The 126,368-nt window shown below is 36.8% G+C and overlaps 1 protein-coding gene across 1 annotated transcript; it reads left to right on the plus strand.

Annotated features, from left to right (window-relative positions):
* Positions 1–4,359: 4,359 nt before the first annotated feature.
* Positions 4,360–115,063, plus strand: LOC124362342 (tyrosine-protein kinase Dnt). Its single transcript, XM_046816768.1, has 11 exons — positions 4,360–4,751; positions 86,353–86,480; positions 102,816–103,065; positions 104,118–104,292; positions 105,601–105,762; positions 107,595–107,710; positions 108,640–108,799; positions 109,220–109,372; positions 110,649–110,808; positions 113,009–113,145; positions 113,695–115,063. The coding sequence occupies exons 1-11, from the start codon at positions 4,628–4,630 to the stop codon at positions 113,804–113,806; spliced, it is 1,677 nt and encodes a 558-aa protein (XP_046672724.1). The 5' UTR covers positions 4,360–4,627; the 3' UTR covers positions 113,807–115,063.
* The last annotated feature ends 11,305 nt before the right edge of the window (positions 115,064–126,368 follow it).

Below are 126,368 nucleotides of genomic sequence, written 5' to 3' on the forward strand. Positions count from 1 at the left end.
CATTCTACAAAGCAACCAGCTCTTGCTTTATACTTCCGTCACCAAACCTTAAATATTATTCAATTTGTTATTGTTAATTAATCGAATCAATTTTGCTTCAATGTTTGACTTGCAAACTGTATAGGTGTGTAAGAAATTAGCTATTAAAGGTTCGTATTATTTTTTATTTATTGTTTTTAAGTATCCTCCAGCTACCTCACATTATATTATCTTTTCCAGTGACCAAATATATTTCCCCCACATATAGATCGAGTGTTTAAACAGTTAAGATTACAAGCACAATATCGCTTGTCCTAAAAATTAATTCGCAAGTTAAGGAGGATAGCAGAAGCCGTAGTCCTATTATCTGCTATTCAGTATAGTCTACGTCTTACAACGCATGTATCTAATGTTAAAAATTAAAATACATTAAGTTATGAAGGGTACAACACTACAAAGCGCACATCTCAAATAATAAAAACCCTTCGCCATTCAAGTAACCAATTCGTAGATAACACGCAGTAACAGCCATCATACTGTTTTTTTGGTAAATGGTAAATGTTATAAAATGAGTACAGTACTTGATTTGAATTTGTCGAGTTTACCTATTTATTTAACTTGGTAAACTTGTAGAAAGTATGTATAAGAATGTAAAAGGCAGACATGTTTTGATGACAAGCTTACGCATCGAAGATGAAAGGAAGTGAATTTCTTAAAGAGACTATATTTTTATCTCCTCCACCTTATACAGACGTATTTGTTTATATATACCGTATCAAAACATTAGTGACATAATTATACGATCCAGGGACACTTTACTTCATTAGGATAAACCATATAAAACAGTAAGGCTTTGGGCAAAGTAAGGCTTTGGGCTTTTGTCAGAAAACTTCAAGGAACCGGAAATCTTGAAATCCATCATGACTATGATAGTTCGGCGTTCTTGAGTCGTAGGAAAGATAAACGACTGTTGATATTGGCAGAACCCTTTTGGCGGATGAATCCTCATTGGCCGGCTAATGGAAGAACTAATGCTACTCAATGTGACACGGGCGAGCGTCGAAAGCAGAGAGACAGAAAGGCCAGAATAATACAGAAAGAAGAGGGTTATGTGTTCCTGGTGCTCAACAATGAACGTCAGGACGAGAACTGTTCAGAGTATAGCACTGAAATGGGCCTTAAGAAGAACAGCAACGATTAGAGCCTGGATGTAGTGGCAGTTTTGGTAATCAGAAAATTCCGCAGTCTAATCCTTGTCAAAGAGATGAGTATTGCCACCGCCGAGGTGTTGATTCTGGTGCTGAAAGTCTGAGATTTTCTGTGACCCAGTTCAATCGACGGTAATAGAAATTGACTACTTCGAACCTTGCCTAGTGTGCTGGAAAACGTTTCTTATACCTTGTCCTGTATCAATATGGATGCATTCTCTAACTGAATTAAAGGATCCAGGACTGGAGAGTGATTGAAAACTAGATTGGTTTTAACCATCAATTTATCACATAAACTTCGTCAGCAAGAAATGGATGATTCTTACCTTTAAATCTCTTTCCATCCCAGGAATGAAACATTTTAATAATCACCCTTTTATTAATACATATTATTTGTATACACTATATTTTTACTATGTTTTATGGAATGGTATTACTGGTAAAAATATGATGGTCGGAGCGCATATCTCATGTATGGTAGTTTGAAAGTTTATCTTAACTCACTTTCTTGTCTGTCTATTACGTAATTTTGTTAAGGCAACGTTAGTCCATTGGAGTTTGTGGAAGTGAAACATTCCAAGTTGACTCAACATCTGGTCTCCTTTAAATTTTATATAGAGGTTTGCACTATGAATGGCACGGTTCTACAACTATTACACACACATTTATCCCAGCACTACCTCAGTCTCTGCGAACACTTCATCAACGAAATATTAATGAGAAGTGTATTTTACTAGTTAATTTAACTAAAAAACTAAAAATTAACACACAATTAAACACATGAATGCATAGAAAATGCTTGAGATAAACTAAATTTCTTTAAAACAGCCTGACATAAAAGAACAAAACATTAAACGTAAGTAACACAACACCTAACTAATATTGCCAGTATTGATCGCTATTTCAATAATTTATTTGGTGAATAAATGTGAAAACGTCTATTTTTATGATAAAGATATTCTGAGTAGCCTGTAGAATTTGTTCAGGTAAACTATTAAAACTTATGTGGAACACATTTCATGACATTTTTGCTGTAAACCTTAAGAAACCTTACTGGAACAATGATAAGAAAATATAATTTGATTGTTATGATTGTAAGCTTGCTGACAACAGTTTGTTATTTGTTAAAAAATTATTTGGTCTATTTTAAAAGCTGATAAGGGAGAGCTCGTAAAAACAAGTTTTCGAACTCGATAAATTCAAGCGCTTCATTTGAGTATATGTAACTGAGACGTTATTATGATATTGTTAAACATAATTGATACAAAATCACTATTGTGTTACAACAACCAATTGTTATGAAACTCCCATTCGACTAAAGGTGGATTAAATCATAACATTAGTAGACTATAAACCTAGGGTCCAATATGACATGAAATTCTAGCAATGATTGTTATAAATTATTGAATAGAGGTTCAAGAAGTTAATTGCTTTTAATTTATTTGTGTTCACTCGTAACACAAAATGTTTGGGTGGTTTACGTTAAATATTTATTTTGACAGGTGAATTTTTAGCCCAATGCGTCTATGTTGAATAACAGACCGCTGCTACAATGACATTAAATCATTGAACTCTAAAGCGTAAAGCAAAAACATCATCAGTCCCAGTAAAGGACCTTTAGGCACACCTGGGGGATAAAGGAAAGCCCCTGTGGAGTATAAAGGATGCGTGCTGGAGTGAAAAGAGGCGTCTCCCTAGAGTGACAAGGCAGTCCTCAATGGGCAGTGATTTATTATTTTCTTTGAGTACCGGTTATTTTCTTGTCTCCGGGCGTCAAGGGGCAGGTGTGGTAACTGTTGACTCTGTGACTGACATTTTGTTTGTATTCGGCGCTACCACTACAGCAGAGCAAACTAATCCTGGATTCCACTCACGATCACAAACATTTCGTCTTCTCCAGTAGTTCCACCGTTCCACGACTCAATCGCTGGAGATGGCGCCATGGACGTGTCTGTCGTGAAGTGTTCATTTACATTGACACATTTAGATAAACTCTGAACAGAGCATTGGTCCTGAATCCATAATGGGAACGGTCTAAAAACGTCCACTATCCTACTAAGGATGGTCCTGAATTGAGACTGAACCCTATCGTTATCAACTCAAAAACTTATACATCTTTTTAAAATTCTAGATTTATATTTTGTTTAGCTCGCACACTGTTGTTTCTCGACTGTTCAAAGAAGCTACAGTTTAAATTGTTTGATTATACTAAAAGATTCCCCTAGAAAATTAATTCTAAATTTAAAATGATTCCTTTTGTGTCTTTTTAGTGATATAATAAGATTTATAAAACAATTTTTAACTGAGTTTTGGTTTGTATCCAACTAGGTATCATTATATTTCTTACAGTTTTCCGCATTTGTTTAAATAATAGCCTTGAAATATAAGTTAATTTCAGTATTAACTGAGTATTCTTGCTTAAAAATATATGTATAGGAGTATTATAAAAATAAAAAATATAATTCTATCTAATAGCCTAAACTTTAGAAACTGTTATGCCAATTATCGAGAAGCGTACTCCATTATTAACCACAAAACAGATTAAGTCCATTAAAAAACACACTTTTTTAATTGGATAGAGTGGTTACCTTTTATTCTCTTGACAATTATCAAGGTTAATTCCAATGCTCCAATCCAAAATTATTCCTATCTGTTATGTAAATACTTTATATTACTTTATGTACCTATCCAGACATATTCTAAAGCTTATATTTTATCAAGAAGTAATAAAAACATAGTAGTAACTAGATGATATCATAGATACTTCGGGGTATGATAAACGGTTATGTAAATTATGTTTATGAAAAAGGGTCCAATTTAGGTCCACATAAACTTTATAACAAACACAACCACGCGTCTATAAATCATTTTTAACAAGAGCTGTTCCTGTTCGTTAACGTCATACAACTCTTGCGTGACACATTTGGAAAAGTAATGAATTGGAATCAATTGATATTGTATATCTTTTACAAGCGCTGATTTATGAGAGCCTCCGGCCGCTGCATAACGATTCCAATAACCACCTCGTTTCAGAAAGGACAAGGCAGGCTGTGAAAAGGTATAAAAACATTATTGATGATCGGAAGAGATCGGCCCTTCCCGCCAACGCTCGGCTCTTGTCTCCCCTCCACTCCTTGCATGCCAGCGAAGCCTAGTGGAGGACACACGAGTTTAGAAACTATCAGACTGTTGTCGCGAGCGAGAGAGGACGGTCGAATCGTCGTCGGTGTCGGATTCACAGTGATTATACTTTAAATTATGTGTCTTAACTGGCGTATACGTACTTTTAGTGACTGAAATGTGTTATTATTCGTTGTAAAGCATCTTTTTATACAGTTATCCATGGTTTTGAAGCGTTTATAGCATGAGTTAGGGGCGTAACCTTGTTTGGTGTTTTCTAACCTCTCTTTTCTGCCCAAACTGGGAAGAAACTCGGCGCAATGGCCAAATTCAAATCTGTGTGTACCGTCTCGTTTCTCCTGGTTTATTTTACGTGTATTTTAAATATGTGTGGTGCTAACTTGAATCTATACCTCAACCAAATTGAAGTACGAAGATTATTAGGTAAGTACAATGTTTAAATCAACTTCAGTAAACTTTGTGGAGTGATAGACCTAAGTTAACTTTGATACGGTTTTGTTTCAAAAGAATGTTTTCAAGTGTAATTTGTACATTTCACTATCTATATTAACGAACTATATTTTTCATTTTATAGACGAATAATGTAAACATACCTGGATATAATGCACAGTCATCCATAGTTGTTTATCAAATCATGTTTAAAACAAGCAAACTGAAGTATTTTTAAGAAGTAAATGGTTAACATTTAGTCAACGATCATACGATAGTCTGGAAATATATGTAGAACTAAGTATTAATGAAAAATAAAATTGGTTAGACAGATTTGAAAGTATTGTATCAGTCGAAATTTTGTAGTCTGTACTAGATATTTGAAGAGGTTATATTTAAAATGTTTTTATTGTAATCGTAATAGTAATGTATAGTTTGATCGTTAAAACTTATTTTTTTGCAATTAAAATTTATATAAACAGAGACGTGTACATGAAATACAAGGTACACTGTGACAAAATCGCGTACACACATGATTACCCCAAATTACCCATACCATAATTGATTGATCACTTAATGAACTCTATTATCGCCAGCAAAGAGAGCCAATCGTGTAGCGAGGACAGGACAATCAGCGCAGTTAGACAATTGAATGTCGAAGCTGTCCAATTAGCACCAACGGTGTTAGCATTGTAGCCGGCCAGGCATCTGCATGATTGAAGTAGAGTCATTCATAATTCATGTAACTGCAACATAAATACGGTCTGTTAACCTATGCCCAGATGTGGGAAGTCTATTGGTGTATAACGCCTTGTGTATGCTAAACACGGAGAGAGTGGGGTCTATAAGTCAGTTAGGTTATGGTCGTCGGACCGTAATTCTAACGAGCGTGAATTATATACGTCTCAAGGCCTACGTTGTTAAGACTAGTTGAGTCTTGAGTCTAACTGAGCGAGTCAGTGCAGCACACACATACTTCAGGTTTTAGGTTATGTTCTCGGTGACATTCACTCGCGCCCAATCAGCGGGGAACGACGTCGTCTGCTGTCAGCTGGTAGTAATTCAATCGTCCTTTGAATCAAGTGACAAATATGATTTAGGACTGTTTTACAATCTTTCAGCCTATTGTGTCGCGGTCATCGTTACCGGATGTAGTTTTACTGCTTGTTTGGCAGACAGACGTGACTTAGTAACAGAAATGTTTACGATGTAATCACTATCTTTACCAACAATTCATAAGTTATGAACAGAATCCGGACCCTCCTCCGTTTATGAGCGTTTAAAAATATTATGATCAGCTGAGCATTCCGTGGCTTTGTGGTGCATTGACTTGTTTGTGTTTGCTGTTTATTTGTTTTACAAGCAATTTACTGTGTGAGTGATTGTTTCTTTTCTTTAAATACAATAGTTTTAACGAAATATGATACATTTGAAATGTTTGGTAAATTAACTGAAAATATCCATACAAAAATGTCATTTCATGTTATTTTTACCAACTTATTAATTACTGTTGGTAATTGTCTTACTCGTATTCTCACATTGCATTGCTCGTTTTTATATTACGTACGTTTATTGTTTTCATTTAGTTTTTATAACAGCGTGTTACGTGTTTATTTTTAAATGCTATTATTTTGATCAGTTGTCTCGCCTAACGGTGTGTCTATAGATTTTCTCCGCCCTCATAATATTACGTGAAAGTAACACGGTGACAACAGTTGATTTACAAATGCACTAAACAGCTTTCTCGCAATTCCCGGAATGTTTTACACACACAAGTTCTATTTATACGTACTGCACTAACGAGGTCCGAGCTCCTTCCTACCTATGTTCCCCGTGCCCGGCAGGAGGCTCCAGACCGTCACTCAGGGCGTCACCGCGACACCCTCATTTGAAGCGACGTGAGTGCTATTGTCCCTGTCAGTTGGGGCAGAAATGAATGCGGTTTGTTCTCGGTGGCTGCAGGGCCGAAACGTTAATCATTGCCCCGCTTTGTCTTAGTATTGTTAGCCAACGGAGCTGTCGTTTTCGTGTCGCCACAGCCAAACACTGCGACCCTCTACAGTAGGCTTCCACGGAAGTGGTAGCCCCGAAGAAGGGCGGACACATTGGTTGATATAGTAAATCTCGTGTGATATCACTTTTTGTTCCTTGTAAACAAAGTAGGACAGAACTACTTAAATACAATAGGTATTATTTCTGGCGTTTGATCATATACACAGTTCTGTACATTATTTAAATTGGATTCGCCGCTTCCGTAACTTTTAACACATGTAAACTTTGTTTTTTTGAATTTGTTAGAAAATTTGTCAAAAATTGCTATTATTATTATTATATATTAATGAAGCATGGGTAATAACATTTCTTCTTTCATGCTAAATTTTGTTCGGATTAACGATCAGAACTAGGATTTCAAAACATCGTGAATATGTTCAACACGTGCCTGTGGCTTTTATCCAGCTGTTGGATTGTAGCAAGGGAACGGTTCAACACTAGAGAGGGGCGCTTTGAACGTAATATTGTCTGTAAAAGAAGCGATATGTTGTGTTTTTATCCAGATAATCACTCGCTGATGCTGTCATATCAAAATTGCAATGTTGAGAATAATATCGTCTGTTTGGCGTCCACGACGTCATCCACCGGGGACAATTATACGAGTATGATATATCAGGCCTCATATCGGATGTTCAAGGACGTTACCACTTACACTGGGAATGGTGCTATGTATGAGAGTATGAGTTTTTTGTTTTTGTACCTAGTCGAGTAAAAAATAAAAATATAATTAATTTATCATAACAGTGTCCAAGCATTCAAAATGTGGAATATTCTTCATTATCCACCAATTTTAACATCAAGTTTGTTACTGTATTTGACCGTTGTAATTACTTAAATACAATAATACAATTATAATAGTCCCCATCCAACATAGTACGCTTTGTTGTAGCAAGCTAACGTGTTTCATCTTCCTAAAACGGTGTTATTTTATTTAGCAAAGCGGGAAAAGGGACGAATTGTAGGGTCGCCTATCAAAACAGTCCCTGGGATTAGGCTATGCAGAACGCAGTTGACAACTACCGCACCATAGTAAGCTGTGGTGGCAAACGCTCCCGGACTGTTTTTTCAGCAGTACAAGAAAATATGTGACAACATGTCGTTCAGACTTAGTTCCTAAAAGGAGGGTTGGTTATTTATTCTGGGCAGGACAGTTCGATAGGCACTTCCGTTGTTGGTTTAGCAGGACCCCGCCAACGTTGAGTGATTGGGGAGCGTTCGGAGCAGGTAGGCCGAGACTGGGCCTCGAGCTGATGGCCTCGGCGCCTCCGGACACGTTAGCGACCACGGTCCTCCTGATAACATCAGCGGAGATAGTCGGAATGACGAATGATGAACAAGTTAAAAATAAACCGCAGATACCATTCATTTTAATGGGTTTTAGAAAAGAGGATCTCTCCAAGAGTTTTAAAAATTGTCTGTATTTTTCATTTACAGACAAATGCGTACCCACCCGTAGAACATCATAATTTAATCTCAACAATTTAGAATCCTCTGAATTAGGAGAAACTTACAATTCTGGCTGATTATTTTCTAAGGGTATGTTTTATGTGATATAATTTATAAATTTGTATATGAAATCTAATTTTACTCCAGATTTTTCCGTAGAATGTTAATTGTCCGTTCTGTATATATTAATATATTTAATGCGATTTAGCTTTAGTTCCAGAAAATAAAGAATGTCCAAAATTATAAAAACTTTACTTTTGTACCTAGGTATACCGGAGAGATATTGAACTGTATTCCTAGTGAAATCTTCCTAATAAATGTATGTTAACAGTCAAACAATGTTTCCTACTGATAATCTTCCTACTTATAATTGCCACTTGCCACGACGAACATTGAACTCTATTTCTGTGGGAAATTAACCTAATAAATAGTCGTATATCCTTTGCCAGGGCACTGAGCCCGAATCTACTGAGAATTAATCATCATTCTTTTTTGTAGCATGTTTCACTCTTGACCAAGGTAAAGAAACTATGTGCACCGAGGAAGGATGCTCTGCTTTGAACTTAGCTCTGCCTGTAATAAGGAAACGAAGGGAACTCATATTTTAAACTGGATTCAGAACCACTCAGTTATCGATTTGATTAAATTTTACATCAACCCATAGCCATCTCTTTGTCAGCATTCACCTGTAGACACGGAAGACTTGCATTGTACATCCTGATGTTCCTACCTCTCCTAGTCCGTTCGCTCCCATCCCGCATGCACACGCTATGCAACACACCGGCAGGACTCGAGGACCGGTCCTAAGATGCGATAGGACTGGTCCTATAAATCCACAGTGCGAACAGCCCACCGGCATCCGCGTCTAATTAATGGCCCACAGACGTGTTCAAATATTTTTAATTCCGTTCGTTAGCATAAACAGGTAGACAATTTAGTGTCCTATCCGTTCTTGTAACAAGGGCTACGATCGTTTACGATTAGTCTGCTCGTTGATCTCGTTGACTGATCTAGTTTATCCCGCCGATATGTCGTGTCCGAGCTTGTCGTAGCTGCAATGAAGGGCGCTCGTGTAATTTGTGGAATGTCGTTCTGTGACCACAACTCGTCTGTCCCTCTTCGCTAATGATTTAATTACGACCGGGCTCTTAAGGCAGACAAAACGGCTACTTGTTCAAAGACAATCCAGTTTAAATTGAGAAATTGAATTTTCAAAAAAATTTATTCTTTATTTCCACTTTTTGGTAGGTTTTATATTAGTAATCATTTAAATTTTGCTTATAGAACGCATAGATTTTAAAACTCTCGAAGTGGAGGGAAACAGTGAGTGTGAAATTGGAATCTATTTCGGTCATTTGTTGTGTCCAGATTTTTATTTGTATATGATATTGGTGGCTTCAATTTGGCTAGAACATATTCAGTTGCTTAAACATAACCAGTTAAAAGCGATTGGACCCTTTGGAAGGCCCGTGTTATGAAAAGTAGTGAGTTTCATTTTACTTAATTAAAAAAAGTTAAACGCTTATAGTAAAATAAAAAATGTGTTTTCTTTCGTAGTAGAATCTAATAAAGTAATGTTATGAAATACTATATAATTTATCTTACAGCACAGATGCATCACCCGAAATAAAGGGATTCCTAAAGATAAATTAAGTCATTCATGATCAGAATCAAACCCTATATATTTGTCTGCCTTGTTGACTACCTGTCATTGTACATTTTATCTGATTTGACTTAGAGCTAAAGTGCCTATCATTCTAAAATTTAATTATTATTTATTTAATACTTATCAGTTTTCAAACATTACTTAATTCTGAATAAAGACCCAAGGGCGTATGTTTTTCTTTTGCACCTTATAAATGTATGAAAAGGTTATGCGTGAATTGAAAAAAAACACACACAAGGCCGAAATGTATTTAAAACCCAATATGTTCCTCCCATAGTGGCACGTGTTCGATTAACAAACTTTAAAGATAAAGAATCATGTAAAAAATAAAGGTTCTTTTACAAATTTAAAGATTGTTTGCTAGAAATGCAGGCCAAAGTAATCCACTTATAATTTATTGTTTTTGATAAACCACCCAACATGTGTTCTGGATGTTTGTGATTGGTCCAAATTTCCCTCTCCCAGGCTCTGATCTTACTACGAAAGCGATTGCAATGGAGAAAAAGTGCAATACTAACTCCAACTCTTGGAGTGGTTGGAATAAAAAAGAAACCGCTAACTTGTCTGATTTAAATTTATTGAAGAGTATGGTTTTGCAAGTCTCTCACACAGAAATGCAATAAAAACTGGCAGGAATCTACCTATAAATTTGCATTGAAAGAATAATAAAGATATTTATCAAACTGTGGACCATTGTAATTTTGAGTGCATTTATTAATTAGAGGCAGTTTTGTGAAAGATCCCATCTGGAGGAACAAGATCAGCTGTTAGTGTAATCGCAGCCGCTCAAGCGACTAATTAGACTCCCAAGCGTTTCGTCGTTTTATTACACCTTTCGTGGGATTTGAATTTGCATGTTCTTTTAATTAATTCGGCATCTCATCTTTATGTCTCATTTTATTTGTGTTATATTATGTATGTGATGTGAACAAACATTGTTTACCTTTACGGTTTAATGGTTTTAATTGCACTAATTTATAACGCTTAATAGGCTCGCTTAATAAGTCGTGAGTTGGGATGATAAGATTTATGTTCTGATAATTTTCAGACATCATATTCATTTTAGTAGACGTTGTGGGGGTTTAATTGTTATGTTGATTTAGGAATAACTAAACGCCTATGTAATAATGGATACCCTAAGAATGTTCTGGATAATCTCTAATAATAGTTAGCGACATGATTTTAAACATTATCCATACAAATATGTACTTGACAATTGCACAATGATTTACGTAATTCATTCTGTATAACCTGTTTATAACGTCAATAAAAACTATTACGTCTTGATTCTGGGTGATTTTTCAGTTTTGATATTTCTACAAATTTCGGATTATTCTTTTTAGGAATATTTGAGGCTAAGGTTTATTGCAGTCGATCTTCCTCTGAGATCTTCCCAACGTCTGCACTAGTCCTTAATATCATACAGCATTGTAAAGAGACTCATGACACCTCTTTCATTATCTTTATCTTAGGTTGAGTGAGTCTGAAGTAGATCTTGCTCCGATACCTAACGTCTTAGTCCTTTGGATGACATACATCATTGTAAAAATATCCAACCATGCCACCTTTTCTTATCTTCATCCGAATCTATCTTTCTCAAACACCCAAAATCTTTTGGGTAACATGAAGGTGCCCATGGTACCTTCTTTGGTGTCTTTATCCTTTATTACAGTAGCTGGTCTTCAACACTTGAGGGAACCCCGAATATATATACGATGCCAACAACGTGTTATTATCCCCTTGTCCGTTTGTTTTCGCAAATTTTGCGGCATATATCAAATTTAGTAGTGGTAGAGTTTAGTATTGGAAACAGGGTATGCCCTTCCAATATGGGGTAGATGTAATCTATATTAAATATAGAAAACAAATACATATAATTAATATTATATTTTATTTATAAATTAAATGAACCACCGTAATCCCGTGGTTTGCCACCTGCTCATCAATCTTATGTAGTATTAAGATTGAGTCAATGGATGCTTTCGCATGTTAAGAACCCGACAAGCCTTCAAACTCAGCCAGTCTCTCAGTGAGCTCTTGATAGAAAAATCCTAAGGATTGAAACTTGGTACAATGGTTTCCCTTGGTCCAATGAAAAACATTGATTTTGGGGTGAAAAGTAATCGGACAGTAAAGTTACAGTCCGGGAAAGTCACTGATCAGATAAGAATTTTCCAGTTAGTTCGGTAAAGACTTTTGTTACTTCTCTCTTGCTCTTCGTTTGTGTACTTCAGTATGGCAATGCCCAAAAGTTGGTATTGGTCAGTATGTTTGTATGCTAGTATTGAAATTCTGTAAAACGTTTCAAGTGTACATATATTTACTATTTTTACTGTTCAACAGAAAGCCGACTCCCTGATTTCCTATAAACACAGATAAGACGAACAGGTAAAGAACACAATTACAACTGGAGGCTGTATGTCGGTTAGGTTACATTGTTACAACTCTGTCAGCCAGGTGGGGTGATAGGGTGGTCGCTGGTGTGTTGCTGACACGGAAATGACAGTGTCACTGTTGTCAACGCCTTACGCCGAGTTCTGTCAGCCGCGTTCCCTCCACGTGACAGTTCGTTGATAATATGTTTTTGTGTACACGTTTTGATACAAGTAACGGATATTTTGACGTTTTCACCCCCTAGTTTCATCATTCCGTCATTCACTCGACTGTTTGAACACTGAAAGGAATCCTGATGTACATCAGGAGTCAGGTGTTGCAACAATTTACGGAAGTAGTTTAATGTTATTTGACTTAAAATTTATACATAAGAACAATTTCTAAAATATATACATAGTACATATTAACTATTGAGAAAATAGTAAAAATTATGTGACACTCAAAAAGGGGTTTTTGAAATTTTGTCATGGTGATCCTGCGTAAATTTATCACAAACACTTGAAATTTCTATTCAACGGGCTATACCCGTATCACTAATCATTTTTGTATGCAATTATATTTTCTTTTCTTTTTATTGTTGATTTTGTTAAAGATTTTTTGATCTAATAACTCGTTTTTAAAATTGTTTGCATAAAGTATGTAGGTATCCCAGTTAACAGTAATATATTATGTAAAATTGTATGGAAATATCATCCCGTTTAAATAAAAAAAAACCGCCTAGAGCTACTATTTAGGACTGTGTTTAAGCTAGGTTCACTGAGTATGTTTAAAACCCAGATTAAAGTAGGAAATGTCGACAAAACTGAAGATGTAGTTAGAAACCTTCAATTTACGCAAACCACGTAAGTTTACTTACACCTGTTGGAGACCTCACTTACGAGATGAGAATGGTATTTGTGGTAAACAGTTAAGGCATATGTAGGAAACGAAGATCAAAGGACATGCCACGTTGTCTAGAAACTTATTTATTAGTAATAAAATATAAACTCGGCAGTTTAAATAAACCTTAGCCAATATTACAGAGTACAAGATGATGAGAGATTGGGGGAGTACAAGTGCTTGCTCTTAAGAGTCGTGCTCTGAGAGCTCTTGTGTTGATAACAATTGCCGAGTCTACAGATACGGCACGCACTGTTCTCGCTCGGCCTGTAGCACATGCGTGTCATGCCGATCGCTCGGCGTTCGTCTAGCCTACGCTGTATGTGCTAGCCATGCCGTGTCAGCATGGGAGGCTCTTGTGTTGATAACAAATTGCCGAGTCTACAGATACGGCACGCACTGTTCTCGCTCGGCCTGTAGCACATGCGTGTCATGCCGATCGCTCGGCGTTCGTCTAGCCTACGCTGATTGTGCTAGCCATGCCGTGTCAGCATGGGAGGCTCTTGTGTTGATAACAAATTGCCGAGTCTACAGATACGGCACGCACTGTTCTCGCTCGGCCTGTAGCACATGCGTGTCATGCCGATCGCTCGGCGTTCGTCTAGACTACGCTGATTGTGCTAGCCATGCCGTGTCAGCATGGGAGGCTCTTGTGTTGATAACAAATTGCCGAGTCTACAGATACGGCACGCACTGTTCTCGCTCGGCCTGTAGCACATGCGTGTCATGCCGATCACTCGGCGTTCGTCTAGACCTACGCTGTATGTGCTAGCCATGCCGTGTCAGCATGGGAGGCTCTTGTGTTGATAACAAATTGCCGAGTCTACAGATACGGCACGCACTGTTCTCGCTCGGCCTGTAGCACATGCGTGTCATGCCGATCACTCGGCGTTCGTCTAGACTACGCTGTATGTGCTAGCCATGCCGTGTCAGCATGGGAGGCTCTTGTGTTGATAACAAATTGCCGAGTCTACAGATACGGCACGCACTGTTCTCGCTCGGCCTGTAGCACATGCGTGTCATGCCGATCACTCGGCGTTCGTCTAGAATACGCTGTATGTGCTAGCCATGCCGTGTCAGCATGGGAGGCTCTTGTGTTGATAACAAATTGCCGAGTCTACAGATACGGCACGCACTGTTCTCGCTCGGCCTGTAGCACATGCGTGTCATGCCGATCGCTCGGCGTTCGTCTAGCCTACGCTGATTGTGCTAGCCATGCCGTGTCAGCATGGGAGGGTGTTTGTGTTAGGTGACATAAGTTACCAGAATTCACCTGAACAATTTGAAAATCTGATATGAAAACTTCCTGGTAATTCATTATAAAGCCACTGCAAAGACAGCATAAAGAAACTCTTTGGAAACCTAAACATGACTACTGGCCGTTTGTTTGATACCAGTTAAATAGCTCGTATTTGGTGAGGGAAACATTCTTTAACTCCATAAGTAGAAGTAATTGCTCTACGGTACACCGTCGTAATATGGGCACTGGGAACATAGAACTCCAAAGGGTCGTCGGTGTACCCTGCGTACTACGCAGTGTCAGCCTCTTGCTTCCGTGGTCTGGTTACTTATTACTAAGTTCGCATTCAATATTCTATTAGTGACGTAATCATCACAAACATAAACACGTTTTTACTCATAGCACAAATATTGTACAACACCTATGGTAACAAGCAACGCTTTCCTAAATTTCACTCATAAACGGAACTATACGTAAACGAAAGGGGTTGCAGTAATCAGTCGACTTGCTCTACCGATCTTGCGGAAAAGATCTCCTCTACCGTATATACGATGTCACAGATCCACGCAATCCACCTGCGTACCCTATGCATCCACCGCAACTCTTCAAGGAACACTGACACACCCTGAGCAACTCGTTTTAGACAACTAAAGGCTTCTAACGATGTGATAGAATCCATTGTATAGATTATACGTTAACAATGGGCTTTTAATACTAGTAAAACCCTATTTAGAAGAGTTAGATAAAATTACTAAAAGTTATTTTCAATATGCGGATCGAGCTGCACTCCTTCACTATAATTCTTATCACCCGTATCGGAACTACCATCCCATCTCGACTTCTCAGTCGTGTCCACACTGCATAGCAACGCACTCACCTTCCGAGATCTTCCAAGAACCGATTGTTCTCACTGAAACTTTATGTATTCCGAGATTTACAATCAATAAACGTACCCAGCGTGTATTTTAATCAGCTGTTGCTGGCAACGACACCCATAAACTCGCCAATAAACCGTCTGGACCTGCGTCCGCCCCGCGCGCTCCCCCGCTGCCGTACCGGCCACAATCCCGTTGTCCCTCCCACTTTATCGCTTTATCACTGCAATCATCAGATGTTTTTGCGTTTATTGCACTCCGATTTATCCATCCTCTCCTCCACTGCGAAGTGTTTTGCATTTTTAAAACATAAAATCTGTTGCATTTTTTATTGGTTTCTGAAAACTGGATCGGCAGTGTACCAACACTTGAAGTTAAGAGTTGTGGATACCCTTAATAACACTATTAATTGATGATTTATTATTTCTAAAACCATAAATATCGGAATAGTATAAGTTAAACCATTATATTTTCAGTTTTAGATCAGTTTATAAGCTATATTTGTATTGCAATTCGTAATTACTACGATAAAAAGCAATGAAGTGATAACCACGCCTCAGTGTAAGATCGATTATTGATTAAACATTAATGATTTATTGTAATTAGCGAAACAAATTATGCAGATTTCGTTAAATAACGAGTTTTAATTTAATTTTTCACTGTAACTCAGTCTGGACTGATGATACCTGTTTTAGCTTGATTAATCGTCGGTCCCTACATTAAAACGCCATCTAGATTAATACAAATCAACGATTCGAATACATTTTCCCCGTTCTGTTGTCCTTCTTCCTGTCCTGTTTGTCGATGTGGTTTTAAATTCTCCGAATTTTCGCTTCTACAATTCTTTTAAGTCTATTTGTGTTTGCCTCCGTCGCCACATTATTCACATCTTTATTGCATTTAATCATAATTGTATTGCCAAGATTATGTTGTTTCGAATGATTAATCAAAAATAGTATGTTAAGAGTTGTTTTAGCTATATTTGCCATACACCGTTTGCTCCGGCAGTGTATTTCGAGTTTCTACTCTACTGCCCTGATCAAAGATCAACTCAGAGTTAGGTGATTAAGGGTTATATTCGGGCCACCCTCGCTCCGATAGCGTGTATTGTGGACGTATACAAGTTCTATCAGCTGATTACAGAGCAGACTACCCAATGATAAGCGCGGCGGCTGTACGGAGACAGTATTACAGTTATACATTATCGCGTGTGCTAAGCGGCACTGTAATACCGTTACTGTTGTCAAACACGCCATTCTCTTGTCGGCCAGTAATCACGGGGCCAATCACCAGACTTTGTAAAAGATTACATTCGTAGAAACACAATTAGTCACATGACGGTTTCGTCGTTAGTAATTACATACGTTGTTTAAGTTACTTGTGTTACTTGAATATATGTAATAATTTGTTTGTTGAAAAATCCAGATTGTTCCCATATTTGACTGGATATATTTTAGTGAACACCCGCAGTTCAATAAAATAAAACTTTAATGACAGATGGATAATTAAGCACAATTTTGGTAAAAAAAAATATTTAGAAGCCAAAACTCGTGGAAGCCTGTTTTAAATTCGATTTTGTGCATAATTTAAATTAAGATGTTACTATTACGATACCTATTATTGTTGTATGTGCCTCTAAATCTACTAAAAAATAACCTGTTTGTCATTAAAACCAGGGCCAGAATGAAAATATAGCTTCGTTAATGTTTACTCGGTAGTAGTAAAGGGATGAAGGTGAAAGAACTCTGAGGGTGACAATACTCCCCTCGTGTTCAGGAGCGTTCTTCTCTCCCCTCCGTCTCCCACACATAAAATCAAGTTAGGCTTATGTTAAAGCAGGAAGGTTTCTCTACTCGATTCCGCATTTGTTAACGTGAACTGAATTTTCACCTGGTCTGGAAAGGACAACAAAGTAATATTACTGCAAGAGTGACGAATAATCTCACTGTTTTGAAAGAATCTCGGAAAATCGTCAGTTTACTTTCCTCGGCGCGTCCCACAGAAGTGGATAAATCAGGATTAGTTCGTAGGTGTGTGCGGAGAACAGTGGGGGGAGGGGATCCTGACAGACAATAAGTTACCTGTAATAGACATATACGGCCGGCTTATCTTGTTTGGAGACCGCATCCTTGTTTGCCGGGCTACTGACGTGTTGACAAATGATAAGGACATCTGTCACTGATAAGGGAGCATATGCCCCCACTCGCTCAGTACCTGGCTGACAGCTGATAAGAACATCTGTTGCCGGATTTGATAAGGCAGCGCGCGTGATGAGCCGTTACAGGCTTGTTCTGTCGCGGTCTGATCTAATCAGCTTTTCAATTTTTTTAAAACACGGGTAGCATTTTCATTGAGGATTTATGTTTTGTCTGAATAAAACACTTAACCTTTCTTCTTGCATTTAAGTCAGAGTTTATTGGAACACGTATGTAAAATTAGTGGTCACCAAAAGATTGATTAAATTGGTGATTAAAAGATTGATGAAAGGTACAGGACTTTTTACATTTCCCCTTAATCCTTCATATTTTAACTTTAATTGGATATGAAAAATCTGTATTGCTCTCAGACAATGTGCACGTTGTATAGGGAAAGTCAATATTTTTATGTTATATTTAATGCAAGACGTGTTACAACGAATGAGTCAACTCTGAAATTCCAACCAGATCTTTGATGGTCAAGAATCTCACCCACCGACTAAAATGCGGAAGCTACTAAGTAGCATTTCAGTCAAGCTTTAGATTTTGAAGGCTTCGATTCTTGTTATAGTCCTTCGGGTAGCACGTTAATGTTAGTACACCTGCTATTAGTTCCTTTGTCTCAAATTGATGTATTGAACTAGGGACACCTGTACCTTCAGTACCAAGCATGTAAACGGAGAGAAGTATTGACGAACTTAAGTTCTCACTATGTGAATTTCCATAATTTCATTTTTCAGTTATTCGGATTGCCATTTTTGGAAAACGAAAACTCTCCCTTGGAGGGCATGGAAAACGTATGTCCAAAGCGATATCAAGCTTGTTTGAGTAAATGTTACTTTTTTGAGTTCTCAAAGAATTCAAATCACTTAGAATATAAACATACGTGAAAATGAACCAAGTCCTTGTTAGTCTTGACAAAAGCTGTCCAGCCGACACCTTCTCTCTTGTCGACTATCACTCGAGCCCACGTCCGCTCGCCCACGCCGCCGCCGCAGCAGATGATTGAGAGCCTGGACATTGGAGGGCACTTGTCTGCATTATGCCGCCGATGACGCATCCTCCACTCTGCCAGTCGTGGTGTCGTGCCTGCCGGCCTCTTGAAGCTTCCTCACGACACAAAATGCGCAAACAGACCGAGAGCAAGAGTATTGTATGCAAAATGCCGCCGAGCAGTCCTCCCGCTCCACACAGGAGCCGGTCACCGCCTGGGAGCTGCACGATTCATTCTTTGACCTCCCTCCATTCTTCCTCACAGGATCCTCGCCGGATATGCTAAACTGGTGATACTGTGCACGATCGTCCCGCACATGAGAATAAACCTCAAACAATGGGTTCTTTGGACTTACACGATGCCTTACGTAAGTAAATGTAAAAATTAGGTCTACTTTTGGATAACACTGATAAACATTGTTGTATTGTAATGCCGAATCCTAACTTGTTTTTATGCGAGTCTTTAAATTCTATTCATGCATAGAAATGTTTTAAATTCAAACTCCCCTTTAAAATTAACATTAAGTGATTTGGCCTTATTTACGCTTAATGTCAGCATTACTCAATATCTTATATCAATCGTGTGGTAAGTTGTAAGTGTATTTCTTATCCCCGTGCAAATTAGTCATGCATACGCTCCAGCCTACGTTCACTACATTTCCTCCGTGGTGGGGTTGTAGGAGAATGGATCTACTTTTCATCTCAATGCCACCTCGACAAGAGCGCCGTGACCACGAATTGATGACGTTGCGTTCAGTTCAGTCTCCAGATCGATATATATATATATATATAATATATATATATATATATATATATATCTTCGTGTTCATCCTTTCCGCTGAGACGTATGCTTTAACATGTATGGATGATTGTACGTTATTTCAAATTGGATGATTACACACTGGGAGAATTTTGTTTATGTATGGTACTGTTAATAATTTTGTTTGAATAATCAAAAGTTGTTATTTTAAAGCAAAATGTAGCAACAGCATTATTTTTCTAAGTAAAGCCATCCCAACAAAGCCGGGAGATGTTTGAATATTAAAACCGTTGACGGGGTTAACTTGGCGTAAAGCTAAGGACCCTTCCGGTCGGGGTAAAGCGGTACAGAGAGCTTTCAACAAGTAGAGATAATCGTTTAGCCTTTACTGGCTGTCGGAACTTTACGATAGTAGTTGACATAAATGCTGTGTGCTTCCGGTTTAGGGCACAGGGTTTAGTGGGTTATAAGTTGGTGTTACGGCTTGAGCAAAGTTCTTTGAAGTTTACTTATTATCCAAGCAAGCTCTATCTCGCTGAATTATAAATTCATAGAGGAGTGCGGTAACATTCAAGTTGGGTTTCAAAGAGAATTAATTATCTCGTATCCATATACAGTTGGAGGAATTTAGCTGTGCTCGTGCAGCCCTGATACTACCCTTTCAACAAACAAACGCTATCTGTGTGGCGGGTTGCGTTTACGTTGCTAGCCGCTGAGATGAAGGCGCAACAATCTCATTAACGACTTTAAACTAACGATTTCGATTTGCAGATAAGTATTGACAAAAAACGCTATTTTCAAAAAACACGTTAAACAACACTATAAAAACTGAAAATAAGGATAAGTCCTATTATTGCTAATTATTTGGTTATTCTCTTATTAATTTAATTTACAATCACTTCAATAATATTTAGTTAATTAAAATGCTAGAATATAATTTTCTAAATAACAAATTTTACTTACAATGATTGTTTTTCATTGGAGTTCTTCAATCCCACTCAAATTGTCCTCCTCTTCTGGGTCACTGTCACTGCTGTCTGTATCCGAACCAACTGATATAATAAGGGATTCAATAATATTGTCAAATCTGGGGTCCTGCGGGCTGCATAGTCACTTTCGATTTTTTTCTACGTGCTGGCACTTTACTGACCACTCTTTTGCGCCCATACTTGAAATTTGTCTTCACATAGAGCTTTAGCTTGAGACATAGTGAAAGATGTATTTCTCATAGCCACATAACTTTTGACTTCGGCCCAAATTAACTCAATTGAGATTGACGGTCTGGGTGGTAGGGCGGAAGTCTTAAGATATCGTGACCCTCTAGTTGAACAGTTTCGTCCAAGGCGTACCGGACATGCCTTGGTTTATATAGCTGCACAAGTTTGTAGAGTTCAGGTAAAAGCATATCGTCGCAGAATGGTATTCCGTTTTCTCGAAAGCCACAACTTCATATCTTGCTTCCTACTTTTTGAAGTAGGAGCTTTAATCAATTTGTGTGTTATGGTAGGGCGCGTTATCGACTACCAGTACTGAATTTGGTTCTAAATTCGGTAACACTTTTTCCTTTATCCACTTCATAAATATGTCCCCATTCACGTTGTCGTGGTAGTCTCCACTATGGTTGCTTGCTTTCCAACAGGTTAAAAGCATTGGACAGGCAAGAACCCTTTCTCTCCACCCGCATGGATAATTATTAGTCTCTCGCCCTTGGAAATCGGCACGTGTAACCCTTCATTTGAGCCATCTGACCAAGTTTGTTTAGAAACGTTAGACGATAGTATATAAGATTCGTCTAAATAAATTATTGGTCGTCCTTGCTTCCTTTAATTTTTTAACGCTCTCAAATTATGTCATTCTTTTCTCTCGGATTTCTGGCTTTTCAATTAATAATCTCCTATTGTTTGCCGTCCTTCTCCAAGTAAATCCCAGGTCCTTTAATAACCACCTCAAACTTTTCTCACAACCCTGGAAATTTATTTTGTCCCTTAGCGCCTCCCTCAATAGTTTTGCAGTCGGTATTCGATGTTCTTCAATATGGAAATTGTACACTAGTCTTCTCACAACACATTTATCGAAGTCATCTAAATGAGTAACTGTTCTACGTCGTTTACGATTTTTTGTTTGGCGTAGTAAAACTTGCCTCACACAGATTTACTAACCTTAATTTTTTTTAAGTTCACTGTTTATTTTAGTCACAACTCGCTCTGACACTCCAGTTGCCGCAGCAGTTTCTTTGTCGAGCCTTTGACAACGGAATTTTAACAGTTGATGGTCTGCCTCTTCCTTCATAAATGTATAAACATTACTCACAATTTCGCGAGCCTGACTATGAACAGTTCTGCCTTTGACTTTCGACTTTAACTCAACAGACATTATGGGTAAAAACGAAGCACAAGCTACCACCACACTCAGCACTGTCACAAAACAGACTGATTTTAGCGATTGCGATGAGTTATTTGGGCCAATACGATTCCTGAAAGGAGGGTTTTACCCCATGAGTCATAGGAACAATGTTTTTCGGGACGCAGCGCATAAACGGTACCCCGCCACCCCTCCCGCCTATCACCACACACTCAAGGACACGCGCCACAGCTAAAGTCCTCGGACTGTATGTAGTCGCCTCATAGAACGAAAATAGGAAAACTTTCGATAAATATAAATATTTAATGTATGAAAAATTTTACATTAGATTTAAAATTCCAGGTGAAGATCTTCTTTCTAAACAAATTTATTCTGACACTAATCTTAAATTTCATTAAACATTTTCACCAATTTGGGAGACATCAATGGGAATGTTGATAGGCGGGGATAATAAAACCATATTGGTATAGTGCGCCGTTGGCAGTTGTAAAAGATTCATTCCCAAATAGAGAGTTTGATTGCTTGGATACTATTAGTCAAGTAATGGAAATTGTACTAATCCTTTTTTGGAGATTGTGTATTATATCTTTATTGGGAAGTTATCAACAAGTTCTGCGTTCATATGATATTTGTTATCATCACAAAAAAAAAACTGGTAGCAGGTTTTAAGACATGGCCATCTCTGTTTGGGGTACAGCCTTGGGTCACTAAAGAAGCCTGATACGTACTAGGAAATCAATCCTCGTTCCCAGTTCATTTCCATTCCGGTTTAGAAACATTCTTCACCCAACCATTTACGGCTAGGGTTCACTTCACAAAGGTAAAAAACTATTGGAAACTGCAGAAGACCAGATCGTTGTTTCAAGGACACTATGAGGAGCAATTAATATTGAGCGAAATTAAGAAGTTGGGACTCTGGTTTCCAAATCCTAAATACGTTTCTAGAGGTTCCCAGCGCACTGTACTCACATTCCTGGCCGAGTTGATAAGGCCGAGCGTTCGCCGCCCGCTCACACTCCAATTATGACTGGTGAGCCGGCCGGCCCGCGGCCTCGTCCAGTTGTTGTATTGGCTGTTGATTGCTGCGGCACGACGGCCGACCCGCCCCCGGCGGCGGCTTTGACTTGGGCAAATACCGGTACACGGTACACTCCACTTGCGCTGCGCCGCGCAACCCCGCAACACCGCCGATGAATGATAAGTGCTGACCTGACTCTCTTTAGCGATAATGTGCTGCTCTAAACCGGCCCCGGAATCGGTTCAGAGCGTAAGTGAATATTGGATGCATCTAGGGTGAGGAACCTGTGGAATTGCGGGGTGTTATGCATTAAACTCCGACATCAATATTAGTTTTGGACGCTGAACCGTTTCTGCTCGACTTTCAACTCTGGATTATTTCGTTGTTGTTAGTCCTAAGAAACACACCACTGCGACAAAGAAACAAATAGTTAATTCTATTTCGCCTCCATTCTTTAGGCTTATTGTCAACAGTGCAAGTCCGACCGATAAATCAGAATTGGAAAATTTATTGAAGTCAAGGTCTAAGTCTCATCGGGAAAGTAGTATCTATAGTTCACACATGTTAATGTTTTTGAGACCAGGAGAAGAAATTATTATTGATTCTTCAAACAACTCTTCCTAAAATCATATTCAATTCATTACTGTTAAATGGAGTTTCATAATGATGTATATATGAACAGGTTGTGAGTAAGCTAGTAAGCAACAGACGCAGTATACGGCTTTTAATGTAATTTTTATTGTACCGTAATTTTGGAAAGTCTTTCCACAAAGCATGTTCTATATATATAAACGCTGTTATGACCTCTTTCGGGACAAATCTATTACGAAGAGTCACGTAAAGTGATAATAGTCAAAATCGTAATCAAAGACCAGGAAATTAAGTTAAAACGTAGTGGATTAAGAACAATTACCGGCTTGATTTCGACCATCAAACGCGTGGGCATGGGAGGTCTCGTAAAAAGTGTAACGAGCCGAAACGTCATATCAGCTACCGGCGCGGTTACGCAGCGATGGTAGCTCGTAAACTCGGTGACGGTCACAATTAAGGATGTGAGGTGACTGGAGGTGCACAAGGTGTTAATAGGAGGAAGCCGAACGGGTCACGCTCTTCATAAATCTGGCCAACGAGAGTCGAACGTGCCGGCCGGTCCGCGCCTCGCCGCGCCGCGCCACTCCGCCTGGCGTGCCCGGACCCAGGGCCTTGATCACTTTTAATTTGCAGCGCTTGTTTATAAACAGGTTTGGCTTGCTCACTCACACCCCGCGCCTATCCTCACAGTTCCCCGCGAGTTAACGCCGTGCCGCCTCGTCTCGCGCCGAACTCTACGGTATCTGATACACGAGCGGGCTCAGCGTCTTCCACACAACTTATTGACTACTTGTGGGTATTCCGGCCAATTTGCCTGTCCTGACTGTAATCGGAGTTGTTTGCACGTGTAGCGATTTATTCTGTCCCAGAGGGCTTTGTGGGTTTGCTTTCTCTAGCGTGAGTGCTCAGGTGTTCGAACGCCGCGGGTCGAAATCCTGTGCAACGCTCAGCATTCAGTTAATACTAACTTTGTTGTTGTTTCCTCCCCTGTTTTTAACATTACCACAATAGCCATGATGGGCAAATCAGCGACCTCCAACGTGTGTGATAGATCGCCCAGCACAAATTCCAGAGCTCGGAGGACCTTGGTGACAGCCGCGACACGATATCTGAACTCCGCACTCTGAGACGACCGTATTTCGTACCGGTTTATCCTGACAAGTGGTCACTTTCTTGGCTACAAACCACTTAGTACAGGATCGCCAGCTGTTGTCAGTTATAATATAATGTACAAATGCGTATATCACAGTACTTAGCAGATCGCATCGGGTGTATATTTTATAATAATAATACAGTCAGGTAGTTTCGAACGAGGATTTAATCAATATTCCTAACCAAGATTCAGGCGTTTATCATGTGCCAGACATTATTGGTATGGATAACCTGTATTTTTAGAATGAAATACAATGAGCCGATTCTTAAAATTCCATTATTATATTTTAAGTACATTAATTTTTGGACTCACTCAATCGGCAGCTTGTAGATGCGAATTGCCTCTGTCCGAGAGTTCCAAAATGTTAGGATATTAAGCTGGGTTGGACTTATAAATTAATCTAGTGTGGGAAACTGGTGCCCATTATTGAACCAGCTCCTCCTTTACAGAAATTGCTTTGCTCTTTGCCCCTTTCTTTGCACAGAGAATTCTTTGCATTAAAGGGATTATTTGGAAATTAATGTATGTCTGAAAATATCTAGAAAATAGTACCACTCTTCACTTAGTCCATAATCCCATATTTACACATAACATATAGCTGAAGGCAAAATACCGAGGTAAACCTTGAACCAGACCTTGCATTGAGTACATGAACACTCTAAACGCCTGTACATCAAACAGATTTATCTTACTTAAACCATAATAAAATCATCCAAAACTTAGAATTCTGGAAGTGATCTTGAAGTCTGGAAGATGATCGAGCCATTCAAAAAACAAACAAGTCCTGCGAGGAAATGAACTCGTTTGATTTGATTCATTGCAGCGCCTCCATTCGTGTAGCTAAAGACCGGGACTAATCTCGTTGGCAGCAGTGCAAATCCAAACGATAAATCAAAGATAACGCTGCGATCAAAGTTGGGCAAACCAGGGAACTTCCACACCACTGCGTTCTGAGTGTTGCCAAAAGATAATTCATCTCCAATGTTCCCAAGTGGAATTTGGTCAGCACTAACGATATTTCAAAACAACTCTCGTTATGATTGATTCTTCTAATTAAAATTATATGGAGGATTAATTTAGCTATCAGCACAGAAGAGATACATTGTACAACTATATGGCCGGTTACAGTTGTACAACTCTTTTGAAGAAACAGTTTTTTTTGAACTTAAGCTTAACGTATTAAAATTTAGTTGGTTAAAATACTTTGGTTTCGATACTTATCTACAATCCCTACCTATAAAGTGGCATATTATATTTATAAATGAGTTCGTTAATGGTGAATAAATTAATACAAAGGGTTTGGAATGTTTACCCGAAATGAGCTGTGGTCCACCTCTTTATTTCGCTCACTCCCTCCGCGTACCTCTTACCTCAGCTCCCAATCTTCTTACCTTCTGCTCTAATGGCTCTTGGAACCCCACTAACTGATTGGGGCCAGAATTTAATCCCTTTGCCTACGTATGCTTTCAGCTTTCATCGATTTGTTTTGATTATCACGATCCCAACCCAAACGAGTTCGTGTACCACTCAACACCGAATCCTTTAACTGTTGTCGGCTTAACGTTTAAACGTAGATAAAAAATCCTCCAAACAAGTTTTCAGCCATTTTCTTGGTGTAGTTCGGTCGAAGAAAGATCTAGTAGTGCTTCTCAAGTACCTCAGATAAACTGGAGAGCCATCGGTGTTAAAATCTTAATGGATCCACAAATACTCTCAGGTGCTCTAAATGGATTTCACCTTAATCTACTTTACTGTTAATGCTTGGATAAAGATAATGTTGACGGCTGTTATGTGGTTTGAAAACAAGGGAGCACTCGTAAATGCTCTTTTCGGTAGTGAAGGAGAATCGGATTCAACTGCTTTCGGTATAGAATTCGTTGTGACACCTTCTTTTAGCAATTCGAGATGAGTTCTATAAATCTTGCTGGGCACGCCAATTTAACTAATCTATTATTGCTTGATTGTCAATGGATGGTCTTCAACTTTGTGTTTTAATAAACTATCATTACTAAAATTATAATTGATTATTAAAACTTCATGGTCATGATGGTCGCTCTTTACCATAATGAATTAATAATAATAATAATAGTGTGTAATTTATGCAAATAAATAAACACATGTTTGGTTACCATGTAATTGTTTTTGGAACTCTTTGTTGAGTCCGTGTGAAGGGTTCATAATAATGGCTCTCCATGTGAACTAGCTCCGTGCCGTTGTTGATGGGAGCCATCTGACACGAAAATTGTTTAATTACAAGAACAATACATCCCCCGTGATGACGGTGCAGTTCGAGAATTCCTTTTCCTCCCTCTCTGCAAGGTCATGCACCCACGCCAGATGTCTGCGGTATGGTCTAATCTGTGGTCTTGTAATGTGGAGGAGTGATTGCCGGAAAGATGAACAAACCACTAGTGGTCACATGAGCTGGACTTTTGGATAATTTGGAAAGTGCAACTACTAAGATAACACAGAATATATGTGACAATTTAAAGCGACCCAAGAAGACAACTCTAACAGAACAATTCCGGGCTGGTAAAGAAATGGCAGTGGTCAGCACCTAATGGAGATGCTCCAAACCAACCTACGTATTATTTAAGTGGTAAAACTTTACATTAAATTCCTCACTTCGACCGTTTCGTTAAAGACTTTTTCGTGGAATAATTAAATCCAAATTTGAGCTTGCCCCCCAAAAGTGGACGGAAAGTCTACATGTAACTAACGATTACATCCGATCTTAAGGAGGACAGTATAAATTGATTTTGGAACAAAATAATAAATATATAATTCCTGACAGAACAAAGTTTTTATCATTGTTTTTTAAGAGGCATCATTGTCTCAGTCATAGTAAACGAGAGCGTCAACTACTTATATTTTAATGCGATTCTTGTTTCAGCCGAGATTTGAGTTAAGAGTCTGTATTATATAAGGTACCGGAGAATATAGTTGTCCAGTATTCATGTTAAAATATGTCTTTTATAACAACCTAATAAAAATCTAATAAAAAGGAAAAATATGTTTCCTTATATTTTGGTCAATCAAGCTTATACGATGACAAGTCACTCTATATAAATTACTATATGCCTCATGCTTAATACGAATATTTGAACACTTTCTTTGGTAAAAATAAATATGAAGAGCTATACAAAATCATGTGTTATTGTAAAAATGAATTTTCCTTTGTTCTAATGTCCTTGGCAGAGAAAATCCCAAGCACATAATTGTTATTAACAGAGACATCAGCTGTCACTAAATCAAAACCCAGACGTCAGGTGGTGTGGACATATGCGATGACCGGCACCTCGAGAGCAAACATGACGTGTCCGCTGTGCGTTTGTCGCCCGTGATAACTGATATTGTGTTTGGGGTGAGAAGGGGATGGGGTTGGTAGGGGTGTTGGGGAAGGGGTAAAATCCACCCCTGGCGCCACATCGATCCTCCCAAACAAAAACCGAATTGCCGCCAGCATCATATCGCCCGCAGCTAATGGCTGGTAATTTGTGTACACATCAAGATTTGATTTCCAAATGGCAGTTATATTTCCGCGGTTCAACCCGGTTTGGCGAGCATTCCACGTCGCGTGTTTGGTTGTCAAACAACTTCTTTCAGTTGATCTCAAACATTGTTCAGTATGCCATGACAAGTCGTGACTTCATTTGCTTTTTGTAAGGTCTGAAGAGAGAACCAACATTTCTTTGAGGAGCTTTAATTGCTTAGCTTTGAAGATGCATGGAACACAACGAACACCATCCCAAACGACCAAGGTACCTTGAGAAATACCTGTGATGGAAGTAAACAAAAGATCCAAAACAATCTTTTAGTTTCTTGCCTGAAATGCTTTGTCACGTTAAGTCTATTCTCCTAATTTACTGTTCTATCATAGTAGAAATTCTTACGTAGTCTTTGAAATGTTTGAGGAGAGGTTTTGACTGTTTGATAACATTACGGATGTGTAAATCACACCAGCACTTCCATCAGTAGAAATATGTTCTATCCCCCTCGCCGTGTTATAAACAGGCAAACACAATACAAAGAGAAAGCAATATAAAAGCCATCCACGTGATGGATTCTCCGCTCAATATCCTGTGGTGGAGCGGGTTGAATCCCAAATCAAGCAATAAACTCCGAGATACAACAGCTAGTCTCTACCGCTACCGGCCGGGATTCTTACTGGTGAACACGGACTAGTGTTTTCCAACCCTTTATTTTTCCTCGATAGTAAATGGAAATCCACAGGATTTTATACAACTGGGTCGTGCTGTAAAATGCACACTGTTTGGAACAAACCGGATGCATTATCCGTAAAAGTGTTCTGTCCGCCTTACACGTGTATCCTTGTCGAATGGGTGGCATAGGAAAATATAGTGTTATTGTTTGGGGTATTTGATTCTTGATATAAAACTCAGTACTTTGGGCAAGGTATAATTTTGTCTCCACCTCATAGGCAGATAGTGTAATATGAAGTGTAGAATTTATGTTTGTCATCACTACAATAGAATCACATTTAATTTCGATTGCACCACTAATTGGATCTATAAACATTGCCAATGGTTGTCCAGCTATTCGAAGGTGTCCATGTTCAGACAGGGAAATCATGCGTTTCTCCTAATCATCCCGGAACGAAAGGGTGAAACTGCAAAGCTTCCAAACCCAGTTAAAGACTACTAGTTTCCCCACCTAGAACAATTAAAACCAGCCAAAACAATATTGCAAGGGGATAAACATTTCAATTATGCAGTTATACTAGTGCAGTTCGAACATCTTTTCTAGTGCATAAAGTGAGTCCTTTCAATCGCATTAAAGGTTTGCATAAAATTAATCCAGGTGGGCTTTAATGTCATGCTGTTAAAAAGCACTTTGATTATGGACAACATTTTGGAAAAGGTACTTCTTCCGCATGAACTTTTCAGACATTACCTGCAAATCATTAGGGTATATCACAAAGTTGTATTTCTTTATTAATTTTTTTAAACCTGTAAAACAAAATCATTGTAATTTGGTACTGTAGTATAATTGGTGTTCGAATGTGGACGTGCCTCTATAATTATATCAACTTTTTAAGAGAAATTACTGATGTAGGATTTTAGACGAAGGATATTACATTAACAGTGTAGGAAGATTCTACTCTACACACTAGACCGAAATGAGAGTTTCGGCCGGCAACAGAGTAGTGACCGCAGCGTGATAGACGCGGTTCCCAGGGCCGGACCGGATGTGATGGTCTAGTTTGATGGACAGATCACAATGGCAGAAGTACCAGCGGTTTTTGTCTGTTATGGTATTGGTCATGGCGTCTGCGGTTGTGGTTCGGCCGAATGTTTGTCCAGAGGCGTCGCCCGACGGACAAGGACCGCTCACCGCTGAGAAAATAAAAGACGTCCCCATTATGAATTTCTCTCCGTGAAGACTTCTAATATTCTTACTAAATTGGAGAACACATTTGTTGGAGAATCATTGCGATTTCTTATCGTTACTTGAAGTAGAGGTAACTGAGGAGATTGTATGGAACCTTCAATCATGTAATTTCCACGTTTCACTATCCTATGTTCAGTTTTGAAAAGCTCTTTGGTTAACGTTTTGTTCAAAATGTTCGCTGATATCAATCTTGCAAAAAAGTGATATTCAATTTATAAACTTGTTTTATATATTGAAAGAAAATTAATATGGTCCTTGGCCTGTTCTTGCATTTTAGGATTTTCTGGTATTTTCACTAAGGGTGTGACTGACAGCATAGATAATGTGACTATGGACTATATTTTCATACTTTGGTGCGATAGGATATTCGTTGTTATTTTTGTTAATTTTACATTTTAAAATGTTTAAAACACAGGAAAAATAGAAATGTTTATCACTCCATGTAGAATTATAGGCATTTCAATAGTAATTTTGAGTAAATTTATAACCTTAATAATATAAAAAAACTGCAATACTATAGATAAGTATATGCATTTTTACAGCATTTGAATGAGTTTGACTTCTATAAAAATGAGATTTTAAAGGTATAACTTCGTTAAATATTTCGAATTAAAAATACTTTGCATTCCGTTTAGTTAATTGGTATTCCCAATTACTTCTTTAATTCCAATAATTCCTTGTGGAATAACAATTTCTTTACTAACTTCAAGATTAATTCATGGTGGATTTTGATTACGCAATTGAAAAAAAAAACAATAGGCTGTTACCACCTTAACATACATAATTGACATGCACTGTGAAGACATACTTAGGTCGGGTTTGATGCAGCAGCTATTCGAAAGCGTTACATTAATTGACTGTAATGGCAGTACCGGAGTAACACCTTGAAACTTAGTTGGTTAGTGTTTGGTTGGAACATAAATATCCGAGAGGCCTCCGAAGTACCGATAACTCTGATCATAAATTTAGCCCACTCTTGTGGCACTAAGTAATTGGTAATATCAGTTTAATCCCGCGAGTAATCCTGTGGGAAATATATAGCAAGTGGCCTGCTTGTGACGAGTTATCAATTCTTGTTAGCCCACCTTCGTTCGATCTTTTGATCGTTATGATTTGTTCGAAGGATTTGACGAAGAGTGAAAGTATAAAAGTTGGACGCAGGTACAAGTTAAAGTTCAGACGTTAAAAGTTCCCTTCCCAGCGAGACCGGTCGGAGTAGCAACATCCATCTTGGCGAATGCTGGCGTTTAGACACACCTGGCTCCTGACAGGTAGGCCACGACAGATGCCCCGAACGGCCCTCTCCGCGCTCGTTCTCTCTGCTATTCCCTTCAAGTTTTTATTGCTATATTCAAGGCTTAGGCTAACCCCGGGCCATTTGTGCGCGCTGTTCTCTATTCTGTAACGTAAATCGCCTGGAAGTAAGCAAGCTGGGGTGGATCTAACTTGTGGGAGGCGTGTGATTTGGGGCAATTATTAGGGCCAGTTCAGCAACAGGAGCGAATATTGTACGGTCACAATAGAATTGATCGTGTATAATTTTCTTCGTCATCAGCAATGTTTTATTGAATAATAATTGGGTAATGCCGTGTCACAATGAGAAATCGTATTTACAAAGAAAAATGTTGGGATTGAACAACGTTCGTGTGTTCGAGAAGAGGAGATCATCGGGAGGAAGAGTTACAGTTTCATTCGTGAACAAATATCCTAAAATGATTGATTGCTGTTTAAAAATCCCTTTGTTGCTGGTAAGGGCAAACCACAATGACTGTTTATGGGGAGTATTAGAAAATATTTAATTTGCGTTACGAAGATATCCTAAAATAATTGATTGCAGTATAAAAATGTCTTTGTTTCTGGTAAAAGCAAACTTCACAATGACTGTGTATAGGGAATAGAAGAAAATATTAATTTACTTTACGATAAAGAAAATCTATATTGAGGAGGGTACGTTACTTATATATTTGTCACATTTCTTGCTTGGAAAGTGATACTGCTTCTTGTGTTGACTGTTAAAAAACTAAGTGTCTTCCTCTTAAATCCATAGTACTGCAAACAATATCTGAGCAAAGCAGCAGCAGCATTACAGTGACTGCCTGTATCTGAGCAGATGAGATCATAGCTTTGTTTCCCAACAGTCGGACAGTGACGTGTGACGTGGCCCCATTACACGGAAGCCGTGTCTTGTCCGGCGGACAGGTTTGACGCTGGAGCAGAGTAGAGTGGAGCGGAGTGGGGTCAAGAACATGCGAGAATGCGGCACAATGCGCGCTTGACAGCGATAGACACCGAGTATAATTGATCAACAAGCAGAACATGCGCGTGCCGACCTCTCCAGTTCCAGCTCCAGCTGCCGTGGTCATTCCAGTCAGCTGTCTGTCCGTCCGTCCAGTCGTCAGCTGATCCATTGTTGGATCCTGGTCACGTGAGCTCATCCTCCACGGTTCGCTTTTCTCGGACGTAATTGACTGGATGATACAGCGTTCTTCGGCGGTGTGTGATATTCGCGCGTAGTTTTGTCCTGACACCTTGTTGAGTTCTTCTTTTTTTCGTTTTTTGCGTCCGTTCCAGATATAAAGGGAAAAATCAGTAGTTGTGAAATTTTTTCCTGGATTCAATCATTCTGTAACGAAATTCAACAATTCATATTTTACTTTTTTGCTTGTCTATCGAAATCTTCCACGGGAGGCTCTTTAGTGTCACCTCCATAATTATTTGACTATTTTCAATGCATTTTGAATGGACCATGCTAACATTTACTTTGTAATTGCAAACATTACTCATACTCTTTTTATATAACTGGATAGTTTTATAACACTTGTCCTTGTTCGAATCTTAAGCAAGACTAAACCAAGATTATCCTCTTGTAGACATCACGTAAGGTACTAACTTATGCCAAGTCAGGCCAAACGTACCTTTGGTTCGCCGGTCACCTTTGCCCCGGGCTCTGGGAAGATGGAGCTTGTCAGTCAACGATCCCCCACTATGGGGCCACATGTGATCCGTCACGCAGTTTTTGCCCTCCTCTCCACTTCCGTACCATTATCCTTGTCAGTCATCATTATACATCCTCCACGCACTGCTATTAGTCCTTTTCATTCTGTGTTTATTTTAAACGTTTAGTATATTTTTCTCTTGGTATTTACTTTCACTTTCTGTACTTTTTCTTTTAGACCCCTTTCCGTTCACTGCGTAGTCTATTCTATTAGTTTCGATTTGCAATTAAGGATAATTTGGTATTTTCATGATTATGTTCTTCATTCTTCGAACCCCTCGATTCTATCGATACCTTTAAAATCTGAATATCCCACTGAGTCACTGATCCCTCTGCTGCGATGCAATACATTCACTGCCGAAGGCCAACATTAACCAGGTACCCGGAGATCTAGCACCTACGAGCGAACGATAAAGCAGCCCGATGTACTGCTGATTGGGCGCTCACGATCATTATTTATCGCACAATTAAACTGGTAGCAGCGACGCGCCAATGGGCATTAGTCTGTGTGTTTTGACACAACGAAGGATCCGACCGGCCAGCCCACGATACAAAGACCAGTTTGACTCGTTCGCGATTTGAATACACGAGACGGCGGCGGCGGTCGCGCTCAAAGCGCCCAAAATAATGACAACTCGTCCCGGCCATTAACTAGGGCCTATCACGGGATCTGCCTCGGTGTAATTGTTGGGCTCGTTAATTCTATTGGCATCTCATTATCCGAGATCGACTGGGCAAACACATTCTATCCGACTGCGACCCTCTATGTAACACAGTTATCTGATGGGACTAACCACGGACTCTTCAGATAACGACAAGGGTTTACACGCGATCGTTTTGTGCTTGTCATTTTCCTTAATGACGGACAGATGCTGTCAGATTTGTTGACCTGCTAGTTCGATGGCCTTGATGAAATTTGGGTCCTACCAGAGCCGGATTTCAATTAATGGCATTTCTATTTGTTAGGAATTATGCTACCCGTATACATTCTGAGGATTTAGATAGCCTAACCAACAACTGACTCAATACAGTGCAGTTCTAAATCCCTTTGGTCTGTTCAGCAGTTACGACTGGAATAATCAGGTTACGACGGGACACTGCCAGGGTGATGGCGAGGGCAGCCTGTGGAAGGGCCACAAAGGGATGTTGTGATGAGGCTATTGTATGTGGTGTGAAGGAGGTTAGGGCCGTAACCCGATCCAGATCCCCCAGCCCAGACCACAATGTCCGGGGCTCGCCGGTTGCGGTCGTCCTCGGGTTACGGGTCGCCTGTAACACCTGCAGCCTCCACTAACCAGTCTGACAAGTAACATCCCCTACAAACTCACCCCGGTTAGATCGTGTCGAGATTGATACAAGAGCTTGTCACAAGGGTCAGATGGAGACAAGTTGATAGGAATGTAATCTTACCTGGAACTAATGATGTAACATGCTAGGGTTTCACCCCTACCATGTTCAAACCCGGAGTTCGACAAGGTATTATTCAATAAGTAATTTTATGTTGCGTATCATTGGCACAGTGTTTCCTCAACCCTTTACTTTGCATGTTTCCATTTAGAGACGTCGCCCTGACTGTGGCTATGCTATGTCGGAAGACTCACTCACTATATCCTGTCAAGTCAAGAGTTAATAGGAATATGTTTAAATTTGCAGTGCTTATTTAATTTCGTGAACTAAGTGTAATCTGTTGTAAATTGGGGGGGGGGGTTCCGTTACTTCTCAAATTGCTTATTTGTGCCTGTAGATATTTTCTTCTACCAAGTCTCCCATTTCCATTTTGCATCAATGAATTTGAAGGAACTTATCAAAAAGCCACACTTAGGCGAATCTTATAAACACGAGGTAGCACAGCGTCGTCCTCGTCCACATTGTGAAATCCGGCAACCGCGCACGTCTGCCATCTCGACCTGCCTGACTCACAACAAATGGTGCTTGAACCTCGAGCCGCGCAACAGATGGAATCGCAGGGGACCTCGATAAATAGTGGACCGCGGGGATCTATTGAAAGGGAGGTGTGTCGGCGAGCGCAAAGGGTTCCCGCGGTCTCTCACACCTCGCTAACAACCGGTCGGTACGCGCAGTACTGCGCATGCGCAGTGAGAGCGCATGCGCGGTGACGTTGACACGTCGGACGATGGCCGGCCGTGATTTACCGAGACAGGAAGGCTGATTACAGGTGAAATACCGCTTGGAAGCTGGCGCAGACACCTATCCCCGTGCCGTAAATAACCAAGCCACATCAGTATGTCATGTGCGACAGTTATAAACTAGTTTCATCGACCGTCGGATAGTAAATTTGTCCTGCTTACTCGTTCTGAGTTATTTATACAACTCCGGAACGGCTTAAACCATTCTGAGTAATCACTTACTAAACGTTGGATTTAATAGTACCCAGAGGACTTTATTTTTTTAAATTTTTATTTTTAGCAAGCACTGTGTGCAGAATTTATTATTAATCCAACGGAGGAGTTATAAAATAGCTAGCCGCCAAGGGTTTCATTACACTGCCCCGTGATGTTTGTACCGCTCAGGTGTATCCGCTTCCTGGTGTCATATGCGTGCATGTTACTATACGTATATCCGGCTACCACGTATTTAGTCCGGCTTCGGGACCCCAAGCATCCTGTCACCTGAGTACTGCCGTACACGATCGTAGATTTAACGTGAACCATTTCAATTACTCTGTGTATCGCCCAAAAAGTGACTTAAGTAAAAGTAACTAGTGTTAACATAATTCTTGTTACAAATCTCACAACTAAGTTTATTTATAAAATGCAGTTTGTTTAAATTAATTCAAACGAGAATTACTTAAATAAGAGATTGCAATCTGTTTAGCAGCTGGATCTGCGTGTTGGGGCGTACTGCTGAGTTAATTTTTGACATAATTATCTAGAAGTGTGCATTTAATTGTTTGATCAGAAACATCTTTAAAAAACATGCCCATTACGATTTCATAAATAGTTTAAAATAAAATTAGTTATGTAGTCTGTTCAAATTCAGCGCTTTAATTAATTCTGGATACAGTGAGTTTTAATACCTACAGGAATCAGCTTTAGTGGGTTTCCAAGTGTACTCATAACTGGGAAAATCGTAATAGGTGAGTAATGATCACAAGTATGATTGTTGACTGCAATTGTTAGCAACTCACAAACCATTTAGTATTTTTTCAATTCCGATGCAATTACATAAATTGCTATGCAGATGGGGTAATCGATTTGAGCCGCCCAAACTCAAATCCCAGAGCCGTTTTTCAGTAATTTCAGTATGGTTTATTTGGTATGAGTTCAATTTCAATACTGAAGTTACAAACTCACTAACTGCTGCATATAGGTCCTGTACCACATTACTTGCATATATTACGGCTACTATTATTTTTACAAAATATTTGATTATAAAAAACTCAATTTTCGTATAAATTTCTTTTTAACTTCAGAATGTGTTATAATTTTCATATAATACTGTAATTAAAATATTTTACTATAAAATAACCTTATTTCAGTTTTATTCTTGTTAGTACCTCTGAATTATCAGATCAGAGGTTAAATAAACTATTTATCTTAATAGTGTACAAAAGTAACAAACACTTGAGATTAAGAGACATAGGTGAATACTATGTAATTGTTATGAACATCTGTATTACGGTACTCTATGGTATGATCTCGTGAGATTGGTCGCTAATGGAGGGGAGGGGAGAGGGTGTCGCAACCACAATCATGAGTGACAGCCGGCCATCACTCCTCATCAGCTGACAAATGTCAACAATACCGCCATCAGCTGTTCTCCATCCAGTGACGTCATTAATAGGTCGCCACACCTTTGTACACAGTAGCACCGGCCACACACAGAGTGTGCACGCAGCATTCAGTACACTTAGTTATATCAACTAAGTAGCAGCCTCTTTCGTAAAATGGGTTGACCATAACCAGTTTGTGTTTACTCTGGAGAGTATTATAGTCCCTTATTGTAAATGGTCTAAAACTGTAGACCAGATTTTATATCATTATTTCAGATTAGGCTTAAACCGACTGCGCTGGCAGTCATCTTGATTTTACCCCAATAATAACAATTTCAAAACCTCATGCAATTTTTAGTCGTTAGAATTATGGGGAATGTCTTATTTTATTGATTTAATTAAATACGCAAAATACGTTTGTAGTTTTTTTTTTTAAATTTGTATCGTCTATCCAGAGAAAAATATGTATAACCTTTTTACTTCATCGTTTAATTATTAAAAATACACATTAGAAACAAAGCTTAAAAACGTTTCAATGCGTAATAATTATATATTTGAAATTAGGAATATCCCATAACTCTTCGATCAACAAATGATAAGGGTGTACAAGCGAAGAAAGTTTAATACTCTTTTATGGGGAAAACTCAAGCTCGTTTTACTACAGCCGGACTAAGTCACCAGTGTTCGCACAAATTTACTATTACGTGCAATACATTATTTATGAGTTTATTTATGAAATATATTAAATATATTTCTGAAATGGAATACTTAGTAAGGAATTTAAAAATTATTTTATGTTCCCTTTTAGTTAACTTTGTGCTCACAAATATTAACAAGAAGTTTTTTAATTTTCAAAATAGAGTTAAAAATATGAATATCTTGTTTAATTCCTTTATTATATTTTTGGATCGGTTAGATAATCCAAATTGCTGTCAACGACCGAGTAGAGCTTGGATAAGAGTAACCGCGTGTATGTTACCCAACAGGGTTTAATTTCCGTCTAATCAACGAGCGTTGTAGGGTAATTTACGAGCTCCTAATGACGAGGATGCAGGAGCGCACTGAACCCGTTATGTGTCTCAATTAATTGATACATCAACGCTGAGTTGACGTCAATTTATCTCTGATTATTGGTGGTGCATTTATAAGAGCCGTGACGTCAGCGCTGCATCCGTTATGCAGTTGCAATTTGGAGTGTTACACAGATTGTTTGTCGGGTTGAAAAGGAGATTCATACAAAGGTGTTTCGCAATTATTAGGGTAAGTGCGCCTATATCGCACCCCTTAAGCGCTTTCATGTATATTTCAGTAAACAAAATTTTTTTGAATATTTTGTTTTTTCAGTGTTATTACTAAAGGCTATACAAAGAAGATTTAACGGCTATTTTTTGAATAAGTAGCCATTTAACAAAATTGCGAGCTAAATTAAACAAAAAAAGTTTTTCCTAAATTGCACTTTATGTGCCTAAAATGCACCTCCATTATGCCTAAATTGCACCGCTTTTAAAATCATGTTTTGGAAGAATAAAACCACGAAATGTCATATAAAAACCATTTATTATGAATCATGGACATGAAAAGAAAACTTTTACTATGTTATACAATGAAATCAACATAACTTTTAAACTCAAATCACTGGATTTCATTTTGCGTTTTCTTATTATACCATATCTTTACAACTTATGACTTGTGTGTGATGGAAGGAAAACAAGATGACCCCATGACCTCTGGCATATTCTATAACCTCCAGATTTATTGTAAGTGATGTATGGCCATCTAGTATGTATAATGAGACATTTTTTATCTTTACTAGGTTTGATAACAGACACAAAGGTTTTTAACCAATTCAAAAATACCCCAGCATTACTCCAACTACTCTCAGTCATGTCAAACGTGGTCCCAGGAGGAGCTCCTATTTTCCATTCGGATTTGAATCTCAAGCCTTTGAAAACAGGCATTGGTGGTACAAAAACACCAGCTGCACTCATACAAAATATCCCAGTTGTCAGGGTACCCCTTTCTGCACTAGTCATTGACCCCACTTGATGTTTGCCTTTTTTAGCCAAAACCATACGTGGCCTCTGGACGGTTGAAAGGGCAGTCTCGTCGACATTGAAAATGTCAGAGGCTTGCAGCTTGTTTACATCAACTATTTTTGTCAGGGTATCGTAGAAAATATCCGTTTTCTCCTTTATAAACCCACTGGCCCTAGCCATTAATGTTGCCTCCGGTTTTCGTAAAGACAACTGTGGATGCCTTGAAATAAAAGAATAATACCATTTATCCCCTGCCATTTTGGTTTCCATATTGAATCTATGCGGTAGACCATTAGCCTCAGCTAGTTGAAACGCAAACTTCTTCAAATCTCGGGTTAACTCCAAGAAACATTTTCTCTAAATCTAATACGTGCTGTACCAATTCATTTTCCAACTCAGCTGGCTAGTCTTTGGGGACGACCGAACACCTGTTTAGAATCAGTTGCATAGGTATTTGTTCCGGCGAGGCGACGTTTTAATGTTTTTTTTCCGGCACCCCCGTACACCCGACCAACTGCATTAATGCCCATATCACCGTTCTTGATGACGCAATCGCCCTTTCCATACCCTCTTCCTTCCATATACCGTATTTTCTACCTTTATTCGCCATCTGAAATGAACAATATCATATTAGCCTAAATTGCACCAGTAAAAAAGTGGTGCAATTTAGGGAAACCGGTGTGGTGCATTTTAGGCAAATCGCCATATTGAAACTAACTACTTCGTGTTTGAGGTTAGGTTGCATATTTTAAATCGAACTACGTTCCATTTAAAAGCTAAGATTGCCTACTATATAGTGATATAATAAGAATGTTATTCACCCTTCATAGGATCCTGGTACCATAAAGTCAAAATCACCAAAAATAACACGCGCACTGTAAAATAAACGAAAGTTGTTATACGAACGGCAATCAACTCCCTCATTAACCCAAGTAAGTGGCATGACTTTTTTACTGTTAGAGCTTTACCTTGGTCCCTCGTGGAGCGCTGTATGTCTGTTCATTTTGCCAAAACACCAGAGGTGCATTTTAGGCACAGGTGCAACTTAAGCGCACTTCCCCTACTATTTCACCTTTATGTTAGGAATATATTGCGTCCAGGAAATGGAAACACCTTTTCAGTTCAGTGGTAGATCATTTATTTAACAACAATACTTAAACCTTAAATGTATAGTAACTTCATTTTACCTCTTTTCCAGGCGCACCGCCACAGTTAAGGTTTGACCGAAAACTCAAATTACAGTTAGATATATGTAAGTTAAACAATCAGGCCATTTTTGACAACAAAAACTGTTGCAAATTATAATTGTACGCCTATTAAAAAAAAAAAAAATAATAATTTCCTCCTTTATTTTTACTTAATTCCTACAATGGGTATGTATTGGAAAATCACTTTTGATTCCAATGTGATTTGAATATTTTCATACCAATATAGTTACTTGATTCATTTTCGGTGGTAATCAAACTGAGAGATAATGGCGGCATTCAAGGAATATCCTCGTAAACTTAATACCCAAGATTAAATAATAAAAATATAGAGCAGAATGTTGGGGAAATCGATGTTGATATACCAAAATTCAATATTCATAATACATACAAAATATAGCCTACTTTGTTTTGCTGTTGATGTTTTGCGTGTATGTATACGAGGATTCAGTAAAATTTATGAATAAACATAACTTTGACTCGATATAAAGTTTGTTTATTAATATTGTTATTTATAAACATTAGGCATCATATCTAGAATTATTTTCTTGTAGATACTATTTTCTTGTAGTGGAACACACTAAGTAAATTTTAATTTCTTTAAAAGTATAGAAAACATTACGATTTTAACGAATTGTGCTAAGGAAGAATGTCTTTTCCCCAATTCACTTTCTAACTAATGTTTGTTGTATTTGCAGATGAAACAATTACAGTTTGCGCTCAATCCTAATTACATGTTTTGTGTTTCAGGTAAGCGCTGCTCATGATACACACGTGGAATCCTGCTTGTGAAGTGAGTCCTACAAGGCTAGTAACAGACAAAAAAGTTGCCAGGTTTCTAAACAGGTGTTGGGCGAGAGTGACAGGGTCGTGTAGGAAGGGATTAGCGAAGTCGGGCTGGCCTCCGGGCCTATAACGTCACATAAGCCCTTGTAATCCCTCAACAATTACCTTGTAACTGTAAGGGCGTAGGGTTAGGGCGGGCCGGTGACTTCCATTACTGAAGTCGCATAATCTAGACTACTTCCTTCCAATGAAAGTATCTTCAGACACGTTCGTAAAATAATCAAATTTAGGGTATCAAAAAAGGGTTTTCTTATAATACGAGTACACTTAATACTGTAAACTATAGGAAGGTTACCTAAGGCGTTAAAATAATCACTTCATTACTTGTATTTTTGATGTACTGAAAGGTATACAAAACGAGAAATCATTCGATTACCATCAGCATTTTTATTTATTATGTTTTGTACTATTGAGTGCCATTTGTTGCATTAGTTTGAGCAATGTACCATGTTTATTTACCATATTCGTTATTCCGCCTTTTACTATTTAATGTGGCCTATCTTCCAATTGGTTCTATTTCTATGATAGAAAATGAGAGTTTTTCTAGAGCAAAGGATTACGTCAATTGATATATTAATATCAAATCCTCATGATAAACAGGTTACACAAGTAGCTCTCCTATAGGTACAGTATGGTTTTTTTCTTGGACGTGAAAAATGCAAAATAGAAATTTTACTGAATAAGCATATTGTTGCGAGGCATTCAACTATTATGCAATACGAAACACGAAAACTGGAGATGAAAGTGAATGTAAAACGTCAACAACTCCTGCAGAGTAATTAAGAATGCGCACGCAAAGAATCTCTGAAAACGAACGTTCCTGCATAAAACATGAACGTTCCCCGTAGAAACGGGCGGTTATCCGCAAACAGCTGTTTACACCTAATCCTAGGCATGAAAGGGGCCGCCGGTGCCGATGCTAATGCTGTAATGCATTCTGTAAACGAGGCGGCATAAAGCGCTCGAGTGCAGTTAAGAAGAGACTGGCAAATTGACGAAGCCTCAAAGTGGGTATAAATGAAGTGGTGGGAGGGGAGGGGGGCCGTGGCCCAATTATGGCACATAATAACGCCCCGGACTCGACCGCGACCCGGACACATAATTATAAATCACCGGCACATAATTGGGGCTCCGCGGACAAATTGTCACAACAGGCGAGCGAGTGGTGAGATAGCCGCTCTGCACTGCTCGTTCGCTCGGCTCGGTCGGCTCCTAGTCACTGCTATAATAACGTGTAAATAGCGCAATCTCCATCTTTCAGTTTGCTTTGAATAATTTTCATCTCTGCGTCCAATATCACCTAAACTGTCTAATCCATGACCCCGCCCAATTTTGTATTATCACAATTGGAACAGGATATTATTAAATTTGGTCCATCTTACGTAAATTACCCCTTAGGTGCTTTGCCATTTTCCACATTTTTAACTTTTGAATCATGCGTTTCATTAAAGCAAGCCATATTAGCACAAAATATTAACAGTTTTCAAGAATTATTCTACGCTCTAAATTCGGTTGAACGGTTACATCGTTAACAGTACAACACTGGAACATCCATTAAAATAAACAAGTATAGCGATTTTCAAATATCAAGCATGGATACGTCTGATCTTATATAACATACAGCCAAAGAATTCACTTATCTTACATAATCGCTCCTTGAATCTAAGTGAATGATTTTTGCAAGAAGACCGAGCTTGAAAGTGGAAGTGCAGATTTAAACAGACGCGGGTAATATACACACAAACGCGCGCGCGATGAAAATCGTGTAATCGGTTGGATATTAATGTATTTAACAGTTCATGTATTTAATATTCATATCTTAATCAATATTCAGGCAAATATTCATCCAACACAGTAAAACAACATGGGATGTGAAAGATTTTCTTAGTGACAGAAGATAGTAATAATAGAATATTACGAGTGATTTAGCTTTTAAACGAAATAGCTTTGCTTTAAAGCAAAATAAATTTGGTATTTTATTTTAAAAGTTTGAATTTTTTTCTTAAGATGCTAGCCAGGTCCTCCTTTATGAGATTTTTGCCTCATAAAGAGAAATAGTCTTATCTTGTAAATGTTTTATATTTTCAGTTTTTTTATTTTATTTTGTTGTAACTGATTTTAAAAATCAGATTAGTTGCTACCAACTATATGATTCATGGTTTCTCAACAAATGCCTAATAATCCAATAACACTAAAAGAGGTCTATAGTTATACATTGAATCCCAATTTATAGTTACCCAAAAAACTTGTTAGTTTGTTTTTTAGCCAATTTTTGTAGTCAGTTTTTTATTTTTATAAATAAAAAACTGCGCTAAAAATCGATGTATAGTCTTGATTACAAGATTACTGTTTGTTTAACGTACAGCTTTGCTACGAGAGAATTAGTACTATTTGGTAACAACACACGCTTTACAGTCTATGCACTGACCGGATTACCAATTCAAATGGAGGTGTTTATAACAATCCAGTATATTGTCGCCTAAAATGCGCTAAATCGCTTTCACTTCACACGACTGCGCAACAGAAATAACATTCAGTTGTAATTTCCGCCATTTTGGTAGTTCTCCGCTCGACGCCAACGCTGACATTTAAATTATTCATCCGGCGTTTCCTTTGATTAGTTTTCACAACGCTGCTCCTGTTTTGCCTCTGAATTGCAATACAGTGTGATAGCTGTGAGGTAGTACATATATTACGTTTTATTTTCTTCCCATATAAATTTATTCATAAACAGAAATTAAAATCTATGTATATTTTTGGTTTGTTTCAAGTGCTTATTGCAGGGATAGAATAAAAAAATTCATTTGCCGCTGTATAAATAAAATAGTTATACTTAAATTTATAATATTTTTAATCATTATGTACATTTAAATGAATAGATAAGCAGCAGGATTCTTAAACCTATTCATCGTGAATTTGTTCTGGCTGTTGTAACTCACACCCAATTATAAATACTGAAGTTTTTGTTAACACAAGTCCAATCTGTATGAGTTTGCGTTAGAATTTTAGGTATATTTTGATATTGGCAGATGTGTTAATTATTTTTTAATAAGGCTAGTTGTATGTGTTAAGCCTCTAATTTGGATTTTTGATTGGTCGCAAATATTAAAAGTGAAGCAAGAGCTAAAATGTATAAAATAAACCTTGTTAAACTTTCTTTCTACACTTTTCACGCAGAATATGATGATGTTCATGTTTTATACAGATTGCATAGGCAATTAACTGGGAAATTGTAGCGTAACACTCAGAAAGAAGGAAACAAAAGTGGGTCTAAAATCGACTCTTGCAGTACTCCACAGTCTTGGTTATATATTTAGTTAATCCAGCTAGTCAGCTTGTCAATTTGTACCACAAATGTCCCTGTATTCAGGGGCAAAACCACATTTAGTAAGCGTGGCTACGACTTTTGCTTTTAATGAATCCACACGAACTGTTAGTTCAAACTATCAATTCTGTTCTCAGCAGAGCGAAACGTCATTGGGCTTTTTGGCTGTTTCATGGCCGGACCATTCAATTTTCTTTTTCCCTTTCGACCGGTAATTATGTAATTAAGTTTTTACAGCACATAAATAACTCCGACGACTACACAACCCTGCTATGAGTAATCCACGACACGCGACCGCAATGATTAAATAAAAGGCGACCGGGTGCGGTGGTCGCCATGAGGGGACATTATCACAATCACACAGTTGTATATCACCCGCGGGCGACGCGACGGTCGCGTGACACCGCGCCGTGACGCAACCGCGACTCATCATCCCCGAACGTCGTGGCGTCGATGTGAATTATACACAGTTGCGCGTCTAACTCATAAAGGGTGGGGTTGCCGTGACTAGGCCTATGCAAGCATTGGGTGGAGTACCACAAGGATCGAGTTTAGTTCGTAAGCTGTTCCATACTACTTTGAAAAAATTTAACATTAGTTTGCAACTAAAATACTGGGTCCGGTAAAACAGTTTTATCAGAACTTAGTCTAAACTTAATATAAACTTAGTTTAAATTAACTTTTAAAGCCGTCAGGAGAATTCGGTGATGTAAATTAGTGATTGGATTGTTTCATAATGTCTGTAATTATTACAGTGTGAATTTTCGTATGTCTTTTCATTCCTGTACAAGCATTTGTTATACAACTGTTTCCTGCTCGGTATCAATTGTGCATCCGTACCTCGCTGTATCTCAGAAAACTACGACTCCTTAGAGAAATGCTGGAATAACGTGCTCCGCATCCTTATCTGGACTTATCTGAACAACCATAAGAGCAAACTGATTTTTATTATGAGTGAGGAAAGTATAATATTATAAGTTTTAATTTGGTATTAAATTATACTGATTTTATTTTTAGATGCAAAACAGATAACTTTCTACGAACTCATGTTTACTTGTCTTGAATGTGTTGTCAGCTGGACGGTCAGATGGTCAGCCGCCTGTTTAGTTTTTTATAATTCCATTGTTTATGTCTGTTTTTGTTAGAGATGTCTCAAAAACTGATGTGTTTTGAAAAGAAGCGGGACTTGAAAACGCGAGGTGTTCTATCATTCCCCTCTCTCGCGTCATAGTCAATTCGATCTCTTCAAACGGCAGCTGTCGGAATCAATCCACTTGGCTTGTGGGAGGGTCCAGATTTTTGTAAGACGTGGGGAAACGCTGATTGGGAACGACAAGTCTGAGGCCGCGGGAACGATTAAGGGATGAAAACATCATCGCGGATGCAACGGAAACCGGATAAGTCCTTTATGTTGTGATCGGTATTGAACGAATGTCAAAACATTTCGGATTCGGTTACCGGTAGGAGGCTGAGAATTGTCGGTTGGGACCGGGACGATGCCTCCTCCAATTAAGGGGGTTTGATCGACGCGGTGGTGGCAAGGCAGCTGGGCTCACAAAGGCCGTCTTGGCCGGCTCACAACATGCGACACCTCGGCATTGTGCGCCTTCCTGCCCCCCGGCCTCCGCACAATAGCAGGGGCCCCGGCCCGCAGCCACGCCGGCCCCGGCCCCGTGTCGTTCCTCGTTCACCTTGCTCTTCAGGGTGTTCGGCGACCAGTACGGATCATGTTGATACCAGGAATAATCACAGGATCTTATCAGTCAGCACAAAGAGTATTCCTTCTAGTGCTAAGGGCATTTGGCCTGAAAACGACTACATGGAGCATCGCCACTCATTGTACAGTTAATTGTTCGTAATGATTTTGAACTATTCCCTCGCAAGTCAACATGACATATTTTATAGCAAGGGAAAAGATAAGAAATAATAATCTGAATGTCATATAGTATATTAAATTAAAAGTTTATAATCCAACATCTGCTACAGGATGTAATAGTACATTCAACCTTTCAAGTGTTTGTTCGCTGTACTTTTAGCTAGGTTTACTTGTTAACGTGGCTGTTCGTTCATAAATAAGTTACATTCATCATTATTACGTAAATTGTAGTAGGAAAACTTAAGCACAGCTCAGCACACTAGTTCCAGTGATACTAATAACAACTGGTAATAAGGTTTTGGTGTTTATATATATGAAAACATATTTACAAACATTTTTGTCCCTTCTTATGTGTTGAGAATATTGAATCTTTACATGTTGATTACTTATCTACCATCTTCATTGGATAGCAAATAACAAAATCCAAAATACCGTTGGGAAAATTAGGTAATAATAAAGGTTGAAAATGCGGAAGCCGAAATGACAGGTACACAATGGTCACGATGTTTACGTGAGCCACTTATTGACAGCTAACGGCCGTGCAACTCTCGAAACATTTCAGTTTTTCTTATACCACTGATTTGAACTCTTGAGCTGTAATCCAGTTACTTGAGAAACGGGTACTTGAAGTGCTTCCGTTTATTTTTTATAAGTAGTAACAGTAGCAGACTGTACATAACGCATACACACCTATCAAGTCCATTATTCGAGCATTTTGGACAAAAATTTCTACTTGTATTGAACTGTTTTTTTCTATTAATTAGCGAGATTATTCTGTAATTATACAGAACTAGTGTACTTCTTGCATATGTAAAATATGTTAGTGTCATACTCACTCCTTCACCTCTATAACATCCAATGTTTTTCTTAACCCTTAAGTACTGGCGAGAGGTGTTTTCAGACCCCCCACCTTGGTAAATCAGAGACAACAACCGGAAGAGGTTTGCTGCAATGTTACTCTTCTCAGTTAACTCATACGTGGTGTGTTAAAGTGGTTTTCGTCAGTTCACGTCACTCTGCTGCAGTGAAAAGAGAGTTCTAAATGCCTTGGGGAGTCTTAAGATTCCCGTACCAGTTTATGTGTTTTGTTGCCTTTGGAACTTCTCCAATCATCATTGTTAAGTGAGTTCTAGTTTTATATACTGTTTTCTTTAGAGTTTAAGGTACTAGAGTCAGAACAGAACAAATCAATCCAGAATTGGGCAGTATCACTAAAGATGTGTAATAAAGTTTATAACTTTCTAATTGAGCCGGAATTAATCATGATAAAGAGGACCTTATCAGTGCTTCTAACCACGATGATAATTCTAGTACAAATGACAATTAGGAAAGAAATATAATTTGCATTGGTAAAATAATCTGTAAAGCAACCTGCCATTGCTCATACTCTGAAGTATATCCGGCAGTCTTCAAAGAAGATTGCACAAGTTCCATTGGAGATGGAAAGACTAACAGATCAAATGTGAACAGTGGGAAGTTCATTGCGTAGTGTGCCTAAGGAACTGGGGCATAAAACAATTGCACTTGAAAACTGTTTGTGAACAGCGCTTAAAATCTGAAGCTGAATCAGAATAACGACTGATTGTATACATTTTCTATTTCGCTCTTAATTATAAGCAGTAAATTCTATCAATTAAACAAATTTATATATATATATATATATATATATATATATATATAATGTTTTTGTAGACAACGAAGGTATATTTTAAGTTTCCAAAAAAATAGGTATGTTTAAATAAACTGTTAAAAAAGTGTTAGAAGAAAAGATATTTAAACCAATTCTCATTGTTACTTTATATATTTATAACATAAATAATTTTAATGTTACCATCTTCATTTTCTAATCCAAGTTATTAAAAATTGTTACTTTACTACACAATCTTTTAAACATTTAAAAAAATCCAGGTAAAATATTTTTTAATCTGGCAAAATTACTTCAAAAAATGATGCAATAATTAAATGTAACCTACATTATGAAAAAATTAATTAACAAAATATTTAACAATGTATTAAAAATGTACTAAAGTAGGAGTCCGGTAGACTCCCGCTCAGTAATGGTGTCGCAAATAACCACGCAAGTATTTAAGGGTGTCCAATATTTACCTTGCCGTTACAAAACTAAAGATAAAAGGGATGAAAACAGGTTTTAATTTTATCTTGAATTGTCCTAACTCAAAAGAAAATAGATTTAAACTCATATAGATTTAAGTGTTTTGTACCAAGCGAGTTTGTAAATCTTTTACAAAATCATCCATTTCTATTTGTTGATTGAATATTACATTAAAAAAATAAAAACCCTCTACCCACTTCTCATCAGTCACTTTTCTGTAGCTTATCTGAAAGTAGCAAGTTCCAAAAGAGATGCCAGAGACAGACTTGGAATGTTTCGTAAAAGGTTAACTTGATTTCAGCGCCTGATTTCTTCTTGTATTTGAGGAACTTTACCCATTCAGAACATTCCGTTGGTTCTCGTCAACTTCTCCAGTTAACAAGTTCCTGCTCGAGGTTCTCTTTTCTCACAGTTGACTTGTTTGGCAGCCATTATAATGTAACTGGCTTTCCCTGTTCTAATAATTTACTAAGTAATTTCTATTCTCATCCTATGTTTTGAATTAATTTTGAATATTGTTTGATGCTGGTCATGTTTTATTAACATGCCCTGACTAGTCAAATAATGTTTTAATTTTCAGTACACAGAAGCCACTAGGGGGGATTAAATTAATATCACCCAAGGTTTTCGTAATTTGTATGATTCTCAAGAATAATGTAATATTATTTAGTTGTCAATACATGAGTTGGATTTTTCATGGCTGATACAAGTGTACACACAAGTGTTAATGGTCGAACTGTTTTCCGGTTGGTTAATAATGGCCAGCTTACAATGCTGGCCTGTAAGCTACGCATATTTAAATAAGAGAATTCGATATATTAGGATTAGAAATTATAATATTTTTATTGAGAAAGACATTTGATTGTAGAAAGAAATACTTATACGACTAACAACATTCTTTGATTGGAATAAAAAATAATTGGGTTGGACACTGTGGGTTTAAAACTATTTTTACGAACAGTAAATTAATTAAGTTAAATTACACTCCAATCCGGATCATTGATTATATTCTCATTTTTTTTTAAATAATATTAATTGCATTGTATAAAATGTCTGCAACTTAAATTAGTCTATTTATATAGCCTACCTATTATATTTTAATTTTTAATTATTGCGGGTTTAATTATGTCTAACATTACTATACGCAATATTCGTATAGTATTTCCAGACTCGTATAGGCTACATAACGTTACAAAAATAGTACTTGCCTTTTCAGTAAATTAATTATCAATGAGTTTTTTTTACAGATTCCTTAACCAATTCAATTACGGTTAATTTATCAAAAATATTCAACTATAACGCCGTTGTAACGATATATGTTGATTTATCATTAAACATGTTGAAAACCGAATACAAAATGTGTGGTTGACCATAAATTGTAATTAGCATGTACGAGTATTTTTGTAATTCAATTAATTAACTTATCTCCAGAATCTTTATTACTCTGATTACTGTGGTCTGAACTACTAACAGGCCCTAATGAAGGGTATCAATTAACGTCGCGTCGCGATATACTCGATGAATAATTATCCTATAAAGTCCAATCAGCCCATTGTCCGGGAGGTTTACAGGAAGTGAGCGCTTAATGCGTTTATTGGCCAGACGATTGAACAAAGGATTCCGATGTTTTAAGATTATCTCTGATGGTAAATTACACCCGTCCTCGGTTGTTAAATGGAGAATTATAGCTTAGACCGTGTGCTATAAATGGGTGACCATCGATGGTCATCTCGACATATGTCGGTTGTTGCAATCGTAGTCACACTTTAAACTAAACACAGGAAAAGTAGGAGATTTTTTATTCCACGAGGCATTGTAAACCGAAATTATATTGTGGGAAATTCCTAAGTCAGACCTACGGAATATCGGCTGAAGATAAGAATATGATTCGCAGTACAATAATATTCTTATCTCGGAGGAATCACGTGTTTCTTAAGGTATTATTTTATTACTGAATAAAGGATGTAAAATATTCTTCTTTAATTCATTGAAATATGTATTATGGTTCCAAAAGTTAATGTGTGTTCAAAAATATTTTGACACTTTTACACCTAATGATGTTTTACTTATTTAGAAATGTTATGTGAATCTGATGAAAATTACACTATGTGGTATACAGTATATTGTACACTTTGAAACAGTGAATATAAATATCGTTCGTGATCCAAAAGCCAAAATCGCGTATTGTTACAGATGAAATATTTCATTCTAAAGAAAAAGCGATCTTTGGAAATAATTTTAAATTTAAATATGTAGATCTTGTGTATTTGCACAAAAATATACAAAGCTTCGAAAATTGTCACTGAAAACTATTTAGATCTGTTTAAATACAATAAATCAAATTATTTTGACTCAATTTTCAGAATGTAAGGAAATTTGTATGATAGTAAATTAACATTCTTTAGACGATAAATAAAAATGTATTCATTCCGTAGAATAGACAAATGTTTAACAGATACTTGTGGATCCTCGTAGCGACAATGCTACGGATATGTTGTGTTCTGTAGTTACGAGGATCTAAATACAGACGTCCCCAGAGGGCGATAAACACCTTAGGTTATGACTACAAACAACGGTATTTACACGGCCCGAGCTGTCATTTTCCTGTTTTCTTCCTCGTCCTTCTTCGGTCATAATTACTCGTATTCCCCGCTCTTCGGTCCGTATGACTCTCGGCAGCAACACACGGTCCGGGCTGTGTAGGCCAGCCTGCACGTGTTTTATGGGGCATGTCAACTGAACAGAAAAGCGAGTCACCCAAATGTTAAGCCAGTAAATTTTTATGAAGCGAAATATTGCTTCGTAAACCGATCATATGGTCACAAAGGCGATTCTGTTTTGTCACTACTTACCTCTCGTAGCTTTCCAGTCCGGTCCACAATAGGTCTCTAAGAAACGTGCAGCTGAAGCTGCAGGGTATAATCCTAGTGGTTTCTGCGTGGCCTACCGGAACATAGTATCTTCGAGTTAACCACCAGCGAAATCCTATCTTGCTGAAGGAGGCCCATCTAAAATAGTTGGTAAATTTTGTAAAAGTCCAAATTAAATTGATAAATTGTCTCACATGATAACGGGTGTGTCTTGATCATGTTTAGAGTTGATTCTGCCGTTCTTCACTTACCTTTATTATTATAACTATTTTATTCGACTACTGACAACAAATGCGAAAATATTTTCCGTTGTAAAATTCAAATAATTCAATTTCTACGATTAATGAGACGCAATCTGAGTTCGTTCAAAGGCTCGCTACATCGCTAGGGCTGTACAAGCTCAACTTTGGATTTGTTTTATGCGTTTTTAAAATTGATTTGTACCTTAACCGCGGTTGAAAATTCTAGGTAATCAGTCACACATCATTGAAAAATGTCTAAGGGTTTGAGCTACGCTTTAGCCACCTATCCCCCAGCTGTAGGTCAATAATTAAGTCAACTTCTGGTTGCAGGCACCACAGCTGTTTGTCAATAATTACAGCCATGGCCCAGCCGTCCATCACACAGATCTGTCTGCTGGAATTCTCCAGTAGCGTACCACCGCCCGCGTCTACAGTACGCGTCCTGAATGTTGTTAGCATTCGTTAACTATTTCCTCGCTCGTACTGCGAATAAATCTTATGGTAATGTCCGGTTTGACAGTCGCATGGATAACGTCGAGACCTTCTGTGTGATTAGGTTACTCATGTCCATGAATACTTTGGAATGCGTTGCGTAATATTTGATTGGTTAAATGAAAGGAATTTGGAATTTTTTGCGTAGAACATTTATGATGGTATTTTGAGTAGTCAATGGGCGAAATTTGAAAAACCTTTGCATTATATTTGTGATAAGCCTCTTGAATAGTCAAAGTACGGTGTTTGGAATGCTTTGTCTATTATATGTTACATAGACCTTGAGGAAGGGTTGTTGTCATTTACTCCAGTTATTTGTGGTGGGGTTTTCAGGATAATAGAGGTTGGGATGTATTTGTTAGCTGACGTACGCGCTTATCCCTCCCTTCATGAAAGCTGCGTTTTTTGACAAATACAATTTGTCATAGGAAACTGGATATTCAGAATTCATCAGCTTTCAGGTCAGTCAGGACCTGAATTTCTGTAGTATTCCTTCACATTGACAGTGACAACCTTTGATTACAGTTTATTACAGTGAATTACTTATTCGTGATAGTTTCTTAGATATAATCCCCCTAACCTATAACAAGGTTTTATGTAGCATTGAATTTTCATTTAATTACAGTAGCATCTCTTTCGCCCATGAAAACTCATATTCCTCTACTTACTTAAGATAGTAGTGTTTCGTTTCATTTCATTGCATATCATACCATACCATATCATCTATAAACACAATTTTTTAAAATGTTAGTACTGAATGGCTACATAGAAATATTGTTCTACGCGTTAATTTGTATATACTACTTATGTATTTAATATTCATAGATAATGTTGTTTTTACCTGAATGTAGATAAACATAACTCTAAAAATATCACCTACTAACCTAAAGCGACATCTAAATAATTTTATACTGCCACAAAATCATATTTGTATGTTAGTTTTTTTTTACTTATTGTTGTATAAATCGATTTAAAATTAAACTTCAAGAGAAGCTTTCAAATTACGGAAATTAAAATGTTAAGCACGATTAATAATACAGACGAGGAACGTGCAGTTTCATTTTAATTTGAAATTAGATTAATTTTGTTTAATGTTTTTGATATTGAAAACATTTTTGATTGGACTACAACGTTCTTTTCTGAAATTTTGGAAATTCGTATAACGAATTACTATGAACAGTAATTACGTATTATTGAAATATTTTATCACGATGAAAACATTAGTTACAACGTTACAGACATTAATGAAAAAAATACGTTCTCTCTCCGACGATAAGAGAGAGTTCAGAAGAGATCCTTGACCGAAACGGCGTCAAAGCAATAAAGGACAGAGGCTGAAAAAGTTATTGGTATCCAGACACTGACGTGGCGTCATCAATTTTGTGTCTCTGCTGTTGACGAGATGTTCCAACTGGCTTCTCTTTCAGCTGCATTTCTTTTAACACAGAGTGAGGTGTTGTATTGTATAGCTTTAGTAGTTATTTATTCAAATTTCTAAATGAACATTGGTTTTATTTATGTCCCAGCTTTATCTAGTTTTATTTACGTGCCAAAATTGTAGGATAAATTTTAAATTATCCGTTACAGTTTTCCGTACATGTCAATTTTTAGAGGGTTTCAAAGTCTTGGGTTTTGTTTGAAGTACACCAAGTTTTACGACACTACACCTCAGTGACGGTTTTACTGTATAATAAAATGCGGAAGCTTTTATTTTTATATCAAAAGATATATAATAAAAAATATTACATTTTGCTTACAAGTTTTCAGTGTATACTTTTTACATGTTTCAACTTGTCTTTTACGGTTTGAAACCTAAAGAAGAGAGTAGATACTAGCTCTAGAAATGTTGTTTTTAATTACGTTATTTTTAAGTAATGACGATAGAAACCTCCTTTAAACTGCAGCTTTCTCAGATAACTTGCCGTCAACAGTGAACTTCATTCTGCCGTCATAGGTTTCAATATTTTGTCAATGTTATTATATCCACGGATGTGCTAGCTGGACGATTAATAATTGTGACTAGTTAGTTCGGACTTATCAGCAGCGGGTCAATGGCACATCACTTTCCTCTTCTTCGTTTCTATAAACACTTAAATGTTTTCTCAGGAAACTTGGATGTTGTTTCTGAGATACTGCCAATATGTTTAACTCTGACCTCGTCTCACGGGCAGGTCGTAAGCTAATGTTTCTCCGCTTTGACGACGAATAAAGAACGGAATGGCGGGAGGAAGCGCTCTCACAACCTCGTAAATCCCCCTGTTAACACAGCCAACCACAGGAGTGCTCACAGTCTGCATTATGCTTTACAGTGTTTAAACATCGTAAAAACGAGGGCATGTTTTCCAGCGGAGTTGCGATTATGTGAGAGTATTGCACAGACACGTGTCTGAAACTTGCAACAGCCGGCCTGCAGTCACCGGCCTCCTACCCTGTGCCATGTTCTCCAGTTGTTATAAATAACAAAAGAAACAACATGTATTTCTTTATGGAACTTGTCACTTTGTAACCGACAGAGTCTGTAAGCTCAGAGATGAAGCTGACGGTGCCAAGGAACTTTGTGCGTGATATTAACACACATGTAATAAACAGTACAGGTAGAATTACTCTCTGAATTACATCTACTGTAAAATAACACAACTACAAGCTACAACGACTTCAATAAATCGAATATATTTTTTAGCAGTGTTCTAAACGATTAAAACATTTTATTTGAGTTCATAGTAGGAAGTTTGGAGGTATAGTATACCTTAAATTTAAAACTTTTTAAGACTCTATACATAGAGGGCATTTTAGAAATCCCTCTGTTAATCGCTTAGTGAGCAAAATAATTCGTACTGAAAGTTGTGTAAAACGCCTTTTCAAGCAGCCATTTAAAAAACAAAGTACGTAACATTTTACAAAATATGCTTTATTTTTTTAATAACAGTAAATTTTATTACATACATTTTTTATATTTTATTTGGAACTTTTGTAATAATTCACTCAAGTATAATAAAACAAATAAATGTTACACTATTTTCCAAATCATAAATACATTTTCCATATTTGCAGCTCAAGTCGTGACTCTTCATAAACAAATAACAGCTTTTCTGAACTTTGGAGGCTTGACATCTTGTTAAACACGAAAGAACATGCTGAACTTATAACAGAGTTGGCCTTAACACCACTAAAAATCTTCATACCCCTGTAGTAGGCCATGTTTTTTCCGTAAGTATTGTTACTGAAAGTCGTGTAACAATGTTTAAAAAGCGATTGGTATAGCTTCATACTTATCTTAGAAAATGTATACTGTATTTTTTTATTGGATCAAAGAAAATATATTTTAGAAAATTACGTGCTTTTCAGATGCCTATTATTTTGTATGTCTGTTTTAGGAGCCCTGTTCGTTGAAAGCTTATGACGGTTATGTTGTAAAATTTTAACATTGCATGACTATTTGTAGTATTGCATAATATAAAAATAATAAAATTATTCTTTCAAAAAGACAATTATTTAAAATATTCATTTAAACATATCACAGAACCCGATATAATAAAGAGCCAATTAATACAAAGTTTACGGTATAATAAAGAGCCAAGTAATACAAAGTTTACGGTATAAAAAAGAGCCAAGTAATACAAAGTTTACGGTATAATAAAGAGCCAAGTAATACAAAGTTTACGGTATAATAAAGAGCCAAGTAATACAAAGTTTACGGTATAATAAAAGCTTTAATGTTTAATCTAAGGTTAATAATCTGTTACAGAAGATTGTGTTCACCCGATTATTAAATCACTCTTGCATTTAAGTAAATTTGTATTTAAATTTGTTTTCGATAAAAAATTCGCTTTCAAGCAAATTAATCTTTAATCAAAGCACTTCAAAGGAGATGTAATATAAAACGCATAAAACAGATTAGTTCAGTTGTTTAAGGAAATCGATAGAATTCGTGAGCTCGGTTAAGCGCGATTAAAATGGCGAAGTTTGTGCCTTGATTGTCTTTATTAAGTGCTTTGTTAAGCCGTTAAGAACAGTTTTGATCACATAGTAAACTCTGTTCCCTTTGTAACATCCTTGGATTTTCGTGTAGCGGGAAGTTCTACACGCTCTTTTACTCATTTCCTTTCTATACTCTTAAGGCAAGCACTAATGAAGTACGAATGCTATGAATGGTTGAAGGGAAGGCTGTTACTACTTCATATTGACTGCTTCTACACAAGTGTAATTAATTAACCGTCAGTATGTGAAAAGTGGACGAAATGCGTCTTTTATGCTGGATGATCAAAGGCGCCCATTCCTGACTAACATACGTAGGATAAGAGGAATATTTTTAGGCTAATGAGCGGTAATTTTTGGCGTATTGAAAATTATGAGGGGATACCAACCGAATAAAGGACGAGTGCCTTCTTGCTCTCCCCGTTTGGCTGTGGCCTTCCCCGCTTTGTGAGCATCATTATGGTAAAAACCGAGTTCTTCAGTGAAACCGGAGGTACTTTTCTTTCATTTTTCTATGGATGTAATATTAGTCATAAATACTTTTTTCACGTTTAAAATGTGTATGCAATTAATGTAAATAGTGTCGTTTTACAATTATATTCAGCATTTTGAGATGTCTCCGCGAATTAAATTATTTTTAGTTATGAAAATCATCCTTATACTGATCTTTTGTAAATTACGATATTCTATCTGGAATTCTGTCATATATTATTAACGGACTTCCTGAAAGCGATTGTTATTACTCATATTTAGCATTCCTGATTGCTTAGATGGAACTATTTAATGATTGTGAAATAGATGTATACTTATGAACTAATTAGGAGCCAAACCATTTTCTAGCATTCCGGTCATTGCTAGTTTGGTGGCTTGTGGAATCCAAATTCAGGTGCTTAATTCTATCACATAATCGCCCATAAAATGATGTAGGTACTTTTGTACGTCTCAGTCGAAGGGTTCACGGTCGGAACAGGAAATTTTTAGTTACCACAGGAATTCGATTAACTCAACTGAGTCTCAAACCATTCCAAAAGACAAGTATCTGCTGATTTTCAAGTATCAGGAGTACATAACAGCGCCCCAAATCAACTCTAACTAAACTGCTTCAGTCCAATTAGGCTCCATACGATCGTAAGTTCTCAAGAGGAAAAGGACATTTCACGTAAATTACGCGAGTGATCTCTTGTCGTAAAATCTCTACATATAACTGTTATTGGTGACACATACGACTGTGGCGCCGTAAAGTGCTCGAGTTATATACCGGTTTGCGGAGACATTACACAACCTAAATTATGTGACTTCACGACTCGACATTTATAACGTCTCCAACTCAATATTTACTTTTTTATTGTTGGTAAAGCAATATTGGTTGTAAATCAATTTTGTGTTCAAGAAAGCAATATCCCTTATTGTTCAGTACGAGGACGAAAGTGATGTAGGCTATAAAAAAGGTATTGATAATGAGGTTTGGTGTTGAATAATTAAGAACTGTTCGAGGCACAATTAGGGCATACTTTAATACGGCATTTCACAGATTGCTTTATCAAGATCAACCATGTGGTGTTATGTATGGTTTTTAAGTTTGTCACCTATGTAGACATAGCAATTTCGTCGCGAATGTTTTTATCATTGATGCCAAAAATGCAGAGATGAAATAGTTTCGTTTATTGATACCTGGAATTACCGAAAAGCTTTTTAAGATGTGACAGATTATAATTCCCTGGCCTCCTTTATTTACTGGCAGCCAATTAATTAGTGTGTAGTCAGCCAGTAGCAATTGCAGATGTGTCAATAGTGACCAGTGACCATTGATCTGGTACTGAGTTCAACTAAACCTAAATCGGCTTTTGTTGATTATACCGTGTGCATTTTTATCTAAATATAATTTGATGGCAGTTCAGAAACGTTTAATTAATTGGAAAAAGTTCCCAAATTTAATTCGGTAAGTTCCCAAATATATAACGTATTAAGCCGTATTTGTCTCAAGTTTTTGTTGGACTGATTGTTATTCCTGATCTAGTTCAGTTCAAGCTTCTCATCTACAACTGTTTCTTTTTTCCGAAATTAGGATTAATGTTCCCCAAACATGGAGCTGACAATTTCTTTAGCGTTTTAAAATCTAAAATTATAAAAACTGTTCTATTATATGAATATTTTCATTCACATGTTTTTCTAGCATAACTAAAGAAGTATCAAGAACAAATGTTTCGTAAAGTTAAAACCTTTGTAAGTATGAATCTCCTGAACTTCTTCCTAAATTGATTTTCGCTGTTGACGAAGTCATCCTAGATAGCTCAGAAGGAATGATTTGCCCAAAATTAAAGAAAATTGCTTCACATGTGCGATAAACAAAAAAATAGAACAATTACAAAAACATAAAATCAAGCTTTTATTAATATGCTGATTCTATTTAATGAGCCCAATTTATTTGGTCCTTTAAACTCAAACAAATAACAATGAAAGAATCAACAGGAAAGGACTTTAGAACCACTGAATTTGTTTAACAATCAATTCAACGTGAAATACATGTTTTATACGTGTAGGTTAATTATTTTTAAACATAGTAATCACCTATTTTAAAATTTTATATTCAAATATAACGTCTAGAATTAATTCAAAACTTGTTCTAGACGCTAGGATCACCTCACATATACCCGCCCGTCCGAGATTAGTTGTTTTTTAATGCAAGAGCAACCGCTATTTTCCCAAGTGAATTTGCTTACAAGTGAAACAAAAATAAACACGACTTCTTATAAGTTTATGTAAAACGCCACTGATTTGTTTTCATTTGTTAATTAGTCGCGTAAAAAACAACAAACGTGACGACTCCGAGCCAACAATTAATCAACCAAGTGAGTGGCAAGTTTTCCTTCAGTTCTAGAGACGGCCGGTTCTTGACAAAAACCTGCACCCCTTTTTGCTCCATACATTAGTGACTGGTTAATTAATCCGCTTTACCCGTTATCGGAATTGAACTTGTTTGTTATCGTTGTCAACTACTTAGGACTTCGTTATGCAGTCGGAGATCAAGAACCACTTATTTCAATAAATACAGTCATATAAAAAAAATATATCTTAGTTTGTAACATATTTATTACTTAATTATAAATATATATAATTTATACTTGTTCGTATAGTACTGTTTTTGAATCGGACATTTTTATACAGACATATGTTGATTTTTTGCCATTTTCTAATTAATAGATATATTATCTTAATAGATATTCTTTTTTTAATATCAAGTTAAGTAATTTTTAGTATAAGTGTTTATAAAAAACACAGATCGAGAAATAAAATCTAAAACTTTTTGAAATATATTTGGAAAGGAACTTTTTTAAATTCTTAGGTGAACTCATGTCCAACATTCACGAAGGGTTTTATGGTTCATTGAAATTGCATTAACCCTATCGGATTTAAAAACAGGTTAACTAATTTTACAGAGATGAACTGTTGTTTTTAGTTACTATTAATCAAGAATTAGGTCATTTGCGATGGAGAGCACTGACCAGTTGAAGTGTTGGCAGAAGATTGAAGCAGCGCATTTACAAGAAGCTTTTAGCGAAGTGCCCATTACTGCTATGAAGAGCATTGGTACTAGACAGTCCCGCCACTCTTTCATTATTTACTCCTCTCGCATCTTCATTGTGTCTTGAGTGTCTGGCTCTATTTGTTACTTGTAATTAATCATTGCCGATTTTTTAGGGTGTAATGTGTTAATGATGCAGTTTTGGAGTGCTACCAAAGTGTAAATATGATTGTAGGAGTTTTGTTGAAGCATAACGATGTAATAACGGTTCATTCTAGTGGCGTTTATAAGTTTGGTTATGTAGATCTATTGTAAGCTAAGAAGATTATTTACATAAATTTAACATCATAATTTATATTTAAAGTACAAAACCACCATCAATCGTACAACATTTAGTTATACTGTATGTTTTACTTGCAATCCCCATAATTTTGTCTGTTGTTTATAGTGCTTCTTAAACTAAGTAAAGTTCATAATTAATCTCTTGGTCCTGTTACTTTTTTAACGAAGATTGGAAACATAAGTAAATTATACAACCTTTGTTCTATTTCCATTTTACCTAGTTATGTGTGTAGTTGCCACTTCTTAACCATTTTAACACGCATTTGTTTCGTAACTTTAGTATTAAATTACATTTCGTATATTCAGTTTTAAAACCTACTAAAGAATAATCGTTTTGTGTGATATACATGAATTTGTTACCCAAGCACAATGTCTCAGAAAATCCCCCTAGGGTGGTGGTATTTAGAAGCAAGTGGTTCGTGATTGATACATATATCTGTAAAGGCTCGATCCCGACTTTCTCTCGTTTTGTTATATGTGTTTAATATATATCATTGATTAACAAATACATTTGTAACTATTACATTTTTCGTGGTTAATGTAAATTGCATGTATGTTCAAAACAAATTCATTGCAACACGAACTGTTTTTGTATTTCGAGAGAGGGCTGTGACTCGAATGTACTAGTTTTTCATGAATTTCCGAATACGTGGCGTGCAAGATATAACGGTGGAAGAAGCTCTTTTTATTTAATTTACATGACCAACTCTTGAATATTTTCTACGTGTCTTTATCATTATGTCTTTAATATATCATTTAACAAATAAGAGGTAGGTCTAATCACAATACCCCGTTTTATGAAATATAACATCGTGTTTAGTGTTTAGCCTCACTAAACTCAAATCCTGGTTACGTCACTGTCTTTCTATATTATTTGTGGTTCCCACAAAAGTACAACTGCCACCTCCACCTCCACATTGCTATTATCACGTTGTATCGGAGGATACTACCGAGCGAGTAGTTCATCTCTCACTATGCCCCCTCCCCTCACCATCCTGATCGTGGCGCCCGTTTGTCATTGCCACACCACAGCGCAGCCGTAATTAATAAAGGCGCTCGTTACGTTACACTACGCCTGCGCAGTGCGGCCGGCCTGATAGACGGACCCGGTTAACGCGGTGAGACCCGGTTAATTGGACAAACACGGCGTTGAGGCCCACCCTGACCCTGTTGATAATTGACGCGTGTGTATTATAGCCGGTGTTTATATAATTGGACGATCCTGGCACAGTCGGGCTGACGCTTCTCGCGTCGCAGCGCCCGGGGCCCACCGACCAGGCTTGGCGGGGAGCGCCGCGCCGCGACGGGTTCCCTAACTAACAAGTGTGTGAAACTAATTTACTTCAGTCGTGTTGTAAGAAGATTAAACGCTAACGGGATGTTAGGCCTGGGGCTGGTTTGTGTTGAAAGCCCAATTAAATTTCTTGTAACTGAAATGTCGAGTGCTGCAACTGAGTTAATTAAATATTGAAATACACGTAGACCTTCCTTGCAGAGGTTACACCTATTATTTCTACGTGTAATTCATTTCATTTCTGTGCAATATTACGTTCTCGCGAGAAATTTAACGAATTTAACGTCTCTGTTGACTTAATTATGGTTTTTAACACATCATAATTAAAGCATAATTCAATTGTCCAGTTTTAACAACACATCTAAGCAATAGATTAGTTGTCGTGATATAGAAAACAAGGGTGTGTCCAGTCTGGTAAAGTTTCTCAGCGCAAAGAGGTTAAACACAAACTCTTAATGGCCAGGATAAACAACTAAGGCGAAGTCGACGCTATCCAAGTACAGTATGATATACTGGGGCAGAATCCACGTGCGGCGACGTTAACCTGGCACGTGGACCAACACAACGTTGTTTACCGGCGGGTAAACAAAGACAGTAGCCACGTTTGTTTACCCCGGCTCTGATAATATCACCCGGTCGGGTGTAGGAGGGGGGTGTGGTGTCCAGCTAATTAGAGATACAGGGTTCACGGGAAGTGTGACAAGATCGTAAATAACACCTGTTAAACAGCTGATTCCATCTTGTCCCCGTCCTGGCCAGTTAGTGTATGGTAATGATCACTATTTCCTAGGTGCCTGGACGTGACGAGACCAGACCAGGATATGGTGCCTGACGCTTGTGTTGGATGTAAAGCAATAGCTGTTGTTCCGTATTTGAAGAGCCAGCGTCAGAATAGTTTTAAGGAATCGTGGATTGTAGAATAACAGCTATTCTAGTTGTTTTAGGTGTAGGTTAATTTTAGATCCAAGTGCTGAGTTTTGTAAATTGTTTGTTTTTGCATCATTAACAGATCGTTGTTTTAGTGAAAATAGATCAGTTCTATCGAGAAGGATATGTACTTTTACACAATGACAACTAAAATAGCCGAAACTATTTACTTTACAACTAATTTCCACGAATAAGATACCGTTGTCTTTTTTATAAACTTGTAACAGTTTGTCATTAAATTTAGCAGTGTTGTTACAAATTTGCCGTAGGCTTAACGTTTATTGAAATATGTTGTTTTGAAAACTGAAATGCTGCGATGATATAGCTATTGTTATGTTTAATTATTTAATTTCGCTATCAATATTCGAAATTCTGAATTACCCGCCATGTTTTTCAGATCAGTTAAAATCTATTGTTACGTAATGGTTAAAGCATTTTTTTTTTATTTGTAATACCATTTGGAATTTATGAACTTTGGCCTTCCCGCCCAGTTAATTTCTTTACACCATGTATATTGTCTACAACAAAATTTTTGCTACACTATAAGCAGTAATATCAGAGTGTGAAGCTATGCAGTATAACTGTAACGTTTATCGCGTAACCCCCTGACGCTGCCGTGGTGCAAATTAACCCTCCGGAATTCCAATTATTGTCATGGAATGGAATAATTCTACTGCAGCGTGTCACTACGGTGTGGTGGTTATGTTGTTCATTGTGCGATAACAGCGCCAATTAATTGAATATCCAACTGGTGGATGGTGGTTTAGCCTAAGTTATATAGATTAAAATTAGTCAAGTACATTTAACATATTGATAAAAATTATAGGTTACACAATGTTTCCCTTTCTGCTTGGATTTATATTTGTTTCTCTCTTAATTGGACTGTTGCAGGATTTGAGCACAATTATTCCGAAAGTCTTTATTCTCATTCCACAAACAATAATTAATGATTTGCATGACTATTTACAATTTCCGCACGTATAAAAATATACAGTGAGTTAAGGTGTCCAGAACCGGTTTGATAATTTGTATGGTTTCATATATTGTGAATTCGCCATAAAAACGACTTAATCATTTGAATGCGATACTTTTCTTCTTCAGGGGAATACCTTGAATCTGTAACTGTGCAAAATTGGACATTGATTTTTTTATTCTTTTATAAATAAATTGATATTCTGATAACAGTAACAAAACCAATCGGTAGGCAAAAAAGTCGTGAATTTAAATTACTTAATTTTGGGAAAAACAAAATAGGAAAGTAGGTGATTTGTTGTGCTAGCGACACATATGATCTATCTACAATCCGTACATTTCGCAAAGAAGAAACTTTGTACTCGTCTGCGTTACAACGTTGAAAAACATCATCGTACGAAATTACTTTTCAACGTCCGTTGGACAAGAATTCTGAATTTATCATGCACGTTACGACCTGCAAACTTCGCATTCACATACTGTCCAGGACGAAATCTCCTAGTGATCATTTCAAATGGCAGTCATCATTTGAATATATGACACGACAGAAGAGGAGACGACGCAGATTAGTAAATGTCACACGTGTATCTGATGGCATAAATAAATAGACCATCGTCAAAACACGGAGCCAAACCCATCACTTTCCGGGCGCAGCGCCGCCATTCCGGACCATCATACCCCATCCTCCCATAAATCCCGACGATACCATCTTCCGGCGCAGTCGGGTCTATGTGCGGCTTGTGGATATACGTCATCGATGCCCTAACTCCGAATCGGACACCGTCTGGTGTGAGCTGTGGTATCGTGAAATCTGGAAGCATAAACAGTGAAAAGGTTCGGTTAAATCAATAAAGTTATCTGATCCCGTAGGGGCATAAAACATGCCCTTTTATATCGCCAGGTGGGTGTCGGTCCCCGTATCGTCCATCTCTGCGCCGGTCTCAAGATAGTATCAAAATAAATATTCCTCAAGGTCCAGAGGTAAATTGTCATCCGATCCGACCAGAGGTTAGGTAAAGGACGAATGTATTTTACTGCAGCAAACATACATAGCCGTAGAAACCCGCCAACTGCCGGCGTCCCGCCTCGTGTTGGGATATTTTATAGGGAAACCGCAGCCCAGACAGTCTCGTGTTACAGGTGTAGTCGTCCGCCATGTGTTGTCTGGCCGGGCCTGACCTGACTCTCCCCGGCTCAAGGGTTTACGGCCAGCATCGCCACCGCTACCACGACCGATCGTAAAGCTGGGGACACTGCGGGGTAATGTGATATCCATGCCGAGAGTCCAGGACGTGGTCACGCTCATTTGTCTCGCAACGTCTGGAAGTTATTGCACTCATTGTAATTGGTGTTGAAATATAGCATAGTATGAACTAATGTATAAAGACCATTACATAAAGCTGAACGCAAACATTACGAAATATCTTTCCAATTTTCTCTAGGTTTTACTAAACGTTTATTTTGGAGATGCAGGCAGAATACGTGACGTTAAAATTCGTGGAAAGATGAAAAAGTTTCACAATTTTTTATATAAATTTATATGATAGATAATTAAACAAATGGTTACAACGCTAACAGTGTTTTAATTGCACTATTTTCCTGTAGATTCCAACGGAAAGAATTTAATTAATAATGTTACTAACTGGTTTAATATTCGAGATAAAAAATTAGAAATTGTCTGCGTTCTAGAGAAAAAGAATGCAGTGTCAATTAACCAAGTCTAATGAATGTCAATAATCTCCTCGTACTTTCTTTGGATATCCTCGCATTGGTATTTCCTAATGTACAAAATTCGAACAATGTTCTTGTCTGTGGATGTTGTAATGTTTAGGTAACGTTCTTCTACAGTTCTATGAAGTTTTTTTTTTAAGGATTGTACAGGATTTTTTTCGGACGTTTGCTCTTATTCAGTAAAGTATCGACCCGGATGAGCTCTTGGGTGGTCTGTTAAGTTTGTTCTCAGTCGCTCGCAGATGCGTGACAAGTCATCATCCGGACCGTCCTGGCAGGACTCAAGTGTTCATAGTTTACACAGTGACACAGACAGTTTCCAGTGTCGACCACCAGGTAGCGCGTTCGTTAGTCATTTGGCGCCCGGACACCCGCCGCGCAGTGCCACGCTCATTAACTTTATTTATTGTCTTGTTGGTCCGACCCGGGCTTAATTAAATGTGATGCAGGTCCCACACCAAGCTTGGACTTGCGGTGACCTTTGGTGCGCTGTTGGAGATTCTAAACTGTTGAATCTTTTTGCGTCCCAAGAACATTCCTAGGGTACTGGATGGGACATGAAATTCAGTTCTTAATTTTAAAGATACTAATTGAAAGTTGTTTATGCTATGTTTTCGTCCTGAATGTACCGATTGAGTACCAGGAAAGTAAATACTTGTTTGCTGCTAGTTTATTTTGACAGTCTGAATCTTTTGTAACACATTGGCTAACACAGAATCAGCAATTTTAAAAATCCTGAGTGGAAGGTGACATTGTCCATAACAATTAGTTGTTTTATTTAAACGAACAATTATTTAAACTTATGCTATAAAAGTGCTATTTGCCTCAGAAGTTTTAAGTTTCCAAAATATCAGAATCACTCTACTACAGTATACAATTTTCCAAGTCAACCTGAAGACAGGTGTCTGTCCAGTTCTTGTTGTGTTTACACTAAAATTGCCGTTGTAACATGCTTCTTGTATCGGAGACAACCGCACGGTAATTAGTTGACACTGGGCTGACGGAGGAAGTTGGCTCGTTAGAGCTGTTTGTTTGTCTGGTGACAAGGCAACGGTGGTCTGGGGTCCAGGGGCGCTGGTTCACACGTTGTCGCGAGGGAGTCCTCCTCCTGGACTTGCGGTTAGCACCTCCGCCTCCACTCAGTCTCCCGTGTTTGTCTGGAGTGTGGACGTACCAGGAACTAGTGTCATAAGTGACACTAGCGGCAGTCGAGCGTAGGTGCTACGTTCCACGTTGAAGGCCCAACTGTTCTCATTCCTGTTTCTGATATGGTTTCTCCGTGTACAAAAATATATTTTCGTATTATCTATTCAAACATTATTGATTTCAATGCAAAGTGCGTAACTAAATTCGGAACTAACATGACTCATTGAGGTCTTTATCTTGAAGTCTGATGATAAAACCAAAAATGAACAGGGTGGATACTATCAGTTAATCAATATAATCATACCAATACTTGCATAGTTGAGAACCCAATTAAACATATATCCATCATTATGTCCTGTAAAAGTCCAATCTATTAGTCACTCATTAATAGAGACCCGCTGATTTCTTAACAAGATTGCACTTAAGACTACAGATGTACCGAAATTTGACACTAACGACTACCAATCTTGTTATTCGCCGGGTGTTGAGATGTTTATTATTTTAAAATCAATTTCAACTCTCCCAGTTTGGAACTACTTGTAGAATACCATAATCAGAAAAGTTGGATTAGTGGCAATCACGTCGTGGATATAGTTAGGCTTGCCTAAAACCTCTTTAGGATTCTGAGCATCTCTCCATCTCGTGTACTTCATTTTAATTCTAAAATACATTTTAATGAATTAAACGTTAATAATAATCCTCAAAGTACAAATATAACGGTTTAGCGTCAATGGTCAATAAGCATTTAGAAAGTTTGGACTTGCTAGAGCGTCCCAGTAAGTTGTTGTCGTTGGAAAAGTTAATCTGATTTCAGTGTTTGTGCGTTAGGACGTGAAATTCGTTTTGTTTTCAGCTAACGAGGTTCCTTAATTTACTTTTTTGCTAAACTGTTTACTTTATTCCATTCCGGACAGAGTAGATTGCGTTTGTTTTCTCTCTTGCAACGCATTTGAGCTTTTAAACTGTGCTAGCAAATTTAAACGGTAAGATTACGAATTGTATGTGCAATCCCCAGCAGTCAGCCCGTCGTGTTCTGTTTATCTAAATGTATAAACCGACCAAAATAATCTAAATAAACACGATGTTGGCAGTGGCTCAGTCAATTTGAACTCGATTTCGCGCGCCATTTTGTTTAGATAATCTCGCTTTGATGTTGCTAAATCTGACACAGTTTATTTCCCCCACACCTTCCTTCTCACCTGTAAATTGCTTTGCCACTTTCGTTATTTGTGGATTTCGGTCTTACACACAATTCCATATGTAGATGGTGCAACTCAAGTTAAAGATGATTATTTTCATAACGATGATAGATATGTATTTCTATAGCATTGATTTCTCTTTTCATTTGACCTCTGTCCTAAAAGTATTAATCGCCTAAACGTACGGACGTGGGTTCTTAAAGGTATGAAAAGGCATTTTTCCGACAGGATAAACAACGAATCTTACCGATGCGTGGAAAGGTATTTTATGAATTCCATTTTGTTGGAATGCTCCAACAATCCGAGGGACTAAATTGCTCGATAACAAGGATTCTGCCTCGAGAGAGTTGGAGACTCATGGCGACGGTAACGTGCGTGGAGACGAAATAAACAAACGGGAAGCGGATTCGTAAACGGCGCGGCTTATCACAAAGGATTGACAGAACTCTCCGGAGTTCATCAAGGTCTTGTTACAGGCCCTGTACTGTTATAATCGTTGCGGTGAGCCGAGCCGAGACCGCTGACTAGCTTTTGATTGCCTTGAAGTGCGACTGACGCCGGCTTGATACGAGGCTTGCGCTGTACAACCACCGCGAGATTGTCTCGACCTGGTCCGCAATCCGACGGCAATTGTAAACCCACATTAGCGGGGTCCGAGCGGCAGCCTCGCCGGTCGTTAGAAGAGATCGCCTCGCGATCAAGCAGAGGTCAATTTCCTCCGGAGAGGAAAGCAGTTGGAGACCGATGCAAGCAAGATGTCTGTATTATTATTTTAGATTTTATGTTTTCTCGAGATCGCCATCTGATCCAAACTCGAGATCTTTCTAAGTATATAGTTGTATCGTTTTTGTCAGCAAGAACCTGTAATGTGTTTTAAGTTAATAAAACATTGTGTTTACAAATTCAAGTGATTCATCGAATTCTTCCACCAAAATTTAAGACCACATTTTCATACAACTTGTTAATTTGTATTGCAAATTTCTCATTTTTGTTCGTTTGTTCATAATATTAGCAATCAATACTACATAAAAGATAGACTCGATATCTTTAGAGTAGTTGATATTTTCCTTTTCTTTTACTCCTTCCTAGACCCTTTCTCTCGCGCCCAACGTTTCCTGTCACAGCACACCGGTCGTCTACGATCATTGCCTGCACACGAGATGTACGTGTAGGATAAGGCCGCGCACAGTGCAGGATATGGGCCTCTGCGGTTTATGGCGGACAGTGTGCTGCAGCCACTATAAATATCCCGGCAGCTGCGCCTCTACGGTCAGCAGGGTGTCGTTGTCGTTTCCCTACTTTATGAGTCACCGGGTTTGTAGCAACAGCTCCTCACAAGTGCTGCTTGCCGGTCGTGAGGCAGTTGGCGCCGTGCTTGGGTGATAGTCTTACCCAGACGTATTTTATTTCCTCTTCATTCCCTCACAATTTTAAAGTCGACATGATTCAGCTAGAGATTCCAAGTAAAAGAAATTTGACCTTTCGGAAAAACTGCAGTCTGTGATGTGCAAAACCACCTGTCTTGTTATAATTCACTTTATACTCGAATCCACATCCGTAATCCATGCGAGTCGGGTTTTGTGCAAAGTTTCATATTTAAGTGTTAGCGAAAAGCTGTCTTGCTTAGTAGCACTTGTGTAAATCGTCCTAAAAGAGTCCAGTTTATCTATTCTTTGTGCAGATATGGTGTTAATTAAAATAAAACTTCCCAGTAAAGTCAAATATTGTAATAAGCGATAATTAGTCCATGCGCCAATTTGGAGTAGTTTGGAAAATGCGCCAATGTTGAATTTGGTTACGAACCTATTTAAGACAAATGTTTCAATGCCATCCAGTATTTATATAAATCTTCAGATACTCCCAGATTCTATGAGTAGAATGGCTACAGTGTATTCTCAGCCAGTGTCAAGTCAATCGAGGGTCCAGACCATTGAATGCGGCGGACAATGCTTCAAGGTGAGGTCTCCTGCTGTTGTGTCTGATCTTTGCCCTAATAATAAATAGCTATTAGCCAACGCCTCAGTGCTGCAACTGTCTGTTCCTCATTAAAAAGGCTCTGATGTTGACTTCTTGCAACTAATGTAACCACAAACTTTAAATTTTATCCTGAACATCGGTAGTTGCATGTTTGATCAATTGGAAAATGCACCAATGTTGGATTTGGATTTGAACATATTTAAGACAAATGTTTCAATGCCACCAAGTATTTATATAAATATTTAGATACTCCCAGATTCTATGATAAGAATGGCTGTAGTCTATTTATTCTCAGCCGGCACCAAGTCAATCGAGTGTCCAGACCATTGAATGCGGCGGACAATGCTTCAAGGTGAGGTCTCCTGCTGGGGCGTCTGATCTTTGCCCTAATAACAAATAACCATTAGCCAACGCCTCAATGCGGCAACTGTCTGTTCCTCATAATAGAGGTTCTGATGTTGAATTTTTGGTAAATAATGTAGTCACATACTTTGAATTTTATCCTGAATATCGGTAGATGTTTGATCACATTTTTGAGTCTTAATTTCAATGTTGTATGCTCATATCTGTATATAAACTGTGGTCTGTAGCCAATTTATGCAAATGCAATACAATTATCCTTCCATCGTGTTATGAAAATCCTTGAGGTTGTGTGTATGTATTAATGGTGTAGATTGACCATTAGCCTACATTTCTCATGGCCATAGGTTTTATTTATGGGAATCTTAATTTATTTACGTTACAGAAGAATCGTGTTGTCTATTATGGTTGGTATTTAACAAGTAGTCATGGTATACGGTTCATACGTCGTATTTGCATAAAATCTCTTTCGTGTCAACAAACATATTGGAATGTGCTAGGAAAACTATTAAATGAATAAGCATTTGAGTTTTCTAAATCCCTAACACATTAGGAGGAGACACTGTTGCCAGTGTCGTGCTCCTGGCTCTGGAGACGTGACAACTTCCACGCCAAACGTACAATCTCGCGATGATTGAGGCAAACAACGAAAGTGCCTGTTGACTGTTGAGTAGAGGTCGACGGCTCCATCAGAGAACTCATCCCGGTAATTATATAGCAGCCCGCCGCTGCTGCTAATCCACGCCAGCTAGTTAGTATCTTCAGCAAACTCCCTGACGGATGGCTCTTTCATCCTTCGTTATCTCCCGCCTAACCCTTTTAACCGAGATTTTTTTATTATTCTTTTCCAGAAGCATAAGGCTGTTTTTAATAGTTTTACACTGAGTGTTTTGGGTTGTAATAATTTATAAAGCGACCCTCTCTCAGATCTCGCTTTTAACCTTGACTCAAACAGAAAACTATTCAACGAAATTGCAATTTTGACAAACATCAACATCTTGTTACGGAAATGTAGATCATCGGAGGCGACAGTTGCAGCGAAATCGATGCAAATTTTAATGGAGTGCATCAAACTGTAAACTGTTAAAGTATGTAAATTGAGCAGTTAGTGCAGCTAACAAGAAGTAAGAACTATTGTGAAGTGATAATTGCAGGAAAGAGTGGTTAGTATTAATTACGGTATCCTCGCTGTTCTCTCTCTTCGTTGTATCTACCTCTCTCTCTCTCCCTCGCACTTACTACTTTATAGAGGACGATGTGTTGGCTCTTCGTCTTCCAATAACAAGTGGGAGTGCTTCAAATGAGTTTTTAATTGTACGAGTACACTGTTGATTTTCAGATGCCTCTTACGATTCGGAGTCTTCATATGTCAATTTCATGGAATTTTTGAAACCCTACTCGAACGGAATAGACCGGGTCTCACGTTAAATGAAGTCCTCACAAGGCAGTGTAAAAATCCGTGAAAATCGGACTAGCGACAAAGCCTACATCTGCACCTGCGCCCGCCGCCGCCATCTTGGCAAGATTATGATCGCCTCTGATAAATTGTCAAACATTGTTAGGTCTGTTACCGGTGATTTATCTCCCACTGCCGACCACTATTATTCAAACCGGTTCCAAATTATTATCTCCGGCTGCTGCCAGTGTCGCCGCACTATTTATTTTGCCTTTACTGCCTCCGAGCGGGAGGTACACGCTTACGATCGGAGATTGTCCCACACCTCTTGTTAGCGCAGTGGGGCTCCCCGGTCACAACACCATCACTCATAAACCCACGTCGTCGTTGTCCGCTTTCGATGTCGTTGTCGGTCCGGCTCGTTATTCACCCGTTTATGTTTATTTTGATCACAAATTTGATCAATGCGACGTCCAATTAACCGGTCCCGCCGTTGTCACTGACAATTTATGACGCAGTTTGTGCGATATGTAAATATACCGCTGGTACTAAATTTTCCGGAGCGTGTCACCGAGGTCCGCCAGCCGAGATGGATTCGTTTCTAGTCTTGCAAATGTGGTGAAATTCTTTAAAAAACGATTTGGATTGGAATGTTTTCGAGATATATTGTAGTTTATACTAATGGTGTTCTCGTATATCTTTAGGTAAATAAGTAATCCTTTTTGACAATTTTCTGTCAACGTCCAGGGTTGTCTGTTTTGGTTGGCTTCTGGTTAGTTTGTCTATTTCTCATATGAAGCATTACTTGGAACGGGTTATTTTGAAAACAGCTGGAAATAACAAACCCAAAACACCCCTTTCTGTAACTAACAGCCAGGGCAGTGATTAAATATCACACCCTAATGTTTGACAGCGGGGCAGGCCGGCAGGTGGTGGCCTTTGTTTGTTGTTCACCTGTTGATAATTTAGTGCCGTCCGCATCACCCACTTATCGTCCCAAACTGTCGCAATTATAATACGTGTGAACAGGGGCCACGGTTATATGTAGTAAATGTGTGTATCCAGTTTGTCGGTCTATAATCAGACACACTCGAGAAGTCGTTCCTGATTTACGTAGACGATCGAGTGAACACCGGTGTGTCTAAATCATGTTACTGTGTAAACGCTAGAGAAGAGCAGCTCTCGACGAGTAGGGCGATGACAGTACACCATGTAAGCAGGTAATCGCTCGGAAATGCAGCTGTAGACGCTTGCTTGCTGTCGCTCGCAGTACCGACTCTTGTCAGTCAAGCGGATTTTACCGATGAGTGATTCATCGCCAGGTAAGGGTTGGTTCTGCTCTTCGCCAGTTGTGGATTTCTGTTAAATTATTCTATTGCACATTACCGTAACAAGTCATGATTTTTAATCACAAGAAAAGTCCAAATAAAAAGAGAATTTACCGGTTTATGTTTTAATTGTTTTTCAAATATGAAAGAATTGTGATGTACCTTTGATAAAAAGCATATGCCATTTTATTCCAACTGGTTGCTTCAAAAAAGGGCGCTTTGGACTATCTGCAACCTCAGACGAAAAGAAAGTTGTAGAGAATATTTTCGCTGAGAGAAAATTTTACATTTAACCTCATTTTTGTTAAAATTATTTCCATTTATGTTTTCAATAATATTTCCTCAATATTCTCACCAATGCAATACAAATACAGAATTTCACAACTAGTTTTTTAACTATTGTTCAGTCTTTCGTAAATTTAATAGTTGTTTGTACGTTAATACTATTTTAAGAAATAGTATTTTTAAACGATAAGTTGTTACTATGTTCGATCAATAAAGTATTATATTGTATTGTTCATGACTACGGCGAACACAATATTTCATGTTTAGATCTAAAATTACATTTCATCTAAATATAAGCCTTCTGATATTAGTCTCGTTCAAGGTCAATCATTTCTCCAGAAAATAAATGACGCTCTGATAGTGGTAATGTAATCTGCAAGGCTTGCTTGTTCTTAGTAGGAATTAATACTGATTAAAGCGCCCTTCGTCTCGGCCAGTAAGGGAGTCTAACAGTAGTGCAGGTCCACGTCAAAGGGTAAGTGGCTAGGGCGACAGTCAAAGGGCTCAGGTCAATAAATGATTCATTACTGCCCCTCTTACTTATTTATTAATCTAGACACTTCTCCCGCTCCTTCTGCAGCTTTATCCAAATCCTCGGAAATCTCATTTGGTGAAATCCAATCTCGTTCCTATTTGCGACGTAGCAATCTCCACTCCAAAGGCGTTGATGGGCGATCTCTCCTCCAGATTGGTTTGGCACTTCACGTGAAATCAGGCCACGGTGATTCGCAGGTTACAGCCTCTGGGGTTCTGTCAACGTTCTCGCTTTCACGTGTCAGCAGCAATAGGTCGCTTTATTCTGTGGGTTTTAGGAGTCCAGATTTTCGAAAAGACTTTGAAACTTTCACAATTTGAGCTGATCTGTTTTATTATAAACATACACATAACTGTCTTAAATTAAAATTGTATCGACATTTTTATAGCCGGACTTAGGGAAAGTAATGCAGCCTCAGCTATATCGGTGCCTAATCTTCGATCAAGTAGTCATTAGATCGATCAATGACCACGACGCCTACTTAATATGTAATTAATGTATTTATTTAGGGAATGCTAGATGTATGAACTGTTTTAATACAATTCTAGGACTTCTTGACAAGGAAGTCTAGGAGGCGTGGACCACTTTGTACTGTATAAGTACACAATGTTTTTATTTTTCTTATTTTAACTTAGACCAACCATCAGACACATAAATTAAATTTTAAACAGCGTAAAATAACCATATAATGTCCGACTAATTGGCGACTTTGACGCTTTATCTAGTTGTATGACGGTTACACTGAAAGTGTTATTTATGTAACTGCAGTGTATCATGCTAAGGGAAATATGCTCTGAGAGAAAACATTATCGTTTCATATTTTTGTCTCTTTTTTACCCTCCCATTTCGCCATTCACCAAAATTAGCACTGCTGGCGGTCGATTTTGAAAATCGAAATTGTCTTTCGATCCTATACAATAGAGCGAAGCATTCATTTGTAAGATATTGAAAGGGAAAATCCATATTATTGCAATCTTCACATCTACGATAAGCTAAACAACAAACTATAGTAAAATTATTTTGTACAAAACAGTTGGAAAAAAATGTATTTAAAACACACAATATTGCACTGCTAAACTTCACTACAAGATTAGTACTACGTGTGATCGCGTGTAAACAGCAGGACTCAGGTACTGCTGCTTTATTCTCAACCTCTGTTAATTTGTATAATCGTTTTATCTGAAAATCCACTTGTGGGCTAACTGAATCGAATGCTAATGCGTACGAATTTTATTATTAATCTTATATATTTGTACCATTCTAATTTTCTATTTTGATTTTCCTTGGACTTATTTAGACGATTGATCACGAATAAAAACGAAAAGAAGTTCGTTTAAAATAGGTGGCAAATTGCTCAGTGGTGGCGTGAATGCAATAACACACTTCTATTGACATAAAGAAACTCTACCTCGACAGTCCTGTTCTGCACGGAGCAGGTGTAAAAGAAAACGTTAACATTTTATAAGTTGACATTTAGACGATATCAATGCCTTTCTCCCTGCCGAACTGAAAGACCACGGCCATGTAGCATTGTATAGGTTCCGGCCTTTTCAGCAGCAGCACAGCCAGTGTCATCGCCCCATTTCGAATTCAGTTCCCTCTTTGTCCCATATAATCGGCTTTACCAGCCCCCAGGCTTAGCAATAATGAATTGCGATAATTTCCGTACGTCTGTTATCGTTTTGCCACGATTTTTATTCATTTGGAGAGTGAAAATTCGAAGAAAGTATAGAGCAAGTACTGGATGTCATTTTGACGTAGGTAATGTTAAAGGTTTTACACCTTTGTATAGCAATTCTTTTTTTTAATTAGACGGTCCAAATAGTTCCTATAACATAAACTATGTTTGTAATGATTCTGGATTATTTTGTTTATATCCACAATGGACGGAATTAATTGATGAACATCAATATTGAACGGGAAATTTAGAGAGGAACACGTTTAGTTCTATATCACAGGTTTTTAAGGTAGCAGCAATTTCTTTCCGTCATGCACCATTCTTTGGCACACTTTGAATAAGTTTAAGAATGCAACGTTCTTCTTCTAACTTTGCGTATCGTCTCTTTGGCCGCTTCGGATATCCGCGATTAGAATTCAAGAAATTAAAAATTTCCATGAATAGCTTGCATGGAACTGTGTGATGTTACATACATCACCACCCATTCCACGTAATATGTGAACTTGAGTACTTGCTCAGATGTATTCCTATGGCTTTCATATTCTCTTAGTCCCATTCTCTGTTTGCGATAGCTTCCGTTCATACTGTAAGAAAAGTAGGAGCATAGGTTTGATTTACTCTTGATGATCTTGATTTACTCAGTTTACCTTTGCTGAACATTCGATGCTTGGATCATTTAAGCATTGTGTGTGTCTCTTTCTCTCTTAGTAATGTCCTTGATGTCGTTAAAAGCTAGTTTAAGCCTAGCATGAGTTTAAACAGCAGTTGATGGAATACGGAATTGCAACGTAACAAAATCACAGAGGCGCACCCAGGTTTGCAGAGAGTGGACGACCATTAAATGATGTAAGAATGTCGTAGATAATATGATTGGGTAGAGTTGAAGGATAATTGGTCTGATTAACATGACTGCGTTGTTGCCAAGTAGTGCAGTCTCCAAAGTTGACAGCTCTACTATACATGATCACTGATCAGTCTTTATCTCCTTATCAGTGTAATGCACCCGATGTAGTTTGATCCCAAATTTGATCACCCTCTATTGCTGAGTGACACCATAGTTTGCTGCACTGGCAGAATCACAAGTCACGTCTGGCTGGCAGTAGATCAACATCGATCCACCAGCCGGCCCCGAGCCAACTGTGTGTCAGCCCAATCATGATTGAATGTTTGCTGCCACGATGATTTGCTCCCGCTGCCCGATGCCAAGACCTCCTCCGCTAACCGTGTTTTGACTGCACTGCGATGTGGGACTATATGCCAGCCTAAACAATGAGCGCATGACCGGCCTCACCAAGCGACCGACCGGTCCTCATTTCGCCACCAGTTCACACTCCATCACTCGATTTATTGACTGTACATGACTCCCAGACTAAACAATCTCGTCGTGTGACGGAATAACCAGCTCGTTGATCGACTCGCGTTCATTTCCAGTCCATTTCGCCCGCGAGGGTTTTCATTTGCAGTAAACCCGTGTTTAGTCTCTGTGGTTTGTTTTGCTGCTTTAAATTTTTTGTAGTTGCTTTCGATTTCACCAGGGTTTCTTTGCACTGAGCACAATGTTGTATTGCAAAATAAATTGTCGATTATCAATCTTACTCTACGATAAAGCTTTCTTTATTTGTACAATCTCTGTATTTTATCAGTTTTCTTACCTGAGAGCCGCAACGTTTCCTACGCCCCTCAATTATGGCGATAGAGACGGTACTGTTCCAAACAATTATTGTACCCAGCATTGATTGTATTGTCTCTTTAATTATGATAATGTATTATAGGCTACGGTTGTCGTAGTACTACCTCTTTTGGAATTCGGATTGATTCTGGTACTAACCGTGGTTCTTAGATTTGTCTTAGTATTTGTTTTTTAAGTGTAGCTGTACTACTGGATCTACCTCCAAACTAAGAAACTGGAACAAAGAGGTGCACGTTTGTCTTTTTGATCTGTGCAAAGGTAACGTCAGGATGTGACAAACGTCAGGAGATTGGAGTTAAAAGATTTCTACGACGAAGAAAAAGGACCGTGTTATCGTTCCAAGAATGCTAGGACAGAGTGACCGCTCGCTGCGAGGGTTCCGGAGTCAGGTCGTAACAGCGGGGCGTCGGTCATAACTTGGCAGCTGCACGGGCATCGTGAATTCTTGACTTTAGGCAGACAAGGCAGGGGTTCTAGGAATATTTAGGCGACTGTCAGGGTCCTGACCGTCATCAATCAGTCCCGACCGCGGTCAGTCTCGGGCTGCTCGAAGGTGGTGGGTAGTGGGACTGAGAGGGTGAGGTCGCGATGTCCCGATAAACGTGTCCGCCCAATAATTGGACACTGGTTCCTCCAGGACCTCGCGAGCCAGCGATAAATGGGCCGATAGGCGCATTCCCGGGCCGGATATACCGGTCGAGACAGCTATACTTGTCATCTTCGGTTCACACCTAATGGACAGCTCTGTTTGGCCAGGATTAGTCTGCTGTCAAAACATTCAGAACGTCTTGAAAGCATTATTAGATTACTGTAAAAGTCTTCTAAGTGGTTAATTGGTCTGTTAATTCCAATTTCCTTAAATGTTTTTGTGTTTTCCTCTTAATGCCTTATATTAGGTTGCATTTATTTAAACTTTGATTTTAGATTGCACTTCAGTGAAATCGGGTTTGTGCTAATATTTGCAGGACATAAATAAAACTGAGCTTAGAAAACTAGTTAAGAACTTCCCGTTACGTGGTAATTGTTAGAGCAAAAAAAGATAATGTTTTTTTTTATTTCAGCTAGATGCACGGATATATTTAGCAACCCCTAGAACAGTAAAGAACATAGCCTACCTCAACCTACCTTGTCAGTCAAAGGAAGATGGATTAGGAGGCTTTTGTCTTGATGGTTACTTTTATTTCACTGGTTCTTCTTAGCCTATACCGAGACTATACTAGACCTTTGCCTTAAATGTTTCCTTTATAATAGGTGCTGGGAAGTAGTACAAACGCAAATTCTCAACGGAATATCCTCTTCAGCTCAATATTACCCGAGGTCGGCGCCATCTCCTGTCGTGAGTGCCGTCTCCAGCGGATGACAAAACACTCGCATATTCCCGGGTCGTGTCTCCGCGTCGTGCTGTGTCACCCCATGAGATACGGCAGAACGACAAACAAAAAGGGAAAGAAAACACACATTCACTCACGACGGCCCAGCTGGACGTACGTTATGGGTGAGAGGAAGAGCTGGGATGGGAAACAATGTTTTATTTATAGCCCGAGCTGAGCCGCACCCTCCGCACACCGTACACCGTACAGCGTACACCACACCGCGTGATGGTCGTGTCTATCATCATTAAACGCGTCATTGTCATCCAAGAGGCCGTGCAGAGGCGTGAGTTATTGCACTGCCACGCTGTCTGCCCGGTCGTTGCCACACTCCTACCGTATTAATCATGCACCATGGCTCGATGTAACGTTGCGATGTAAACAAACTGCTCTTTCACTGCCTCAGGTGAGTTATTGTCTCCGTCACCGCGTCGGTGTGACTTCTGAATGCATAAACTGGCGATAAACTCGCGTGTTGGCGACTATGGAGAAAGCGCTGGCCAGAAATATTCCAGCTGACTAACTGTCATTAAACGCAGAAGCGTTCTTTGTGCATCAAACTATTCAAACGGTATTATTTATTTATTTATTTATTTATTTATTATTTATTTTTAACGATGAACGGTGATTAATGACCATGATAATTGGTTGTGCCCGATCTCTGGCCACGAAGTCTTGGACGCTTTAGATCCCAGAGTTCTCGTCTACTTTTAATTATCTCGACATGATCAGTACCAGAGCTTCAAGAACTACTTCCATATATGTATGGATCCCTATAGACCGTTAGAGAATTGGGTGAATTAAGGAGAATTCATTTTGTGAATATCAGTCATGCCCATCATTCTTTTTGTCGCCTATTTATAGGATGTCCTCGTTCTCGACATACGTTCAACAATTATTTGGTTATAGGACATCTTTCGGTAAACAATCGGTTTGTACATTTACAGTACAGAGAAAAACTAATTTTAAAGGTTTTATTGTGTTTTTTTTAATAATGATAGTACATATTTATTTAGGAAATAATAGACTAATATATTGACATTTAAAAAGTTCAATAATATTTCTTTAAAGTAATTGAATTCTTACAGATAACTAACTAAGAGTACAGATGAATTGCAATGATATAGGCCTACACAGCATTCAACTCATAAAGGGGCTAAAAATTATCAGATTATCCTTTTGCAAAATCTAGCGGAGATAGCGGAATGTCTGATAAAATATCAACACTGAAAACGAAGGCTGTTATGAGTTGTGACAAAAGTAATCCACTGAAGGGAACGAACAGACTGGGAGGAGGTCACAGCACGTTTATCGACAAGACCCAAACAAAACCGGAGCTTTCAGACCTTATTGTAGCGACTTGTTGAGGCTAAAAGGTCCGTCACCGTTTAAAAGCCAGGCTTTCAACTGCCGTTCCCTGCGGAACCGCTCGTGTCATGTTTGTTATTGGGCATGTAAAATCAATTTGCCGACCGGGGATGATTTAGCGGGGAGGGAGGTTGGAGGGAGAAGGCCGACCGACTTTCCCTCCAGTCCGTCTTGATCTGTGATGCTCTTCTAGTTCACAATATCTGCATCAAATAGCGGTCACATGGAAAAGTGTTGCTCTCGATTCGTTTGCTTAAGAGATTAAAAAAAGTTTACTCCTTAAAACTGTACGATGATGATACACTATCGACTTACTTCACAAATAAGTTTTTTCTCAAACATTTTCTTTATTCAAATGCCCAATACTAATTTGTTAAGGTCCTGGTCTTTATTGTTCCCTACCGATAATAATTTAACAATAATTATCATTTAGTTTGCGAATGAAAATAAATTATGGACTATTCTTTTTAATTTAGTATAGCAGAAATAATTCTTTAGGCTATAATAATTAAACTATTATAGCCTAACTATTATTAAATGCATTAGCATAACATATTTAATTTAAACATGTGATGTTCATCGTGTTAGTAAGTGGGTGCAGTTCTTTGCAAACACATTGAGATAAGTGTGCATTATCTTTACAGCTGTTGTAAAATCGAGTCTGTGCCGGTTATATCCAGAAATCCACTGAAAATACGACATCTCACTTCTGGTAGTTTTAGTGTGATCAAAGTAAAAGTATCAAATGATGTAATTGTTTACACCATGCAGAAGCTGTAGCACAATGCGTAAGATGCCTCCACCGCCTGCATACCATCTACCGAGTTGCAGCTATGTCCCATGCACAAGAGGACCGCCTCGACCTCACGTTTATGCAAATCTCGGCTCCCCAGATTGTGCTCCTGTGATCCAAAATAAACACTGGAAATCGCCTCTTGTCCCTGCTTGGATGTCAGATCTAATCTTGCTGTGCTGTCAGTAGTACCCTTTCCAAAGTTTTATTTATTCTAATTTTTTACAATTCTTTCGTCGATGAAGTGATTATTTTCTAAATTTGACGGAGTTCTCCTGGAAATCCGTTTTAAATCGCAATAATAAGTTGAATATGGAGTGAAGTTAAGGGGCTTCGATTTTGTAGCAGTAAGCAGTTCCAAGAACACCTTACTTTAGTAGAGATCTATCTTTCGTTGATAAATAATTTCTTATAAAAAACTGTACATAATATAATCAAGGAAATGCAAGTGAAATTCACTTGGTGTATATATTTTCGGCCAAGTCGTCAACGTTTAATAAATGGTTCATCAAAGAATCGTTAAAGTCGTCGAATAAGTAGTTACTAGTCTTCCCTTAGTAAGTAACAAATGCACCATTAACTTATTATTAATAATAGTTGTGACATACTTCAATATTTTTTTTATTTACTTCTTGGTGACTGTTCTATACGTACATTCTAACGTTAAATGAAACTGTAGACATTCACAGAACAGTTTTGTGAAGCTCACAAGACTGTTAACCATCTTGTCTATATCGGTTACGTAACTTCCTCCATTACACACTAGTCGTGAAAGGAACTCATACATAATGTTTACTGCAGATGTCCGGATATTACAATTCTTACTTACCAATATGAACACACGTGTTTCAAAATCTGTATTTATGTTTTTAAATAACTAGTTACAACTGTATTATTGTAAAAGATAACGGGGATTTCACTCCAGTTTATTGCCATCTCTGGTACATGCACGATGTGCTTTTCTGACGGATTTCGACTTAATTGTTTAAAATAAAATTTGTTTTATTGTCGTTTCCCTGCACATTGATTAATTTTTTCAATGTTGAGCTAGCTTAATCTTGTGTCTTGAAGTTACTGTAAAATTTAAGTTATTATACCTGAAGAAGTACCGAGCTTACAGCCATCGAAACGTTGTAGTTATTGTAACACATGTCAGAAATCCTGTTATCCTGACAAATTATTATACATCCTTACTATTAAACTTTAATCCAAGAATACAACATTTGATGTAAACAAAATACCTTTAACGCGAACTTTTAGATGCGGAAAAAGAGTGTTTTACAGTATATACAATGTAACACTGTATGTATATGATATCATAGTACATATTGTTGGTCGAGCGCAAGCGAAGTCTTCCTGGTTGGTAGTCGGGAAAAGTCGTCTCTATATTGGTCTCCCGGGTCACGCTATAACGTCTGAACGGATTGAGATGGCACCTTTAAATATTGCACTGTTTCTGTATTCATACGAGGAAGATACAATGGATTGTTATGACTGTAACTGGAGCGGAATGCCACATGCTGTGAATATTAAATGCACAAAGGATGGGAATGTTAAATAAATTTTATTCTTTTATTATCAGTAGAGTAATTACGTGAACTCGGCTTAGTGCCCTCGGCGAATGTTCCTCTTTGGTGTAAAGATGGCCTTTACAAGACTTTGATGTAAATATCTGCTTCATGAGATGAATATTCAAGTATGAATGAACAGTTTACACAAGTTGTAGGTGGAGGTGGTATATATAGTCTGCACAAAGAGCTCAACCGCTCTCCAACATTTACCTTTAGTATTCAGCATTACAAGTTTTATCAGGGACAACTCCAACTCCATCCACCCCCACCCCATTACAACAATGCACTTGCGGTTGCTTTGTAACTCTTCGCTTCACTCAAAGCTCCCCCTCACCCTCCGTGTCTGTCTGTTTCTGTCGTCCTTCCATTATCTCGACTCTTCACTCGCTTTTGACCTACTTCCTGGCATTGGGCTTCTCCAAGTCCTTTATTTTAGCGCTTTTTTGAACTGAAACAAATGCCGTACTTGCGCTAGACGTTCCTTTGTGGGTCGGATTGTTTTTGTTGACTAGTTCTAAAGATAGATATATAGCAGACTGTATTTTTCAGCATTCGTGCTTTGCGTTTTTTTTATGAAACCTGCACTTTTTCAATATTGAGATAAGAATAAGATTTTGAGAGATAACAAGTTGAGGAAAATGAAATTTTGGACACACATTTTACCCATTCCATTTGCTGTCTAAAGAGAACAATTAAAGCGAAGAGAACGTAATTACACAAAAACCCAAGTTTTGTAGCAAAGTTTTACTTTAACGGTCTTGAAAATTGTGGCGAACACATACAATTTACTTGCCACTCTGACCAAAACCGATTTCAATTTTTATTCAATTTTGTGTTGTAATACGCGTATATAGAATATACAGGATATAGAAATCGCGTAATTGAATACTCAACTTTCTTTGTTTGTTAGGGGTTTAATGGATACACAAGACACGAGTGAAATAAGACTCAGCTGCCGCACACACACGTATGGCTCGGTTACTATTGATCAGAAGCGTCTGGTTCAATGAGGTATGAAAGCCTTTATTGACCCAGCAATCTCCCCACAGAAGGAGCAATGTATACACTCTGATGTGTGATGCCTCTGAGGCTGCCATGACATCAAGATGAGCTTGTTTGTCCGCGGAGATCAAACGTAGCGGCTGTCGAGCAATCAAGGGATTAGCAAATATCGAGTTCAGTCTTAAGGAATGCTAAGTGGGCTTCCTCCTTTCTGTGCCTCTAATCAACAAATCTCTTTGGCGTCTTCCATTTTTCAGTTCGGGTTTAGGGATTTTCATAATGATTTCGGTTGAGTTGTGGATTTGGGATTATACCACTTTTTGTAATTCTTCAGAAATTGCTTCAGTAATTTTGCATTGACTGTAACATGTCTTTTCTTAGTGTGCATTTTTAGGAGTTAATTTTAAATATAATTACTATCATCTGTAAGTTTTCCAGTAATAGAGTACCTTTTTTTCCTCTAAACTTGCATTGTATAAACTGTTATTCAGTCACATCTCAATGTTTAAGCCCCAAATCATATAGTGTTTAGATCTTTCTTTGCTTTTTTTCTGAAATGTTTCAAATGCTCTCGAAGGTAAAGCCTTTCTCTTCCGCATTAGTATCTTGTAATGTTTTCATGGTTTCCACTGGTTGCAAATATAATTACCCCTTATCGGAATTGAGGCCGTTTCGACTCTGATGGTGAAGTTCCTCAGCCCACTTCCTGTGATTGTCGGCCATGAATGAACGAACGGTCAGGGTCGAGGCTGTAGCTGGAAGACAGTCGCCTGGCGGTTAAGGACCCGACCAGCAAACAGCGACTTTGCATACAGTAGCCGCCTAGCCGCTCGCTGCCCCTGCGACTTACATAGCGGCATACCAATTAAACAGACACCTCCCGTATTTATAGCGACATGTGGCCGGTTCTGTATTGTCCTGCCAGCCAGCAGAAGCCTGGACAGCCGCTATCTGATACAGGCTGCCTCCTACCACCGCGCCGGTCCCTAGATAGCGCTCGCGAGTCTCTCTCATAGAACACCTGCGTAATGATCCGGAGCGGTCCGGTTAGCTCCTGTTCTACACTAAAGTGCTGTTTCCTGAAGATGAATTGAAGGTGAGTGGTTGGTTTTGGAGCGAATGGTAAAGATAGCACGTCACATCTTTGAGACTTTTCATCTATCACGAACGTTTTCACAACGAGTACAATATTCTCACCTACAGAAAGGAAGACACGAACTCGCAAAAAATTCTCTATGCCACATTAGATAAATTAACGTTATAAATTTAACTCACAAGATTTTATTATGCGTCATATCTCAGGAATATTATTGTGCAACGAATAGCAGAAAGCTACTTGCTATTATAACTACAAACTAATTATTAATTTATTTTATACTAGTACAACCAAATACATGTCAACTTAAAACTTTTACTACTAGTTTCAAACTTCTGCATATATTGAAGAACAGGACATAAGACATTTTGTCCGCTACAGTTCATTTAGTATTAATTGCAGTACTCATTTCTATCCAAAAGATACCTAGTGTGACTCTTTTCAGCGGTATGAAGGAAGACGTATCTTCTAGGTAGCACTAATTGATTGCACATGGTTTTAAGCAATTATAATAATTTTAAACGCGACGTTTTCTTTTGAAAGAAAAAGTCAATTCAATAATTAAAGTCGCTTTTTAGATTAATTACTGACCGAATCGCATGTTAAATGCAGATACACAACACTTTAAAGCAAATTTAGAATGTAACACCTCGCATTCTTCGAATTACACTTTGAAGTCCCAAATACAACGAGAGGATGGATCTCATTGAGTTAGGTGGGATTGAAATTCATAAATTTCTTCCTTAAGACACTGGAACGTGGAAACTGAATCTTACTCGATTGCGAGGACTTGTACAGTTGTTAGTGGTAGCTCTTCCAGCATGGGAATCGTTCAGAAAGCTTCCACAGGAAACTCGTCAACAACTCGCATAAAGATAACCACTTTGCAATTGTTTGATGCGGACGGTGTAGGATAGTAGACCGAGGCTGGGGCCGCCATAAAACATAGAATAATAGGAGTGAGACCGACTGAGGAAGAAAGTGGAGCGATCCCAGGTGTTGAGTAACAATTCGTGCAGAGAAATAAGGATCTGGCGCTGCCCAGGGATAATTGTCCGTAATAACCACCTTTCTGTAGGCGCTCTGGATAGATAGCCCGCAGTGGGCTACATCCAGAGTTGGAGGTCGTAATTATCGCGCCAGGCTCATTGTCAATTGTTCCTGGCCACCGGAACCTATGGAAGTGTAGTACAGTACGATACGATACCATTAGTTAGAACTGTGATTAGTTGCTAACGGCGTAGTCATTAAACTAGAGATAATTGTGCTCGAATTTTAGGATTGAAGAAGTTCGTAAAGTATTGTTCTGCATTCACCAAGCTATACGAAATTACCGTTAATTGATTGTGATGTACCAAATTTGTATAAGCTAAAATGTATCGCGCAATGTAAAAAATTTTAAAGTAAAGGAGGATTTTTAGTGTTATATTTTAAATTTCTAGTTAAAATATGAACTTGAAGTAAAGTGAGCAAGGAAAGGCAACTAACTACTGGGATACAAATAGAGGTATTCCCAACCATAATTAGGTAATACTACTGCTGATTGTGTACAATTTAGATTCTTTATTTTTTCAGTAACTTTTTTTGTTTCACCAAGCATAGTGTTTTTTATCTCTATTTCTAATGAGGAACAGGTCACAGGAGGTTAGGAGAATGTCTCTGCTGTGTCCTTTCTTTGTAACTAATATGAAGCAATCCTGCCAACTGATGAAAGGCGAAGTCAATCGGAGAAAATGGCGTATTAAATTTGTCAGGTTTCCCGTCGACGCAAGATAAGTGCAGAACTTAATTAGAAAGTTCGCCATGAAGAGCTTCAAACCACTTTATGAAGTTTCGACCTCAATCAGGGCCCATTACGGCGCTCTTACAACTTAAACTTTAACTCCTGTACATTTCCAGACGAGACGAACTCGAGACAGAGCTTTATTATCGTTGTGAAAGCTCGCTTAACTCGAGCACATTACACTCCTGCCATTTTAAACTTTGCGTTGCCGATTAAAACTCTCTCCAGTTTAAAAATTGCATGCCGCTGAATAAACAAGCGTCGCTCTTATCGTAAATGAGTTGCATAGATTGTCCTCATTTCCCGTACGATACATTTAATTGAATTCCTAGATGATGTTAATCTATGGCTGCCCAAATAATCTATATCGATTTGAAATATGGATTGTGTCAAGGCGATCAATTATCCTGACTAAACATGAAATGCCGTTCGGTTAATTTCTGTCCAGACTTTTTGGCTGAGCGTTAGCGAAGCCTATTATTCGAGGGGTTGGCTTATTATTTAGAGAACGAAGTGACCTACAAGCTATATAAGCAATATCGAGTTTTGAGAGACGAATGTCACTCCGTGATATTCGGCTGAGTGTTAGTTAACATTGTTACATTGCTTGTTACACGATAGCAAATTGAAAATCGCTGAATAAATAAATTACAATTTAAGTACAGTTAAGCGACACAGTAACACCTTTAGCCTAATGAGATGAGCTATAGAACTGTAATTTGCAATCATCTTCAACGAAGCCTAGTGCACGACAAGTAGTGTGAGGTACTCCTACGTTGTACATATTGATACTATCATATGTATAATTTCAACGGTAGTACTTTTCATATTTTTAACCAATATTGTTGGTTGATGTTTCCACAAATTATTAGTTTGTTAAATTAAGAATTTTTTCATCTTATTAAATAACTACTCTAAAATTCATTGGTTCTTATTTCAACGACGCGACGTAAAACTGTCTTACTTAAGTGTTTGAAAGTTCACAATAATGTCAAGGACGTTTGAATGTCGTTTTATTGCTTTTTAATGGGGGAACTTTCTTACAACACAACACCACAGAACTGTCTCAAATAAATCAAGAGACATGCAAGTCTAAATCCCGCTCTCCTTTCTTTCCCTCTCCTTTCCTATTACCAGTTTTATTATCTTTCCCTCCACTCTTTTTCTTTTTCTCCTCATAATATTATAGCCATCAAAACAGCGTCCGAGAAAGTAGTAAAGAAGTAGAAAACAATATATTAGATGTACCATTTGTAGAATAACATAACACACTTTGTCACTGACTACCCAAATACCTTGATTTTAGTAGTTATAAAATATGCGTAGTTAGTTAAAAATAACTAACCATAGGAACTCAGTCATCTCTCGACAGCCTGCAATCACAGTCTACAAACAGTCATTATGGTGTTGTGCTTCCTTGATTCTCTTTGAGAACGTAATAAACTTAGTATTGATATTTAGAACTAAAAATCGTCTCTGTTGGCAGGCCTGCAAGCGGAACTGTTCTACGTGCGTGACGGCGTGATCAACGAATACGCCCTCAACTTCGTGGTACCCGTGCCCGCCCATCTCAGCGGTCTTCACTTCACCTGGCAGAGCTTGGCTGGCCGACCTGTGAGTAACCGTGGCACTCTCCACACGATATTCTCTCTACAGAGTTGGCAGAATTGTCAAACAATATGGATAATACAAATACATCTATTAGAGCCTGTTCTTCTTGCAGCCATCTTGAATTTAGTCTCATATTGTTTCAATAATATTTAAACAGATAGTAGTTAATAATTATTTTAGTTAGAGAAGGTTGCGTTGAAACTATGTTGAGTTTTGTCTAATAAGAACAATGTTACAATTTTACGTCCTTATTATTTTGTGGTCGTAAAATCAGGTCTCAAAAAACATAATTAATCGTATCCAAACGATTTTGTATTGTTCGATCTTTCCAAACAAAAAAACAAACAATTTATCGTATTAGTACTCAAAAAGTCACACACTTAATATTGAAAAATAAACAGCACTTGTATTATTCACATCTTTAAAATAACATACCTCTCTTAATCCTGCAACCAAAAATAAGGAGCTTAAAATTGTTGGATATTTAACATCGTTCATATGGGGCAAAACTCAATATAGTTTCATTCCATCCTTCTCTGAACAAAAACAATGATTAAGTAGGTAATTTCTGTTCAACCGTTCAAGTATTTAGCAATAGATATAAAATACAATTAGTAACCTTAAACTAAAGTGACCAATTAAATTATGCAATAGATCTATTTTCAAACTTTATGTTATTTTCCAAGTTTAAAATATATTAAAGCAAAATGTTGTGATTTTGATTACACCGTATCATTAACACAATGTGAATTTCCCCTTCGCTGTGGATCTTCAGTATATAGATATTAAACCTAAACTGGCAGAGCCAATACATCCATCTGTTCATGAGAGGCCTTCTTGTCCGAAACTGATAGTAGCAAATTACCATACTCTTTATAGTCACATTTGGCCATACAAATTATATGAAGAGGATATTCTGTAAAGTCTAGAATAATACAAAATGTACATAAAACTCTTTGCGGGCATTAAAATCTGTCCCTAAATGGTGGGAGAGACAAAGTTGGGGTGTCATCAGCAGCGGGAGAGTTACGAGTGTGGAGAAATCTTATCCGCCTTGATTAAATCTTCCGCCAACTTTTTATCAAGCTTTATTTTCCCAAGAATTATTGTGGAGAGTTATCTCACAGATAGGGTAGGCTACTGCTCATAAAGTAAACGATAATATCAGTTTAATTGGCTCTAACGTAAACAGAGCGAATATTTACTAGAAATTATAACTGTAATTACAGTACATAGCTAAGAACCCGTAGTTAACTTTCATTTATCTCGTAGAATATTTGCTCTCTGTATGTTCTTTATTTTCCAAGTATTAACAATTAGAAAATCAGCATTATTCGAGCCATGTACTTCTTACATGGTCAAGTATGATCAATCTTGAATATTACATTAATTTTAAAACGAAAAAATGAAGAGAACAATTGTTTGTGGTTAAACTCAGAATAAAATCTTTTATAATTTTTTTAGCATGATCATTACTTTCGGACATTTTACATTTTATATTTGACCAGGCATCGCCTTGTTATCAAACTTTAAGAAACATAATAAGGGTTAAAAAGAATACTGAATTGGGCCGATTGCTTGATTATTTAGATGATTATTTATTCTTTCAAAATATTGATTAACCGATTTCACATTTGGGTTTTTGTTTCTTTACAGTATGTTCACCAGTCTCTCATTCTACACCTTAAACATACGTCAATAACCTCATTCTCGATATTTTGAAGAATGTTCGATTTTCTCAAATCTAATATTTGCTTTAAGATACTTTAATAAACGTGTTTACTTTGAAGTTAACATAATTTTAGTACGACACTATTATTATTAGCTTTTTAAATAAAAATATTTAATTGGGCTCTCAAACATTAAGATGTGTAATTTCTAATTCTACTAAGTTGAAAAGTTGAAAAGATTTAAACTGGAGGACATATTTTTTCGGAGCACCCTTGGGCAACTGAGAAAGAAATGACGTAACGTAAATGTAAAAGCCAAATTGTTCAATGTAAACAAATATCTATGGAATGAAAGCCAGACGCAATGAGTACTCTTAACATTTTTAGCGAAGGAAGTTGACGCAATTTTCGCCCAATTTTGAAGGGTAGAGAGAGAGACCCAAGAGCGGTTGCGGCAGGAAGCAATTTGCCCGCAGACCCAACTTTCCTCGAGCCGGCTCCTGCTATCCGTTAATTCGTGTTTTTACCTTCCTTACATTTTTAATACAGTTTGTACAAAAGTAATAACTACAAACAGCAAATTAGACGGATTGCTACTGTACATCTTTTTGTATTGTTTATTGTGCTTAAAATGAAAGTATGTTATTTTTTTAATATTTTACACCTTTCTTGGAAAATTAATTTCGGCCATATCTACTGTTTATACTCGGTAACTAGGAGGTGCCCCTGACTACTTTCAAACTCTTTTCTCAGTATTTCTCCGCTTTAGGACTAACCCCGCCAAACGTACATAACTTAAACTTAGTGTCGTTTGTTTCAGGGTTTCCGTTAACCTCAGATGTTGTTGACAAATGCAGTAACATCCTGTACATACTTGTTATCTGTAACAGTTTACTGTCAATATATGAACCATAGTTTGTTTCGGGGTTTTCTTTCTATCTATAATGGAGCCAAAGATGATAAACTTCTGCTTCAATCTCACTTTACGGTGGTCCGGAATTAGTATAACTTGTTCAGGCAGGTACTTGTAGCATTATAGCTGAATGATGTCCTTTAAACTTGTTGTTCTACAGTCAAGAAAAACGTGTAGCACTAAACTGTTTGTACACATGTTGTGCAAGTTCGGATATAGTAGAATCTTCTAAAAAGAAGTAATAACGCTTCTACAGAACCTCGTGAATGTTGGGTAGAGTTGGCTGTCTCCTTGCTCACACGTTTTCAGGAGATTTCATTCCGACCACGGTATAGTGAATGTTCCGGTTGAGTCGACTATCTCCTTGCTCGGATATATTGAAAAGATTTTAAAGACCTTGTCGATCGTCCTAGTGATAAACAGTAGAGGCGCATTTAAAATAACGTTTCTATCGTTGTAGTATTCATTATTTCATGGTTAAGGAGAGGGGATTGTGAAAGGGTGGACGCTATGTTCTTTGCGTGACAGAGAAATTTGGAATTGGAAACATTTCAGTGAGATAGTCAGGAGCTTTATAATATGAGAAGAATTTTCTAGGATTTGGGATTGTATTCACTAACTAATGTGATCTTAATCATTTCAAATGGAGTAAATAACGCAGAATTATATGGGAGTTACCACGACTACGTTATTATATTTTATAAAAATGTCCTATAAAAAATAAAAAACCGCTTGACGGAGGGGGGGGGAGTACTCACTATGTCAGAGTGCGGACTGACGGTGCAGCGGCATGTCGAAGTGGGTGTTAGCTGCAGGATTTCAGTTACAGTGTAAGTGGGCAGTAAACATGTCATAAAAGGCAATCAGAGGCAGTTAGGTTACAAGACGGAGTGGTGAGCTAGCTACATGGCTGTGGAATTGTTGCTCGGTCCTTCCCCTGCTCTCGCTTTGTTTTTGTGTTGCTTGTACTACTGGACATACGGGCAGTCTGTTAGTAGGTTTCAAGCTATCTACATGTATTTGATATTCGTGTATATGCACGTTAATTATTGAATGTGAATAGTCTTAAAGTTTCCATTACACCATCACGCTGATAAACTGCTATCATATAAACATAAACTGCTACGAACACATTTCGAATTAATAACAGCTAAATATATTTGCATCTGTTAGTTAGATCCGTATTTTTAACCACCTCATATTTTTAACATATCTTATTAGGCATCAGGTGTGGCGTCTTTAGCCTGTTATCTCAATATTTGGAGAGAAACAGCTTTTTTCCAAAAATAAATAATTAAAGGGGGTGGGGTGCGGAAATTTATCAGTAGTTTGCAAATGTTCCTTTATTGGTTAATTTAAATTTATTTGTAATTTATTGATAGCGAATATTATATATAATTGTGTACCGAAATACTCATCAGCACAAGTAAGACTGAGTTCGTTGCTGTTCATTTTGATGAAAGAGTGGAATCCTAATTAATTTCTTGTCCGGCTTTTCTCGCCGAGAGTGTCGCCGAGTCAAAGCGAAAAGCCCGGGGCGCGTGCTCGTCTTGCGGAATTGGACAAAATTGCTTCCGGGCTCCCGGGCAGAGGCGGAGAGGCGCTCGAGCGGCCCTTGATGAAAACCACTTGTTTGTTCACGGCGTGTCGCGCAGCGGATATAAAAGAAATAAGAAAACCTCAAGAAGTGAGAGTTATGACATGTTTGTTTAAAGCATTTTTTTTATCTGTACTCCCTCAGTATTGGATTCCCCCTTACCCACTTTTACAATATTAAATTCTTTTTCTACTATCTTAAATAATTTTCAGCTATCTTCTTTGTGGAGAAACTATCTACAATTTATAAATTCTAGTTAATTCTAGTTATTTATAGTTCTAGTTTTAAATCGAAGGTACTACAGGAATTTTACAGGGCTACAGTCGACACGTGTTGTGCCTCTACGTCTTCCATACGTCCATGTAAAGACCCAGAGTGTTAAATAATCTCGTTCCACAATCTCGCGTTTCGTACACGCCATTATTTGTAAGAAAGTTTGTTAACGAATTTTTCAACATTATGTCGATACAAAACGTATTGAACGTTTTACCTCACTCTTTTCAATTTTGTTTCCGCCACATCCTTTTGTAAAAATTGTTTGTTTGTATATTCCACATAAATTGGATTTCAGTTGTAGATTGATAAATTAGTATTTAGACCAAATATGAGTTATTTTTATTGGTTATGTGTTATCATTCATTTAAACTGCATGCAGAATTTAAATTGTATAGCTTGTTCTATGTTCAAATTGCGTACGATTGTACTCAGTTTATTTACAAATATATTTATTCTGAAATTTTCTCGTTGCCATCATGGTTACCCAAAAGACCAATGTAACACTCAGCCAAGTCCCATGAAGTTACAAGGACAGTCACCGAACTCGTTGTTGTCTTTATATTAATGAAGCTTCGTGCGAAACTATACGTCAATTCGTTTTTGAAATATGGATATCGGGTGGACAGACAGACACACAGATAGAAAGACATAAAAAAATTTTAATTTCCTGCCCCTCGATTGATAGGCTTCTCTAACGCTCAGCCTTTGAAGGTAGAAATATTTTATAAATTTATGTTAAGTCAAAAGAAATCAATCATAATGGTTTCCCTTTATTTTAACACGTCGTTTTATGCGTACGTTTCCGAATTTCCATCCAATAAAAAATATTATTATAACGTCTATATTACAAAAAACTTATATTTGTTTGTTATACATATAATGCAGGATACAACTTCTTATTCTTCCAGTCCCTATTCACCTGTTCAGCACCTGCATTAAGATCCAGACTTTAAAGAAACCCGTATTGAATTGCAAGATCTATTTAATTAGTACCCTCTCGGATACGGCCTTTCAGAAAAATTACGTTGTGGGCGAAACTTAAACGACCCATACGTCCCTGGAAGTAATTGGATGAATGGAAAGAGCCTTAAAAAGATCTTTTGCTCGGATGGAGCTGAGATTCTTTTCACTGGAGCAGGATACGGTACGGTAGGTCGCTCGGGGCATCTCTGGTGCGCTCCGCCAGGTAAACACAATACTTTGATTTGATTACTCCTCTATACAATATCGTTATCTTTCTGAAAAATATATGCTTTTTATATAGCGAAACGAAAGTCTCCAATAATGACAATCGATAATTGATTATAATCTAAATTGTAGTATTGTATTCATATACGAGTTTTTAATTTTGACATAATAACAGACTTCAACTTTCAAAATTAACTGTAATGTCCAAGATTATAGTGACTTGCCACTGTTGAACACCTCTATTGTAGTACTTTACTATGCATATAATTAAATAGAGAGAACTTTGTATTAATTTCGTATTGTTTTCTGTTCACTCTGGAATCCTCCTTATGATTTTTTTCTACTGGGTTTGGTCGAATGTATAAATCCAGTAACGTAGAACAGTAATTTATTTCAATGACATTTCCGAAATATATCCGATTTTTAATCACACCATGCGAATTACTTCGGAGACTACTTAAACTAAGGCACGAAGAAACAAATCTGTTTTATGGAGGCGTTTAGCAGGAGTCTTATCTTGACTTGCATAACCTAACATAGTCTATCAAACCCATTTGTGCATATTTTTATCAGGTTTGTCCATTTTAATATGTATATTAATCCTCTTCCTTTGGTATCCGTGATGATGTCTAGACTATGAAGAAACGCCTTAGAATCATGAATGCGGAAAGATCTCTCCTTACCAATCGAATCCTTCTCTTATTAGAGAGCCAGGTGCTTGCGCAGAAGTAAGGAAGACATTAGGGTGACTTTTTGCGCGGCGGCGCGGTGACTCGCCCATCACATTAGGATTCCTGCAGAGTGCGCCGCGGAGTACGCATGCTCAGGTGACAGATGACCGTTGAGTATGGCGCATGCGCAGTGACAGATGAGTGGCGAGTGATGTCCTCAAGTCCCAATTAACCCGGCGGCCTTGAATCTTGAACAGCGTCGTGTACAACAGCTGGTCACTTCCATTGGATGAAGTCATTGACGATGATCGAGGTTTCTGCTGATTGACAAGTAGCGTGCTGACTGTTCTCTGCTAGAAAGTTAATTTCCCTCCTTTTTACAAATTAAAATTTGAACTTGTAATGATCCATTATTTAATTTTAGTTAATCTATATGATGTGTACTTATTGTACAGTATGTTACCAATGTAGTGATTAAATTCAGCGAACTAGTTTGCGAAAACATGAGATATTGCGGCCGCTTTTGTAGTAGCATATACTCACGGGAGCTGAACTCTGCACCGATCTTAGGCTCCAGAACACATTTAGAGTTTTATTTTAAACTTTGATGGGCTTTATTTTTTCAACACATCTTCGAATTAATTATGCTCATACTTCATATTTTTTATTATCTTTGCATGTCCTTGTTTTAACGGCCAAGGTAGGGAGGAGGCATTGATTTAAATACTAAAGTTTATATGAATTTTTAGTTTTTTTTGTTAATCCATCATAGGGAACATTAAATTTTTTTTACTTTAATTCTTCTTTTTTAATTTAATAATTGTGCACACTGTGACTTTTGTGGACGTACGATTTTTTTTGTCCAGTGGCGCAGTGTAGCGGGTACAGCGGTTATCGTGAGATAACCGGATTAAGCAACGCCGAGCGTGGCTGCTGCTTGGATGGATGACCGCTGAGCGATCCTGTCCTTGCAAGCAGCCCGCCTGCCCGGCCATTGGTGGTGGTTCGGAAGTCACTGTTAAGCCGTTGGTCCCCAGGTTAAGTGTTAGAGAGGGCTTCTTAGCCCTAACTTCGCCTGGTAAAATAAGACATTACTTTACTTTACTTTACTTTTTTAACTTTATAAAATCCTGTTATGGAGAATGAATGGTATTAGATTACAAAAATATTAAACACTTCCGGTTTTATAGGAATGTTTTTCTAAGGATGGAAAGCCAAATAAAAGTAATGATAAAATCTATTGCACCCCAAGGAAGGATGGATAGCGTATTGGAGGTGGTTTAATTGTTAGAAATTCTTATTATTTAATTTAGTGTGTTTATTTATTTTTTCTTATAGTGATAGATTGTAAAAAATATTAAATAAAACAGTCTTTAACTTTCAGATTTTTATTCATAGTTGGTTTTTTATTGATCAGAAAAAAAAACAAAGTATTAATAATCATTTTTTTTAACTCGCACCAAAGGTGGGAATCAGCTTTAAATCAACCATCCAGTAGATCACAACGAAATAAAAATGGTAAGTTAAGAACACTAAAGGTCATCGTGTGCATTGCCTAACTGTTTAATTCCGAACCGATCGAAATGTCAAAACTGGAAACAAGCTTTGCCAAGTTTAGAAACTGAATAAATTGAAAAATGTCAGCTACACAATATTTCATTCTTGTAGCTCGCCAAATGGTCGACTGCGTCATAATAAAGTTCGAGATTTACATCTATATTTCGCTGTGGCAGGGATTGGCTTGTTTGGCCGTCGAGTGCAGTACAAGTGCTTGTGAGTGTGGAGCGGGGTGATGAGGAGGGGGGGGATTGCCGCGGTCATAAACCCCGAGTGTAAGCCAAAGCACATGAACAGTACAACACACTGCTAGTACAGTGGACATAACTTTAGTGTAAGCTATCTACGCCTGGCTCTTCGCCAGCAGTCACTGCCTACTGGATTTGTGACGGTGGAGGTGTATTCTGGTAGGGAACTGCAGCTTGCAGAACAGGGACCAGAATTTGTATTTGGTAGAGGGTCAACTCAGATTATCATATATCATATTATAATCATATGGGATTATCATATGGGAACAAGTATTTTTTACTATTACATATTAAAGATACTAAATGTTTGAAATGCTTAAATAAAAAGAAATTGTTGAATGGATGGACTAAAAGGAACACGTTTAACATAATATGATTAAATTGGGTATTTACTTATGAACTTGATTAATTACGGTGTACTTATTTATTATTCTGCGTTGGATAACGAGACATAGTGGCTGTTTATCTTGGTTCTATTTATAAATACTTGATTCATTAATACTAATGTTTATTAATCAAGCAGGCAATTCATAACACCACTTATTTAATTTGACTTTGTAGTGAAGTTTACTAGAACTAATCATTGGTGGAAAACTTTATTGTTTTTCTAAGACGGTTTCGGGAGGGGGACTTGGTCACTTCGAGTAAGCCACCGTTACGGAAGTTCAGCAATGCATGGTAGTAAGTCATTTAGGAGGTTCGAATCCCTTATTTATTTCATAGTTTTTTTGTCACTTGGATATTAAGGTTTTTAGAGAATGCTCAAATTTACACGCTAATGAACGGAGCACTCACAATAATTTCACGCATAATTTTTACCGGGTGGAATTTTAAAAAAACTGTTCGTTTTGCGTTTGTTTCAACATCGAGGTATTCATTTATTCGACTTTTCAAGAGCAGCAGTCAGAAAGTGAGTACTAAAAGAGCTATCTCTTTGTTGAATATTTTATAATTTTGTATCTTTGTATCTTTAATAATCAGCAAAATATTACTGCAACTCTTGATTTAAATCTGTGTCATTTTCGCGTCTTCTGGAAGCTGTAACAAAACCTTCCGCAAAAAATATTTTCGTAAGCAGTGCATATGGAAATATGAGATTTTCAGCATCGCCGACGATGAATTTGCTCATCATGAATGTAAAATACAACAATTCTATGTCTATAATATATTTATTTTCAATTTTTTTACTAACTTTACAGTACATGCTCTATATTCGCTGAGCTTGCTGAATTAGTTACATCCGCTTCAAAAGTGATCAACAATAAAGGATTTAAAAAGTAGCAAAGCCCTGGGGAAGATGTTAATCCCGGCAGCTGCCAGACGAGGGGCTTTTTCTGACCCACGATGAAGACCGGGACATTTCACGGTCCGGTGTCCCCTGTCTCCCCCGGGCACGTGGGAGGGAACGGCGGCCAAGGGGTGAGCGGATGACGGGTTCAAAGTGAACTCTGCTGACTGCACGGCAAAGCGATGTGGATTAAAACCTCAGGTGTGGCGTAGCACACCCTTTGTCCCACAACTTTACTGCCGTAGCCAACACCGTACACCTCGGGTTTCATTAGGCCTTTATTTAGAACACTCGCATTTCTCTCTAAAGGCCTCTTTAAGCCTCTTGTTGTCGTTTATGGTTTTGTTCAGGTTCCACTAACGCTGTTTAACGCCAGCGTCGAGTGTTTGCTTAACAAGCTGTGTCGAGGTGTTAAAATTAAAAACAACTCGAGTTTTATACGGTTATAACCTAGTGTTATTTTTTTATTTTTGAACCGTTCCAATCACAATGTACGGTTCTTATACATTTATATAGCAATACTTTTGTGTTTAATATGAAAATATGCGCATGTTATATATTACGACAATTTTTATTCGATAATATTTTTCGTTATATTAGTTACACAATACAACCAAAGCTGTGTAACTAATCTAATCGAAGATAATACTACGTAACAAATTTCACTATAAAAGGCTGTTTGTCCATGTTGTATTCTTGTGTAATGTATTTCCTTTTATTTATATCTCAGTTATTTGTGTTAACAAATCCTTATGAATATTTGTGTCATAATTCATTGTAAAGTGTGTATAGAAGATGTAGTTTATGTTTTGATCACCATTTCATGTTGTATTATGCGTTATGCATTCAAAGTATTGAAAAATGCTTTTGAGAACAAATCAATCTTTAGATAAAATATGTAGGCTATATAGCGAGTTTTTTCAAAGACCCGGAGATATATTGGTTATGCTCTAGATATGCAACAGAATTCTTGTATTGGAATAATTTAAATTAAGGATTGTTCTTTCATTATTTGTTATAAATACTTTGTGCTAAGGTTAGGATTACCAGGTTGTCAGATTATAAAAAATTATGAATGGTCCTTAGAATCTGTTGTAAAATATTAACCGTCTGTAAACTTATAACGTGATTGAATACAATTGATAAATGTAGTTAAAATTTGACTTAATTTTTAAACAATGTTCGGTAAATGGATTATGTATAAGTGCTCATTAACTACTTAGAGCGATGGAATTGTCAATCGTGTTTCTACAAGTTAAATACAGGCTCCGCGCCGCACCTACAGTATAATAAGAGTCCGCCATTAGAATTCAAACGATGCTCACACCATGTCGGCCTAATTTTAAAAGCGCGGTTTCTTTGACGTGGCAACCGCATCTTCCCTCTCTCTCTCTCTCTCTCTCTCTCTCTCTCTCTCTCTCTCTCTCTCTCTCTCTCTCTCTCTCTCTCTCTCTCTCTCTCTCTCTCTCTCTCTCTCTCTCTCTCTCTCTCTCGCTGTGCCTTGGTCGAGACGAGCGGCGGCGCGGCGTTTACATATAAATTGGATATTCACTAGGATAATCAGCCGCCCGGGGCTAGTGTGAATGTGTGTATGTGTACGTGTGTGCTTTTGATTTTTGCTCTTTGTAAGCCATTCAACACTTATAATGCTGTATAAGTGAGGACATTGTGATGTCAGATGCTAGAACTTACAAAATATACAACTATATAAATGTACAAGATCATACAATTAGTAAGTGTGTAATTGACTACACATCGTCCGGAGGAGCGTGGCCCCTTGAGAATTATACACTCTTTACCCTCTAAAACACACACTAATACGGCTAGTCACCCCAACTCTACTAACTGCCTTCCCTGTCATCAACCATGTGTGTCTTACAGAAACTGTTTTTTATACTGAAAGAATTTAATGAAATAAATATACTTCATGAAAATGTCTCAACATGTCTTAAGTGTCACACATTGAGGTACTGGAATGATGATTTTAGCATAGTCTTATACATGTAAAATTAGCTTTACCACACCAAAACTAATTATATAAATTATTGTTATGAATGTGTGTGGCCTTCGAAGAAACGTGACAACCAACCTTAGGTTTTTTTTAACTTTAACTTTACATATTTATGGTCGGAAATATCAGTATCGAGCCTTATAACAGTTAAATTTTAAGAATGTTGTTCTGAATGAGATTTGGGTTTTAAATCTGCGTTATCTTTTAAGGATGGAATCCTTCTCCTGTTGATTCTTTCAATTGCCTGGATAAACGTCACAAAGCAGGAAGGTAGGCCGTACAAAATCTGGAATGAGTTATACTTATAACGCCCGTAACGTTATTAATTAAGATTGGGACGGACCGTACTCTACCGTCGCGTCGTTTGACACCAATTATTTTCTGTTTGTATTTGACGGCCGCGTTGGTGGGAGGGGAGGGGTAAAAGGCGTGAGATGCGCGTGACCGCGTCAATAGACCATAATCATAATTAATTCAAATTCGATGCAGAGCTGTGGAAGCACAAGGCGGCGGCGTACTAATTGAGTCGAATAATGGAGCATGGACGGCCTCGGTGGTGAGGTGGAACAGATTTGGCTGACTGACAGCCTGTCACAACTGCCTGCTAGCTAGCTGACCACGTGGTCGATTGTCCTGAGGTGGGGAGGGGGATTACGTCCTGTGGGAAATGTGACAACGACAAGAAATCAGTTATAGAGCTTCCCTGATTTTTGTGCTGGAGGGTACCTATCCGTGCAGAAACACTTCCAGCCATTTGTTTTAAAGTAAATCGGCACTATTATAGTACTTTCATAAAGTTACTGTGGCTAAACAAGAAAGCCAAAGCTCATTGCCCCTTTCCAGGCCACATTGTATTCATATCTAAAGAATATTAACCTATGAACTAGAAGTTCTATAAATTTATTGAATGAGCCTATATAATTTTTTGTTGTCTTAGCTGCCTTTATTTTAAAAACCGAACTTGTGAGAACACTTCACGTCATATTATATTTGTCATTTGACTGATTAAGTCTTAGCTGATTGTACAACAAAACAACAAATTATTTACGTGTATGAAGATTTAAGTGTTTGATAAACGACGAGTTTGTCATACTTGTAGATCCACATCTACAACATCCGAACACTGATCAAACGAGATCTTCATACTCGTATGTCCACTTCTGCATCATCCGAATACTGAGCAGACGAGTTTGTCATACTCGTAGATCCACATCTACAACATCCGAACACTGATCAAACGAGATCTTCATACTCGTATGTCCACTTCTGCATCATCCGAATACTGAGCAGACGAGTTTGTCATACTCGTAGATCCACATCTACAACATCCGAACACTGATCAAACGAGATCTTCATACTCGTATGTCCACTTCTGCATCGTCCGAATACTGAGCAGACGAGTTTGTCATACTCGTAGATCCACATCTACTACAACATCCAAATACTGATCAGAGGAAATTATTAAACCCTACACATAGATCCCAACTGGACCAATAACATCTGCATTATACTAGATAGTCTTACTCGTAAATTCTCTTCGACAACATGTAAACTCAGACGAGAACTTATACTGGAAGATCCACATCAACAACACCCAGTGAACATATTCTATGGCCGACTGGATCGTATTTAAAGAAGTCCGCCCGTTATTGACTAGGACGGTATCTGTGCTCAACACCTCACTGCGTATAAATAGAAATAAGATTTCATTAAGATTAGGCTTTGAGTGCTCTACGCATCTGCTCTCCGACCCCTCGAAATGGAAAATAATAGAGATTATTTACGAGATCATAACCGCCGCACCGCCCCCTCCCCTTCCCCGCCGCTTATGCCGTTATTACAAATTAGGAGGGCAGCAAAATACGTTTTTTGATTGCAAATATTCTGGATTCCACGTTGTGGGGTAAACTTTAGTAATTCAATTTTGCATTTCTTCAGATAAAGCTCCGCCAATATAGAAGACCTTAATATTTATTCTATTCGCTTAAGACTCGTTTATTTGTGTCTTCTTAAAATATAACAGTGGCAATACTGCAATATAATATTATAGAGATATATAATATAGTTCCTTTTTGGGATATAAAGATTGAATATTGTTTATAAGTAGTATTTTTTAAGGTCAACAGAGTTTTTTTATATCGCAAAGCTACAGTTCGTACCATTAAAGTAACTCCCTCATAAAAGTTTTAATTACTGACCAGATAAATATAATTGGTATCTGTAATTACTCTATTTAATGGGATAAAGACGTTTCTTTTTAGAATAGTGCATTTCCGCATGTATAAGCAATTTACAACCTTGTTAAATTTACTATTGCTTAATTCTCTCTTGTGTAGTAATTGATTTGTTGTATCTCCAACCGAAATACTTAGAATACTAATTATCGACTTAGGCTTAATGCCATGTCTAGTAGTTTAATTTAACCTTCCACGTCAGTATATTTTTTCTTCTCTTGTCGTTTCCTAGCATAATGCTATCCCCAGTATATTCTATATTTTGTTACTGTTAGTAGTAGATGCATAGTGATTTAATGTTTGTGATTGACTAACTTAATTACAATCCACAGCTCCTATGAAATTACAATTTGTTGTTTTATATTTAGCCCCTCTGGTTCTTCACACTCTTTGTAACTGTTGTGATCAAGAAGCTATCCTTATAAATCTTTCTCTATACGATACTATTAATTTAACATGGCAGCCAGAGTGCTTACTCAATAAAGACCTTCGACGCTGCTGGAGGTAACGTAATGCTCATGAACAGCGAGGCGACGGAGCGTGTAGGCGCACAGATCACGACTGGAGTTCTTCCAGCTCCAGCGAGCTGTCGCACAGCGCAGCGCGCTCAGGCGCTGAATGGAGCCTATTATGACTGGGCCATTAGTACAGTCACGGCGCAGGCGCAGACGCTTGATTGACAGCCGCACTGCGCAGGCGCTCTTTACACTACACGGTACGTCATCCGGCGTAATTGCTTTGGTGGGAATTCTTTGCCCTTATGTAACTAATAAAGTTTCGTGGAGGGTGGGTTTTTTTAATTGTTGAATATAGTCGCACTATTATCTATTAATTGTTTAAATAATTACTTTTAACGTTTAAACAAAAGCCTTAATACTTTCATGATACGAGTATTACGTTTACATGAGTTTTTGTATTTTTTTTATTAATTTAGTTGTACTCTAAATGAATAGGCAATAGTAAATAACGTAATCAATACTATACTCTACGCATGTCAGAGTAGTGCAAATGTATCATAAGTTATATGTGTTTATTTTAATTCAGCACGTTAAACGGGGGTTCGAATTAAATTATAAGACAGCTTCAAAGTTTATCTAACACAGTAAATATTATCTGCTTTGACCGTTAAGCAAACAAAGAAACTTTCAAGGAGATTTACGTTCTTCAATTTAAACTTTAAAGAAAGTTTTTGACGAAAATCCGCCGTGATGTCTTCAGTGGAAAGGACGTTATTAAATTATTTCCGTTTCCGGCTTATCCGAATTAGTAGGCGGGTTGGGGTGTGAAAGCCGAGACGAAGCCAGGCGAGAGAGAAAGTTTGTCAGCTTGGTGTGATGATTTATACCAGTGTTGCCAAACTTGGCACACAAAATTATCTCTGGGGTTTCTACAGTAGAGAGGGAAGGCGAGGGAAATGTATTCCCCCTGACTGCTTTCATCAAAGGAAAAGTCTGCGTGTTTTCTTGTAACGTCAGTTTCCATCCAACAGAGTAAAATAAGAAAATCAAAGTGAGGAAATATAGTTGCCAGTAAAACCTTGAGTTTACTTCGCTGTGAGGCGGAGTTTGGGATTCTACCAGTTATCATTTATGAGAGTTCTGGGAAAGTACAGAATCGCATCGTAAAATATGTTTCGAGTGCTATATGATTTATTCCAAATTCACACGTATATCAGTTGTTACCTACAAATAATTATTAATATGTTGAGTTCGTTTAAAATGTTATCTTCCTATCAAAACAGCAGTTAGTCAAAACATTCCTCTTATATCATTGCTGAAGCAACGCATTTCTCTGATTTATAGAATGATAAATATTGGTAAGAGGATTGTTATGGGGATTTACCATCAGTAAGTTGAAATACAAAGTTTCGAGAGCTGAAATCTGGCCTCTTCATCAGGTGGATAATTAAAAGAAGACAAGCAATTGAGTAAATAAATCGTTTGTAATGCACCAGTGTGATTGTTCATAACCAACAATTTGCCTGTCAAAGTCAATAACAAACATAATGGAATAATGCTCTAACAAACAAACAAACAAACTGAAAATTTGAACGAAACTGAAAGAAAATATACCTCAAAGAAGTTTGACAACGTTATCAATTTGAATTAGAATAAAAACATGATTCAGGTGAAAATTTCTTCTGAAACGTTAATATTAAATTAATAGTTGTAGTCTTTACAGTCAAATTGTAAACCCAACTCAGTTTTTGTAGTGTCCAAACGAGTCTGTAGTAATAGTGACATCGGAAAGAAACTGGCAGAAAAATTTGAATATATATATAATTTAAGGGTCTATTAAGTTCTTTAAATTTCAAGTACATGGTGACCACGTACCTGAAATTTAATACTTAATTCGTAATAGTAATCTCATGACTGCTAGATCATTAAGACCTTCTATCTTTCTGTGATATAAAGAAATTTCTTGTTTTGTACATAAACTGTGGGGCGGATTTGTAATGGGAATTTTGCTATTGCGTGCCAATCAGTTTGATATTATCAATAACTCATTAGTACACACTATCAATATTAGTGATTTATTAATTTGGAGCCCCGTGAGACTACAGTTTCTCTGGTCGGAATGTACTGAGTCGCTGACTAGCCCCTCCAAGTCGTTGTTATTCAAAACTACACATTTATATATATATTTCAACAGTCATGATAAATTTTGGTCATGTTCATGTTCCAGTTGCCGTACTCGATATCGACAACTGTGTCTAACCCCGAGGCCCTGGCGGCGCCAATACTCAACGTCAGTGACCACGGCACTGTACCCACGCACACGCAGACGTTCGCTGTGGAGTTGCCGTGTACGGGTACCGTGGCCGCAGAGGTGGACGTCCTCATTTCCATCAACGTCACCCTCAACCGCGCCACCAACAATGTCACCCGCCTCAACTTCAAGAGGATCAAGATCTGCCTGAGGGGGCCTCCCACACGTTAGTATTTGTGGATTGGATACTATTTTATCATCGTTCTTAAACTGTAAAAGACGTCTTTTCTAGAGATTAACCCTGGTACTCTTAGTCATTCTTTCTTATATGGCAGGTTATTTTTGAGTATACTATAAAAATGTTGTATAAGAAATACATTTTTACTATAAATTTATATTTGTAATACATTTTTTTCAGGAGGATGTGGAAATGATTATGGTATAAAAACATTATGAATAATCCATAAAAATATTATTATTATTTAATATGATATAAGGTGGTGGGATTGCACCTGGTAAAGTGTAAAAATGTAATAAAGATAAAAAATGGGTGCATGTCAGATCGGCTTCATAATGTTTATTGCCAGTTCCAAGGTTTAAAACCTCCGTTTTCAAGTATGGTATTAATTTAGTGGCTTATTTTTTTTATTTTAAAGGAATGCACAACTTTTTTGTACACATCGTTGTTTAATAGGTTTATATAAAGGACTAAAATGAGGATTCAATTTGAGTTTAAATCTTACTTCCTCCATTTATTAAATGCCTTTTCCATAAAACTTAAATGGTAAGCTCAAGAAAAGTAGCCTAATTTTAAAATTGATTAATAACCAACTTGTCTTGGCGATAATATTTGCCTAGTTGGTAAGCTTAACAATCTGAAAAAGTTAAAAAAACAAAATTGTTTTTTAATTATTCAGTAGTAAAGATATAAAGCAATTACAGAGTTTCGCTATGTAAGTGCACAACCTAGCACTCTTACATTATTGTCTTACCTTTTGTAAATGTGGGTGACCTACATTTATTTCTCTTCTACAAAGGTGTTTTTTTATGCTAATGGACCACTATGCAATAAATCTTCTGCACGAGATTTGCCTTAATTTATCTTCTAATGTGTGGACGATGGAAACACTGAGGATATTTCTTCTAAAACCTGTTTATAATGATTAATATAGACAGAACGTAGCTTTAAGTTTTTAATCTCATTAATTTAGTACATAATTTCTTTTTGTACAGTGGTTCAATCTCTAATTGGTACTTATGTTCTCATTGTTTTTGCAGACGTATCCTCGCAGAGTGAGAGCGAAGTTGTTGTGGGTCGCACAGAAACTGAGGCATCCTCCGCACTCTACGTCGCAGTCAGCTGTGCTTGTGCACTGGTCACAGTGTTTGCCATTGCGTTACTAGCATGCTATCTGCGCAACAACAAGAGCAGGAGACACGGGGACATGCTTCAGTGAGTATGCTTTTAGTGATTTGTTGGTAAACTTCCTTCACTAAAGAGATCAGGAGTGAAATAGTGTATGATTCCTTATTCTCATGGCCATTTATTTGGCTTAGATTTGACTAAATACTGAGAAATCTTTGATGATTGGCTTTCGTCCCTATTGAAGTCAATCAGATATAAGTTCAGGAGTTGGTAACATATCAGTTATGGAATCTGGAACCATGTGTTTTTATACATGCATATAGATTTTGTAGAGATATATTCTCTTTATTTTGTTCTACTCTTAATTCTCATGTGCAGAGCTGTAAAAGACCAGAAAATATCTTCTTTTTGGAAGTACAAAAACACTGAAACGATTATAACTTAGATCTTGATAATATATCAACTGCATGTCAGTCCAGAAATGCATTAATCCACAAAAGCTTGTTAAACAAGTGTATGATTTTAATGAATTAATTTAGATTATCTCAGTGAAGAGCTTTTGATTGGTCATAGTTATCAATGTGAAAAGGTTGAATAAGTACAGATTTAGAATTGAAATGAGGTTATAATGCAACATTCATAGATAAAAGATTAAATGCTTGTCATAACAGTTCAATAAATAAACTTTAAATTAGTTTGAAAGGTCATAAGCTATCTATTTTAGTAGTAAGTGGACAGTTATCTGTTTACATGGAAGTATTATTGTATATCTGATGTCGTTAATTAAAATTTTTACCAGAAATATTTGGATATTAATTTAAAAAAACTGGGAGAAGTTTTAGAAAATTATTGTTATAATCTTGTTATTAGCTTGAAAAAATGTATGAACCTATTTAAACAGGCTTTAAAAAATCTGTTTGAATCTCTTCACTCTGCTTTCTTTTGTTCTCCAGATTAGTTTCTTTACTGAAACTAGGTTTATTTTTATAATATGTCATAACCCAAAATAATAGAGCAAGATGTAATTTGTGAATGTGTATAATTTATAAAGCTACATTATTAACATTAGAATTTTCATTTAAATGAATATTGTTATGTGTTTATTATTATATAATGCTGTTCTTATTCATAAGTATTTTAAAATTCATTATGATAAGTCGAGATATCATCCACTACCTTATCTTAAAATTGGTTGGAAAAATGTAAAGCATTTATTTGATTTGCATGCACAAGACGCATGAACTTTATTTTTTTTCTTACAAAATAGAGGATTTTTTGTAGAAGCTAGAATATTTGTTTGGTAGACTAAAATCTCTTAACAAGAGAGATTTACAGATTCAATAATTTGATGTTATATATTGACCTGATTAATAATTGAGGTGATTGTACTTGCAGAGAGTCTCGTAATGGAAGCAACTGCAGTGCACAGGGTCTAGCGCCTGCGCCTGTGGTGATGTCAGGATCTCTCACCTCTCGCAGACCGAGCTACACCAGGCTAGACCATTGCGACCGAGCCAATGATCTCCAGCACAGGATAGCTCAGCTGACCATCCAGAGGTACGTCCGAGCCGAGTTATCTACTTTGTACTTTGTAGGTTATCATGGGTGAGATCCAGCTTATAAACAAAAACACTGCTCCTATAGAAAACTTTCAGAATGAAGCAATTTGCCAAAATAATAATTATTAGTCAGTTAAGGGGTAAACTGCAAAGAATCCAAATATTCAGTTACAACCTGTTAATGAGAGGAAGTTTTTCAAGTCTAATTCAGATTGCAATACAGCATTGCTTCATGCTGTTTACAAGTGTATATAACCACAATTGCTGAGAAATCGCTATTTTTATTGATCAGCCATAAACATTTATTGTTTTATAGCCATGTTTATGTAATATTTTACCAAAAATCTAAGACTGCTTCCACTTTTTATTTTTATTTCAGAATCTCAAAGTTATTTAACGTTATTAAACAATATTATTTTTGTACAACTAGATTAAAAGTTAAAGGTAGTGTGACATTCCTAGACATTAGTCTAATCCACAAGAATGATGTAATGTTGAAGTTGTGTGAATATGTATGTAAAACCCTAATATCTTATATGCAATAATATAATCTTATACTTTTAAAATAATTTTCAAGACATATGAATGTTGCAAGATTAAAAATCGTAATAAGTGTTATAGTTACTAACTTCCACAAATTCAACGTCACTGATTTCCCATTTGGTTGCATACGTACCACAATTAATCAGATTAAAAAGAGAGTCTAATGAGTAGTTCAAACAGTCCAAACCTCTCAGAATAATAAGCCCAGCTCTTCAGTCACTACACTGATTATTTCACTACAATGGTGTATCCACAGCTCAATGAAACGTCAAGGGAATACCATTGTGCGTCGAGCCATGCGTACTTGCGGTAATTGAAATTTGGTAAATGAAGTTCCAGTTACTGGTGTATTGTGTTTAGTTCCAACACAAATAATGTTCACTCGTAGTTAAGTTGTAATGTGCTTCATTATTGCAACAGTTTTTTACGAGCAAAAGATCAAATTGACAATAAGTTTTTAGGAGAAAAAAATATCAACTAATAAAGATAATATCACAAAATACTTTTGGTTAGGTATTACTCATCTAGTTATTGGCTGAGTTTAGCGAAATGTCATCTGTAAACATAGTGTAGTGAGAAAAACCAATTTGGTTGCGTAATGGTCCGTTTTGATTCATCTATTGGATGTGGGTCCCATGTTACGGTAACAGAGGCTAATATGAAAGCTGTTAAGGCAATGTATACACATTCAGAATATTCAGAAAAGACTTTGGTAAGCAATCAAAGTAAGTAGAAATCTACATGTTTAAATTTTGTATAAAGACTCAAACGTAATGATAAAGAATGAGCTATATATAAAGCCTTTAATGGATGTGATATATGATATAAATAAAGAGAGAAGCTTATTATACTGCACATAACATTTATTTAATACAAATTCCATATTTATTTCAGAATCAAATGCAGCTAATGTGCTCATTAAATAGTCATTATATTCATTTTGAAACATTGACTTTGTGTGCTCTTTGCATAATAAAAGTTTAAATAAATACATATAATAGTCACTGTAAACATACAATTATAGAAGGTAATAAACAAAATCTTGACAATTTTGTTTTGCTAACGAAGATTTTGAGTTATTGAGAGGATTGGGTGCTATTTGTATTCCTAGTATAACTAAATTTAGGAACCAAGTAAACCATTTAATATGGTAACCTTTCTCTGCTCAAAAATCATTAGTTAAACATAACTGTTGCCTGTATTATTTATGCCTTCACTCAAGCTCTCATTGTTCCTATACTGTCATAAACAAATAAAAGTAAATTAAATACTATTCGTGGTTACCAGGTGCCGAGTAAGGTTACGCAGCGTGCTGCTGGAAGGCACGTTTGGTCGTGTGTACCGAGGCACCTACACTGAGGAGGAGGGAGGAGAGGAGGAGGTCCTAGTCAAAACTGTCACAGGTAAGCTGAGATCACAAAAAATATTTTACTGGGTAATCACAAAAGTATTAAATTATGTGGATACTAAATACTTTCATTTGCTCAAATTATTAGTCACCAGTGATAAGTGATTTATGCTATGAAAGATTTGTATCCGTACCCTGGCATTATATCCCATGACATACTAGGGAAAGAAGCTATTTGTTACACCTTAATAAGGATTAAAGATTCTTTAACTCCATACAGAATAAAGTACCTAAAACGTTTGCTTTAATGCTGTAACTGCAAATAATTAATGGAATTCAGAGCTATTAAAATTTTTATAGACATTGGTGTTATTAACAGTGAATAGTGTTTCAGAATATAAACATAAATGTGTGGTGTTTAAAGGTAGGAGAAATCTTGAGTGAACAATGTCACGGGAGGGAAGTTTCTAGCGACCTCAAGAGAGTTGCTGCCATTGCCTCCACCTTCATCTGGTCAAAGTTCTCTGGTTGACAGGGAGATACTTTACTCTCTGGATGTACATGCAGATTTTCTCCATCATACAGTTTTCATAAATAAACTGCAAATGTATTTTCTGAATCACTACTCATTGTAAATAACAATGATGTTTACAATAACCTAATTTCTCAATTTGGCAGCACTTTCTCATTTGAGTAGCAGAGTCTCACTTTTGCTGGAATTTTGGTGTGGCAAATAATTTCCTACAAGTTGTAATTATAACTCTGTTAAAATAACTTTAGTGAAAAATCAATAGAGAGTCATTTATCCAAAACATAATATTATATTTAAGAGTACTTTTTTAACTGTTTAAATTCCACATGTCTTAAAACAGTAGCAGATATTTTCCAATATTTGCATTAGGAACTATTAAAATTAATGTTAATACTTCCAATTCGAGCGTGCTTCATAAACAGTGTAATTAAGTAATCCTTTTAATGTTTCAGACCATGCGTCCAGCATGCAGATCTCACTGTTACTGCAGGAGGGCATGACCATGTACAGTCTCAGCCATAAGAACATCCTATCTGTGCTGGGAGTGTCCATCGAGGACCACACAGCACCCTTCCTCATCTACCCCCACCAGGGGTACACCAATCTCAAAAGGTAGGATACATATATGTGCTATATAACGTAGCTTATGAAAACAAACAGTCTCAAAAAAAGTAAAACGAGTTAAAACTTGTAACACTCTAAGAACCATGCCTTCTATCACATATTCCAATAGCAATCAAGGAATTCTTGCCATTCTCTATTGTTTAAAAAATGATATCTGATAACCAAATTGGATTCTATATAATTGAAGATAAGATACTGAAACAATGAAAAAGAATTAATATATACCAAACCATTTTTGCACAGTTAGTGTGAACAATGTAGTAGGTGCCCTTCGTGGTCAATAAGTACCTTTTTAAAGAAGGAACTTACAAGAGGGAGCTAGTCACAACCAATGAACGCTCAGTGTACGAGCATTTTTCCCACCCCAATAATAGACTATGGAGACATGACTGTAACCGTGTGTTGCAGGTTCCTACAGAAGTGTAAGCTGTGCCCAGAAGGTGTGGCCCACACTCTAACAACACAGGAGGTTGTGGATATGGCTCTGCAAGTCATTACAGGGATGCAGTACCTGCACAAGAAACGTCTTCTGCACAAAGACTTGGCAACCAGAAACTGTGTGTAAGTACTCAGTCACTGTAGCACTTTTTAATCGTAGTTCTCGTTTTTCTTGTCTAGGTGTTGTTCTAGTTATTTATATTTACATTCAAATAGCCTGCAATATTCAGGCCAGTTATACCAGGTTACAAATTCTCTCAATAATTATATTCTCAAAGTATGCGGATATCATTGCATGTAATTTGGCATCTGACTTCAAAGCATGCAATAAATGAGGTTTGTAACAATTAAATTTAACTATTTTCTTCAAAACTTTGTGAACTGTACTTTAGGACATTCAACTCACATCCACGTTTCCGCACATACTTTTCTGGACTTCTTACAAAACTATCTTGAATGTTTTTGACGGTTCCATCTCCTGTTTCTTCTAATAAACCGAATGTTCCTTACATGTCTTATATCATCAATAAATGGTGCGCCTGTCAGAGAGATTTTCATTAAATATTCAACGATATTTACCCTGCTCTAAAGTCACAGTAGAAATTTTGTTAGCCACAATATACGCTGATCTTTTCTTTGCCAATTTACCATGATTAATGTTCTTGTATAAACATTAGTCACAGATGGACAACAGTGGGTAACTCTAATTAAAACAAAATATTATAAAAAAACTGTTTAAAATTACATCCGTTTCATAGACCTGTGGTCAATAATAGAGTAGCTATAATAAATTTAAAATGTGCAAGACGAAGATATTTTATTACTGTATTAGTGTTTTAAAATTGGTGGTTTAGCAGTTATATAAATTTTGTATGATAAAACCAACATACCTGGAGAGGAGCGTAGGAAGTGTTTCATATCCTTTCAGCAGCTATAATTGTTCTAGTACTAGAGCATCTTATCTTGAAATGTGGCAAAAATACCGTCTTTGTATTGTCATAAATTGATTTAAATTTAATTTATGTGATTAAAATACTTACCTTATGTCAGATATAACAATATCTGACACTCTCTTTCTCTTCACATTGTTAATCTGCAACCATAAATTACAAATCCAACTCTTCAAGCTAATTGAGAGCTTATGGAGTAGCTTAATTTTAATTCAATAATCTCTTGAAACGGATCACTGTTGATCACAGATGAATCACTGTTTGAAGGCCAAATGTTCTATCTGTCTCCATTTCAACTTCTAGAATTTGCAGTTTGCTGTAAAACATTCTTCCAAGCTATGCACATTTCATTGAATTTTTTACTCTTCAACATATTTTTTCTCTTCCAATTTTGGGTACATTTATCAATAATAAATTAACAGCCTATTAACTGTGGTTTATGTATGCAGTGTGGATGACAAGTTGAGAGTGCAGATCACAGACAACGCTCTGTCCCGGGACCTGTTCCCAGCCGACTACCACTGTCTCGGAGACAACGAGAACAGACCTGTTAAGTGGCTCTCCATCGAGAGTCTCACCCAGAAGACGTTCTCCACCGCTTCAGATGTGGTAAGTCACAAGTTATCTTCTCAAGTGGCAGAGATTATATGCTCAAATTTATCATCATTACTTCAGATGTTACTTATGCTCGTACATGCAGAGAAGTTTTCTGGATTTTTGGGTTTCAATGGTGAAACTGCACTAGTGTACTATCCAAAGTCTAATATTAATATTCATTACTTTAACTCATATCGTTTCAAAAAAACAATTAAAATCATACTATCCATATCTTAAAGTACCTTATCAACGAAAGATTATTTAAATTCTGGAAATGGTAACATTTATTATCCACCAAACACCAATTGTGACTACTTACATACTAAATACTCATTTAGTGAATTATAATAGAGTGTAACAATTGAAGGAGGTTACTTGTTCAGATCAACTCAAATGGTCCATGGTAATGAGGGAAGATTTACAGTTTTATATTGGAGGCCTAACTATACAACACAGTTAACCTTTAAAATGCAGTTGTACCATTGGAGTTGCTCTAACAGCGGCATATATACAGATTTGTGTTTTCTTACTTAAGTTCATTACTTAACATTTCACAAAAGTTCTGTGAATGTTCATGAATGCATATTATGACTGTCGGAAAGCAAAGTGAAATGTGTGTGAGCCGACAATCAATCATTAACCAGAGTTGTTCTCTATGCATAGTTTTGTACGGTGCTGGCTATACAGCTGCGACTGTTAGCTGATGGCCAGTTGTAACAGCTGAACTTTATTCTAAACAATTTTTTACTATTTAGAGCCAAAACTGTTTTATGCAGCCAAATTTTCTTAAACACTTTAAGGGTTAAAGAATTATTTGAAAGTTTTCAGTTTTGTGTTAAATTTTGCACCTTTTTGTGAGCAATGTACCAATTACATTAAACAGAGAGTAAGTACTTGGTATTTTGCTAAAAATATTAATCAATACAAAACATTACTCTCTTTCTCAATTTATTATTGGTTAAGCAATATCAACCGAGCAAATTATACAATACATGATTCCTATTGTAGCTGTCCTCAATACTGCACACCACAAAAAGAGAGATTTGCGTTTAACTCCACTTCAGTTGCTTCATTCATCCGTGTGCCACAGCAATTTGTTTGATACATTTTATTTTCATAATCCGTACTTCAGTTGAGAAGAGGTTGATCAATTAATAGTTTTACATAAGGGACATAAAATGTAAATATTTAGAAATATCATTAAAATTCTAGAATATCAAGTTATGATCTAAATGATGTGTATGAAATAAATCTGAATATATTTAAATGTGAACAACTTAGGTAGAACTAATTCAAAGTAAATAATATATCCCCCTCTTACACAACTAACTGGTATTTGAATTCCAATGAAATAGAAGAATGGCTGTAGAGTAGAGGGTAATTGAATTTCGATGAAATGGAAGAATGACTGTAGAGTGCAGGGTATTTGAATTTCGATGAAATGGAAGAATGATTGTAAAGTAGAGGGTATTTGAATTTCAATGAAATGGAAGAAAGACTGTAGAGTAGAGGGTATTTGAATTTCAATGAAATGGAAGAAAGACTGTAGAGTAGAGGGTATTTGAATTTTGATGAAATGTAAGAATGACTGTAAAGTACAGGGTATTTAAATTTCAATGAAATGGAAGAAAGACTGTAGAGTAGAGGGTATTTGAATTTCAATGAAATGGAAGAAAGACTGTAGAGTAGAGGGTAATTGAATTTCGATGAAATGGAAGAATGACTGTAGAGTGCATGGTATTTGAATTTCAATGAAATGGAAGAAAGACTGTAGAGTAGAGGATAAACAATTGGAAGTTAACCTTATCATTCAAAGGACAAGACTAGAACTAGTCCACCTGTAGGAGTAAATGTGAGCAAGTTCATATGGTCACATATGCTATAGCAGTCTCCGTTAAGCTTTGAGCATATATGCTGTGTGTTTCATAAACTTGCAGCTTACATTCAGGATTCTTCATAATTTAAAATTCATAGCTCACATGTGTTGATATAAGTTTTTTTATTTTGTATTAGCTTATGGCTATTCTTTAAGAAATTATATATTTAATTTTTTTCAATAACATCAAATTAGTTTACACAATGAAACTTTGGATCAAAGAAGGAAATATAATTGAACTTATATTACATAAACTGATACTAAACAATTTCCTAATAGAAATGTTCACATTCATAGTCATATGTATATTTACACAGTGTTACTGCTTTCTTACAGTGGGCGTTTGGAGTGTTACTATGGGAACTAACGACGTTAGCACAGCAGCCGTATGTGGAGATTGATCCGTTCGAGATAGCAGCCTACCTGCGAGACGGCTACCGACTGGCACAACCTGTCAACTGCCCTGACGAATTGTAAGTTACACAGAAACTATTCATATTCAATAAAAATGTTGTATACTTTACATTTCACCATTTACCTTATTACATGTATGTGAAAACTAAGTGGGATAGTTAAAACTTCAATGGTTCAATTTTTTCAGCCCTATTTTATTCTCAACACTTTTTAAAACACGGCTCAATTAATCAATAGTATTTTACGTACACAGCTTATCTTATAATCAATCAATATATCTAGCTTCATATAATCTGATTAGTTAGGTACAATAATATTGGTATAATTGGAAAATTTAAATATTGAATAAAAAAATCTGTGTTTGAGTAAAAAGCCAACAGTCAAAAATATTAACATAATCTGAAGAAATGAGTTCTTCAATAATTCTATTAAACAATATCATTATAATTAATTAATTCTTTGAAATAAAAGACATAATCTTGTATACTGTCATACTATTTTGAACGATTTCTAGTTTTATCCTTATTGTAAAATGTTTTTCAATTGTTTAATTGTATTCTATTTCTTTTTCTTAGCCAGTTACTAATAACCGTACTTCTATTATTCAGGTTTGCAGTGATGGCGTACTGTTGGGCAATGAGTGCAGACGAGCGGCCGACGTTCTCACAACTACTCGTTTGCTTACAAGAGTTCTACGCTCAGCTTACTCGCTACGTCTAGACCTAGCACTTGCTATCTCTTCCTCCTCCTGTACTTATCGTCATCACTTCCTTTACATTTAGACGTAACTTATACCATAAGCTAGTTATCGTCGTACATAAATTAAATCTGATAAAGCTACCCGATTACATTGAAAGCTAAATACGTATTTTGAGGCCTTTATTTATTTCTTTGACTTCATATTGTATTGTATCACTAGCATGCTTTCGTAAAACAGTTGCTCAATTTTGTCATTACGTACGAAAGGATTCTGTTAGCAAACGTACAAGTGGATACCCGCCTCGTCCTAGTGTTTGGCTTCAAACTACTTGTCAAATCTTTTAATAAGTAATGTGATATTATTTTTAGGATATGAACTTTGTACAAAACAACATTTGTATGATAAATGTTTTCTAAGTGGCTTTTTTGATATATGATTTTACTGTCAAATACCAACATATTTATTTGACAGAGGTAGAATTTTATAAATTATTAATATATTTAAAATAAAAACAAATCAATTTATTTGAATTTTTTGTATAAAAAAAATTAAAATTAGTTATGCAAATAATACTCTTTGTTAGAAAATGTATGATTATTGTTATTATAACTCTTAATCGTGCATGTTATGTAAATAAAACCTTTAGGTGTTCTTTATATATAGGAATAAAGACTGGAATTAGACAGATTTTAAATAACTTTTATCACAATTTTTGTACTAATAACAAAGAAAAGTTACATGTGAATTACTTTAAAAGAATATAGAAATTATAAATTTATATAAAACACTCTTAATGTTGTCAGCTAATTTTTTTATTAACGTTGAATCTGTCTTATGTCATAAGTTTTTGGTGAAACATTTCTTTTTTTGCTTTTTACAAAATCTTAGCAAAATCTGTCTTATTGCTGTGTAAGTAATGTAAATAGTGTAAAGTGTAAAACCCATAATAATCGAGGACTATAGTTGAGTAGCTTTAATGTAAATAAAAAAAACTATCTCAGATCTCAGAGGATTTTGGAGCGAACCTCCGGTGGGATGTACATAAAACTGTACAAATATGTTAGATTAGACGTACAAAGATAGTGATATAGTGTACTCGTTGAATGTAACATACGATTTTGTAATTTTTATATACAATTTTGCTATATTTTTTATCTGATTTAAATCTGCCAACTGTGTTTGTAAAGAAATGTTTTATAAAAGTGACCAAACGATTGCTATTTAATAATTGTATACATATAAATATAGCTGTTAATAAAGTGACTATTTTATAAAAATGTGTTCATTTAATAACCTACATTGACCCTAAATAATTTGGCAAACAGCTTTCTGCTATGCTCACATTGACGCAGTGTATATACGGTTATAGATTCTTTAAAAGTAATAAATGTTTTTACTATCACATAAATACTTTATGAATTGAATTTAATATTTTATGAAATGGTATTCTATTTGATTTATACACATAGTTAACCTTATACCATTTGTGTTTCTTGCATTACCTTTTAAATGCTGCAGTTAGAACTCTGTTATCTCTGTCTATTTGACTAATCAGTTACATTTTCTTTTATTTAATCATCATTCTTCACTTTCTACTATGAATTACTTAAACTTTTGAAAAAGAAGAATGTCAAATCATGACTGCAGGATGGATGATTCAGAAATTCATATGGAAACGTACTGGTTACATCAGATGTGAGAGCAAGCTTGTTGTAAGCAATCCATTGTCAGCAGTTTTGAATGGCACAACTTATGTTAAATGAGGTTTACATTATGTCTCGGTATGTATTGTCATTCACTATACCTTGTCCATACATTACAACAATTTGTTGATACATATCTGTTATATATACACATAAGAGTACCCACACCACGTGTCACATAACAGGCTTTGTTGAGATTACATTAAACATTTCAAGTCTATAGTTTATTTCATTCTCGAGATGTCCTGCTGTCAGATAGGCAGACAGACATCATAAAGAATAGACATTTTTACATCCCCCGCCAGACAGAAAAAGAAATTATGTCAGCCCACTCAGTGGTAGGCTTTGACATACAGCAAAATTCCATCAAAAGCCAAATTCCTTGGTTGGTGATGAACCATCATAGAACTCATTCTTGTCTGTAGAAATAAACTTTTCATGCAACATTTTAAGTCTACAGATGAAATTTTTCTCTTCCACGATATCCACATGACACATTTATATTTTAATTCATTATGTTGGGTTTCTTAGCAGTTTTTGGACAGTCCAAAAGCACATCACCTAAAGATGTATGTGTTGGGATAATTAGACTACATGTTAAAATGCCATTATGATTATTTATAAGACCAATCTAAAAATATTTGCAACACTCGCCCAAATCCTATTGAATGATCTGCACCATTATCAAACCCAATGTTATTTATACTGGGTGATTCAGATAAAAGTGCATATTTTTTCAGGGTTGATAGAGGATGTGAAAACAATTTTTTTTCCAATATACGTGGGGTCACAAATGTTCTGTTTCCGAGAAAGTTGGGAGATTGTGAAATGCTTCCTTATAGACAACACGTAGTGTTTCGTTTGAGATTTGGCCAGAAAAACTCAAAGCTATGGAAACGAAATGAGTTTTTCTCCTTCATTACAAATGAAAGAACCACTTCATGCAAACGAATTAAATTAACAACAATTAAAAATTTCCAGCCCCTCGAGTAATGTGCTTGAACTTTGCTAATACTCAGCCAATCAATATATAGAAGCTATGTATTTTACAAGTGAAAGAATTATGAATTAACAATTAACATCTAGGCAAACAATATAATGTAACCAAAAACTAACAGAGACAAACTGTGGAAATTTACTAGAGTAGAGGAGGGCAAGTTGAGACTCACTGATCTTGAATAACAATTTCAAAAACCTATGAAAATATGGACTATGGTTTTTAATTAAAAAACAATCCTTTTATTTTAACTAATATGTAATAATACCACAAATAATCTATGCTCGAAGAACACTGAAGGGTTACATAACCTTTACTATAAAACACACACTAACAAAGTAGCCACAAAATAAAATAAATCTAAACACAGCACTAGTGTAACATATTAGAGCAGTGCTGGAAAACTCCCCACTAATTATCATGGGAGACATCAACATAGATCTGAGAAGGACTGACAAAAGAAACAGAGACTTAGGAGAAATCCTGACCTCCCATAATATCGAGAGGTTTGAACTACCAGCTACGAGAATAACAAAGAGCACACAAACCTCTATTGACTGGATATGCTCAAACCTACCTCATGAGCAAATCACCACCAAGGTGATCCATGCAGGTATCTCTGATCACTCAGCACAAACCTGCCACCTTGTTAATGAGAAACCCACCGAGCCAAGCACATACAAGAGATCGTTTAGTCAAACTAATCTAGAGGAACTAAAGAGTGCTCTTCAACAAGAAGATTGGAGCAATGTACTTCTGGCAACTTCTGTAGATGAAGCCTTCAAACACTTCCAAACAACCCTGACACTAGCCCTTGACTCGTTATGCCCACGAAAAAAAAAACCAGAACTAAGAGAAAAAAAACTAAGACAATTGAAGACCAAGAAGCCAACACACTAAAGGAAGAATATCTTAAAGCACTGAGAACCTATGAGCTTTCAGGGAATAAGGCCGACAAGGCAATAAATAACTGCAGAAAGAAAAAGACTTTACGACCTAAGGCTTAAAACTTTGAGGAAAGAAGCTTCCACAAACCATATCAATACAGCTGATAACAAATCAAAAGCTACATGGGACATAATTAAGAATACATGGTCAACAACTAAAGCAGCAGACTGTACAAAAATAGAATTAAAAATCAATGAAGAGCTGGCCAAAGATTCTAAAAAGCTAGCGGAACACTTTAATAGCTTTCTTCGTAAATGTGGCTGAAAACACGCTTAAAAAAGCTAATATGAACCAACAAATCTCAAACTTACCACCACTCAACCCATATCCTACAAGCAATGTTTTTTCAATGACTACACTAGCTCCCACAACAGAGAAAGAAGTTAAATTCACAATTCAGGAATTAAAAACAAAAAACTCCGCTGGTTTTGATGAATTCTCATCTAAAATGCTGAAGTTCTGCTCAAATGAATTAATTAAACCTCTGGTAAATATAACTAAGTAGCACTAGTTTAACATATTAGAGCAGTGCAATAATTATTAAATATAGCCCTGTAAACTTTTAAATTACCTTTAATATTTCATAATAAACCATGTTTGGACTTATTTTCTTTACGTTTTTATGAAAATTCCATAAATATAAAATTGATTGTTAACAAGAAATAATAAAACTAATCAATGAATAAAATATCAAGGGCACTGTTGTTTTCTCTAATCAGGCAACATGTTGGGAAGACTGTCGTTTCTAAACATTGGTTGGATAAATAGTCTTGAGTTGTTTGATGGAGATGGCTATAATGGTGACAAACAAAAAATTTGGCCATATATGACAGACAGATATATACTGAGATTTTCTGCGGACAGACAAACATTTAGACAGAAAAGACATTTTTACAGCCACTGGAAGAAGGAAGAAAAACTTGCCAGCCTACTGAGTGGTAGGCTTCAATGATCCAGCAACATCCGCAACATATAGGAAACATGCACATCACCAGACTCGACTATAAAGTCATTATCAATTTACTCATTAGATATTCAACGAAACCAGATAAATACCAGATAGAAGAGCAATTTTCCAGAACTCTTAGTGATAGTTACAAAATTAAAAATTTAATTTGTTCTTGAGATATCATCTTCAGTTATAGGATTCCCTAACACTCTTGTGTCTATCTTGTATATTAAACAAATAAACCAAAACAACACAGTATCAAAGAATCCATCAAAGCTAAACAAAAGCCACAATGGTTACGATTCTGGTAACGGGTATGAGAACCACTTATAACAGTGTACACTGGCTATTCACACTCATCCCGGATGATACGCCAGTAAGGGACAAAAATCTTATCAATCAAGCCAACAAAGTAACGTCATACCGTATATTATTGTCACATGTTAAAGTACTCAATTTGTTTGCAAATTTGTTCTGCTATTTTCAAGTTGCTGCCATGCCTACCAATTAAGACCAATGTAAAAATGTTCTCTAACACAGCCAAATCCCATTCACCATCAGCAAACTCAATATTATTAATCTTCTAACTTCAAACTTCTATTTTTAATCAGTATAAATGATCTACCTTTCTCAGTGACAGCTAAAACAATACGCTGATGATACAACTTTTATTAACATTGCAAATAACATTGGAGAACTCTCAAAATTTTCAGATGAAACCTTAATAGGTGCTTCCCAGTGGTTTCGATCTAATGGATTTCTATTAAATGAAGAAAAGATACAAAATATAATTTTTAGCTTGAAACCTTATTTGGCCCCTCTTGATAACAGTTTTAGCTCCAATGTAAAATTCTAGGAATGTATATAGATAACCAACTAAACTGGAACCAACATACAGAATATATAAGCAAGAGGCTTTCTAGAGTTATTTACCTGTTAGGTCGCCTTAAGAGTGCTGTTCCTAAAAACTATGTGAGGACTGCCTATTTTGCGTATTTCCCAGCAGTTTTTCGATATGGTTTGATATTTTGGGGCAACTGCTCAGGAACTGAAGACATCTTAATTCTTCAAAAAAAAGCTATTAGAGTAATGACTAATTCTCAACCGCTGGAACATTGTAAACCACTTTTTATTCTGTTAGAGATTCAAACGGTTATCAATCTATATATATTTGATTTAATTAACTATATTCTAAAAAATCCAAAATTTTTAAAATTTAATAACGAAATTCATTTCATACAATACTAGAACTAAAAACAATGCTGCAATTGGTTATCACCGCCTCAGTAAAACCTTAAATAGTCACATGGTAACTTCGCTGAAAATCTATAATTTTTTGGAACCTCTGGTAAATAAGTATCCACATAAAACCTTCACTAAACTTTTTTATAGTTGGCTTTTGAAACACCCTTTCTATAGTTTAGACGAGTTTTTAGAATTAAAAAACATTACATTTTAGATATATAATAATTTTTATATGTAATTTTTGACAATTGTTTATTTACTATTTAATTTATATATCTAGGCCTAGTTTATTTTAAATTAACCTTCACTGACTAATTTATGCTACTAAAGCACTGTTTTTTCTTTTTTGAATGTTGGTTTAAGTTTAAATTATTTTGATAAAATTGTTTTATTTTGACCATGCCCTAGGCTGCAATATGACATTGTCAATGATTGTAAGAATTTGAACGACAAATAAAGATTTATTTATTTATTAGAAATGAAGCAATGCAAAATATAAAGTGTATAAGTCATTTTGAGGTCTATGGTCTCTGATTTCAGGGCTGAAAAACTGTTTGATAATTTACTTAAATTTAACAATTTAATCTCGAATACCAAATTGGGAAATAATAATAAAACAGAGACTTTCCATAGAAAATTATACTATTTTTTATATTACGAATTGACATTATCAGTTAAACTTTTCTTTCATTATTCTTATTGCACTACATTCAACCAGCCAACTTCTAGAATCAGTAGTCTTCCCATTTTGCTGCCTTGTTAGAGATCTCCATCAAACAAATTAAACTATTTATCCAGCTTATTTCTAGAATAAGTGGTCATCCCAGTTTGCTGCTTCATAGAGACAACAGTGTCCTCAATGGTTTATTGGTTGAGACCAGGTAACAAACTCAACCAAACTATGTCTGAACCAGGTTTAGTCTGAATTTAATCCATTAAGAACTGTTAATTGTGTATTATTTGTGTATTATGTACTACTTAAAACTTTGTACACATCTGGAAATCTTAAAAGATTTAAAAAAACAAACATTATTGTAAATGACCTAAGAATTCTAACACTTTTGTTTAGCTCTATAAGTGAAATTATAATTATTCTTTTAACAAACTTGCTTTTAACAAACAGCTGGCATATTGAAACAACAAGAGATACTGAAAAAAATTAAAATTAAAAGTTATTTATAATTGTCTATTATATTACAAAAATGAATTATTTTGGGTTCATGATTTTAACAAATGCAAAAAATCTTCCAGAAATTAAGTCACAAAAATGATTGCAATAGGCAGATTTTAATGAAATCTATCTAAAACCTTTTATATTTGTTTGTAGTATTATGGGAGAAAAGTCATTTTAAATAGGTATATGATTCATTTGCATTTAGAAGCATCTTGTCAAGTGTGTATTTCAAATATTTAAACTAAGAAGTACAGAAAAGATTGAGATTTATTTTGAAGTAACAAATGTAAAATTGTGTTTAAATCGTTTGTATGTGTAGCGTATATATACAGTCTTTTAATATCTTTAAAATTGGACATCTTTCATTCTTCTAGAATAAAAATAACGGTGTATATTTTAACTAAATATAATTTTCTTAAGTCATTTATACTGTTATATAAAAATGTATTGGTGTCTGTATTATGTTACTCAATCACATAAAAACTACTGGATCAATTCTCCTGTAATTGTATATAGACATTTTTATGATTCCTGGTTAACATATAGATTCCTATTTCGTAAATTCCTTTAGGCTACACTGGTCTCAAAAATTGGCTTAACACTTCATTATCCATTATAATTATGGACTTGGCTTACTCAGTAGATAGTAAATGTATTTTTAATCTCCTGTGAAAGCCAAGGTGAAAAAGTATAATAATTATACTCATTTAAACAGATGATAAATACTTGTTATTCATCTGTCAAATTTAGTTACATTTTTTAAATGTCATATTAAGTGTGGAAGCTTTTCTTTGTCTGCATTTTCTTTTATTGGGATTTTAATCAACTACAGTAAAATGCCATCAGTTATTACATCATAAGTGTTTTAACTGAAAAGCTAAAGACTTCAACTGAAGTCTCCCCACTCTCCAACTTCAGTGCTCCATCTTTAAATATAAATCTAACATGGATCAATAGGATGGAATATCTTTCAGGGATTATAATTTATCTCAGGATTGTTTGGAATGCTACTTAAAAAGGATATGGTCATAGTGTCCTTGTTTGTCTCAAATGAAATTGCATTAGAAACTGTGGGTAACTGCTAGTAAATAAATAAGAAAATATGTCACTCCCTGAAGCTATAACCAACAATTTCTATACAGGCTACTGATATCAGTCTATGGGATTTGGTTGAGAATTAGCAGATATTTTTCCATTACACTTTTTGGGTAACCATGATAGAATTGGTGAATGTAGCAGAATAAATAAATTTGGAAACAAATTCAGTACATTTATATGACATTCTAAGATGTGACTTAGTAACATATGTATCCTAATGAAATAAGCTATGGACTTAAAATTTTGCATGCAACCTCAGCGAAGCCTGTTAGACAACATGTAATGTGGTGTACTCCCACCTTGTTTATGAATAAATAAAAATGACAAAATAGTATTCCCTTATTTATCCATTTGATTAGTCGTTATGCACCTGCTTAAAAAATTTGTTGGACAAAAAAACACAATACCTTTGTATATTATTATTAATGATGACGTATACCTATTATTATTATTTAATTATCATTTCATTGACAAGGAAAACTAAGAAAAATACATATTAATACAGGAACTGAACCAATTACATACTGGTAATTGCTGTGACTATTTCATAAGATTGGTTCTGAACCCTAATTTCTATATAGTTTTTAGTTCAACAGATTTATAACTCCTACCATTAAAAAATACCAATTAGCCAATTTTTGTAGAAGTGGTAATAACTGAAGATTATTGAAGGTAATCTGAGGGATTTCCCTTCATAGAATATGATTGCGTTAGCTTTGCCTTGCCAATATTTGATTTTGCTATGTACAGGAAGTGTTTGTTGCGTGCATCATTGTAGGTCTACGTGAACTTCAAGTTCTTAACTTCAACTTCATAGATAACATTGAATTGGATGTCTATGTTTAATTTTCTTTGAGAATTAAGGTGATCTTCAGAATGTAATACATCATGTATATTGTTAGACCATTCATGGTAAACTCTTCGAAAATTCAATGTTAAACAATTTCAACACTAAGCAGTATTAAATGTACACTTACTGGTTTTAATTTTGAAACTGATGAGTTTTTATGGGATCAAAGTTTAGAACTGTACACTTGCCAGTGTCAAAACTGCAAAATCTTCAATATTTGTGAAAATCTTTATTACATTATGTATGTATGAAGGCGTCATTTAGTGTTATTGGCTGAGGATTAGAAAATGACTGGAAAAATTCATTTCTGTCTGTCTGTCCACACGTTATCACACAATTAAACAGACTTATAGACATGAGATTTCACATAAAGATTTATGTAAAAAGAACATCAAGTTTTATGATGATGCATGTAACTTAATAAGATTTGGCTTAGTTAACAAATAAATTTAGATTGGTGTTCTAGGTAACCAAGATGGCAAAATCAAAGAATAAACAAAATTGTAAACAAAATTTGCTCATTAATGTGACATTTTTTGAGTTGGATGATAGGGTATATGCCTACACATGGATGGTTGAATGTTAACAACGAGAATGAATTGCGCTAAAATTGAAATGTTGTATATTTTGCCTAGCTATTAATAAGATTTCTGGTAAAATTTCTCTTCTGTATATCTGTCTGCCAGTGCGTCTGTCCTCTAGGTACCTCAAGAACAAATTAAACTATGGGATTAAACTTTGCATGTAACGTAATTTGTACAAAGGGAACGTCGTATTTGATGATGAGCATATGGCTGAGCCTCTACATAGCCTTACTACGCGGGAATTCTGGAAAAAATTTCATCTAAAACTTAATTTTTGCACAAAACTTCATTTCATGGAAAAGAATAAGTTTGATAAAGGAGCATGTCTACCCATGAGATTTAGTTTATTTCCAATGGATCAATACCATTACTATGCTTTGGATTCGGCTGAGTAGCATTGAAGAAGTCTATCACTCATTAAGATGGCAGATTCTCCCTTCAGTCTGCCTGAGGCTTTAAATATTTCTTTTCTGTCTGGTTGCCTGAAACTTATACACTTGAGCAATGTTTGTTACACAACACAGGTGGTGTATACTACTACTTTGCTCTTAGTGTTAGATTCTGATTCTGGCTAGGAGCATAGGTTCGATTTAAAAAAATGTCACAATTTATAAAAATAGTCAAAGTTTTATGTATTTAGATTAGATTAAATACATTACAAAATGAACTTGGTTATCCTGTACAGTAAAGAGTAATTTAGTAAGTATGAAAACGTCCTATCAGGTTATCATATGACAAACTATGTATATGTAACAGTTTAATTCAAGTTTTATATCAGTAATTGTCTTACTAATCTCTTCAGAGGCTGAAAGTTAATTTACCATGTGATTTGGCCTATATGAGAATTTTGTACCAAAATACTGATAGACTTTCATTTAGGATCTTCTTTAACATATATAACTTTGATTAACCAACTTCAAAGGTATTAAGAGTACAGCAATGTTAAATCGTAAATTTAATGTAATTTATTAATATGATTATCCTGTCACAAACAATTATTTTTTTAATTTTTTTATCTGAACGGTATTAACTAACTATTGGCATTTCAGATTACGTACAAGTGCAGTAGTAGAGCAGAAATATTTGATTGTATCCAGAAATCTGTAGTTATAACTAATTTATCTAATTTACAGACATTTATTGCTTATTTACAATACTCTCCTACTGATGAAAACATGGACACACAGTCGAGCGCCTTCAGAATGGGTATTGCAATAATGTTGTACAAATATTAAACAATTGCAGATAGACACTGGAAGGCGTGTAACTTCAAACATTAAACCTGTGAAACGCTACTGTTTCAAATATTGTTTGACAAAACTCAGTAGCGACCGAGTCTATTGTACTGGAAGACCCGTGGCGTTCGGGGGTCTGGAAATAATAATAGCGGGCCAGGATAAACACTTAACTGGGCAATAATAAAGACCATTCGCCAAACTCACCATAAATAAACAAAATCGCCATGACTAAACAAGATAATCCCTGATGGTGGGGGAGTAAGGAGGGAGAGCTGACTCAATGTACTACTCTTCGGCAGATGGAGGAAATTGATTGTCATTAAATACACAACGTTAATGCATTCCTCGGGAAACTGGCGCCCCCACCCCCACCTCCCCGCAGGAGTACAACACGCGCCGAAATGCAATAACCGAGTAAACTGCGTCCTCGTTATGCAAGCCACCCTCCACGCCGCCTGCAATGTCATCAGTCGGAGAATCCTTATGGCTGTATTTATTGGCAATCCACTTCAAATACCTTGTACCTATATCGACCGCTGCGCGACAGGCGACCGCCGCTAAATTGCGCCCTTTATAGAAAAACTGGGGTGGTTGGACAATAAGTACAGTTCGGACCATTATTGCGTCCTTTGTAAGGACTCCCCGAACTTGCAGAATGGGATGATTCATGTGGGAAAATTATGTAGGGAGAACTCCAACAGCAGTGAAAGAAACATGTTCACTACTTGTTCACATGCTTTATGACCTTTTATTTAAAAACTGGGAGCTATTTAATCAGTTGTTGTTATTTTGAAGTATAAAATAAGTTCATATTTACATTCTCACACTTAAGGAGGTGAAGTGTAGTACCTTTATGTAGTTGTCTGACGGTTACGTAACTGTTATTTATGTGTCTTGCTGTCGATTTAAGTGTGTAAAGCAGAGAAAAATATAATCATATCAAAACTAACATTTCTTATTTTTAACCCTTCTGAGGCCCTCGCATTCCGACCTCCACCAAAAATAGTGCGGCTCAAGTGCAATTTTTCTTTCAATAATACTTCTATACAAAAAAAAAGATTGTGGACTCATACAATGCAAATCCTCATTAGTGTTCCTAGAATTAATCTCATCAATCAATTTATACTACTACTGCGAACTACTAGGAACACATCGCTGTCCACATAAGTTGTTTCCGCTGGCGCTTGTATTTAATCCTTCAACCTCAATCTCATATTGTATAATCAATTAATAAACAAGTACAGCTAGGAACACATCGCTTTTTACATAAAATGTTTCCGCTGGCGCTTGTATTTAATCGTCAACCTCAACTATCTCATATTGTATAATCAATAAAAACTCAAGTACAGCTAGGAACACATCGCTTTTTCCACAAAGTTTTGTTTCCGCTGGCGCTTGTATTTAATCGTTCAACCTCAATCTCATATTGTATAATCAATTAATAACATCAAGTACAGCTAGGAACACATCGCTGTCCACATAAGTTGTTTCCGCTGGCGCTTGTATTGAATCCTTCAACCTTAATCTCATATTGTATAATCAATTAATAACATCAAGTACAGCTAGGAACACATCGCTGTCCACATAAGTTGTTTCCGCTGGCGCTTGTATTGAATCCTTCAACCTCAATCTCATATTGTATAATCAATTAATAACATCAAGTACAGCTAGGAACACATCGCTGTCCACATAAGTTGTTTCCGCTGGCGCTTGTATTGAATCCTTCAACCTTAATCTCATATTGTATAATCAATTAATAACATCAAGTACAGCTAGGAACACATCGCTATCCACAG

This window comes from Homalodisca vitripennis, chromosome 5, assembly GCF_021130785.1.
Source record: "Homalodisca vitripennis isolate AUS2020 chromosome 5, UT_GWSS_2.1, whole genome shotgun sequence".
NCBI classification, from domain to species: domain Eukaryota; kingdom Metazoa; phylum Arthropoda; class Insecta; order Hemiptera; family Cicadellidae; genus Homalodisca; species Homalodisca vitripennis.

Coding starts and splice junctions, on each gene's coding strand:
- LOC124362342 (XM_046816768.1), top strand. CDS start 4,628: ATGGCCAAATTCAAATCTGTGTGTACCGTCTCGTTTCTCCTGGTTTAT. Junction 103,066..104,117: donor CCTGAGGGGGCCTCCCACAC/GTTAGTATTTGT, acceptor TTGTTTTTGCAG/ACGTATCCTCGCAGAGTGAG. Junction 105,763..107,594: donor GCTCAGCTGACCATCCAGAG/GTACGTCCGAGC, acceptor CGTGGTTACCAG/GTGCCGAGTAAGGTTACGCA.